Source organism: Erpetoichthys calabaricus, chromosome 11, assembly GCF_900747795.2.
Source record: "Erpetoichthys calabaricus chromosome 11, fErpCal1.3, whole genome shotgun sequence".
NCBI classification, from domain to species: Eukaryota; Metazoa; Chordata; class Cladistia; order Polypteriformes; family Polypteridae; genus Erpetoichthys; species Erpetoichthys calabaricus.
Window position 1 is genome coordinate 155,702,969 of NC_041404.2, and position 144,179 is coordinate 155,847,147.

Genomic DNA, 144,179 nt, shown 5'->3' on the forward strand with positions numbered 1-144,179 from the left:
TCCAGTTTACGGTCACAGGAGGGCATTGCTGATCCCAGCAGCATTATGCACAAGGTAAGTACCAACTCTGGACTGAGTGATTCCTGACTGTTCCTATGCTAAAAGGCTTACAATTTGTGTCATCCCTTCCATAGCAGATCACCATGTTACATCAATATAAACCTGCAATAAAATGTGAATAATGGGACATGAAAGAAAATACGACAGAGACAAAAAAGTTGTTTTTTTTTTTTAACTTTAATAATGCTTTTTATAAGAAAATTGCTTATTTTTCTAACAGTGACAAAATGTGAAATCCTTATCATTCCAATTTGTATAAAAAAAGAAAGCTACAATAAATACAAACCTAAATTTACATTTCCACATGGTTTATTTACCAAGTCATTTTGTGTCTTTGTTTCTTCGTCCACCACTTTATAAGAGGCTATTTACAGGCACAAAACCACCAGCTGACATTTCCATGCATAAAACATTCAGACTTGTATGGACACTTTTATAGTACATGGAAACATTGGGAGAAAGAAAAGTGGAATTTTTATGGATCTCACATGTATTAAATGTATTTTGCTGTTTCAAGAATCCATAGCCCAGAAATATTGTTTTAAGAGCAATTTTTATTGTTAACATCCAAAAACATGCTTTATAATGTATACTTTTTGGTGAAATTAGTATTTTTAGTGGCAAAGAACAATATTAGTTTTTTTTTTCTTTTTCGGCATTGTCTGGTGAAACAGACATGGTCGACTTTTTAAATTAAATATATTTTTGAATTGTCAAAACACTATCTCTAACTAAATAACTATGGTTTATAGCATGCCTTTGCGTGTAAAACGAACCATTTTAAATGTACCTAAAGAGAAATAAGCTAAACTATAAAAACAAGTGAACTTTAAAACAGGAGAAAAATCAAAAACGCAATTTCTTTGGAATGTTTTGAGCAACAACAAAAAATCTGAGGAGGCTGCACTGAGGCGCATTAAGATAACAAAGTCAATAAATCACTGAAATAGCACTAATGGTACCCCTGAAATGTCCCAAGGTGATTGTAATGAAATTCCTTCATCCACTCATGTAAGTTGCCAGCTCAACATACCAACTCACAGCGCCTTCAGAAAACTTTCAGACCTTTCGTTTTTTCACATTTTATGTTGTAGCCTTGTGCTAAAATGTCCTTAATTGCGCTGTACATACCATGTAATTACCTGTATAATTACAGAGTAACTAGGTGTTATTACCTTGTATTTATTGTGTAACACAATGTACAGCTGTGGTTGAGCACTGTAATTGTTATTCCACAATTAATACACATACAAACTTACAGAAATTGTGGAATAACAACTACAACTGTGTACTTAACTATAGCGTTGCAATGTATTACACAGTAAGTACAAAGTAATAACATTTAGTTACTCCGTAATTATACAGGTAACTACATGGTAAGTACAGTGTAATTAGGGACTCCTAATGTCAAGTGATACAAAGAGAGGTTGACATACATGACGATTCCAAAGAAAGGTGTAGGAGGAACGCCGAGAGTCGTCCTCAAACATGGGAACTATTCGCAAAGATATGAATTATGTTCCCTCCACGGGTGAAAGGGTGGTAGTCAAAAATGTTAGAAATTTTTGCAGATTTTACTAAAAATAAAAAAACTGACATATGACATTGTCCTAACTATTCAGACCCTTTTGTATGATGGTTGAAATTTGGCTCAGGTGTATCCCATTCTATTGATTACCGTTGAGATGTTTCTACACCATGTTTGGAGTCCACTTGTGGTCAATTCATTTGATCGCATGTGATTAGGAAGGTCTCAAAGTTGAGTAAAAACCAAGCCATGAGGTCCAAGTTAATTGAATGCGGAGCTTAGAGACAGGATGATTTGTGTTGAGGCACAGATCTGGGGAAGGGTTCAAAAAAATCTGCAGTACTGAAGGTTCCCACAGAGGCCTCCATAATTCATAAATGGAAGAAGAGGTGGCTCCCAAACCAAACTGAGAAATCTTGAGAGAAGTGCTGATAAAAGAGGTGACCCAAACCCCGATGATCATTCTAGTCAAACTCCAGACAACCTGTATTAAGACGGTAGAAAAAAAAAACTTCCAGAAGGACAACCACCACTGCAACACGCTTTGGCCTTTATGGCGGAGTGGCTAGATGAAACATGAAAGCACGCTTGGAGTTTGCAAAAAGGCACCTAATGGACTCTCAGACTATAAGAAACAAGATTCTCTGGTCTGATGAAACCAAGATTGAACTTTACTCTAAGTGTCAAACAGACACCACTTATCACCTGCACAACACTGTTGCAATGGTGAAGCCTGGTGAAGGCAGCATCAGGGAGTAGGGGACTAGTCAGAGTTGAGGTAAAGCTGAAAGAAGCAAAGCATAGAGATATGCTTAATGAAAACCTGCCCCAGACTGCTCATCATTGGGACGATAGGTTCACCTTCCAATAGGACAATGACCCTAAACACACAAGGAAGACAATACAGGAAAGGCTTAGGGTGAACTTTAGGAAAGTCCTTGAGTGGCCCAATCCAATCAAACATCTCTGGAGAGACCTGACGATAGCTGTCCACTGATGATCTCCATCCAACCTGACACAGCTTGCGAGGACCTGCAGATAGAGATTGAGGTTGGGAGCATGTGCTGATAGCGCAATTCCACACCTACCACACACCAAACCACCTGGATTGGGACCCGGGTGCAGCGGGTGACACCTCAGCACCACACTACAACAGTGTGAGGTTTTTACAGTGGCTGGAGTGCCAATCCTGCCAGCAACCCCCAAGTTTTCCATGTAAGTTGGAGGACCTGCTTGTAGGGCTAGATGCAGATTAACACCAGCATGAAGCAATTGCAGGTTAAGGGCCTTGCTCAGAGTCTCTTCTGGCGTTTTCAAGATTCAAACCGGCAACCTTCTGATTACCGGCGCAGATCCTTAGCTTCAGAGCCACCATTCCACCCTGCTAGGATAGACAGGATAAGACAGATAGGAATGGCAGAAAATTCCCAAATCCAGATGTCAGAAGCTTGTCGTATCCTAAGAAGAAGACACAGGACTGGAATCGCTGCCAAAGGGGATTCAACTAATGCTGAGTAAAGGGTCTGAACACTTGTGTCAATGGGATATTTGTTTTTTATTTTATAGAAATTTTATAATAATATGTAAGATCCTGTTTTTGTGTTGTCAACCTGGGGTATTGAGTTTTGTTTGATGAGGGAAAACATGAATTTAAATGATTTTAGCACAAGGCAGCAATATACGGAAATGTGTACAAAGCCAAGGGGTCTGAAAATTTCTGAAGACACTGTAGAAGGGTGAGCCAATTGAGTCATTTTGGGATCTATTTGTTTTTAGTGTCTAAAGCCAAATGGAGAATGTACTGTTATTTCCCATTCTATAATATTAATAGTTTTTATTAAACCCATTTACTCACTTTTACAATGCTAACAATTTCATTTATTTTATCAGGTGTGTCTTTTTTTTCTCCAATAAAATGGATTACATTATATGTATTAGTTAAAAAAAAAAAAAGAGTTAAATATATACCATATTTACTTTTTTCAGTATGCAATTATTAACATACTTTCTTAATAGTATTGGTCAATGTAGTTTCAGAGTGCTGAAAAATATATACAATATATATATATATTTCACTTTGGTCTCCAGTTGTATTCTTATTTGCATCGTATTCTTATCTCCTTTCTTATTTGCGTTTTCTCAACACTAGATACATAATCCCACTGATCAGGGTGAAAGGGAATGCGATCCAAGCTAAAATGAAGGAATAGCCAAAGGTTCCTTGTTCGTTGAAGCCGCTGTGGAATGTGGTGTACTGGTCGGTATAAATGGAGGCTGCAATCATCACACAGAGAGCTTGAAAAAGAAGAAAACAAAAAAGAGAAATTAGTAACTGCAGATAACGCAGGCGGTGGTCTGCTTACAATTACTACTGAGTGAGTTAAAGGTCAGAGCGACCCAATAACAAGACCTGGAAAACTTCTTGACATACGGTGCCAGTGAAAAGTGCTCACCTCCTTGGACGTTTTCACATTTTATTGTTATGCAACTTTGAATCCCAGTGGATTTAATTTTTTTGTTAGGCGGTGAAGTGGTGAGAGGTAGTTAGCCAGTTAGAGACAGGGGATGATTAGGGGATGACTCTTTTTATCCCATTTTCAACACATTCTGTGTATATTTTTAAACAACTGCTATACAAAGCAGCGTGGTGAGTGGGCACCTGCTTTGGTGATTGGCACAACTCAAGCCTGAAGACAACCGGTTTGGTCTTCCTGTGCACAGCTAGTAATTCTCCCTGCTTGAGGCAGCTGTCCACGTGCAGGTGAGGCTCTACACGTGGGGCACCATAAAGCAGATATCTGAAACTCTTATAAACAGTACAGTTAACAGTAACTGTGAACCAAAATAACAAACACAGGAATCTTTATAATTATACATTCAAGGTACAGTGATGAGAGCACCTGGTGTAGGTGATTGCCATATTTCTAGAGGGGTTAGCAGCTAAGAAAAAGACGCTTTCAGCAGTGACAGTGTGGTGAACGGGCACCTGCTTTGGTGATTGGCGCAGGGGTAGCTTAACCGTTTGCTCTGCTTATGCTAAGCTAGTAAGTGCTTTTGCTTAAAGCAGCTGTCCATGTGCAGATAGGACTTCACACATGGGGCACTATAAAGCATCTATATTAAGGCACAATTCCATGATAAGGTTGAATACTTTTTATAGGCAGAGTAAACAGCTTTTAAAAGGTTTTATTTAAAAAAAAACTTATTTTGCAATTTTTTAACCCTTAGATATTAAAATCCTGTGCATACTTTACTGGTGTATAGGTTCTATAAAATTTACATGCCAACATTGCTTAAGGCCCCTCTCAAATGGGTTCCACTGTCATCCAGGGTGCCGAGGTGTAGCTCTTCGTGCTGCTGTCTCAATGCCCCCAGCAACTTGACTTCCAGTTTTGCACCCAGACATTGCCCATTTGGAGCTTGTCTGTTCTCCCATCACCTACTTGGGTTTTTCTAAGGTTCACCTAAAAAAAATTCTGACTCCTATCACCATGGACTGGATTAAATAGATTTGAACATGTTGTGTTAAGTTACAGTATGTTCATTTGGTTCTGCCTAAAACTTGACAAAGTACTTTACTGTTAAAGTGGATAAGTAATTTAATTTATATAGCACCTCCGATACAGGAAAAACCAATAGAGGAAACTCCCAAAGTGCTATCCATGAACGTTTAGTAATTTGCATGCCATCACATTGAGTGGCTTGGCAGATCCAGGCAAGTGACTGAAACCTTCAGCCTTGTGGCACCAAGCGACAATTCATAGCTAACTGATCCACCCAGTCGTACCCCTTATATGGCTTCAAATGAGTAGTTCAGCAGCTTCACAGTGTGCTTCACCCACACTGGTTCTCAGAAAAAGTTAGGCTAGAAATTCCCAAAGCATTGCTCACACTGCTCCAAGATCCCTTTAGGCACAGCCATCAATTATAAATGAACTCAAAAACCTATCATGACAGACGTTTGAGCAGCCAGGCGGCTCATGCACTCATTAGGGATGATATCTGCAGACATTAAATGCATGGGCTGATCGTGCCACTTGTTTAGTCCACTGCTGCCTCCTATTTCGCAGATGGCAGGGCACTTGAAGGTGACACTGGTAACAGCTGTAAGCGCCTAGGGGTAGTGAGTGCCTCAGGACCACCTTCTTGAGTCACACCTGCCAAGTTGCCGAATGCTGCTGCAAAATCTGTTGTACAAATGCTGTTTCACTAGGCATCAAGAATCTGTCTGCAAAAGACTTTTTCTTTTTTATTTTCTTCCTAATGTGACCATTTGGAAAAGCCAAGAAAAATAAATGTACTCAGTATCATGCTCATTTTTTGCAGGGACTGGGAGCAAAGGTATAGTTTTGCCCACACGTCTCCATCCCTCTTCTGTCAGGCATAATAAAATAAAGACATATATTGAGACTTGTTCATCATAATTTTTAAAGAGAGAAGAATACAAATCATAAGAATATTACCTGTTCTTACAAAGCCATGAAAGGCTCCATTACTAGACTAGAAAAACAATCTAAACAAACAGGCCTAATGGATTAACCTACAAGGGTTTGCTTCGCTCATTGGTCCCAATGTAGAAAGATGCGAGTGCCTAACTAAATAACTACCTCCCAAAGAGGTAACAACTCGTCCCAGTGGGGGAAAAAAGGGAAAGCACAAAAAAGAAGACAAAAGACCAAATAGACAAGCACACACAAAGGAGTATCAATGGATACTGAAGAAAAGAATAACATGCAAAACTCAGCAGGTCAGTGCTTCAGAAATGTAGACAACAAAATGTTCAAGGGTAGACTCTGGTGATTAGATAGATAGATAGATAGATAGATAGATAGATAGATAGATAGATAGATAGATAGATAGATAGATAGATAGATAGATAGATAGATAGATAGATAGATAGATAGATAGATAGATAGATACTTTATTAATCCCCAAGGGGAAATTCACATACTCCAGCAGCAGCATACTGATAGAAACAATATTAATTAAAGAGTGATAAAAAAAACACAGTGCAAGTTAAAAAATGCAAGGTGGAGAGTGCAAGGCAGGTATAACAGTCAATACCATTGTATAATATTAACGTTTACCCCCCGTGGAATTGAAGAGTCGCATGGTGTGGGGGAGGATCGATCTCCTCAGTCTGTCAGTGGAGCAGGACAGTGACAGCAGTCTGTCGCTGAAGCTGCTCTTCTGTCTGGAGATGACACTGTTTAGTGGATGCAGTGGATTCTCCATTATTGACAGGAGCCTGCTCAGCGCCCGTCGCTCTGCCACTGATGTCAAACTATCCAGCTAAAATAGAGCCTGCCTTCCTCACCAGTTTGTCCAGGTGTGAAGCATCCCTCTTCTTTCACCTTATGAGAAGTATTTAGGAGTCATAGTGGACTCTAAGCTATTGACTTCCCGACAGTGTTCAGAAGCCATTAAGAAGGCTAACAGAATGTCAGGTTATATAGCACGGTGTGTGGAGTTCAAATCACAGGAGGTTCTGCTCAAGATTTATAATGCACTGGTGAGGCCTCATCTTGAGTACTGTGTGCAGTTTTGATCTCCAGGCTACAAAAAGGGCACAGCAGCGCTAGAAAAGGTCCAGAGAAGAGCGACGATGCTGATTCCAGGGCTACAGGGGTTGAATTATGAGGAAACATTAAAAGAGCTGAGCCTTTACAGTTTAAGCAAAAGAAGAAAAGAGGTGACATGATTGAAGTGTTTAAAATTATGAAGGGAATTAGTACAGTGGATCGGGACTGTTATTTTAAAATGAGTTCATCAAGAACACAGTGTGAAGGATGGCTGGCGGTTCAGTCCTTCCGGGACATCCTAGAACGGAAAGAAGGGAGTAGAGGCAGCCTTTTCAGGACACTGCCTTCCCCGGGATGCTAGGTGGCAGCTCCCCTGGACAGCAACGGTCTCCCCGGATTCCCTCAGGGCATCTTGGGACATGGAGTCCGTTTCCTCAGCCTTGTTGGGTGCCATGGGTGCCGCCAGGGGTAGCTCACAAAGAACTTGGGGACTTCTACTCTTACTACAACCCAGAAGTACTTTGGAGTCACGAGGACGGAAGCCCGTAGTACTTCCGGGTTACTTGAGGACTGAGGATGTGGCATTTGACCCGGAAAAAGAGAAGGAACACTTCCGGGTCATGGACTATTTAAAGGACCGGTGAAGACCCAGCAGGAGAGCTGGAGTTGGGAGGTAGAGTGACGGAGCTATTGGGAGTGGAGGATTATTGTGATTATTGTAATATTATTGGAGAATTGTGGCGATTGTGGTGCTTTGTGCACTGTATTAGAAGAAAAATATTAACATTCTGTTTCCTCCCACAGTCCAAAGACATGCATGTTAGGTGGATTGGCGATTCTAAATTGGCCCTAGTGTGTGCTTGGTGTGTGGATGTGTTTGTGTGTGTCCTGTGGTGGGTTGGCACCCTGCCCAGGATTGGTTCCTGCCTTGTGCCCAGTGTTGGCTGGGATTGGCTCCAGCAGACCCCCGTGATCCTGTGTTCGGATTCAGCGGGTTGGAAAATGGATGGATGGATGGATGGATATTAACATTCTTCTTGGTGCTTTACAAGTGTGTCCTGGACGTCTGTCTGGTGGGTTTCAAGGGGCAACAGCGCCCATATCGTCCACAACTGGGACACAGTTGGAAACTTGTTAAGGGTAAATGTCTCATAAACTTTAGGAAGTTTTTCTTTACACAAAGAACGATAGACACTTGGAATAAGAGACCAAGTAGTGTGGTAGACAGTAAGACTTTAGGGACTTTCAAAACTCGACTTGATGTTTTTTTGGAAGAAATATGTGGATAGGACTGGCGAGCTTTGTTGGGCTGAATGGCCTGTTCTCGTCTAGAGTGTTCTAATGTTCTTTTATATTACCCAACTCATTTTTATAAGGAAGAGTTATCAAATGCCAGCTTACATACACCAGACAAAGCTACATTTGCATGTGTTATAATTAGAGGCAATAGAAAAAGAGAAAAAAGGCCATGGAAATGTTTAAAAAATCTCTTACCTGATAATTACAAAATTTAATGAATTAAGAAAATAGGCAAAAGGGTAGCTGTAAAAAAATCTGCAAGTTAAATAAGAGAAGAGGCTGTTCAAAGATAAAGGTGACAAAACTGCAATTTAAATGTAAACACAGAATCAGTTTCTTTTAGCCATCATAACATGTTTGGCTCAAATTCAACCCTTTTTTTTGTCTTTGAAAATTAGTAAAAAGCACCCTACATTTGACCTGTGCAAAATAAAACTTTGTGACATTTGGCACATTTCCCCAAATTAATAAAAAGTAAAAAAAAAGCTGTACAGCTTTTTACCTTGCCATGCTTTTGGGTCAGTTTTGACCCACCTTTGATTTTAATGGTGTCATGATTTGGTATGATTTAGGTTCCACGAATGCTGGCAGTGTTTATTTCTGTTGTTAGGTCTGCTTACAGTGTTGCTATGGGCGTGGCCACTGAGGTCAGGACCAATGTGTAATTGATGCGCCAGGTTAAAAGGACGGCTATGAGTGCAAATCCTTAACCGATCCGTGGATACCAAATCTCTGAAATATTCAAAGTTTGTCATTATGCTCTTTTTACGTGTAAACGTTTGGTTTTGATCCTCTTGTTCTCTCAGTTTTTGCTCACAAAGTTTATCTGCTAGTGTTTCGATAGAACAAAAGTGTTTTCTGCTTATTTAAGGTAGTTTGTTTGTTCACCACTCATAAAACATCTTAAACATCATACTTTCATCTCAGAAATTTGCAGGCTTTAAGTAAAGTACCTTAACTTTACAAAAAGCAAAACAGTTTCTAAACGTCACATTTTTGTACAACTGCTACATATTTTGAACACTGGCCTGTCCTTCGAGTCAATTTTGACCCACCATAACAAGGGACGGGGGAACCAGAATTGTTAAATTGTTAATTGTTATTATAAAACATTCAGCAGTTCTCTTTTAGCCCCCTTCAAAATACTCTCCTTGAGATGCAATACACTTTTCCTGGTGCTTCTCCTATTCCTGGAAACATTCCTGTACTCACCGTTTGTTACCGTGCCTACAAACCCCTGCTTTTTCCTGGGTTTTTTCCATGTTAGAAAATCTTCTTCTCTTTAATCCATCCATCCATCCTCTTCCGCTTATCCGAGGTCGGGTCACGGGGACAGCAGCTTGAGCAGAGATACCCAGACTTCCCTCTCCCCGTCCACTTCTTCTAGCTCTTCCGGGGGAATCCCAAGGCGTTCCCAGGCCAGCTGGGAGACATAGTCCCTCCAGCGTGTCCTGGGTCTTCCCCGGGGCCTCCTCCCGGTTGGACGTGCCCAGAACACCTCACCAGGGAGGCGTCCAGGAGGCATCCTGATCAGATGCCCGAGCCACCTCATCTGACTCCTCTCAATGCGGAGGAGCAGCAGCTCTACTCTGAGCCCCTCCCGGATGACTGAGCTTCCCACCCTATCTTTAGGGTCTTTAACGTCTTCTCTTTAATGTCAACTTTAATTTCAAGAGCAGAAAAGAGGCCACAGGGAGCAAGATCTGGTAAATACGGCAGGTGCAAAGCAACAAACACAGTTGTTTTCTGTCAAAAACATTTTATAAACGTAGTGAGTTCACGTGAGTTATTGTGGTGCAAAATATAGTTTTGCACGCACCACTTCTTCATATATTTATTTCCTGATGCTTTCCCATTGATGCTTCAGCAGTTCAAAGTAATGTCTTTTATTAACAGCCTGTTCATTCGGTAGAAAATCTTTATGAAAAATTTCAGTAACATGAAAAGAACACGATCATCATTGTCTCTTGAAAATCTGCCATGGTCTGCGGTGGGTTGGCGCCATGCCCGGGGTTTGTTTGATGCCATGCGCCCTGTGTTGGCTGGGATTGGCTCCAGCAGACCCCCGTGACCCTGTAGTTAGGATATAGCGGGTTGGAAAATGGATGAATGGATGAAATCTGCCAAGGTGGCTTGGAGAAAAAATATCACTGAAGTCACATGTACAATGGCGGAAATGCACATTCAATCAACTCAGTTCAATGCCTCTCGGCGGACTGATTAACCAGTCTGTAGGTATATGATATGATACTTAGCAACATATTAAAGAACTAAACCCTACTACTATGCTATTGAACAAATCCAGAAATGTTTGGGTCTCCCTTGTATACTTTAGTGGATTTTTTATTTTCATTTGTCTGTTCACAACCCATATAGACATCCTAAATGTCATCTGTTCGAAAACTTAGGATCATTGGTAATACAGGTTAAGATGATCAGTCAATAAAAACAGGTTTGTGATGAAAAACATAATGTCCAGTGCTCCTAAAAGGGGGTGACAGAATCGGGTCAAAAAGTACCCAGAAGGCACTGCATTGAGTCAGAATTTATTGTGGATTAAGGAGGGGAATAATAATGAGTCCAAAAAAAATTTGGAGTTAAACTTGTAATTAAAACCCTAGAAGTAACAACCTGTATAACAGCACAAATGCTTCCAAAGTACACAAAATTCAAATATCCAATATCTGAAAATGAATTGTTTTAGCAGAAAAGGAACAAGTTTCAGACCTGAATAATAAGAATTAATTATACCAGGAAATGACTATCTTAAAAAATCTGCCATATGCTGTAGAGTTAATGGTGCCACTATTTAAGGACAAAGTCCTTTTGAAGAGCAGCACACTGTGACATCCCTTCTTACACCTGGTAATGCTCTGGGGCAATGAGCTTCAAGAACGCTTTGTTAAAGAAGAGTGACTTACACGACAAGAGCTGAATAATGGCGCTGAACACAAATCGTTCACCTTGCTTCAATCGGAAAAGGTGAAGAATGAAGACAAAGAAAGCAACACAGCAAAGGATGGTGGCGAGGATCATCGTTGCTTGGATTGCTTCAATATAACCTGTAAAATGAAGTATAAAAATCCACTTGAGACACGGTCCAGATAATGCATTTCCCAGATAAATACCTTGCCTTTTTTCCACCAATTTCATTATGGCAGTCACCATTAGCTGATCACTAGCACAGTGTATGTCACATCCCTAGTCAATCATGTGATCCTATCTGCCTGTTTCTTTGTCCGCTGGTGTCAATATTGACATCCTTCTTCTTCTCCCTTCATCCTACAAATTAAAGAATATGCAGACTGGACTTCACAAAAAGTATGGTGCTGTAGTATCACAAATCTAACCTGGGTTCAGTTACTGCCCTTGTTACTGGCTGAAATGATGGAAAATTACGTAGTTTCCCTGGGTCCAGACTCCTCATGTTGCCATGTACTGTTCTATACCTGGAGAAGCTGGTTATAAAAATAGCCCCTTGAGCAACTAAAGAATCACTTTGATAATATCTACTGGCTGCTAAAGCCCATCAGCCCTGATGCATGGCCACCGGTGAGCCTTGAAAGTGGACGCTAGCTTTGAGGTGGCTCACTAAGCTGGGGAAAAGTGTGGCATCTGGCTTACCTCTGACTCTGGGTGAGCAGACTGAGGTAGAACAAGTTGGGGTGTATCAGTGGACAAAGCAGCGAAAAATTGGTGTTGATGCTGAAAACCTGAGCGGTGTGACGGAAGTGACAGCTGAAGAAGCCAACTTTAACTTTTAGGACCCCATCCCACCACTGTGGTGTAAAGTGACTAACTCCATTCCACCATCTCACACACTCCTGGGTCGTTATAATATTTATATTGTGGAAGATCAGCTCCGACACAGACAGGCACATTGACACACAAGTCCCAAGCACACACGCTTTATTTGCTTTTCTTTCCTTTACACAGCACCAAATCCCTACAAATATTACTCAGTCCCGTCTTTTCTCTTCTTTCTCTTTCTTACTTCTATGTTTCTTCTGCCACCTTAACTCCTCCACAGAAGCCCTGTCCTCCACCTCCCATCTCCGGCTCCCTTAATGGAGTGAGGCGGCCCCTTTTATACTGCACCCGGAAGTGCTCCACGTACACTTTCATTAGCTTTTTGCAGCACTCTCGGGTGTGGCGGAAGTGCTGCTTGGGCTCCCGTAAGTACTCCAGGTGACCTCAAGCAGAAGTGCTACCGTCCAGGGCTCTGCAATTATCCAGGTGCCCCCTGGCAGTGGCCACGGGCTCCAGCAGAGTTGAGGTTCCAAGCTCCAATCCCGTGGCCCCGATGCAAACCAGGGGGGCTGCCCTCTCGTGTTCCAGGGGATGTATTGTCTCTCTCCCGGTCCTTCCATCTTCAAGGTGTCCACCACTATATATGTAGTGACCCAGAGATGTAATGTTAATGCTACGGCATACAAAGATATTTTAAACAATTGTGCACTTCCAACTTGGTGGAAACACTCTGGGGAAGGCCATTTTCTGTTCCAGCACAGCTGTGCCCCCATGTACAAAGCCAGGTCCAAAAAGACATGGGGAACATCAAGTAGTGTGCACAGAGCCCTGACCTCAGTCCTACTGACCACCTTCAGGATGAATTTGAACGCTGATGGCTAACCACGTCTTCTCATCCACCATGTGTCCTCACTAATGCTCTTTTTTCTGGATGGGCACAAATTCCCACAGACACATTCTAAAATCTGATAGGCTGCCTTCCCGTTAAAGAGGCGCCAGCTCCTTATACATGCCTATGGTTTTGAAATGGAGTGTTCAACAAGCTCATGTAGGTGTGATGGTCAGGCCATACCGTGTACATCCATTTATCTATTTTTCTAAACTCAGTACGATCAACATCATAAGAAATTAAATAAAATAAATGATATTTGTTATGGATAATGATGTGCTTTTCACTGCTCACACACAGCTCTAGGGACCGGAGTTCAACTTCATGTCTGCTCACTGTCCTTATACACAGATAATAATAATAATAATTTATTTATATAGTGGGGCAGCACGGTGGCACAGTGGGTAGCGCTGCTGCCTTGCAGTAAGGAGACCTTTATTCACTTCCTGGGTCCTCCTTGCATGGAGTTTGCATGTTTGACCCGTGTCTGCGTGGGTTTCTTCCCACAGTCCAAAGACATGCAGGTTAGGTGCATTGGCTATCCTAAATTGTCCCTAGTGTGTGTGTGTGTGTGTGTGTCCTGCGGTGGGCTGGCACCCTGCCTGGGGTTTGTTCCTGCCTTGCGCCCTGTGTTGGCTGGGATTGGCTCCAGCAGACCCCCATGACCCTGTGTTAGGATATAGCGGGTTGGAGAATGACTGACTGTAATATTTACTGTATATATTATAGTCATTCCGTTGGATAAAAGCACTTCAAAGAAAATTTAGAAAGAACAACAAGATGTATAAAATACTGAATACAAATGATACCTGCATAAATACTAAATATAGATTAGTACAGGATATACAAAACATTGAAATATAATAAGCCCTGTGGAATATGGCCGGCCGTTCATCCCGGCCAATACCCCCAAGCCACCAGGTGGAGCCCTGCCTGCAACATAGTGGTGCCCCGAGTTCCAGCAGGGCATCATGGACAGTGGAGTTTTTCATCACAGCCCTGCTGGATACCATGGGAACCTCCAGGGGATGCTGCAGGAAGGCCCAGAGACTTTTGTTTCACCTATAACCCGGAAGTGCGTCTTAGTCACGGCGACAGAGCGAATAACACACTTCCGGGTTGAAGAAAAGGAGCTTTTATCTGACCCGGAAGTGTTCACAGTCACATGGACAGAGAGAGAGAAACGCTTCCGGGTCACAGACTATATAAAGGACTGTGAGAGACCAGAGCGTTGAGCTGAGTTGGGAGGCAGGGTGGCTAAGCGTCTGGGAGTGGAGGATTGAGTATTGTTTATTATAGTGATTATTGATTTATTGAGTATTGTGGAGAGGAGGGTGCTTTGTGCACTTATTTATAATAATAAATATTATTATTGGACTTTTATCTGGTGTCTGACATCTGGTCTGAGGGTTCAGGGGGTCGACAGAGCCTCTATCTGTCACAGACCATAAACCAGAATAAAAATACAAAAATGTGAATACTACAAGAAAACCCTGAACAAATATTAGATAATATGTTTATTCATTCCTTCTCCATTACTCACTTAATGTTATTAGGTTTACAAAGGATAAAATAAAATAAGTTAATTATGGGTGGCACAGAGATTGTTACTGCCTTCTCAAAGCTCTAAGGACCTGAGTTCAATTGCCAGCCTCGACAGAATATCTGTCAAGGAATAATTTATTGAATGGTTTATTTTCTTAAACACCCTCTAATCTCATCAAGTTCACAGAGATTAAAATAAAATAAAATAAAGTGATTTTAATATAAGAGAGAGAGTGTTCATCAGTACTTTCTCATGGCCATGGGGATTGTGGGCTCAATTGCTAGCCTAGTCCTTCCTGTGCAGACAGATAATTTATTCATTCTTTCATTTTCCTAAAGTCACATAATCTCATCAGATTCACAAGTGCACTTTATTTCATATCTGCCACTGTAACTATCACTGATGTCCAATTGCTCCGGGGATCTGGGTTCAATTCCCAGGCTGTCTGTATAGACAACTAATGTATTAATTCATTAATTTCCCTAAACTCACTTAATCTAATCAACTTCACAGAAAATGAAATAAAACACACTATTTATTATGCATAGTGCAGTGCTTATAAATGCTCACTGATGGCTCTAGGGTTCAATATCCAGCCCACTTGCTGTCTGTACAGACAGACACCATTCCAGTGGTGAAGCACAGTCACACTGTGGGATTGTTTTTCAGTGGCAGGGACTGGGAGACTGCATTGGATTGTGGGAAAGCCGAATGAAGCAAAGCACAGAGATATCCTTAATGAGAGCCTATCCCAGAGTGCTCATGATCTCAGACTGGGCTGAAGGGTCACCTTCCAACAGGACAATGACCCTAAAGACTAAGTAAAGACAGTACAGGAGTGGCTTAAGGAATGTCCTTGACTGGTCCAGCCAGAGATCAAACTTGAACCCACTCTGGACAGACCTGAAAACAGCTGTCCACTGATGGTCTCCATCTAACCTGACAGAACTTGAGAGGATCTGCAGAGAAGGATAGCAAAAAATCTCCAAATGCAGGTGTGTGAAGCTTGTCATCTCAAACCCAAGAAGACTTCAGGCTAGAATCGCTGCCAAAGGGGCTTCAGCTACGTACTGAGTAAAGAGTGTGAGTACTTGTGTCAATGGGATATTTCAGGTTTTTATTTTTAATAAATTCTCTAAAAACAAAATTAAAACCCTGTTTTTCACTTTGTATTGCTGGAGTGTTGAGTATTGCTTGAAAAATGAATTAATATCATTTCAGTACAAGGCTGCAAAATACCAAAATGTGTAAAAAGTGAAGGGTCTGAAGGCACAATAAACTCCAGCACTCCTCTATCCTGAAGTGAATTTAAATGCTCTTTAAACTGATAGATGGCTGATATCTTTCCAAAGCAAGGGATCTGACATCATAAAAAAGAAATGAAAATTCACTTTTGAAACAATTATTTTTGTCTTTGTCTAGGACTCTAAACTGTAATTATTGCATACAATACCTGCATATCCATAGCCTGTTTTGCTCTAATAATGGCAGCCAATGAAAGCCAGTCTTTAACAGAATATCATTTCCTATTAGATTGTCAGTTAAAGTTCTTAATAAACACAAATAAAACAAGCCTGATACTGTTAAGTGAAGAATTTGGACACAATGACCGAATCACAAAGGTCTGAGAAGCTGTCCTCTGTTCTCCAGGGTGCTGCCATGTACTTTAATTGAAATTTTATGTACCATTATCTCAAAGTGACCAACAAAACTAATAAACAATTTTGCAGTTCAAAAGTAACGACAGAAAAAAGTCAATATTACACAATATGCAAATAAAATGGACTCTCACAGTTCATCCTAGACAGAAAGTAATAATTCATATTGTTAAAACAAAGATTTACAGCCTACTTACCCCCATATGAGTCTCTGTATGAAATACAATAATTTGTGCTATTACAAAATTGCCAGATATCAGTGTAGACATCTCCAGTTACCCACCAGGCCTGCAGGAAGAAAGTAACAGATGAACATTAGCTGGGTTTCCACATGATCAGTCCAAGACTCTGCTATATGGACCCGTCTGTCAATCTTAATTTGGTACAGTGCCGCTCACTACAAAACAGAATTTTATAAAACCAATACAATAAGCTTTCCGACAGCTGAAAAGAGGGTGGCACAGCGGCTGGTCCTGCTGCCTCAGACCTCCAACCTGACGTCTACACGTTCTCCCTGTGGAGTGGTGGTTTCTTTATAGGTACTCTGGGACTGCAACATCTTAAAGATTTGTGGGTTTAGTTAATCTGTGCTTTACTGGGACGAAAGGGTCACCTTCCAACAGCACAATGTCCCTAAGCACAAAGCAATGACAACGCAGGGGGGGGGGGCTTACTGTAGGGACAACTCTATGAATGTCTTTGAGCTTTCCAGCCAGATCTCTGCATGTTCTCCTTGTGGGGAGCTGGTTTCTCTGTAGGCATTCTGGCCCTCCTACTTCTTAAAGACGTTCCACATGTACACGTATGTGCTTTGTGACGGGCTGTCATCCTTTCTAGGATTCTTGCACCTGAATGAATAACATAGGATTACAAGATGAACGGTAAAGAGAGATGAAGGAAAAAATTAAAAAGTTTATAGATTATAGGACAGCACATGTTAAGTGTGAAAGACTGGTGATGGCTTAAGAGCTAAGGTGCTGGACCATAAAACACTAGGTTGTTGGCTTCACGTCGCATGTCCAGCTGATTGAGCAAATCAACTCCTAGCAAAATATAATATTGTGACACTGTAAGAGTGATTATCAATATGATATAACAGGTATATAATAATATTAATAATAATAATAATAATAATTTTTTACATTTATATAGTGCTTTTCTCACAATGTAAATGTTAATGAAATATCATGGGACCTGTTGCCAGATGGGATAGTGTGCCAGGTTTAATGGGTGCAGTGAGATGAGCAATGGAAATGAAACTAAATTTCAAACAAATACCTACCTCCAAAATAAGGACCTACAGGACAGTAGAGGAATAAGCTGGAGTTGGACAGAATACGATAGTGTATGTGTATCTATTCTCAAGGCACATCCAGTTTAGGGGCAGAAGGAGTGGAGCTTTTCTTGGCAGCCCTGGCTACAAGGCAGGAAAAACCCTTGACACTGCATTGATATTATATTTTATTATATTATTATATTATATCTCTTATATATATTTCTCTTCTGGTTCATCCTGCTTCCACTTCAAAATCGGTCCCGCCCACTCTCAGCCGACACGGCATTTCTCGATTCCTATTCGTCCTCTTCCATGTCATACACTATACTGGCCTGCTGAGTGTAATACATCCAACAAGTACTCGAGGTGCTGCCACAACGGTAAAGTAGCTTTACCACCTCTGTAGGAGCCACCTGTGTCTTTACAACAGCTTCTTACACAGCAAACATTACAAAATAAAGCAAACTCTGCATGCAGCGAAAATGTACTTCTCCAGCTAGATTCCATGCTCAGAACCATCAACCGCTTCGCTAAATCATACAAACACATGCATGAAATCGCTCAGTCCAATCCAACAGTATCTGTACGAATGGTTTTCAAGGAAAACCCTGGGCAGGATTTACGACGATACAGTGCCCCAACATTGCAGCAATTTTCGTTGGAGAAGATGGCGAAATGCCTGCCAAAAGGGACATTTGCATCTATCCCATACGCAACTCCTGTAAACAGATTTCCACGCTCAATATGAATTACGATCCTATGGTTTACCCACTTTTATTCCCTTACGGAGACATTGGCTGGCACAAAGATTTACAACATGTTCCCGATAAAAGAACTGCCAAGCGAATAAGGCTTACTCAATACCAATTTTACATGTACAGATTAGCAATGAGGACTACATTTAGTATTTTGCACTCCAGCGGCAAACTATTCCAACAGTACGTCCTACATGCACACTGCGTCTTTCAACAAGTATTTATTTCTACCTGATTTCTGAATTCCTTTCTCACTGTTTTCCGTTCCTATTCTTACACCGCCGTTTGCTACGGCGGGCGTCGGCTAGTTATATTATATTATATTATATTATCTGTGTAAGCCCATGCTGTAAATAGCCAAGGCTCCTAGAAACTATTGAAATCATCAGAAATTGAAATGCAGAGTCGGCAGTTTCGTTTTGCCGATGTCCTCGCCCCCCTTGTCTATCAGCGGCTAAACAAGTTTGTCTTTCATCGGCAGTTTTACTTTGGTGACGGAGTCACTTTCTTTCAGCTTCATGCTGTAGTCACATACTTCTTTCTTCTGTTTAACTTGGGGCAGCCTTGCCGGCTCTTTGAGCTTCATGCTGTGGTCTCGCACTTCTGGGCCGTAAAGACAGACACACACACTTCCATGTGTAGATGTTTATTATATTATATAATATTAGTAGTTGAGACACTCACCAGGAAAAAAGGTTTGAGACGATTTGATAGTATAATATAATATAATATAATATAATATAATATAATATAATATAATATAATCATAGACAGAAAGAATGCTAAAAATGTATTATTACTTGGACAAAAATGTACTTAAGCAAAAGTAAAAGTATTTGTGATGAAAACTAATAAAAAAAAGTAAAAAAAGTTAAAGTACAATTTCGTTACTTTAGGAAAAAAATTTAACTACGTTAGTAAATATCCTCAGATAATCATGATGCGTTTTGGTAAGAATCAGAATATACATAGCAATGCAATAAATTTTACCTATCAAAATCCAGCATACGCCAACTTAAGAAGGACATGTACACAATAATTAAACTGTACAACCCCCCCCCCCTTGATCATACTGACTTAGTCACCTCCACCCACCCAAACCCCCCAACCCCCACTGAATGTGTTGCTATATATTGCCTTTGATTCTTGTAAGTCTAAGCATTATCCTCTGATGAAGACCCCTGATAGGGGTTGAAAGCTCAGGAATAAAACTATTTTATGATACGTGATTCGTTTTTTCTCCCTTCGTGGATCTCCAACTGCAAATATATATATATATATATATATATATATATATACTGTATATATATATGTTATATATGTATGTGTATATATATATATATATATATATATATATATATTATACACTGTATATATTATATATGTATATGCCATATATACACACATAAACAAAGTAAGAAAGAGGAGCAGTGTACTGCACTGTATATGGAAAGTAAATTTTAAAAGAAAGTTTGCACATGACTATTAAATAAAGAAGCATTTGTAAGAAAAGCCTTGTTGATTTCATATTGTAATTCTTATTGTACACTTCCATCAAAACGTGCCGTGTCTCAGCTCCACCGCCATTTTGGAGTCGGACTATAGACGACTAGCAACTGAAGAACACGTCGTTGCATTCATCGCATGTTTTTTTGTTTATTCAATCACATGGGCATTACCTTCAGGTGCCCCAAACTTTTAGAATCATTTGGTCAGTTTGGAGCCACCAGTAAACCCAGCTTGCACACCTTGAGTTTGTGGGAAGAAAAACCAAGAGAAGGCACAAACACCACTCAGACATTGAATGTGTTATGGGATTTGAAGCCAGGATGTTGGCTCAGCACCAACCACTGTACCAGTGTCCTTCCAAATAATAAGGTAAGATAGATAGATAGATAGATAGATAGATAGATAGATAGATAGATAGATAGATAGATAGATAGATAGATAGATAGATAGATAGATAGATAGATAGATAGATAGATAGATAGATAGATAGATAGATAGATAGATAGATAGATAGATAGATAGATAGATAGATAGATAGATACTTTATTAATCCCAAGAGGAAATTCACATTCTCCAGCAGCAGCATACTGATACAAAAAAAAAAACAGTATTAAATTAAAGATTGATAATAATGCAGGTAAAAACAGACAACAACTTTTTATAATGTTAACGTTTGCGTTTTATAATGTTGAAGAGTCACATAGTTTGGGGGAGGAACGATCTTAAGCAGAATAGCAGATAGGTGGCATGGTAGTGCTTTTTTCTTTTTGATATACTACATTAATTCTCGAGGGGAAATTGTGTTTTCACCTAACTTTTGGGGGTCAGAGCACAGGGTCAGCCATTGTACTGCACCCCTGGTGCAATATTCCAATTAAGGGCCTTGCTCAAGGGACCAAGGGAGTAGGTTCCCTTCTGGGAGTATTTCCGCTGCCTCCCCAATAAAAAATACCTGGATTCACGGATTCAGTTCCCAGCCTGTGTGGAGACTGCAAATTCACTTACTGTACTCTGTTTCTGCAAGTTGTCTCTTCTTGTCCTTCACTTTCCCCCAAAGTGGCTATGTGTTAAATTAGTTTACAATTTTTAATAAGAGGGTGAGAGTACCCTTATAGTTTAGAGTTGCTAGGATAGAATCCGGCATCCCTAAACAACGGAATGGAATAAGCCAGTTTATGAAAATGGAAACTTGTATTAGCTAAGCCCCAGTAACTCTTAAGATTTCCTTAATGGATTTTTTTATACCTTATCATTGTATAACACACCATATTTTAAAACTGAGGTAGATAAAAAAACAGTTCTTGCCTGTCATATTCTGTGTTAGCTGAAATATCAGGTACCTGTACATTTAATGCCATTTTTTAAGTCTAAGCAACTAATTTCCATTTTCATTTTGTATTTAATAGCGGATTCTAGCTGTGAGGCAAGTGTTAGCCAGTAGGTGGCAGTATTTAGACGACTGCGTATAGCACAAAAGCTTAATGCTGCTTCACTGTTATCAGCCATTACTGCTCAGGATTGGTAACAGTGAGTGCATTTGCAGTTCAGCTGTACACATTATACCACCTTAAAAGACCCCATGTAATCTACGACTGCCTTCTTTTCACACTAAAGGACACAGGTGGTGTTTTTTTTTTTTACACAACGAAGTAGGAGTTGAGAGTGCAACAGACTCTTAATTAGAGATGTATTGTTATAGGTGTTGTTTAAAGTGTGCGCCTTCTAACATCCTTCATAATCCGGCACCCATCGTTTAAACAGTCTGACCGATGGACATTTTGAGACCACTACTTAACACATTAAACATCACTTATAATTTGGCTCGTGTGTATTCATTTGTCTGATTCTCTGTGGCTTATCTCTTGTGCTTTACAGGCCAGTGCCTTTCACACTAGACCACACTAAGCGATGTTAACACCACCCCAAGGACCTTCACAGGTGCAGAAAAATTGCTTTTCAACAGCTGAAGCTCTGCTAGGTTAAGTGGCCAAGTCAGAGTCAATCGTGGGAATTGAACAGGAGCCGCACACTTTATGGTCCAGTGCCTTACACACTAAGCCACATTGCCTGCACTCTAATGCAGTTCTCTTTTCATTTTGAAAATCTGATATGTAAAAGTGGTGGGGACTGACCCAGCATCCTTATGGTTCGATATTGTCTAGCATCTTACACACTAGGCCGCACTGAGTCTAGTAAAAAACACCGTGCCGGGACACTACAGGAGTACAGATCCATAACAATTCAATTGTTTATGTGTGTTTTGTACATTTGGAGCACAAGTTAGGTGAAAAGATAAGCTCAGAGTGACTGTACCCGGGGACTAGAATGGCCACATTTTCCTAGACAGTAGTAAAGAAAGTATTCAGACCCCTTCACTTTCTGCACACCTTATTGTAATGTACATTTCGTTTTAAATGGGGGGTGTAGTGGACAGATGGAGCCCTTGCCTAGCAGGGATGCCTATATGATGGAAGGACCTGGGGAGAGAGCAGACTCAAGACATTGTCTCCCCCAGGAGGGTGCTAGAGGGCAGCCCCCCAGGTGGCTGTGGCGTCACAGATTCCTAAAGGGCACGTTGGGAGTTGGAGTTCACTGTAGCCCTGTTGGGTTTCTGTGGGTGCCGCCAGGGGGCCAGTATGGAAACTGCAGAGCCCTACAATGCTGGGCTTCCCCCACACCTGGGAGTGCTTCTGGAACGTGGTAATGGGCCACCCAGAGCGCTCCCAGGTGTAGCTCCTTAAAAGGAGTCAGAGTCGGGAGGGAGGAAGACGAAGCTTGCCGAAGGAGGAGTGGAGGCAAAGAAGAGGAACGAGTCAGAGAGAGAGAAAGAGAAAGAAGAAAAGAAAAGTACTGTGTTGCACTGTGCTTGTGCTTATGTACTGTTCTTTTGAGGGGAACGACTGGGAAGCGTTTCCCATCATAATAAATGTGTGCTGTGTTATGAAACCTGGTGCCTGCTTGTGTTGAGTTTGGGTGGCTGATGTGCCCCCTGCAGGCCACAGGGGTAATTGTGCCGTTTTTGCCCATCAACCGACACTGAAGAACCCATGATGACAATTAAAAACAGGTTTTAAGAAAGGTTTTCAAATGTATTAAAAGCTCAAATCTCTCATTCATAAAAGTATGCAGACCCTTAATTTACTATGTCATAGATTACAGAGCTTCAAGTCGTCTTGGGTAGGTTTGCCCACCTGGATTTGGGCAGTTTATCCCATTCCTCCTGGCAGGTCTTCCCAAGTTCCGTTAGATTGGATGGGAAGCGTCTGTAAGTTGCTCATCTATAGGACTCTCCACACGTGTTCTCTGGGCCACTCAAGGACAGTCAGAGATTTCTCCTGAAGCCCCTCCAGCATTGTCCTGCCTGTATGCTTTGGATTATTATTGTGCTGAAGGGTAAACCGTCACCCCAGTCTGAGGTGGGTGGCCTGCATACTGGAGTTTGAGAGGATCTGCCAGGAATGATGTTGGTTCAATATGCTACCGGGAGATTCACTCGAAAGAGGCCCCGAATATTCTGTTGTAATTCCCGTTAGGATAAAGCAATCTGAACCAAAAAAATACGCTCTATACCTTGATATATGTGTAATCGATTTCATTACATGTGATGCTGGAAGTGGTTTCTGTTTTCTGCCAGACACATTTCAACCTGGCGCTCCATGCTCCTGAAAGTATCGGCAAGAGTCTTGGGGGGAATAGCAGCAATTTCACGCTGGATCCATAGTGCGAGGCCTTGTTCCGGTAGAGTTTTCCTTTTAGCATACCCCAAAGGAAGAAGTATGGTGGTGTCAGATCCGGCGACCATGGTGGCCAAAGCCTCTGTGAAATTCCTTTGATGCTGAAGAATGACTCTGCCATGCTCCTTGCCGATGTGTGACACGCTGCTCCATCTTGCTGGAAGTAACGTCCCATTAATTTACGATTATCCAGTTGATTCTGACATCGCTTAAACGAATTGGTGACCCAACAGGTTTGTACCATGAAGACGTGCTGCTCAATACCACCACCATCCTGATGAGAAGTCGAGTGACTGAGTGATGGGGTACGGGTGGTATTCACCCAGAAGTTGCAAACGGAGGTTAAACATGGTGACTGCTGTCTGGTGCCTACCTCGTCGCTCCAACGCAGGGACATCCCGGCTTGTTCGAAGCTCCATATACTGAGGAGCACATTGCACGTTGTTTCGTTCAGATTGCTTCATCCTAGCAAGAGTTATTACAGAATATTCAGGGCCTCTTTTGAGTGAATCTCCCTGTAGTACGTTGGGTTAAACACCTTTCTTCGTTAATCTCTGAGACCTCCATGTCTTTGTTCAGGGGTGGACAAAAGTAGATTTGCAGTTGTGAGAATGTGAAACACATGCACTATATGGACAAAAGTATTGGGGTGCCTGACTATTACACCAACAGGGACTTTAATGACATTGCATTCAACTAAACAGACTTTAATATGGAGTTGGTCCCCCCCTTTGCAGCTATAACAGCTTCCACTCTTCTTGGAAGGCTTTCCACAAGATTTTGGAGCTTCTGTGGGACTTTGTGCCCATTCATTCCGTAGAGCATTTACAAGGTCAGGCACTGATTTTAGATGAGAAGACCTCACTCACAATCTCCATTCCAGCTGATCCCAAAGGTGTCTGATGGGGTTGAGGTCAGGGCTCTGTGCAGGCCAGTCAAGTTCTTCCACACTGAATTCATCTCAGCATGTCTTTATGGGCCTTGCTTTGTGCACTGGGGCACAGCCATGCTGAAATAGAAAGGGGCCTTCCCCAAACAGTCTCTGCAAAGTTGGAAGCACAGCTTTGTCCAAAATGGTATGAACTATTAAGATTGCCATTCACTGGAAGTAAGGGGCCTCGCCCAAACCTTTAAAAACAGCCCCACACCATCATCTCTCCTCCACCAAACTTCACAGTTGGCACAACGCAGTCAGGCAGGTGACATTCTCCTGGCATCCGCCAAACCCAGACTCGCCCATCTGACTATCAAACAGAGAAACGTGATTCATCCCTCCATAGAACACGTTTCCACCACTCCATCCAGCGTTGGCATTGGACTTAGTGGTGTGGTGCAGCTGCTCGGCCATGGAAACCCCCATGAAGCTCCTGCCGCACAGTTAATGTCAGTGTAAGTTTGAAACTCTTCAGCTATGGAATCAGCAGAGCGTAGGCAACTTTTACGCACCATGCACCTTCTAAGTCATTGATCCTGCTCTGTGACTTTACGTGGTCTTCATGGCTGAGTTCCTTTTGTTCCAAAATGCTTCCACGTTCCAATACAGTGATCCCTCGCTATATCGCGCTTCGTCTTTCGCGGCTTCACTCTATCTCGGATTTTGTATGTAAGCATATTTAAATATATATCGCGGATTTTTTGCTGGTTCGCGGATTTCTGAGGACAATGGGTCTTTTAATTTCTGGTACATGCTTCCTCAGTTGGTTTGCCCAGTTGATTTCATACAAGGGACGCTATTGGCAGATGGCTGAGAAGCTACCCAGCTTACTTTTCTCTTTCTCTCTTGCGCTGACTTTCTCTGATCCTGATGTAGGGGGTGTGAGCAGGGGGGCTGTTCGCACACCTAGACGATACGGACGCTCGTCTAAAAATGCTGAAAGATTATCTTCACGTTGCTACCTTCTGTGTGCAGCTTTTAAGTATGCTGCACGGTGCTTCACATACTTAAAAGCTCAAAGGGCACGTATTGATTTTTCACTCTTTGTTTTTATCTGTCTCACTCTCTCTCTCTCTCTCACTCTCTCTCCCTGCTCCTGACGGAGGGGGTGTGAGCTGCCGCCTTCAACAGCTTTGTACTGCAAGCCAAACAGCCCTATTGATTTGTTTGCTTTCCTCTCTGTTTCCTTCGAAGAGGAAGATATGTTTGCATTCTTTTAATTGTGAGATGGAACTGTCATCTCTGTCTTGTCATGGAGCACAGTTTAAACTTTTGAAAAAGAGACAAATGTTTGTTTGCAGTGTTTGAATAACGTTCCTGTCTCTCTACAACCTCCTGTGTTTCTGCGCAAATCTGTGACCCAAGCATGACAATATAAAAATAACCATATAAACATATGGTTTCTACTTCGCGGATTTTCTTATTTCGCGGGTGGCTCTGGAACGCAACCCCCGCGATGGAGGAGGGATTACTGTAATCCGAATTTACAGTTGGCCATGGAATATTCAGCAGGGATGAAATTTCATAAACTTGTCTTATTGCAAAGGTGGCATCCTATCTCAGTACCACACTTGAAGTCACTGAGCTCTTCAGAACAGCTCATTTGGTTTCACAAATGTTTGTAAATGGAGACTGCATGGCTAGGTGGCAGTGGGGCTGACTGAAATACCTGAGGTGTGCCCAATACTTTTGTCCATACACTGTATATCTTTTAGACAATTTGAGCACTTAAGAGGTTATACCTAAGTGCACTGTGCCATTGTGACATTCTTTTGAGTTAATAAAGTTAATAAAGCTATTCCAATAATCCTAACCTGCCATACCCACCAATGTAAACCAACTGTTGCCCACCCCTGTATGTTAAACAATGTTAAGGTCCATTTTTCTTTATCATGTTCTATACATGGCTATTTATGTCCACATTAAACTGCAAACTATTTATAGCAACTGGACGGTTCTTTGCGTCCATAAGGTTATGCTCTTTAAAATATGGTCTGGAAAGTTCAAGTTAGCAGGATTTGCCAGGAGTAACATTAACAGAGACAACCAGACGGCTCTTTGGGTTGTCTTTTCTTTTTGACACTACCATTGCTTGAAATCCAAATGCACTTGTTTGTTTTTGTTGTTGAGACGATTAAATGAGGTTACTGGGGTGGTACCCCAACATGTCTTCCTGCTCCCAACTGCTTCTTTGCCACCAGTCACAATATATTGTGTGCTTTTCTTAGGAAAATCTTTTTTAACGCACGTGGCAGTTTGTGAGAGGCCCATCATTTTATTAGCTTGAAAGCCAACCCAAAATTATATGTAGTGTGGGTGCCCCCACGTCCTGGCTAGGATAAAGGAAGGTACCCAGCCAGGAAGCCATAGTGGAAGAATTGGGAAAATGGATTCACCAGGAGCAGGTCATTCCACCATACAGCAGGAGACAGTGTTGGGCTAAACCCAATCAGGACACCCACAGGGTTGCATGGGATATGGAGTCCGGCAACGCCACCCTGTTGGGGTCTTTGGGTTCCACCAGTGGGAGCTGTTGGTGGTCCCCTGGTTTCTGCAGAACCCAGAAGTGCTGTGGATGACTAAGACAAGCAATTCCCAGGTCAAGCTTAAAAGAACACCTGCTACCTCATTTGGACGAGTCAGAGTCGGGGGGGGGCAGTGGGCTACGCTCTTAGAGGAGAGAAGGAGAGCGAGAACTTCAAAGGCTGTCTATTGGCTGTAAGGGTAATTGTATTGAGCTGTCTGGATTCAAAAAATCCTTACCTTTGCATGCGGAGTTGTGTTGGGTTGTGTGTGTCTGGGGTTTGGGAACTCGACACCGCCCCCTACTGTTCCCAATAGTATTAAATGAAATGGAAATGTTGCCTACAACAAAAGTTCCAAAAATTTTGTCTTTTGTTTTTATTTTCAAATTGAAGTTTATCATTCATTATTGAAACTATTTAAATTGTAATCGATATCTCAGAGACTTTGACCCTGGTAAGGAGGGCTCTTTCCTTATTCAGGCCATTCTGCATTATGGCCTCACTAAATGAGCCGAGCGCTGCATTCCCATAATAATAATAATAATAATTATAATACATTTTATTTATATAGCACCTTTCCCATGCTCAAGGCACTTACAATATATAAGAAAGAACGGCAGGGTATACAGTATATAGTGTTGTACAAAGCAGATAAATAAATAAAGAAGATTACGACAGTGAATTCAGAGAAAAAGCCTAACAGACAACATAATTGATGGTCCAGCACACACACTCACAGGTTACATGAGCATCTTGACATAGAGGTAAACTGAGAGAAGGGTAATAAAGTCACGTAGAGCTAAAAGCCTTCCTGAACAGATGAGGTTTGAGTTGTTTTTTAAAAGAATTCATGGAGTCAGCTGACCTGATTAATTTCGGTAGGTCATTCCAGAGTCTGGGCGCTATACAGCTGAAGGCCCTGTCACCCATGGAGTGTAGATTAGTGTGGGGTACAACAAGATTACCAGAATCAGAGGACCTTAGTGGGCAGGCAGGCACATAGTGATGGAGAAGATCACTGATGTAGTTTGTAGTCGTGAGGTTATTTAAGGCTTTGTAGGTTATTAGTAGGATTTTATATTCGATTCTGTAAGACACAGGGAGCCAGTGAAGACGGAGCAGGATGGGTGTGTTGTTGGTTTGAGTAAGGACTCTTGCAGCTGAGTTTTGAATAAGCTGGAGCTGTGATATTAGATTAGTAGGGAATTACAATAATCGATGCGGGATGTGATAAAAGCATGGACAAGTTACTCAGCATTAGAGAAGGAGAGGAAGGAGCGAACACGGGATATGTTACGGAGGTGAAAGTAAGAAAGTTTCTTAATGTGATTTATGTGGGCGGAATAAGAGAGGGAGGAATCAAAAATGACACCAAGGTTCTTTACAGTAGAGGCAGGTCTGATGAGATCACTACCAAGACTGACTGGGAAGGAGCTCATTTTATTAAGTTGCACTTTAGTCCCAATTTGCAGGAGTTCAGTTTTGTTGCAATTTAATTTTAAAGAGTTCTGCTCCATCCAGGTTTTAATTTCACTAAAGCAGGTTGTGAGCTGAGAAAGCTCTGATGAAGTTCCACTTTTTAACATTGAAGTAGAGTTGAGTGGGCGGCACGGTGGCACAGTGGGTAGCGCTGCTGCCTCGTAGTTAGGAGACCCGGGTTTGCTTCCCGGGTCCTCCCTGCGTGGAGTTTGCATGTTCTCCCTGTGTCTGTGTGGGTTTCCTCCCACAGTCCAAAGACATGCAGGTTAGGTGGATTGGCAATTCTAAATTGGCCCTAGTGTGTGCTTGGTATGTGGGTGTGTTTGTGTGTGTCCTTCGGTGGGTTGGCACCCTGCCCGGGGTTGGTTCCTGCCTTGTGCCCTGTGTTGGCTGGGATTGGCTCCAGCAGACCCCCGTGACCCTGTGTTCGGATTCAGCGGGTTGGAAAATGGATGGATGGAGTAGAGTTGAGTATTATCTGCATAAAAATGATAACCCAGTCCATAGCTATGAATAATATGGCCAAGGGGATGCATGTAAATACAGAAGAGAAGAGGACCAAAGACAGAGCCCTGAGGAACTCCTTGTGTGACTGGTGCTGAGCTGGATCTGCTAATAAGACGCTCCACCAGTCATGAAATACCAGAAATCAGGCCTGCTGCCACTGACACTTCACTGAGGTCCTTTGAGACTCTGAATCTTTGGCCTTAAAAATTGTTATGCATTAGTAGAAGTCGGTGGAGTCTTTTTTTTTGTTTGTTTCCCAAGCAGGCGTCCCTCTCTCTCTGGAGCAAAACACGAGAGGCCTCTGCCTAAGGGCTGTGAGAGAGGAGTAGAATGTTTAAAACATAACCCAGGGCAATGAATCTGCTGGGAAATAAAAGCCACACACTTCAGAAGAGTAAATCCAAACCGGGTGAAATGCAAATGCAGTCAGGAAAAGAGCAAATAAAAAGTTAAAAAAAAAAGAAAGTCTTTCATCTACTTACACTATTAATTGTGGAGATGAAGAGCAGGATAGCCGAGGCTATATGGAAAAGGAGGATGAACGCTAGCACCACCAACATTCTAATAAAGCGGCCTTCCGTCTAGACACCTACAGGAGCTGCAAGAGAAAAGAGAACATATGGTCACAACTTAGAGCAGTGACTTTCAACATGTGCCATGAGAGCTACCCAGGTGTGCCATGGACATAATAGTGTAGCACACCTGGGTCTGAACCAGAGAGGGGGCAAGCCCCAAAGGGGCTCGAGACCTGTCTGAAGAGGACAGGACTACCTGGAGAAGCTGGCATAAAAGCAGCTCCACGATGACTATGTTGAGGACACAGCACTTAGTGTAAGCACCTTGAGCAGGAGAAAGGCACTATATACATAAAACGTATTATAATTATTATTATTAGAATGCTTTGGACTCATCTCCTAGCTGCTACATCTGCTTGGATTTGCCGTCGCCAGTAAGTCTCACAGGGCTGGTGGACTGCAGGCATACAAGTTGCAAACTAAAGGGCAAAGCAGCTGGGAGATGCCACCAAAATGCTCACTAGGTGCCCTGATCGTGAAAGCTGATCTCAGAGCAGCATTTTACCGGCTTCTCCAATAGTCCTGCCTCTCCGGACAGTTGAGCACGTGTATGAGATATAATGTGTTTGTGGTTAGATGAACGGTGGTGTGCCTTGGGATGTTGTTAAAAACAGTAAGTGTGCCACCACAGAACAAAGTTTGGGAAACACTGAGTTATAGCCTCAAGTCACTTGAGAAGAATGAAAATTGAATGGCCGTGCTTTCCTTCCTCACCCCAAGAATGTCTGTTGTGTTCATTGGTGTCACTAATTTTGTCCTATATAATTATGGGTGTTTGCACAAGGCGGACCAGCATCTTGGTTGCCACCATACAGTATGTCCACTGCTGCAAAGGATATGCCCTGGCTTCCCATATGTGGCTTCCAAATTGGATGGATGGATTACACAAAGCATTTATAATATTTATAGTGCCACACGATTCCGAGTTCTGGGTGTTGCTTGCACATTCACCACTACGTCTCCATGAGTTTTTCCACCCACATTGCAAAATCGTCCCCATGTAAACATGGATGTGTGCGTGAGGTGGCCCTGCAATGAACTAGAATGTGATGTACGCACAACGGATGGAAGAAGCTGCTCACTTAAGCCTATGCATGATTATCACTTGAATGTGTCTGTTCTTTCTGGGTGAGATATTGAGACAGCTTAGCTATTAGCTAAACTTGATGGACTGAATGGTTGCCCCTTGTTTGTCAAATTTCTTTATGTTCTTATATTCCCAAACCCACGCTGACCTGTTTGACAGGCATGACTGGACACTGACCTGAAACAGTTAGGTGCACGTCATACTACATGACTAGAAATTAAAGGGCGCGACTCTGTGATTGACTTTCCAGGACAGTTTCATATCTCCAAACCCATCTTGAACCACTTCAGAGACATTAATGGCTGGATGTGGCCTTGAAAAGGCAGGTGCATCCATCCACTTTCGGAGTCCACCTTATCTATCATGGATGGACAGAGCTTAGCACTCCAGCATCAGGTACAAGACAGGAGCCAACACCGGATGGGTTGCCAGTCCACATGAAAGCACTCAAAAGGCGGGCAATTTGGAGTCACCTTAGAGGACAGGATCCAGGTCAAGGTCATAGGTGGTCAAGGTGGACTGCAAGGTGGGAACCAGTTCTCAACTGGATACCAGTCCAAAGTTATGTTACACTCACAACACCCAAACCACATGGTGCCACCTTAACCTCGCTGATTAACCTGTTCATGTTTGTGAGTACCTAGAGTAAAACGTTCACATCATCCTGCCTCACAGACTATGGATCCAGCAAAGGGGTATGCATCTTGATGTCCCCCCAGTCTCCTGAATCAGGACTACCTGACCAACAGATGGCAGTTTGAGAGGCTTAAGGGACTCTGTGTCAGAGATGGTGGTGTGTCTCCTTTCCTGATTACCTTCTACACAATGGACTTCCAATATGAAACCAGCTCCTGCCATCTACAGACGTTTCCAGATGACTCCACCATCATAGATAACAATGACAATGGAGACAAGTCGGAGTACAAGAGGCAGGTGATGGTCTTTGTCTTATGGTGTAGGAAGAAGTACGTGTAACTCAACATCAACAAGACAACAGAGTTGGCAGTGGACTTCAAGTATGACAAGGAGCTCCTGAGACCAGGAGGAGAAAATGGAGGTGCGGCAGAGCTACAGGTACCTGGGGGGACCATAAGAACAGCAAACTGGACTGGTTTGACAACAGGATGGCCCTGTATGAGAAGGGCCAGAGCAGAATGTCCTTCCATGATGGGGCTCAGATCTTGTGATGTGTGCAGCAAACTGATGGAAATGTTCTACCAGTTAATTACCAATTCCATACCAAATGGCATATAACAGAGGCATAAGCAATGCATTTGTCATTCCAACAGATGGAGCATCACAAACGTTTTAATACTACAAATGTCTATGATGTGCCATCTGTTGGAATGAAAAAACGTAATGCATAACAATACTACATCCATTATAAAATACATTCCAATAGATGGTGCACTGCAAACATTAATGCTGAGTCCTACTTAGATTTCAACCCATCTTGATGGGGAACACAATAATTTAGCAAAAAATACAAGCATTTTATACATTGCAAGGATACGACTGGATGACACGGTGCATAAGTAAAGTGAAATTTTTTTATAGATGTTTTTGCGTTGTATGTTGTTGTTCAGTGTTGGTCCTCCATTCTGTCAAAATGTGTTGTCTCTGTACCTGCCGCGTTTGACACACTTACTTCTTCAACACCTTTAGTGTTTTGCTGGCATTTAAGGTCATGCCCTCTAATTGTTTTCATCATACTTAACCAACAGAACCATGCTGGTTAACGCTGAAGATGAGTACTCATCTACGGAGACTCTTAATTATGGCATCCCCTTTGGTTCAGTTTTGGGGCCCACTCTCTTTGCATTGCAGCTGCTTCCATTAGAGAACATCATTTGAAAACATAAAGTCTCCTTTCACTTTTATGCTGATGGTTTTCAGCTTTACCTGCCCATATGGTTTACTTTTTCTGTATTTGATGACTGCTTGGAAGAGATAAAAACATGAATGGCCAATAACCTACAGTTAAATGAGGCTGTCGTAGGTGGTCCTAAGGGATAACTCAACTTGACTTCCTTTGATTTTGCTCAGTTCTCGCCATTTGTAAAATCAGGTGCTAAGAATTAGGGGATCATTTTTGACACTGCCCTCAGATTTGACAAGCTAGTCAGCTCTTTGGTGAAGGCCAGCTTGTTGCAGCTCAGGATGATCTCTAGAATTAAGTCGTTCCTTCATTTTAATTTTTTGAAGATGGTGATCCACGCCTTTGTTACCTCACGATTAAACTTGTTGTAACTCATTGTGTGCTGATTTAAGTCGGCCTTCTTTAGCGCGTTAGTTACTGGTGCAGAATTCTGCAGCTCGACTGCTCGCGGGAAAAAGAAAAATGTCCACAAATCACCAGTCCTGGCTTCTCTTCATTGACTTCCTGTGTATTACAGGGTCCAGTTTAAGGTCTTAATGTTTGTTTTTAATGCCCATCCTCTTACATTTCTGATCTTATCACACCTTAGGGGTCACTGTGGTCATCTAACCAACAACTGCTTGTGGTTTCATACTGCAGACTGAAGTGAATTATGACACCCGAGTTTTGGCCTTGGACATCAGAGCGGTTTCATCTGCTGAGGATTTTAAAGCTCAAATGAAAACTAGCTGTGTAAGCCTGTGCTGTAAAAAGCCTGGGCTTCTAGAAACTATTGAAATTGTCAGAAAAAAAACTAAAATGTAGAGATGTGAGGTAATTGAATGGAACTACTCAGGGCAAGGGATAAGGATCTATGTCTGATGTTGTCCCACTAGCCCAGTTATGTAGGCAGTGCACTCATTACATCATTTTCATTGTTCCTGCAGGCTTTACATTCGATGTCATACACCTTAAAAAACTTCACGGTAAACGACATTTCGTATAAAAATCTTGTCGCAATCTTTAATCAACTTGCCCTGAACCCCCTGGTGGCCACAGCATCAAATCATTCAGATACAGGCCAGGAGTTATGGATCATGGATCAGGCCGTGGAGGCCATGTGATCTCAAGGTTGTTGGTGCCAGACCGGCTGATTTGAGTATCAGTGTAACTGCTGGGATGTTCACTCACAAAAGTCCCCAAAGTTTACTTAGAATGGTGCGAAAAACCAAAACCATTCAAGTGAGCGGCAGTTCTTTGGACAGAAACGCCTTGGTGTTGAAAGACATCAGAGAAGAATGGCTAGATTGGTTCAAGATGAAAGGCTCCTGTAACTCAGAACCACTTCGTACAGTACAACTGTGGTGAGCAGAAAAGCATCTTTGAATGAACAACATGTCAAATCTTGAGGCAGATGGGCTACAACAGCAGAAGACCACTTCGGGTTCCACTCTTGTCAGCCAAGAACAGAAATCTGAGGCTGCAGGGTCACCAAAATTGCAATAAGACTGGAAAGGTGTAGCCTGGATGGATGAATCTTGATTTCTGTTGAGGCACACAGCATGAATCCAACTTGCCTTGTGTCAACAGTCCGCACTGGTGCTGGTGGTGGGTGCAATGACGTGGGGAATGTTTTCTTGGCACACTTTGGGCCTGTTAATTCCATTCAATCACTGCTTGAATGCCACGGTCAGTTTGAGTATCATGGCTAACCATTTACATCTCTTCATGGCCACAGTTTGCTCATCTTCTAATGGCTGCTTCTGGCGTGATAATTCACCATGTCATAAAGCAAAAGTCGTCTCAAACTGCTGTCATGAACATGACAATGAGTTCAGAGTTCTGCAGTGGCCTTCCCAGTCTCTGGATCGGAATGCAAAGCAACAGCTTTGGCAAAGCCAGAGACCACCCAGGGTTACTTAACAGAGAGCTGATCAGACTTATAACAGTGCAGTGTGCAGACACTGGGTCATTTATTTCTCACTCTTGATCTCGGCTCGAGATTCAATCAAATCATTTCCACTTATGGATACTCCACCATTTCATTGAGGGGTCTGGGATGGGTGTGTTGGGTTTTGGTAAAAAGGTACCTTTGCCGTCATGGGACCCCTGGGCATGCCCTGATGGTAGATAGGCCTCTGACCTTTGGGATATGATAGGAGTGGAGATTGAAAGTGCAGCTGACACAAACCTGCAGTAACTGGGTGATGCCATCATGTCAACATGGACCAGAATCCCAAAGGAATCATCTTGGGGAATCCATCCATGAAGAATTGAGGCTGTTTTGAGATCCAAAGGGAAGCCCTGCCCTGTATCAGTAAAGTGGTCCTAAGAATTTGCACACATGAAAACATGACATGAAATTTTTTCGTGCCTATCACTGTAAATAACGTATAAAAAAGAAAGAAAAAGAAAAGACATTTTTGGGTGGAGTATTCTTTTAAGGGCCACAGGTCGGATGTAACACAGGAACCAACGCAGTACAGGATGCCACTTTATTTCAGGAAATTAACAAAAAATATAAGTGGATTATAATGAAACACACACATTGAAAAGTGTTTTTCTTTGAAGTTGTTAGCACCGAGGTGAGTAAATCGGACTTGAGCTTCAACACACGGGCTTGGCCAAGGTGTTCCATAGTCCCCGCCCCCCACGCCCCCCGGCCTATCAGACTGCCTGCTAACAAAGGATATGGCAGTCTTCCAAAAAACATTTTGCATTTTAAGAGGGGGTGGGGTAGGATGGTGGTGATGAGGAGGGGGTGGGGGGAGGTGTAAGCAGCCATGCCCTAAAGGCTTCACTGGAAAAATAATACTTCATTGTTAAAGAACACAGCCAGGTCATTGTCTGGCGTGACATTTTCTCAGCTGCCACAGAGTGAAACGCTGGCACTAACTTTGCTCTACTTTTTTCAGCTGATAGATTCCAGTAGTTGTCCTGTGTCATGATGCCAGCTGGAGAGGTTTGGCTTAGATGTGTGCTGGATGTGTCAAAGAATGTGCTTTAAATATGGACTAGGGGCTGAAGCAAAGCAATAGAAAACCTTAATGATGGTAAATTTTAGGATGATCATTTCTTAAAATTGCAATATGAATCTTGCAATGGACAGCGTACATGGACTGGCATCCCAACTGGGATTGGAACAAGGAACCTTCTGATAACTGGGGGAGATGAACATGGATAAAGATTTTCTCCACCAATAAATTAGGTGGCAGCGCCTCCTTGGGATAGTATCCCCACATGGACAACTGCAGTGCATGCTGGAACCTGTAGTCCCGTGAAACAGCCCTGTTGGGTTCCGTGGGGCCACCAGGGGGAGCTGGAGGGATTCACAAACCTGGCTTTTTTGGACTTCCAATTGAGCTAAAAGTGCTTCCATTGGGCTATGCCCCAGCACCGGAAAAACTTCCAGGTACGGCATAAAAAAGCCTCATCCAAGCTAGTTGGAGTCGGAGGGAAGAAGGACAAAGCTTGTCTGGAAGGCATGGAAGAGAAGAAAGAGAAAGAAGAATTGTGTTGTGCTGTATTTATGAAACTTCTGAAGCCTTTGTGTAAGGTACTTTGTGAAACTAAACCTTTCATTATACCAGGATTTGTGTCTGGGGTTTGGAGTTCTGCAGCAACCCCTGGTGGTCACAATCCATAAATGAGCACCTTATATAGAATCTGTCACAATACGACAAAAGACAAAGTGCCATCCATTGAAGCTCTCCTAACAAAACAATCCTCTAAACCACCCCACAAAGTAGTGTTTATTAGTTTATATTTGTCGCCGTTACTTCAGCCTAATCCTAAAAAGAGTGTAAATAATAATAATAATAATAATAAAATACATTTATATAGCACTTATGTTGCTACTCAAAGCACTTCACATAGACAGAGAGGAACCACTTCAACCAGCACTAATGTGAGGCATCCAAATGGATGATGAGACAGCAACCATTATTGCACCAGTAAGCTCACCACACATTAGCTATCCTCTTTAATAAAATCCCTGTGTGTGTCCAAGTGTCCGTGTGTGTGTATCTTCTGGTGAAGTGCGGAGGGCACGGTGCGATGCTTCAAAGACCGCCTGACGCGTCACACAAGACAGAGAGGGCGGGACCTTTAAAATATTGCGTGGCCAATCCATTCAGATTTCGGTAAATGAGGTAAGACCTAAAACATAACGCACGAAAAATCCAATCGGGTACTGAGACGCGGAGACCAGCTTCCCCAAAGAGGTGGGATTAGCGCTTGTTGTTCACTCTGAGGATGTCAGATTTGCGATTAACAAAGTTGGCCCGGTAAAGTGTAAAGTGTTTTCCTAAATATATGAATTTCCATGATATTACAATAGGATGACTTTTAAAAGTAGATTTATTTTCGCGCACATAAAATCCGTTGCTGGGGAGACACCATACATACAATAATCAGCTGCACGTCAGCACAGATTAAAATACTTGCTGGAGAGACGTATTACTGTGAGAGAAAATTAAAGGCACACAATACAGTGACGCATATTACAGCCACATACAAGCCAGTATTACTGTCAGAGAAAATAGACGGTCCTTTGCCATTTAATATAGACTGTTCCTACTAATGTTTATGCACTACTGTTCTAGCACCCGTTATTGTAACAGGCTTAATGTCTGGTTAATATATAATAATAATAATCAGGTCAGGTTGGGGAGCACACACTGGTACAGTGCGTTGCCACACCCACCACATGATGAAACACGGTTGGCAGCCCTCCTAGGCAGACACGTGGTCCAGTCCCACCCTCCGGAAATGACCCTCTATTTGCCACAGCCAGGTGTGATGTGGGCATCCCCTTGGCCTGGTCCAGCCGCTTGAGTCCTCAACAATGAAGATCCTGTGAGCCGGATCCCCCTCGGAGAATTGCGCCACATGGCTGTAGTGCTATAACTGACGCTCCCTCACAATGCAGGTAATGTGCTTCATTCGGGACTCCATGACTGCTCAATCGACACAAAGTCAAACCAGCAGTACCCAAGGATTCTCCAAAGAGACACAGTACTGAAGGAGTCCAGTCTTCATCTCAGGTCACTGGATAGCATCCGTGTCTCGCAACCATATAGCAAGACAGGAAGCACCAGGACTCTAAAGACATGGACTCCATCTGCACTGGCAATTGGAAGGTTGCCGGTTCGAATCCCATAAATGCCAATAGAGACTCTGCTCTGTTGGGCCCTTAACCTGCAATTGCTGAGCGCTTTGAGTAGTGAGAAAAGCGCTATAAAAATGCAAAGAATTATTATTATTATGGATCTTTGTGCTTTGGCAGAGATAACAGGAGTGCCACACACCCCTTTTCAGTGACCTCATGACCCCCCCCCCATGCTCTCTCCATCCGTCTACTGACTTCATACAGTATAAAAAGTCACCAGAGACATGAATGTCACTGCCGAGGTAAGTAGAGAGTGTCGACCTCTCTCCACAGTCAGACACACTGCTGACGGCTGTGCCCCAGAGGTCATTAAAGGCCTGAAACTTGGTTTTTATCAGGACACTCGCAAGCCCAGACATTCAGACTCCACGCACAGTCTCTTGAGAACCCCGATTAGAGCCTCCATTGACTCCATGAATAATAATAATAATAATACTAATACATTTTACTTCTCTGCGGTGGGCTGGCGCTCTGCCCGGGGTTTGTTTCCTGCCTTGCGCCCTGTGTTGGCTGGGATTGGCTCAAGCAGACCCCCATGACCCTGTAGTTAGGATATAGCGGGTTGGATAATGGATGGATGGATTTTACTTCTATAGCACCTATCCTATGCTCAAGGTGCTTCATAGAGTCTCAGACAGAACAGCAGGGTATACAGTGGCGTATAAAAGTATTTAATCCCCTTGAAGGTCATCCTAATTTTCTGCATGACTAAAGATTTGTCCCCATGTTTATCATTTAGTATTTTCAATGTGAACTCTTCTGCTGTAACAATATGTTTCCAAAGTCAAAATAAACCCTTTTCTGTAGATATTTAACTAAAGAAGAAAAACTCCAAAGTTTGTGTTTAAGTATTTAAACCTCTGTGTTTTGGAGGCTCCAGGTTTACACAAATAACAAAATAATCACAAACGTCACAAAGGTGACAGTCTTTTGACATAAACACAACTAGGTACTACTTGTGAGTCCTATATATCTCTCTGGATATAAAAAGCCCCCTTTGTAAGGGTCAAAATCTTTGTTCGACAATCACTGCAAAAATGAAGTCAAATGAGCATTCAGCTGATGTGAGAAACACAAATGCAGGAAATGACTACAAAAAATATCAAAGAGTTTGAATGTCCCGTTGCGCACTGTTGGATCCGTCATCAGAAAGTGTAAGGTCCATCACAGCATCAGGACTCTTAGTAGAACAGGCCGCCCCTCATAACTAAACATCAGAGCAAGACGTTGACTAGTGAGGGAAGCCACTTAATATCCAACCGTCACTCTCCAGAGTCTGCAATGCTCTTTGGCTGAAACTGGAGTGAAGGGGCAGGGGTCCACAATTTCAAGAGCTCTCCATAAAGCAGGCCTCTATGGGAGGATAGCAAGATAGAAGCCATTCCTTAAGAAGATCAACATAAAAGCATGTATGACATTTTCTACAAAGCATGAGAAAGACCTGGTTAAGACTTGGGAGAAGGTTTTGTGGTCAGATGAGACCAAAATAGAACTTTTTGGCCAGGGTTCAAAGAAGTATGTGTGGTGTAAAAGTAACACTCCATGTGCCATAGAGGTACACCATACTTACAGTGAAATATGGTGGAAATATGCTGGGCCTGCTTTTCATGCGCTGGGTTTGGGGATCTTGTCAGAGTTGAAGGGACGATGGATGGACACAAATACCACACAATATTGCAGGAGAACTTGTTCTAGTCTGCTATGAATCTATGGCTTGGGACAAGATTCATCTTTCATCATGATGATGACCATAAGCATAAGGCCAAAATGACACTGGAATGGCTCAAAAACAGAAAGGTGAATGTTTCGGAATGGCCGAGCCAAAGCCCTGATCTTAACCATATTGAGAATGTGTGGCACTGTTTGAAAACCGCTGTACAGAGGTGCTCTAACAGCCATTTGCTAGTTATTTAATTTATATTAAATGTTTGCCTATATACTAGTGCATAGTCTATGGGAGGTTCTTATAACCCCCACAAGCTGAATTGAATTGGTATATTCTAACTATTTCTTGTCCCTCTGACCATAGATTAGTCTCAGTTAGTGGACTGCCTTTCCGTAGGTAAGGCATGGAAAGCACACATTTTCAAACCATGTCTTATCGTGCTCAGTTGTATGTGCAGAGCCGTACATTTAGAACGAACTAAATGTGAAGTAAAACATAGTGAAATAATTCATCCTTAAGTATAGAAACAATTGAAGTTTAACAAGAAGAGACATTTTTCTTTTTTTTTTTGCCTTTTATTCTATGTGTGTAACAACTCATCTCTATTCTTGTGTGGACTGTTTGCTTGAATTTTCATTAAACCTTTTTAAAACAAACCTTTTTGGACTTAGAGATTTCTTATGGCTTGCATCTGACCCATGCTTGATCCTGCCTTACTTACCAGCAGTTACACGTGCCATCCAACCATCCTGGAAGATCTCTAGAAATTCTGCCAAGAAGAATGGGGAAGAATCACTCCTGAGCAATGTGCCAAACTGGGACATACTTAGCCCATAAAAATGAAGGCTGTTATTGCACCAAAAGAGATCTCGACAAAGTATTAAATTAGGCAAGTAGCACAGATCGGGCAGTGACTTCTCCACCCAACATGGACACACAGCTCTGTGATGTCACGTCATTCTCAGAGATGATGCTGCTTCTGTATTCGGACTCTGATGTCACAGCAGTGACATTTCCTTTACAGTCTGCAGGCTGTGGATCTCTCACCTTGCCACGTATGTTGCTCATATGTCTTCACAAATTATCTTGGGCATCCTGGGCCAGTGTAAGGTGGATTATGATTACAATATGCATGCATGCAAGTTCTGCGCGTGTGCGACAGAAACCAGGTAAGCAGCACAGATTGGGTAATAACATCGCCATCCAACATGGCTACTACAGCTCTGTGATGTCATTCTGACTTCGCAAAGCATCATGGGGTGCCGGAGGAAAACAAGTTCATCTAAGCTGGCCACCCAGCAAATTTAGGGAACAGTTTGGTGGATGAGGTAATTGGCAAACCAGCGAATTTACTGTGATAAACTCTTCAGCAAATTTCGCCGCTCAATTCAGCCTGCGATTATGTGAAAACCTTCTAATCAATATAAGCCTTTGCCAGATGGATTTTACATTTTTACACTTTCTGTGCATTCCAGGAAGATGCAGTAATAGCAGGCATGGGTTACATAAACTGGAAAGGACAGACTCATAAGTAGCAGGTATCACTGTTGGACATCATCGATGCTGATTATTGAGGATGGTGTTAATAATGATGGATGTTTTATTAATGCAAATGTAAAAGAAACAGAAAACTTGGAGGCACTTTGGCATGTCACATCTCTCAGTTCTGCAGCAACAATCCATGAACCACCAGGCTGTAATAATCTCATTAAACTCCTCAGCAAAGGGTGGAGGACATCATGCATGCTTTTGCAGCAAACCGTAACAATGGAGGAATTCTAATAGAAAACATTCAGTCTGCAAAATTCCCTATTAAATGTCTGCTCAATTCTGGGAAATGTCTATTAAGTTTCCAGATTAATATGTGAATTTATGTGTGTAATGTAAAGTTAGTTTGTACAATAGAGCATTAAAATACAAGTTGCTCTGCCTCATCTTGTTAAGCCCTCCCAGATAAACGCTTCCAGCCTTTCTGCACAGTGTTGTATAGTTATGCTGTGTTCTATTTCAACTGGGAAGTCAGAATTTCCAAGTTCCAAGTAGTACTAGGGTGTTGTGCCATGTTAGCCATTATGGATGCAGTGAGAAGTCAAGCAAAATGACACCTTTTATTGCCTAACTAAAAAGATTACAATGTTAGGCAATAAAAGGTGTCATTTTGCTTGACTTCTCACCAAGTTCCAAGTACGAAGTTTCAACTGGTACGCCTCCCACAAGTCGGATTTCCTATTAAGAAAGTCGAAAGAGCTTCAACAATCCCGATTTCAAAATCCAAGATGGCTGCACCACACATTAACAGAAGTGATCGCTGTATCTGTTTATTAGCTCTTCTGTCTGTTTGTGTCCCAGTAAATCAGTCGTACACACAGTTCTGTCCAACTTCTATCTGTGGTCATGCAAGACAGAATCCCAAAATACCAGCGTGTAACGCACTGTTCAGTAGTAGTCTGCATTTTCAAAAGAGCAAGCACAACAAACATTTTCCTTACTGGTTTTCGGAATATTTTACTGGAACGTGCTCAAGTCGGGTGTGACGTCAGTCTCAGTTCTGACATCCGACTTCCGAGGTAAATGGAACGCAGAATTACTGTACTTGAATATGTTTTGGGGATATTTCCACTTTATTTTAGTATCAAATTTTCTGTTTTCACTTTTACTTCACTACTATTTCAAATGCAAATGGCTACTTTTACTGAAATATTAACAAAGGAAACAAAATGGCTACGCAAATGTGCACAACATTTTACTTAATCTTATGTATAATTCGCCAGCCTACTCATTCACTCACTCACTCACTCACTCACGTCTGTCCGAAGCCGAATGCATAGTCGCCTTCTGCGCAGCTGCCCGAAAAACCTTACGAGACCGACATCGCGGCAGGCTGTGGATTTACGGCCGCGAAAATTCAAAGAGAAAGGTGACTTCAATTAAAGCTCTAGAGGCCTGAAAGGCGATTTCGACTACAGCTCGAGGCCTAATTATGCATTCATTCAATACACCTGTATCAGGTTTGTGGTGCTTATACTTATTACTATTCCATATTGTACTGGAACATTCATCATTCAATATTATACTATAGGCCTGGAAAATTCATCAACTAACAGTAAAAGCCTGTACAGTAATGAGTAAAGTGGACTACAATCATCACAGAACCACTTCTTCGTTACTTATCATTTGTTCTTCATACCCTGCTGACACAAACTCGTGCCCGTTTCATCTTATGTTGTCAAAACGGGCTCTTTGTCTAGTTATCTATAATATCGACTTCCCCCACTTTAGTAAAACTCACATATTCGAAGAAGCCGGGGTGATTTTCTATGTATTTTCATCTTTATGTAGTCATTCCAAGCACACGCCACGAACTTGGGCTGGACCAGACATTTGGGACGCGCCATCTCTGCTTCAGACATTCTCAGAGCTGATGCTCCTTCTTTGTTCAGACTCTGCCCTCACAGCAGCTTACCTTATGATCCACAGACTGTGGCGAGGGGCCATCTGTCTCATACCTTGTCATGTATTCTGCTCATATGTCTTCACACATGATCCTCAGCATCATGGATCCAAACCAGATCGTGAAACAGTTGGCAAAGCCCGAGAAAAACCGAAATGCCATTCATTTGAATGTGAAACTAGAAGTGATAAATTCTAAGTAAAGTGCTTTAATAAACAATATTGAAAGAAAGGACGATGTCTTATTAGGGTTTGCTTTGAAGATGAATGTTTGTTAACTAATTCTGTCAATTTTCATGTAGTTCGTTATTATTTGCATAAAAGTTGGGTCCTTTTTGGTGCCAGGAAATGCGTAAACATATTTTCCATTGAAATGAATCCTAATTAGGTGTTCGCGTTTTATTAAAGAGTTTTCAGTAATGGATTTGGTCCTCTTGAAATTTGGGGAAGCCTGGACGCCTCTCCTATTAGCGCCAATCCAGTTGAACTACAATAGAGTTAGTAAGATGTCTGCTTACGCTGAATATCACTGCTTCATGTTGCAGTTAAACTCTTGAAAATAAAGGTGCCAAAGTGATCCTTCAGAGAGATGCCATGGGGAACACTCATAAAAAATAACTGGTTCTTCAATGGCATTTTATTATTTTGTGCGGTTCCTCGTAGAGCCATTGCTTGACCATGCACTAGTTCATTCTTGGAAGGGTTCTTTGTATATGAAGTTGGTTCTTTGTTCTTTGCAAAATTTCCTAATATGTAGAAAAAAACTGAAATCTTTAATGTATGGTAGGTTATCTAGTAGGACACTAACAAATTAAGAAAATCTGAATTTAGCCTGTGTTATTGTATGCAGGGAGATTACTTTTAAAATCAGGAACCCATTGGCATTTCACAAATCTGTTACCATCTATTCAGGGTTATTTACTGTAGGACACCTGTTAGGAATCTAAATACATAAAAATTCTTTCTGGAACCTTCATATGGATGGGTCTTTTGGGAACCAATAATGATTCCCCTATGGCATTGCTCTCAAGAACCGCTCTGGCATCTTGAGTTTTAAGAGCGAAACATATTTACTCTACAAAAAAAGCGATCATCAACAGGAAGATTCCAGAAAGAACCATTATTTGTTTAGATTTGTAATAGACTCCAAAATTAACCACAAGTAGATGATGACAGATTTGTAAAATCCCACAGGGTTCCTTAATTTAAAATGACTCAGGCTACATACAATAACACAAGATGAGTTCAGGTCTTCCTGATCTTTTAGATTCCTGTCCGTTACCTACTACACATTAAACATGTGTGTTATGGTCACATATCAAGAAACCTTTCAAAGTCCAAAGAACCAACTTTTTATGACAAGATCCTTTTCGAGAACAAAACAGATTGTTTTCAAGCAATGATTCCAGGAAGAACCACGCAACACAGTACAGTGCCATTACAGAGCCGTTATTTTTAAGAGTGTACTCGGTTCATACTTTACTGACTGTAATACGATTCACACACCAAAAAAATGGTAGTCTGAATTACTTTAAGTTTGTAAGAACGTTTTAAACTAGATATTTACATGTACTTAAATACAGATACTCCAAGGCTGCATCCACACTACTACATTTTCCTTTAAAAACTGCATTTTTAAACTAAAATGATTTTCGTCCACACTAGTATTTTCACATTCTATATCTCGTCCCACATTAAAATGACCAAAAACGTATGTAACATTGAAATTCGCCTACACTGGGCATGTGCGCACATCAACAGAAACAGGAAGACAATGTGACCTCATCAATGGAATGGTTACGCCACTAGCCATGGGATTTACCAAAAACCTACCAGCTAGTAAATTATTTGCCTTTTGTGCATGTATGCAGCTTTCAAACTGTTCAAAGCACAATTTAGACACTTACAAGTAAGCAACGCAACAAGGGTCATGGAAAGCAACTCCTCTATGTCTGCCATGTTGGAATATGGTTACCTTTCATGAAGGGTGACCAGTCAGGAAATGACACGTTGTAATGAACAAGATCCAATCAGGGAAGGGCCACGTAAGAAGCATGAACCAATCAGAGTGTGATTAGAGTCTGCGTTTTTCTTAAAACTCTACGTTTTCACCCATCCACACTGCAACGCTGAGCTGGAATTTTCAGAAATATATGGTTCTAGAGAGCGTTTTTGATGAGTAAAAAATGCCAGGGTAGCGTGGACGAAAAATGAAAACGGTGACTAATGACTGTGTTTATAAAGGAAACATAGTAGTTTGGACATAGCGTAAAATTTCTGCTTTAGTAGTTTGCATATGTGCAAATTTTGCTTTTACTTGTGTCAATGTCCAGGACGGTATCTCTACTTTTAATCAAGTATGGCTGCAGGGTCCTTTATGCAACACATAGTGCAGGAGTGTCGAACAGGTTTTTATTCTAACCGTCTTCTTAATTTGTGACCAGTTTTGGCTGCTAATTAACTTGACTCAGGCCCCTTAGTTGTTTCTTTTTCCTTAATTAGCACCCAAACAATAATGAGACATAAAACGAGCCGCCACATGACCAGCTAACCACAGTATCTGAAAATAAAGAAAGACGAAGGTCTCAGTAAGGTTGATCTCTCAGCTCACCAAAACATTGTGAGGATGTTCTTTAGAAAAAACAGAAAATCAACAGTTTTGGAAAATTCTGCTGTGGCAGAATGAGAGCAGCGACAAGCCATGGAACTAAATAACGGGTTAGTTAACAGAAAGAATCGGCTTCTCATTAAGAGATTGGTTGGAGTGAAACTGGTTGGAGTATGAAGCTCCGATTTAGCTGGTCATCTGTTGGCTTGTTTCATGTCTCATTTCTGTTTGGATGGCATTTAAGGAAAGAAATGTAGCAATTCAGAGGAACGATGAAGAAATTCAGGGGAACAAAACTTTAAAAAAAAACAAGTCAATTAAAATGAATTCAAAAGAAGTTAATTAGCAGCAAAAACAGGTCACTAATTAAGAAAAGGGTTAGAATTAGTGATGGGAAAATGAAAGCCTTGTGAAGCTTTGAGGCTTTCTTTCTATTTAGTGCAGAAAAAGATTTGAAGCTTTGAAATCTCAGCCCCAGAATGAACAGTGACATCTGGTTGTTAACTGAAGTCAAGGCAAGCTCTCAAGAGCACAAGTGAAGCAGCACTCACTGTTTCAGTCTCATGTCACCAGTAAAAGGTCAGAAAAGTCTGTGTTCATTTTATTGTGCTAAGGTCCTTGTTCATTTATACTATTTAACTTTTGGAACGCTGTTTTCCGCTGTTAGTTGTCATCTGTCATCAAAGCTATCCCAATCTCTCTCTCCTCACAACCCAACACTGTTGAATGAGAATGATGCATTTTAAATAGCTTCATTTTAGTTTAATCCTGATATTCTGTATATGCAATTAATTATCATTATCATTCGTGATGGCTTCTCAATCCGGACTAACCCCTACTTTCTCTGCTGTTGTTTTTCCGGTTTTCTGTGGTGGTGATCTGCGCCACCACCACCCCATCAAAGCACACCGTGATGTCCCTACATTGATGGATTAAAGTCAAGAGGTTCACATAACCATCATCATTAAGTTCTTCCATGTGAAGCCTGAAAACCATGAAAATTGTTTGAGATCATTGATGTTAGGTAGAATGCCTAGAGGGGGTTGGAAGGTCTCGTGGCCTTGGGACCCCTGCAGATTTTGTTTTTTTCTCCAGCCATCTGGAGTTTTTTTTTTGTTTTCAACGTTACGTGACAGCGGTGTTTTGACGCTTGAGATTGACTGACACAAGCTTTGACTCTTCGGTATCATTTTCCCATCTCTAGATAGAATGAAAACCTGCGATACCCCTGGCACAGTGGGTAAAAGGGGCCAACGTTACTTTTTTTCTAAGAAAACTTTGAAAAAATGGGGATTTGTAATCTAGGCATGTGGCGTGTCATTTTATGCCATTGCGAAGTTGCTGGTCCCAAATGTGATAATATCTTTGATTCTTTCCCAGTTGTCTGAGCCCTCTAAGGGTCACTCCCAAACATAAGCCCGTGGGGTATCATTTTAGACCATTTTAAGGTCAGTGATTACTAACATTATGTTATTTATGATCCTTTCCTAGGGATGCAGACTTCTGCAGACCTCTATCAGGGAGGTGAAAAAAGACACATTTCTTTTACGATTGAGACTATCTATCTATCTATCTATCTATCTATCTATCTATCTATCTATCTATCTATCTATCTATCTATCTATCTATCTATCTATCTATCTATCTATCTATCTATCTATCTAGACTTGATTGAAGTACACATGTTAATATTTCATCCACACTAGTATTTTCACTTCTGCTTCCTGTTTCTGAGCCAATTCTGCACCCATCTACAAACAACACCCTGAACTCCCACAGCTTTTACTCTGTTGCTGAACCTTTCATGTGCCCGACAATAGATTGTCTGTCATCCATTGTGAGGACGGCTCTGCTCTCGTATTCACTGATGATTCCAGTTCCACATGACCCCACAAAGGAACGCGACACTTCACAGAATGGACTAATGGGCTGCTGTTTTGTTTTTTTGTTTTTGAAGGTTGATAAAGAGACTTGCACGGTCTCTAATGGTGACCTTCAACCTGCGACTTTATCTTCTTGGAGACTAGTCAACACTGTCTGCCTTTTCATGTGTGAACTACAGGAAACATTTACAAAAAGGTACCACTCAACATCTACCGAATGCTTTAAAAAAAGAATTTCAAAACGTCCCGGTTTATCTTGGAAATCTGCAGCAGAGCATCACGCTTTGCTGGCAATCAGAAATCCTGTGGGTAAATAATGGCAGGCGAGCGTCCCTAAAACTCTCCCGTTCACAAGAGCTATAAAAGATCTCATTAAAGTCACATTGCACATTCATTGCACTCCGTTTCCCCGTGGCTGTTTTGTCTCCGCCGCTCAGACCTCGCATGTGCCAGACGGCTTAAGCTCAATCCCCTCAGTACAGTGGAAACTGCTGACTCCCCAATAAACTTTTACTGTCTTTTTTTAAATACAAAAACCCGCAGTCTCCAGAAGAAAACAACCACATACTCTTTCTCTTTAGTAACTCAGAAATCACTTTTTTCCTATTCTTTTTAAATAGAACAAATTATTAAAATGTGGAAAATTCCATAATATTTGCCTTCTGTCATGTTCTTGCAATTCACTTTGCTTCAAATAAACAGTTACTGCAATGCAATTTTTGATACAGTTTTATAAGAGATGTTGAAAAAGTAATCAGGACTTCTGCCTCACAGGTTGACATGCCGGCCTGCTCACTGTCTGTGTGTTGATTTCATGTTCTCTTTAAGTCCAGTCCAGCTTTAGTAATCACAACCACACAGACACTGGGAGAGCACCTGACCACTGAACCACCAGACCACACACAATTGGGGTGTGCAGTGGATTCAGAAAGTATTCAGACCCCCTCACCTTTTTCATATGTTGTTATATTGCAGCCATAAACTTTCAAATCGTTTCAATATTTTTCCCCACTTCAAGCAACTATCAATACCCCAGAATGACAAAGCAAAAACAGTACTATAGAAATTTTTGCACATTTATTTTAAACTATCCACGTTACCTGTCAAAAATAGACAATAGAATACATTTTAAAGTATTTGCTCTCTCTTGCCCTACATGTACCTTTCCTCAATATACTCGTGTGGCTGAACATCCCTCTGTCCAGCACGATCCCTGTGAAGCCTCCATCTCAGACTCTGATACTTCTGCCATCTGCTTGTATAAACTGCTCAAAAACATTAAAGGAACACTTCGAAAACACATCAGATCTCAATGGGAAAAAAGTCATGCTGGATATCTCTACTGATATGGACTGATATGGTAATGTGTTAGGAACGAAAGGTGGGGGGGATAGTTCATGCTCCTAATGAGACAATGGTGTCCTGGGGGATCTCCTCCCAGATCTGGACCAGGACATCACTGAGCTCCTGGAGAGTTTGAGGTGCAACCTGGTGGCTTTGGATGTCCCAGAGGTTCTCTATTGGATTGAGGTCAGGCGAGTGAGTGTGGGGGCCAGTCAATGGTATCAATTCCATCATCCTCCAGGAACTGCCTGCATACTATCGCCACATGAGGCCGGGCATTGTCGTACACCAGGAGGAACCCAGTACCCACTGCACCAGCATTTCATCCCGATACCTAATGGCGGTCAAGGTATCGTTGTCTAGCCTGTAGAGGTCTATGCGTCCCTCCATGGATACGCCTCCCCAGACCATCACTGACCCACCACCAAACCGGTCATGCTGAACGATGTTACAGGCAGCATAACTGTTCTCCACGGCTTATCCAGACCCTTTCATGTCTGTCACATGTGCTCAGGGGTGAAACTGCTCTCATCTGTGAAAAGCACAGGGCACCAGTGGTGGACCTGCCAATTCTGGTATTATATAGCAAATGCCAATCGAGCTCCGCGGTGCCGACCGGGCAGTGAGCACAGGGCCCATTAGAGGATGTCGGGCCCTCATGCCACCCTCATGAAGTCAGTTTTTCATTGTTTGGTCAGAGACATTCACACCAGTGGCCTGCCTGCTGGAGGTCATTTTGTAGGCTCTGGCAGTGCTCGTCCTGTTCCTCGTTGCCCAAAGAAGCAGATACCGGTCCTGCTGATGAGTTAAAGACCTTCTACGGCCCTGTCCAGCTCTCTTAGAGTAACTGCCTGTCTCCTGGAATCTCCTCCATGCCCTTGAGACTGTGCTGGGAGACACAGCAAACCTTCTGGCAATGGCACATATTGATGTGCCATCATGGAGAAGTTGAACTACCTGTGCAACCAAACTCTGTAGGGTCCAGGTACCAGTAGTGACAATGACCATAGCCAAATGCAAAACTAGTGACAAAACAGATGAGGAGGGAAAAATTTCAGTGGCCTCCATCTGTTAAACCATTCCTGTTTTGGGGGTCATCTCATTGTTGCCCCTCTAGTGCCACTGTTGTTAATTTCATTAACACCAAAGCAGCAGAAACTGATTAACAACCCCCTCTGCTACTTAACTGACCTGATCAATAGCCCAGAAGTTTCATTGACTTGATGCTATACTCTGATTAAAGTGCTCCTTAAATTTTTTTGAGCAGTACACTTCCCGTCTTTGAAGGTGACTCTCAGCGTGCCACCTAAGTGTTTACACCTTCTCATGTGTCTCATACTTGCACTTCCTCTTTTGATTGTTGCCACCAAAGCCATACTGACTAATCAGATTGCTCTAAAGGACATGGCGCACACATATTGACCTTACTGTTTTATTATATAGTAGATAAAAAAATGAAAACATCCCAGTGACACAAGTATTCAGGCCCTTTGCATTTACACTTGAAATTTGACTCGGGTGAATCCCATTTTATTGATCATCACTGAGATGTTTCTACACCGTGTTTGAGGTCTACTTGTGGTCAGTTCGATTGCTCACATATAATTAGGAAAGGCACACACCTGCCTATAGAAGGTCCCACAGTTGGCATTATGCATCACAGGATTGTGTCAAGGCACACTTCTGAGAAAAGCTACAAACAAATTCTGTTCCATTCAACACTCCCAAGAGCACTGTGACCGCCATAACTCTTAAATGGAAGAAGTCTACCTGGCCAAACTGTGGGATAAGGGCCTGGCCAAGGACTAAATGGTCACTCTGGCATAGCACCAAAGAACCTGTGTGGAGATGGGAGAAACTTCCAGAAGGTCAACCACCACTGCAACACTCCAATAATCTGAGTGTCCAGACAGATGCCTCTCCTCCTTAGAATTTGCAAAAAAAAGCACTAAAACACTCTTAGGGCTCATTTATACTTCACGCTCAGAACGCGTATGCGTTTGTGTTCATTTGACGCATCCTCTGAGAAGGCCCTCAGAAATTAACGCGAGTTGCAGTACCAGCAAAACGATGTGGGGCACAGTGTGATAAAAGTTGGAATGTGACAACAGAGTCTCTGTTTACTATCTACATGTGACAGAAAGCTGCTTTGAGGATCCTACGGGATCAATGTTTGATGAATGGTTAGATATCGTGAAGCAAAATGCTGACATACTGATGCATTCGTGGTGCTTTTATATTCAAGCGTCACATATTCCCGATCGTAATGACACGATACATTTTAAAAGTCTCACATGCCATCTTCTGTGCGGTCTTTTATCTGGGCTTCCTCCTGACCTGACAGCAGCGGCAAGCAGCAATAGATCACCACACAGAACACATTAAATGTATGATATTCCAACTCTCTGCACATTTAGAATCCTAAGATTTATACTTGATGTCACTTTCATGATGAAATGCATTAAAGTATGTATGTTACATTTTACAGATAAATCGTTAACTTCGTTTAAATAATGAATAATCACGGTGGCCAAGCGGTAGCAATGCTGTCTCACAGGGATTCACGTCGCTGGTATTCCCTGCCTGGAGTTTACATGTTTTCCTGCTGGGTTTCCATGGTGTGCTCTGGTTTACTTCCAAAGATATACAGATTTGGTGACACTAAAATGACGCTAGTGTATGTGTGTGCTTGTATTCACCTTGCGATGAGCTGATGCCCCGTCCAGGGACTGTTTCTGCCTCATGCCCAATGCTTGCTGGAATGGACACATCCCTGTATTGATGGATTTAATCATTAAACATCCTTTTCAGAGATATTGCGGTAAGGTGTCATCGGAATTTAATGGGTGTTCCAGGCAATTCACAACACAGCGAAGCCGAACCTGTTCTCACCATGGTAATATCTTGCACTGCCACCTGGTGGATTCTTCCAGATTTACGTAAAGTACGCATGCAATTATAAACAGTAAAACGCTTGCATAGCAGGAGTGTCTGCTGGAGCATGCGTTGCGTCTGCTGAAGTATAAATCTGGCCTCAGACTGTGAGAAACAAGATTCTGTGGTCTGATAAAAGCAAGATTAGCATCATGTCTGAAGGAAACCAGGAACCACTCATCACCTGTGCAGTACCATTCCATTGGAGAAGCATGGGGTGGCAACAACATGCTGTTGGGTCGTTTTCAACTGTAGGAACTGGAGGACTAGTCAGGGTTAAGAGAAAGCGGAATGGAGAAAAGTGCAGAGATATCCTTAATGAAAACCTGCTCCAGAGTGCTCTGGACCTCAGACTGGGTCATAGTTTCACTTTCCAACAGTACAATGTGCCAAATCACAAAGCAAAGACAACACAGGGTGCCCAAGGGAGAACTCTGGGAATGTGCTTAAGCTGCCTAGCTACAGCCCAGACTTGAACCCAATCAAACATCTCCGTAGAGACCTTATAGCCCTCCACTGATGGTCACCATACGACCTGACACAGCTTGAGAGGACCTGCAGAGAAAAATGGCGGAAAATACCCAAATCCAGTTATGCGAAGCTTGTCATGTCAAACCTAAGAAGACTGCAGAAATCACTTCAATCAGGGGTGGGCAATGTCAGTCCTGGAGGGCCACAGTGGCTGCAGGTTTTCATTCCAACCCAATGGCTTAATTAGAAGCCAATCCTTGTCAGTCTTGGACCTTATTTACTTTTATGGCTTGTTAGTCTGCAATGTTAGGTTCTGTCACACACGTGCGATTAGGAGGCAGTCAACAAGCCCAAATGTGAATGAATCATCGTGAGACAAGGGGTTGATGTGTGGTACTAACGTCTCTCTCACTCTTTTCATCAGACAAAAAGGAGAAAAATAAAACGTTACTTACTTCCGGGTTCCAAGATGGCCACCAGGACGTCACTTCTGGCACCTCCAGATAACGTTATTTTTGGCCTTTCCAAATGATGACACTACCGGCTCCATCAGATGACATCACTTCATTCATTACTTCACTTCTGGTACACCTTTGATGACATCGTAGCCGTCCCACAGTTTCGACGTCATCTCCTGCCAGCTCACTTCCCAACTCCACGTTGTCCTCTGTATATAAACACCATTTTTGACTATTCTTGTATCAATTGCTATACATGCTTTTTGATCACTGCAAAGTCTTTTGAGTTTTCTTTTCTTGTCCAACAGACATTATATGGGGACGGTCCCCCAGATCTTTTTCCTTTGTGGAAGTGCTTTATTATTTTGAGGAAACTTATTACAGTTCTTATATTGTAGATGTTTCCTTTCCATGGATATCATCCAAATGATGTGAAGCCTAAAACAAATCATTTTCAGTCTGTCACATTTTTCTCTTAAGTGTTTTATTAAAGTAAATAGTGCATGACGTATCCACACAGATGTAAATGGAAATAAGTCAGATGGACAGCTGCTGGCTCCTTTGTCATTTGTATCTAACTGCTAATAAGGAGCCATTAGAAACAGAGAACTCAGCTGTTTAAGACTGAAATAAGCAAATTAAGGATGGGGAACCTTAACAAGCAAGACCACTAAAATGAAGCATCAAAATGGCACTAAAGCAATAACAGACCTCTCTTTGAGGAACTGGGTTGGAACAAACACCTGCAACCACTGCGGCCCTCCAGGACTGACGTTACCCATCCCTGGTCTAAATACTTGTGTCAGTGGGATTATTCAGCTTTTTTGTTTTTAATGTACTTGTGAAAATTCCTAAAATCCTGTTTTCACTTTGTCATTCTGGGGGCATTGTGAGGAAAAATACACCTGACCACAGTTTGGAGTTGCCACAGTCAAGTGTCTGCAGACTTCCACGAGGGAGAGATTTTCAATAAACATGTTTTCACATTTGTCATTATGGGTTATTGAGTGTAAAGTGATGGGCAAAAATAGCAAAGTCACACATTTGAAATGAAACAGAAAATGAAGGGGTCTGAATACTTTCTGCTGCACTATAGAGATATACAAAATATGGCCACTGAGCTACAGCCTACGAAACCAGATGGAGACAGCTGTTCCTCACTGTGTGCTTTTAATGAAATTTCCAAATTAAGGAAGGGCAAGTGCACTTGAAGGCTCAGATTTCAAAGCACTGTCAAGAGAACAAATACAAATGAAATCCTCGTAACTGGGTTGTTTATTAAAAAAAAAATAATAATAATACCACCACCCCGGCAATCCAGGATATGAAATATATGTGACTTAGACTTCTGAAATATCAAGGCGAAGAAAACATCATTCATAAAAACACATCCACAGGAGAAAGTGGACTCTGAGTCTTTAAAACTGACCTTAATGCTGAGCTTCATTGAATCCAAAAAAAGCAGATGTTAGAAATCTTAAACAGCAATTTAATATAGCACCCTATCATAGGGAACCCATCCTAATTCATTTACCAACTTTATCTTTTCATTTGTTTCCTCATTACCATTATAATTTCAACACCTATAAAAATTAACATAATTTTTGAGGTGACATTTTAGCATCTTTTTGTATGTTTTGAACCTGGGAAGCGGCATTTTTTGCATCATTTTCTATGATGGTAGCCATACTGTTGTTGATTAAGACCCTTGTTGCTAGTCACATGATCACCATTGTCTCAATACAGCAGCAGGCCAACACTATAAAAGATGGTGACGTCGTAGTATCATGGATAATTAATCCGGTAGTGTGTAAGGACATTTCCCTTGTGCTTCATTTCTTATTGTGTATTTGGCTTTGATGATCAGTTATTTGACTTCTCCCAATTTTATAATCTCTTGCTGTTGTTTTTGACCTTGGTTACATCTGCTCCTTTAAATTTAGCTCATTTTGTCTTAATTTTTGGCAAATTATAACAACTGATAGATAGATAGATAGATAGATAGATAGATAGATAGATAGATAGATAGATAGATAGATAGATAGATAGATAGATAGATAGATAGATAGATAGATAGATATGAAAGCTGAAAAGTGCCCACCACCAGGTTGGAAAACACATCCAGGTTGCCCCCCACCAGATACAGAAAATTGGTATTTTACAATGTGTTAATATTAATTTATTTCTACTTCTGACCATTTATTTCTACATTTATTCATTTTGACATTAATTTATTTCTAACAATAGGAGGAATTGTCAACCGGAGACGCAGAGAGAAGTGGAAGCCTAACCTCCACAGCTTTAAAGTCCGGTGAGAATTTTCTTGTAGGCCAAGTGTAATGAATTGTGCCTCATTCCAGGATGAAGATACAGTAAATCCCAACCTCAGTCTCCTGATTTTTTTGAAATGTTCCACATTTCTGCTCTCACATTATGTTTTGGCAGTCATTTCTAAATGTTACCACATCACTGTGTAAACAGGTTTAATTTCTTTTTAACTAGAAACAGATCCTGTGCAATATAAATAACCTCATGCCAGTCCATTGTCTTTTTAGTACTCACTTCTGTTTCAAACAATTGCATACTTGCATCATTTCCTGTTTGAATATTCCTTTTTTTTTGGTTAGCTTATAGGATTTTGTACTAAGAGCTCCAGAGTTACCTCCCAATCTGCTTTTCATGAATGATTTTCATGAAACTCCTGGGTTCAAATCCTGACCCTGACGCAACGTGCAGGGTTTGCATGATCTCCATATGTCTGTGTCCCACTAAAGTGTCCCAAAATGAGCACATCCTCACTGTGTCCTTGTGGGTTTTTCTCCAGACACTCGCATCTTCCTACACCCCAATCAGTATGGCTGTGTGTGAACTGACATTCTCTTTGAGGTTGCCTTCCATCTTACATCTGCTGCATTTAAGCTTTGTGACCTCACAACCCTTTAAGCAACTAGGAGGGTCCTGAAAACTGACGGGTGGATCGAAGTTCTTCTGATCAAATGTTCAGTTTTTAATTATTACTTCAGTTTCAGGAGTACTAAAGCCACTAAGACAGCAGTGTGTAAAAGCCATAGAAGACAGCATTAGGAAAAATAGTAACAGACAATGGGCACTCGTCTAATCGCGCTTACACTGACACTCTCCATCATCCCATCCCAGACATGTTCAAGCCTGGCACCACTCCCCAACAAGACAGACTCCAGATCTGTGCAGGCACAAACAGCTTTAATAAATTAAAAGGACTGACATTCAGTATGTCCATCCATCCATCCAATTTCTAACCCGCTGAATCCGAACACAGGGTCACGGGGGTCTGCTGGAGCCAATCCCAGCCAACACAGGGCACAAGGCAGGAAACAATCCCGGGCAGGGTGCCAACCCACCGCAGGACACACACAAACACACCAAGCACACACTAAGGCCAATTTAGAATCACCAATCCACCTAACCTGCATGTTTTTGGACTGTGGGAGGAAACCGGAGCAACCGGAGGAAACCCACGCAGACATGGGGAGAACATGCAAACTCCACACAGGGAGGACCCGGGAAGCGAACCCGGGTCTCCTAACTGCGAGGCAGCAGCGCTACCACTGCATCACCGTTCCGCCCCATTCAGTATGTGATGCTGGCAAATTATTATAATAGATAGATAGATAGATAGATAGATAGATAGATAGATAGATAGATAGATAGATAGATAGATAGATAGATAGATAGATAGATAGATAGATAGATAGATAGATAGATAGATAGATAGATAGATATGAAAGGCACTACATAAGATAGATAGATAGATAGATAGATAGATAGATAGATAGATAGATAGATAGATAGATAGATAGATAGATAGATAGATAGATAGATAGATAGATAGATAGATATGAAAGGCACTACATAAGATAGATAGATAGATAGATAGATAGATAGATAGATAGATAGATAGATAGATAGATAGATAGATAGATAGATATGAAAGACACTACATAAGATAGATAGATAGATAGATAGATAGATAGATAGATAGATAGATAGATAGATAGATAGATAGATAGATAGATAGATAGATAGATAGATAGATAGATAGATAGATAGATATGAAAGGCACTACATAAGATAGATAGATAGATAGATAGATAGATAGATAGATAGATAGATAGATAGATAGATAGATAGATAGATAGATAGATAGATAGATAGATAGATAGATAGATAGATAGATAGATATGAAAGGCACTACATAAGATAGATAGATAGATAGATAGATAGATAGATAGATAGATAGATAGATAGATAGATAGATAGATAGATAGATAGATAGATAGATAGATAGATATGAAAGGCACTACATAAGATAGATAGATAGATAGATAGATAGATAGATAGATAGATAGATAGATAGATAGATAGATAGATAGATAGATAGATAGATAGATAGATAGATAGATATGAAAGGCACTACATAAGATAGATAGATAGATAGATAGATAGATAGATAGATAGATAGATAGATAGATAGATAGATAGATAGATAGATAGATAGATAGATAGATAGATAGATAGATAGATAGATAGATAGATGAAAAACACATCCAGGTCGCCCACCAGTCAGATACAGAAACTAGGAGTCACAATATCTTCCAGTTTACAACATGTTGCTTGATGGGATGGGATACTTGATGCTTGCTGGGATTGGCTCCAGGTTCCCCACAGGCCAGTTCTTAAGAACATGGAGGGGTGGACGGTGGATTTTGGAGACGCAGATATCGAACATCAGGCTTGCTTTAGCAGCGGGTGCTTGTCTGGGCTCGAGGCCATCCTGTTATGGAAAGTCACAACAAGCTGCAGATGTTTTCAGTTCCAAAGTGGTCATACAAAAGCAGGGACCCCGTTTAAACATATGCATGGCTTTGGTTATTTTCGCAGTGAAGGCGAGCTATCTGAAGACGGGACGCAGCGACATCCGCTTAGTGAAGAATCCTTCAAAGCGTCCTTCAAGTTAAAACAGGACACGTCCCAAACTGGGAATGTTTCTCTTCTTCCTGTGATGCAGATGCCAGCGTGAGAAGAGCAGCAGCTCGACGGCATTTCAAAGCCGCTCACACACACGAGTGGGGGGACTGACAAGCACAGGAATGCGGCTGTTTACGCGGTTCCCGCACCAGGAAGGGGGGATACAACGATCGAGGGAGAGGGGATTTATATTTACAGAGAAAAAAAAATAGTGTTTACAGCAGGGCTTATTAAACGTTTTTATCTGAGAATCCAAAGCAGAAAATCAGTACCATACTGGGACCAAAGAAGAAGGCGACAGCAGAGCCATAAACAGCTGATATATCCATTCATTTTCCAACCCGCTGAATCTGAACACAGGGTCACGGGGGTCTGCTGGAGCCAATCCCAGCCAACACAGGGCACAAGGCAGGAACCAATCCCGGGCAGGGTGCCAACCCACCGCAGTAAAGAGCTGATACTGTATAGCTAAATAATAAAAATGTAAAGTTTAGGTTGTTTTTCAAGCATATTTCTCATGTGAATATTACTAAATGAGCAAACATCATGTTAAAACATTTTACTAAAACACCTTCACTCTTTCTTATTTATATGCTTCACCTTGGTGCCTTTAGTAGATGGTACAGTTTACAGTTCCATTGCTCTGCTGATGATACTCAAGTCCCTCTGGACCCTCGCTCACCTTAAATACCACATATAAATAAATACATTTTCATCAGTAGGCAATCATATTTGTCCCTTGAATATTTTTTAACCTTTTAATACAGTCACCAACTTCCAAAAAAGAAGATGAACCTAAATGTGTTTCAGGAAAAAACAATCTAGCCAATCAGAGTCTTTGGGGTGTGCACAGGGTTCGTGTCAAAGCAAGGCAGAGTCACATTTTTGAGGACAGCAGGCCTGTCCTGAGCCTTTTCATTTTATTGGCAGTTTTATTTCAGATAAAGATCCACTTGAGATGGCGCTCTCCTGTCTAAAGCTCTCTGAGTCGGGAGAAGTTGAGTGAAGACTTTCATGGATTGTTAATGAATTGTACTCTTTAAATAAAAAAAGAAATTTTCTGCTCATCACACGTAGGCAGTGTGTACTTACCCACCCTGAAAGTACAATTAGAGCCTCTCTCCTCTCACCATCTTTCTTTCTCTCTCTGTCACATAATGCCCTGTCCAGGCCTGTTTTCTGCCTTGTTTGGCTCCCACCCCAGCCACCCAAAATTAGATTAAATGCATGTGAGAATGTCACATTGTGCTATACATAGACCTCATCGTTAACGTTTGCAGTGCAAAACCTATTGGAGTGTATTTTGTAATGTATGTAGTAATGAAATGCATTGTGATTTTTTTAATTCCAGCAGATGGCGCATCACAAACATTTGTAGTAATAAAATGCATTACTAAAAATGTGATGAACTATCTGCTGGAATGACAGAGGCAATGCACATGTTTCTGTTATGTGCCATTTGGTATGGGATTTGGAAAAGCATGTGCCACCTGTTGGTATAACACTTGCAATGCATGTTATTACAACAAATGTTTATGATACCGCCATATGTTGGAGTGACAGTGATATAACAACCAGACAGACACACAGACACTTATCCTTTCATTTAGGTGGACTAGTGGAACACAAGGACCCATGGTCCTAAAATAAAATGCTACAAAAAGCTAAATATAAACAACAGTAAACACTCTGCTGGTTGTCAACAAATATAAGAACGTACCGTACACTAAATTATGAATTCTGAACAAATATGACAAGGGTCCTGAGGAATTGTCAACAGATGGGCTTTCAGGGACCGTCCTAAAATTACAAGAAACTTTTCTGTCCAGTAGTAAAGTGTACACCAGGTTGCCTCTACCTACATTTTTTTTTAACTTCCAGAACATATCAGGTCATAAGCTGTCGATTAAAACTAAGATTAACGCTCTAGCATCACAGACATTAGCATTTTATATATAGATATAAAAAAATAAATATTTGTTTCTTACCTTTTGGGGCATTTTAATGTTTTTCTATAATATATGTGGCCACTAGGGGGCATAGCAGCGCTCCAAACCCTTGACACAACTATAAAGACACAAGTTTTGGTTTAAGCTACTGCTTTTATTAAATGCTATATTTTTATTACAGGCTTCTTTCCATCTAAATGCAGTGCACAATTCTTGGACATTTTTTTCCTTTCCTGCTCCATTCATTCCAGGTGAGTTTTGTCCTCCTCCTCCTCCTCTTTCCAGTTCCGACCCACCTAAGTAGAATGGAGTGGCTATTTTTATGCCAGACCCAGGAACACTTTCAGTGCCAGAACATTGCACCCTGGAGGCACTTCTGGGTCAGGCAGAACTGCCATAAAATAGGGAGTCTTCTCCCTGGTGGCACCGTAAAAGGGCAGCCCTCCAGGACTACAGGTCCCAAAGTGGAGCTACACCAGAGGAGCACTGCCATCTAGCATACGGAAGAACAGTTGTCCTTGGGAGGCAGATTTCCTGTGCCCATCCATCCCTCCCACTGAGCCTCTTTAGAAATGGCTCTTTTGGCAAGTCAAGGGATTATTGTACAAGCAGGATGGATTGTCTGTCCATCCATCACATTATCTTTCCAGGCTTGCCACCTGGCTGTGAGAAGGAACACCAAACCTCCTAAGAATGCTCGTCCATCCACTCTCATCATTCGACTTCTTGGCCTCCCAGCCTGGTAAAGAAACACGTGCCACCCCAGGAGAGATGCCAGCTCATCCACGGCAAATTGATTGGTATGCTCACCTAAAAAATAGTGAAGATTTGTTTCTAACTCTAGCTGGATACGATCAGTGAAGCTTTCGTCGTTTTTATCTAAAGTATGATCAGCATGCATTTTTTTCATTTGTTTACAGTTTTTGATTTAGAGTTTTTCTTTTTCTTTAACCACAATGAATGTAATGTTTGTTCTAAATTTCAGATTGCACTGTTCGCACCCACATTCTTAGCCACTTGCCCACACTACCTGTCCTTCCCACTCATTTTCTGAACACAACTGTTAGTACGATGACATGCAGGCTGCCTCTGGCTAAACTGCGAGTGCAAGGTAAGGGCTGTGAGGAGACGTTCTAAGAGGAGGACAAGCCTACAAGGGCATGAGGGACAGGACAAAGCTTTAAGAGGGCTGGGAGTGCAAGGAGCAGAGTGGTGGACACTCTCAGTCTTGACTTGATATAATTCTGAATGATCTAAGATGGCAGTTTTCAACCGTATTGGCAAGTGGACCGGTTTTAAAAAGCTGAAACATTTTATTGACCTTGGTGTGTGTGGGGTCCCCTCCTAGAGTTTCAAGCTGCTTATTTAATGACAATCGAGTCTCCTTCTGGGAGGAGATGTCCCCCTAGGATTCAAGCCACTCATTTCATGACGATCGATCGTCCTTCCAGTGAGGAAAAATAAACGGCTCATATCATCGGATTGTCCCGGGTTTAATACATGAGGAGTGCCACAGACCGTTGATTTCACACAAAAGTACTTTGGCAGACTGGCGACACCCAACTATTGCATTCACGTAATGGCCTGGCCTTTGAAACACAGATCTAGATGAATAGTATGGATGAGCTTGTTAACCTCCTTAGCATTACATTTTGTCTTGAAAAGACACTTAAAAAGCGTTGCAATTTTTGGCTTGAAAAATTACATATTTATTTAATCTGATCTTTCTACTGTAAAACATGGAAAACACTGAAAGTACAAAGTCAGAAGTCTAAAAGGTATAATGATGATACAAATAATAATCTTCTTCTTCTTTCGGCTGCTCCCGTTAGGGGTCGCCACAGCTGATCATCTTGTTCCATATCTTCCTGTCCTCTACATCTTGCTCTGTCACACCCACCACCTGCATGTCCTCTCTCCAAAGTTCCTACCCTCAGTTCCACTCTCTTTACCTTTCTCCTCTCCTCTTTCCTTCAGACACGTCTCCCCCGTCTTCAAAATAATGCTAATGCCATATATCCTGTCAAAATGTGTCATTCGTGTGATATATCTTGAAACATAGTGAAATTCACAATCCAGTGTCACATTTGGGACAATAGTAGCGTGATTCCTTGTGGATTTTCTTTCCAGACTGATCAGCTTTTGAACAGCAAACTGCACAGGTGCGATTGACATGAGTGTCACCTTTGAATTCTTCCGAATCACTTTTGATTTCACTGTCTGTTTCAATTTCACTGCCTGAAAACAGATTCACTTCACCAACTCTGCTCATATCCCTGTCAAAAGCGTGCAACACCTGGGCTGATGAGAAAACATTTTTTCCGAGACGTCATTATGAGGCTCAGAGTAGATGTGTCTGCACCGTTGCCTGGGTAACATGTGGGCCTGTCACTCACACAAGACACGCCTACCTCATTTCCCGAGCAATGCTCGGCACTAACGCTGTTGGCACTTTGACAGCCCAAGTAATCCTTGGGTCTAACGTTTACGTGAGACACGGCTATACAGTTGCCAAGTGACGCTCAATACTAAAGCTTTCAGCACTGTTTTTACAGACTGAGTGACGCTCGGGTCTAAGGCTGAGGAGGTTAAACTTAACATTCTATTCTCGTCGCAGTTGTTCTAATGGGCTATTGCTCTAAAAGTAACAATAAGGCGGTTCTGTTAGTGTTCCAGCATTAGCTGAAGGCTGAACTCTTGCCTTGGTGCTATGGAATACACAACAAATTAACTATAATTCATGTTATAGTTTGAGCTTTTTTATTCATTTTTCCAGAACTTCCCCAGAGGTATAAAAATGTTCTTGGTGCTATTTCTGAATCTAATTCTTTTAATATTTTATGGGAAGGGGTGTTGAACTCCGGTCCTGGATGGCCGCAGTGGGTACAGGTTTTCCTTCTAACCATCTCCTTAATTAGTGATCAGTTTTTGCTGCTAATTAACTTCTTATGCCTTTGTTTTAATTGATGTGACTCAGACCCCTTAGTTGTTTTTTTGTCCTTAATTAGCAGCCATACAATAATGAGACACAAAACAAGCAGCCACATGACCAGCTCCTCTGTGCCCATCACACAATAGCTGAAAATAAAGAAGGGTGAAGGTCTCAGTAAAACAGACAATCAACAGTTTTGGAAATGTCTGCTGTGGCAGAACGAGAGCAGCAACAAGCCATGGATATAAATGACGGGTTCAATTAACAACAAGAATCAGCATCTCATTAAGAAACTGGTTGGAGTGAAATTGGTTGGAGTTTGAATCCCCAGTTTAATTGATAATCTGTTGGCTCGTTTCACGTCTAATTTCTGTTTGGCTGTCATTTAATGAAGAAAAGAATCAATTCAGGGGACTGAATCCTTAAAACAGGGCTAAAGAAAAGAAGTTAATTAGCAGTGAAAACTGGTCACTTGTTATGAAAAAGGTTAGAATGAAAACCTACAGCCACTGCGGCCCTCCAGGCCTGGAGTTTGACACCTGTGGATTAGAGCCTCTGTTTACTAGTTTACTTTTAGCTCACATCTTTTTTGACGCCATTTTATTTTGTCAATATGCGCCGCCATTCTTTGAGCTTAGCATCTGCCGTTTCCACGACATTGTATGCCAGGATTCATCACTTGGATGTCATGATATTAAGGTGTATGTTGAACTTTTAATATTTTATGGATTAGAGCCTCTGTTTAATAGTTTACTTTTAGCTCACATCTTTTTTGACGCCATTTTATTTTGTCAATATGCGCCGCCATTCTTTGAGCTTAGCATCTGCCGTTTCCACGACATTGTATGCCAGGATTCATCACTTGGATGTCATGATATTAAGGTGTATGTTGAACTTTTAATATTTTATGGATTAGAGCCTCTGTTTAATAGTTTACTTTTAGCTCACATCTTTTTTGACCCCATTTTGTTTTGTCAATATGCGCCGCCATTCCGTGGGCTTAGCATCTGCCGTTTCCATGACATTGTATGCCAGGATTCATTCCTTGGATGTCATGATATTAAGGTGTATGTTGAACTTTTAAATTCAAGCTCCCTTTTGAACATCCAGGTAGGCCAATGCCAAACAATAGAGTGTGGGCTCAGGCTGCCTGGGGTGAGGCCTATTCTAGGCAGGCAGCCTGGTTTATGCATCTTTCGTGAGGCTTCACACTCTTTCAATATTTGAAACATACTCAAATCATCACAGTGAGGCCTCTTATTTCTCTTTCATGCTGGTCTTTACAGTAGAAAAGCTAACTTTAGATTTGATTCCAGTCCATCACTAGGTGCTATGACATATGATAGCCCAATTTTTTTTTTCATTGTCAAACTTTTATTAAATGAAAATAGCCAAATACTTGGTGATATCTACCAACATCATGAGATTTAAAACAGAAAATCCACCCACTGGCACACACCACCCTTCCCTGTATAATGAGAGGCAAATTAGATTCAAATTACTTATAAGGAGGAAGAGTGGCTACAAGCTAGGTGGACTGTAGTCCACGGCTCTCCTCCATATGACTGCACACAGTAGGCTGCCTTTGTCAGAACATGGGGGCCATTAATCTAAGCAACAGAGAAATTCAGAGATAAGGTAGTAGAGGATTTCCAGCAAGAGGACAAGGCTAATTGTACAGAAGTTGTGCCAAAAGAGAACAGCCTGTGCTGGAAATCTAAAACAGAGAGAACAGAAAGAGCCAGAAGACGTTTGAGGAGTGCAAGGAATGTCACAGTAAAGGAAAAATGCACAAAATAACTCTGATTGAGCACACTAAATAGCCAGATTCTGTGAGACATTTTGAAAAACTACTCAAAAACCACCCATGGCCTTGAAAGAGCAGAGAAAGTAAAAAAGGATGATAATACTCGTTCAGTTTAGAGTCACAATCTGAAGTGCATAACATGGAGTTATGCATGGAAAACTCCTGTGTACATGGAAAAGCTCGGCACAATCTGTGACCAAGTTGAACTCAGGGTTAATTTCTTTTTTCCTCCTACAGTCAAAGTCAATCAGGGATTCTAATCTAGTTGGGCATGTGTGAGCATAACCTGGAGTTATGAAATCGACTGCTGTACCACCATGGCAGTTGTAGTAGCAGTAGTAATAGCAGGATTGTCATGTGCGTGGTGCACACTGGAATTCTTACCTGCACATCCAACAAACTGCTTTTGGTGGTGGCCGTGTTTCGGCGTTAATATGGTTTGCAAAAAGCCTCCAGTTTCATGGACAAACAAGAAAAAGTGTTTACTATAATATGTATAATAGTGTCATTCAAATGTTGCTTCAGTGCTCCGGCTCTTTGATTCCAGTTAAGTGGCTCTGTCGAAGACCGGTTTACACAAAGTGGGTAAGCAAAGTAAATACTAGTACCCACTGCCATCCATCCATCCATTTTCCAACCCGCTGATTCCAAACACAGGGTCACGGGGGTCTGCTGGAGCCAATCCCAGCCAACACAGGGCGCAAGGCAGGGAACAAATCTCGGGCAGGGTGCCAACCCACCTCAGTACCCACTGCCAGTAAGAGCCAATAATCCCTAGAAACTTTGCTGATGGGTAACTGGTTTTGGTGCTGACAAAATAGGTCTGATTCGGTCAGCAACAGTGCTCGAGATGGCCCATCCAGGATGTGTCCTAAAAACTGCAATTTAGAAAAGGTTAGTGCATAGTTAATGTGCATAGTAGTATTATAGCATAGTGAACACAAAAAGCTGCAGAATTTGAAACAAGTCATAAATCATCTATTGTATCGAATCAAAACTGAGACACTAAACGGAACAGACTCAAGGTCAGTTTGACAAAAAGGAGTTGGCGATTCACAAGATCCCTGGGGAAAAACCGTCCACCAAACATTAAGGCAAATAAATAATAACAATCCGGGTGTATCGGAACAGAGAAAAAGGCACCACACAGATCAGCCACTGTACAATGGGTGGTATCTGGAGGTCTCGAACACAGTTTACTGGAAGGGTTGGGGACCACAGCAGTGTGAGGTATAATGCATGCAATGGCAGCTCACAATTATTCGGAAGAATTGCCAAGCATCCAAATTTTGTTTTATAACCAGCAGAACTGGGGATCTGTGTAAGTGTCAAATATAGTTTAGCTAGAGACAAGATAAAGAAATAAAAGTTCTTTATTTTTCATTTAGGTAAATTCTTAATGAACCCTTTCTCAAGTCTAAGGAGGTTATGCTTAAGCTTTATAATGCAATGATGAGGTCTCATCTGGAGTACTGTGTGCAGTTTTGGTCTCCAAAAGGCTACGAAAAGGACATAACAGCCAAGGAGGAAGCCCATGGAAGAGCAACCAGGCCAATTCCAGTAGCTGTAAAGAGATATTGAAGGAGCAGAAACATTTTGGTTTAAACAAACAAAGATCAAGAGGAGACATGATTGAAGTTTTTAAAATTATGAAGGGAATTAGTCCAGTGGATGTTATTTTAAAATGAGTTCATCATGAACACGGGGGCACAGTTAGAACCTTGTTAAGGGTAAATTTCAGAAAAACATTAGGAAGTTTTTCTTCACACAGATAACCACAAACATATGGAATAAGTGACCAAGTAGTGAGGTAGACAGTAGGACTTTAGGGACCTTCAAAACTCGACTTGATGTTATTTTAGAAGAATTCAATGGACAGGACTGGCGAGCCGTGTTGGACAGAATGGCCTCCTCTCGTCCATATTGTTCTTTCAAAACTCGACCTGATGTTATTTTAGGAGCAATTAAGAGGACTGGAGAGTTCTGTTGGGCCAAATGGCCTCTTCTTGTCTAGACTGTGCTAATATTCTGATACAACATTTTGCCACTCTCAAGTGCCATGACAAACTAGAACATAAATGCAGAAGTTAATTTTTGCGGAACAGAAAACAATTCTGCAGATACATTAAATATGGTTTGTTATGTTTGACATGTGTATCCTCCTGCAATGGACTGATGTCAGGTTTGGTGCCTTCCTTGCAACCAGTGCTACCAAAATCACCCCAGGCCTCTGGACCCTGAATTGGATTAAATAGTTTTAAGAACGTTGTGTTAAGTTTATCCTCTTAAGCAAATCTCACATTACGAGACTTCTAGTCACTGTCATACTTTTCCAGAGGGATAAACTATTACAAATAACGGAGGTGAGTAGAAGAGAAATGTCAGGAGATATGCAAAGATCATAACCGAAAGTCCATCCTATCTTTCAAAAGTAATAAAAGTCTAAGAATCAGGAAAAGAGGTCAGAAACAACATAACAAAAGGCTCCCGTGAATTATTTTTAATTTTAAAATGGTAAGGCACCAGCATTTTGGGATTTTCGGTACTGCAAGTAAACATGAGCTTTCTTCTCAATACTTCTCTCCACCACCCCCTTTCCTTTAGCACTCACTATTGCATCTGTTTCGTAGACGTCATGAAACAAAACTACACACTTCATTGTGATCAGAATTTCACAAGGGACCCAGACCCCCACCTCACCCCCTTATTGCTTTGACGCAATTGGAACTTCACATTGACACCTGAATTTCTTTGACGCAATCTGGACTTCACGGCTATCAAGAGGGAAGTGGCACACTGTGTCGCACGATGGCAGGGTGCACAAGGGAGACTGGAGTAAGATGGATGGTTTGTAGTTATCTATTATTTGCTTCTGAATGATTTTGGTGGTGATACGTTAGGTGCAAAACCTGGTATCAATGCCAACTTTAAGAGTTTAGTACCAATCCAACACTTACACCCACCCACCATCAATGTATCCTCTCACCAGCACATATTTGAAACAAGTACACAAATTATTGTGAACAAAAAGGATATACCCTATCAGACCAACCCTAGTCCCCTAACACTGGCGAGAAACCATTAAGGGGCTTTGGCCATCTGAGGACTATAACATTACTGCAAGTAGTACTCAATGGACAGGTAAAATCTTTATCGAAGTCTTGTCATGTGTGCGACTCAGCTGGCATTTTAAAAAATGTACTTGGGATTTATTTGTCATCTATAAAGGCTAATGGATGAGTTAAAGAGGAAAGTTTACAAACTGAAATAAACTCTCAGAAGCTAAATTTAAAAAAGTAAACAATTCAGTAATTGAGGTGACAGGGAATGTTTCTCGTCTTAAGATAAACAGTTTCGAAACTTTGCCATTGCTCTTCCAAATGGGCTTTTGAAACTTTTAAAAAAATGTAAAGCAGGCTCTATTTGAAATATTTCATGGAAAGCTGAACTTTCCCAACAGGTTTTCTTGAAAAATAAATACATCTGAATTAAATCAATCGATGTGGAGCCAAGTTATTTCATGTGGAAAGACTGGATGGCAGCAACAGGTACTATGGACTGACTTAAAAATGATCCACTTTAATAAAAAAAAAAAAGGATAAGTGTCTGTGTATCTGCATGTCTGTCTGGTTGCTATGTCTCTGTCATTCTAACAGATGGCACATCACAAACATTTGTGGTAATAAAATGAATTGCATTTTCAATTCCGGCAGATTGCACATCATAAATAATAACACTGCTTTTAGGAATCCTATAAGAAAATGCATATAATAGAGACACATGTATTATATTTGTCATTCCAACAGATGATGCATCACAAACATTTGGTTAATGCATTTTATTGCTATAAATGTTGTGATGTGCCATGTGTTGGAATAACATGTGCAATACATTTCATTACTACATGCACTACAAAATACATTGCAGTTGATGTTGTTCTGTAAATGTTAACACTGAGTTCTATGTAGATTTCGACCTTAGACACATACCACATCTAGTGCTATATAAAATTTGAAAGGCACTATATGATAATCAGATAGATATGAAAGGCATTATACAATTAATAGATAGATAGTGTGATGGACAGCCAGCAACTTATCCCAGCTGACGCATCCAGGCCGCTAGATGGTGTCTTCCCTGCAGTATAGATGTGCACAGGATTCCCGCAGGGCACTATGGGAGATGTAGTTTGGTTTCACAGCACTGTTGGGAACCCTGGGGGCCACCGTGGGACGCTGCAGGAAGACAAGGGGATTTTTATTTCCTGTATAGTCATGGGGATGGAAGAACTGAAGTATTTCCGGGCTGAAGAAAAATATAACTCTTTATCTGACCCGGAAGTGCTATGGAATCACGTGGACTGAAGGACAGGAGCACTTCCGGGTCAAGGACTATTTAAAGGACTGTGGGAAACCCAGCAAGAGGGCCGGAGTTGGGAGGAAGAGTGACAGAGCTGCTGGGTGGAGAGGAGGATTGATTTATTATTATTATTGTGATTATTGATTATTGTATTCAGTATTGTGGAGGTGGAGGTGGTTTGTGCACATTATTGTAATAATAAAAATATTACTGGGACTTTTACATGGTGTTTGGATGTGTTGTCAGTGGGTTTTACGGGGCAACAGCGACCCCTAGTATCACAATAGATAGATAGATAGATAGATAGATAGATAGATAGATAGATAGATAGATAGATAGATAGATAGATAGATAGATAGATAGATAGATAGATAGATAGATAGATAGATAGATAGATAGATAGATAGATACAACATTACATCCTCCCACCCAAGCCCACCCCCAATTTTTGTACACATTTTTCCATTATTAGACTCTCTAAATCAGGGATCCTCAATTATGTCAACCAGTTTCCTAATTAAGATGCAAATCCTAGCTGATAATGAAACTTGTTATTTAACGATATGTCTTGTTGATGCTTTCAGTCTTGCACAACAAATCTTTATTACACTGTGAATTTACCTTTTCTGAGCATATAATCCGTTTTTGTTGTGAACCAGACAGATTTGTACTTCTTGGCCCTTTTGTTTTCTCATTTTTTTTTCTAAACATCTAATCAACACAAAATCTTCATAATGTATATACACAGTTTAAAATGGATTCAATATACCTGGAGAGCTGGTGGTCCCTTTGCCATCAGGCCATGTCAAGTGAAATTAGGGTGTATGCACCAGTAGAGCACGTTGCCGCACCCACCACACAATGAAACAGCTTGGGATCCAGGTTGGCAACTCCCCTGGGAGACATGTGGTCCAGTCCCACCTCCAGGAAATGACCCTCTATCTGCCAATGCCAGGTGTTACGTGGGCATCTCCTTGGCCTGGTGCAGCCACATGGGTCCTGCGAGCCAGATCACCCTCAGGGAATTGCACCACATGACTGTAGTGCCATAACTGACTCTTCCTCATAATGCAGGTAATGTGCCTCATTTGTCATCTGTACCGCATTATTAAGGAGACGCTAATTAGGAAAATAGGGAACAATTAAAGACTAAATGCCACTATTTAAAACTGAAATAAGCAGTTAATTGTAACAACTCGGTTAACTAAAATTAAGTCCAAAAAACATAATTCTCTAGCAGCAAATAAAATGGTTGCAATTATGAAATTAGTTGAATCGAAAGCCTGCAGCCACTGCGGCCCACCAGCACTGGAATTGATGACCCATGCTCTAAATGAACAGTTCTGATTATTTCAGGCCCTGGAGGAGCAGATTTCCAATATGGCTTTAAGAGATTCGCTAAAGATTGACGAAAACCTGGTCCTGATGAAAGAACTAGAGGAGCGATTAAAGAAGCAGATTGACAAGCTGGAGCACTTGCGTCTCTCCATTACAGAGGTGAAAGACAACATGACACTGGTATGTATAATAACCCTTTTCACAAACTAATTCCAATATATAAAGATGCTCCAAATCAGATGATAAAGCATTGCCTTTGTGGACGCTGGGTACAGCGTAGCAGTTATTATAATTCATTCTGCTTAAAAATATGTTTTGAGGCTTGGAGGGATTAGCACTGGGTAATAAATTGGCACTTCTGTGATTTTTATGAAAAAATAAATAAATAAATAAATGAACAGGCTGAGCTTTTGTGAACTATCACTGCACAATGCAATGGCCGCAGCAGAACAACTGTTTGGAATCGTCTACACTAGTGCTTCTCAACCACTGGATTGACTGCGGACTGCCACTGGTGGGTTGCGAGTTGTTTATAATGTTAGTGGGTCACTGCTCAGACAATCGCATGCGATCCCCATATACTGTGATGGTCACACTTGATTCACCAAGAGACACCCACGAAGACACTTACATGGGAAAAAGTGGACCACAACACCAGAAAGGGTGAGAAACGCTGAACTACACAGTAGTTCCACGTAAATTTCACTCAGCAGAAGATTTTACAATATAATACAACAAAATTGTACTGTACAATAATATACAATCTGATACATTAACTTATGTAAAATGTATTTAATGACACAAAAAAAAAAAGAGTAAAAAAACAGGAAGTTGAATAAAGTAAAGAATGTCAACAATATCTCATTTGAAACTTAACACATTGGGTCAAGTGAAGTAAAGCAGCTGCATAGACAGACAGATTGTTCCGGCGTGGTGGAATGACTCTGTGCACGTCGACCTTTAAAGATCTGATGTGTGTGTGTGTGTGTGTGTGTGAGCATGTGCTTGTGTGTTTCTGTTTCTGTGTTTGTTTCTTTCTCTTCATCATCAAGCACATGCTCTAGTCAAGCAAACACGCTCTCAGCTATCTTCACTTATAAACGGCTCTAAGAGTGTGTGTGTGTATAGGTGCATGTACATGTATATTAAAAAAAATATGCATCTTATCTTTACAGATTAATAGACCTAGTCTGATGACTACATGGTACAGACTAAAAAAATTCTAGTGAAATTAAACCATTTTACTGGCTATTAGAACAGTAGAACAATCTGGAAGAGAATAGGCCATTCAGTCCAGCAAAGCTCGCCGGTCCTATCCACTGAATTCTTCTAACATGACATCACGTCGAGTTTTAAAGTTCCCTACAGACCTACTGACTACCACACTACTTGTTCACTTATTCTGTGTGTCTGCATGAAGAAGAAATTGGTCATGTTTATGGGAAATGTACCCTGAACAATTATCCAACTGTGTCCTTGTGTTCTTGATGAACTCATTTTAAAGTCACAGCCTTGATCCACTGGACTAATTCCCTTCATGATTTTAAACACTTCAGTCACGTCAGCTCTTACTCTTCTTTTGCTTAAACTGAAAAGGCTCAGCCCTTTTGATCGTTCCTCATAACTCATCCCCTTCAGTTCCGGAATCAGCCTTCTCTGGACATACAGTAAGTCAAACAGTTTTTGAAGGCTATGGAGAGAAGCAATGGATGGGAAACAAAAGGCTTGAAGCTTGTAACAAAACAAACACGATGCAACTTATATGAAGAAGATAGATCCATTTTTTTTTAAAGTCATCATTGTACCTACAGTAGGTCTCAGGGTTCAGGGCAGATATCATAGTAGATGCTCATTCTAAAATATTCTATCTTTACTGGGATGTAATCACCCAAGGGTTCAACACAATGGAAAAAAACTGCATAATTTTCCAACCAGAAGTATATTTTTAAGACACACATACACATACACCATGCTAAAATCAAATTTTGTTTTGAATATTGTAGAATTTGAATCTGACCTTAACTTAATAGCGTATTTTTGATCCCATCGTCAAACCTCCATTTATATTTTACTACCATAACTACAGGCTTAAGAAAGGTAAGTGTCAATATATACAGTGCTGCGTTATGAAAGTACACTGAAGAAAATAAAATGTTTGGCATTACTTGATCTAGTTATGACTGTATATTCCACTTAACTGGTTTAAATAATCTGTAAAAAAATGTTGTTGCCATTTTATGCATAAACTAATAATAGTCTAAGATTGTGTTGTTGAGTAGCTGTAAAATGCTTTAATTTACCCAAACCTAAGGAACATAGTTATTGTAAAATGAACTGAATACACCTTTAAAAATAAATGTGCCAGTATGGCTCTTTAGAGTGACGCCATAGGGCAGAGATTCCTAAACACTGGTGTATGTCTTGAGAATGTTTCTCGCATGGTTTGTGAAGAGGATCGCTATGGGTCACCATGGGTTGATTAAGCAATTGACTTAGCTTAGATGATTCTCGATAGAACAACCCGCTCTCTGAGGCTCAGTGTCGATTGTCCTAAGGGAAATCCCTTCACTGAGGAATGGCCAGTGATTCTCCAAGAAATCCCCTTGATAATCAACGCCGTTTCTCCAAGGGGGACCTCCCTACCCTGTTCTGACAATCGTCAAAGAATGGGTCTCGAAGACACTAAGGAGGTCGGGACCAGGTTACAACAAAAAAAAAGTTTAAGAAACCCTGCCATAGGGAAACCATTTTTCTTTCCCAAAAGAGCCATCCGCAAGAAGGTTATTGATAGAACCTTTATCTGTTTAGATCTGTAACAGGCTCCTTAAACAGCCATAATGACATGATAATAGATTTGTGAAATGCCAATGGATTCCTGATTCTAAAAGAGAAGCTGCATTCAATAACTCAGGTTTTCTTGATCTGTTTATATCCAGCTAGGTGGCCTACTATTCATTAAAGATTTCTGTTTTGTCCCCTTATTAGGGACTTTTCCAAAGCCCTAATCCGTAAAGATCCCATCCCAGAATGACTCTACCAGGACCCACACAACCCAGTGAAGTGCCATTATTTTGAAGAGTGTATGTTAATTTTCAACTAATTAAACCAGTCCATTAAAAAGTGATGCACTTAAAAATAAATTCCCAGGGTTATTTTAAAGCTAGCTAAGTTCATTGGGTCTAATTAACATTCAAATATCCATTTACATTATAGCAATACAAGCAATAAAGATTAGCAACACGCATTATTCACAGTTCACACATTATTATCTAAGGTAAACATGGTTTGTTTCTATTGATTGCATGTTCCATGTAATACTACAATTACCTGCCATGTTGGATTGGAAAAAAAGAAAAACATGTTCTTCTGATTTAGGGTGGGCAACAAGTTTGCAAGGGCATAAAAAAAAGTATCTTAAATTGGCCTTCACAATCACACAAACTCCATGGCATTCATAAAAGTCTTTAAGTTTCTTTCCAAGTCTACAAAGGTGTGGGGATGCCTTGGAAGTCCCAGCCAAAATATCAGACATTATGCAAATACTAGCCATGGTGCATGTTAAAAATATGCGTTGCCTCTCGGCCTACATGCACCTTCAGGGCCTTTCTTGAGGATTCATGTGTGTGTGAACCTCTCCTCACCAGCGGTCCTTCTTTCCCGTCATGCCTGCTTATTTTCGAGGCACCTTTCTCGCCTTCTGTGCGGCGACTGTTTCATTGGGTGCCATTATTCCTCCTCGTGCATCTCATACTCGCACTTCCTCTTACGTCACGTCACCAAAGCCAAACTGACCAATCAAACCAAAGCCAAACTGACACAATCATATTGCCCTGAGGGTGTGGACACATAGACCTTCGTGTCTTTTTTTATATACAGTAGTAGATAGGACAGTCATGTGCATCAAACTTATTTAAGTTAAATCAACATAATGGAACTGTGCATAGGGAAAATGGGCATACCATGATTGGAGTATTGTTAATTTTGAGTAAGATTAATATAAAATAGACCAGCGTTTCTCAACCTTTAAGTATTTGCAACCTGAGTTTTCATAACAGTTTTAATCGTGCCCCCCTAACGTTTTTTTGAAACCCTAATAAAATGTATTCCTATATTTTTTGCTGCCGATACACCGCTACAAGTTTAAAATTTTCCTACAAGTAGCGAAATTACGCCACATATGGCAACATTCGCACCCCCTTTTTTGTTACTTCTGCTTACTACAAACCCACAGTTTGAGAACCGCTGAAATAGACAAATAACTGGTCAGCAGCCATACCACACGTACTTCAGGAACAGGTCAGCCACCTGCAGCTAAGCATGTTCAGGCCCAGCCAGTACTGGGATGGGAGACCTTCTGGGAAAAGTTTGGGTTGCTTCTGGAAGTGGTGTTGGTGAGGCCATCTGGGGGGCTTCTTACTCTGCGGTCTGTGTGTGGATCCCAATTTCCCAGTGCAGTGATGGGGATACTGTGCTTTAAAAATGGTGCTGTACTTTGGATAAGACGTAAAGCAGATATACTGACTCTTTGTGGTTATAAAAAGTCCCTGGGCATCCTTCAAAAAGGGTGGGGTGCCCCCACCCCCCCCAATGGCCCTGGACAAACTACCAAACACAGCCTCTCTTTCATTTCTTTCACCACCTAATAGCAGGGACAGTTCCACCATCAGTGCATTCTGGGTGCTACCCTCTACTTTTCCTGGGGGGAAAGAGTGAGAATTACTGCGCCGCACTTAGCGGCTGGGTGTCGGGCAACTGCATTGTTACACGTATTATCGACTCTCTGTTAAGGAGCTCTGTTAATGACATCTACCAGGGGCCTGTAGGGGTCTTAACTGGACTTAGATAGCTAAAGCTGGGGTAAAGGTACTGGCACAGGAATGACGGCTGTTGCATTAATCAGGTGGATGCCACACATTGGTGGTGGTTGAAGTGTCTCCCCTACTGTCTATGTAGCACTCTGAGTGTCTACAAAAAGCGCAATGTAAATGTTATCAAATAACAGAGCAGTCCCTGTGACATATTATGTGTCTGGTTCAAAATCAATTAATTGTGTTAATGTAACACTTAAGAGATTTATGTGAATACAAATAAGAACATCTATGTAACACCAGCAAACTCAATCGTCCAGCCAGCCCCACTTACGCACTTGTCCAGGGCAGGGTCACGGGGCAGCTGGAGCCTATTCTACCATTCCTAAGGAGCAAGGCAGGAACAACACCTGCATATGGTGCCAGTCCACTGCCAGGCCAGATCATGCATAATTTTAACTTAAATTAACCAAGATATATAAAGCAAGCATTCTTGTTAGTCTATTTTTTGACTGGAGTTCAGCAGCATGGCCAAGTGGCTCAGGCCTTGAAATCGTAACTACAAGGGATTCCAGCTTGTGACGTACTTGGTGTCCCAAAAATAATCATGTAACATTGCAATCATACAAGCTAAATAAAACCTGCCACTAAATGACTATACTAGTAAAACATTTTGGTTTGTTGCTAATCAAGTGCCATAGAAATTTCTGTGGTGCTTTTTATAGTGAGTGTTGTCATGGAGTGGTTTACAAAACTGATAACTGAGTTAGAGAGGGGAGCAGCACGTCAGAATCCTGACACAGGCCAAAGTGATGTGTCACCAAGTGAATAAGCAAGTCTTGGACAGCATGACAAGAATAAGAAGAAGACGGAACATTAATTGTGCTTAATCTTTATCGTTTAGCCACTGTATGTGTGTGTGTGGGTGTGTGCACTCTCTTCAAAAAATATACAAAAGAGCCGATGGTACAGTCACTCATTACATTGTTTTCACTGAACCATTTACAAATTCATAAAGGACCGCCCTGTGTCAAAGCACCACACATGTTTAGTCATCATATGGGGGCTTCACATTCCAGTTTTGAAGGTATCGTCATTACCATGAATTCCACAGAATAATAAATATCCGGCACCTGTTAAGACACGTGGCCTTCATTAGTTGTTTGCTTACTTGGAGGACTTCATTCTTGAACGATGCGCACAGAGTTGGGTTATGCTATATACTGGTACTGGAAAGGTATTGAAAAACACATTTTTAAATGGTATGTTACCAAAATTTTGGGATTTTCGGTATCAGAGGTAAACATCAGCTTTCCTTTCAGTTCCCCGTCCACCCCACTCTTTCCCTCAACACTCGCTATTGTAGTTGTGGAAAAACATCGGCTTTCTTGGCTTCAGGTCAACTTCACCTTCCTTGTTGTTCATTAGAGTATCACAATGAATGTAGCAAATAGATTAAAGAGTGTGGAAAGTGTGGAACAAGTGTCAATCGAACATTTTGCATTGTGGAAAAGGGTGATAGTTAACAGAGCATTTTGGGGTCACATATTTACACCAAATATAATACGAATTCTTCAGGAAGAGCTGGAATCCGTAGCTGGAAACAAGGAAGTCTAGGCGTGACCCACACCAGGAAAAGGGGTTTCAGAATATGAGATGAGGTGAGATGTTTGGCTTGCGGTGTTATCTTCAACAGCGACCTTGTCGTCTATCGTGTTGTTTTTCATGTCTGTCTCAGTGTGATGAGCCTGGACTGCTGCTAAAGCTGCTAGAAGTGGTGATATCAGCCCTATTCCTGACTATCTGCAAGGTCATTCTCATTAGTCTCAATCGCAGTGTTTATGGCTTGTTCAAATCACCATGTTGCTTTTTTTTTTTTTTTAAATGTATAGTTTTCAGCAAAACAGTGTCTTTTTTTTCATCTCATTTCTTAAACGGCCTCTCGTTTGGAATGACCATCCAGGAGGACCTCTTCATTTTATGTGTCACAATAACACATCAAATGTACAATGTCATAAAAGTGACCTATTAGACCCCTGCTCCCATTGTGACTTACTCATATCAACCAACCAGGGCTCACATTTTTCTTTGAAAGGCTTTTTATCCCGGTCAAAACGGATAGGCATATGAACGTGACGATCAAAGTGGAGTAGGGGTATGTGTTGGACAGAACTTTGCTTTTGAGTGTCTGTCAGTGCAAATGTGCACTTCACCTGTTTTTAGGCTTGTATTGTTCTCTCCTGCATATAAGAAGGCCTCTTCATAAGCAGGGCTTCAGGCAGTGTACCCAAGTCATCCTAATGGTAGATCCAGCCATGGTCGTGATCTGCTTTAGTAAAGTATTAGCGAACATCCGCTTCTCACAGTGCACAACATCATCTGTCTATTAAGCTCAATGCAACCCAGCAAAGCATCACACAGTTTTGAAATAAAAGAAGACACAAATTTTGAGGTAAGCTGGTCATGCTTGCTTATCACATAACTCCAGTTCTTAAATCCTTACACTGGCTCCCGGTTAAGTTTAGGGCAGAGTTCAAAATCCTTCTTTTAACATATAAAGCATTAAATGGTCGAGGTCCGGCTTACTTGTCTGAACTTATCATGACTTACAAACCAGAGCGCACATTAAGATCTCAAGATGCCGGTCTGCTTATGATTCCAAGGATTAATAAAATAACAGTGGGGGGTCGAGCTTTTAGTTACAGGGCCCCTAAACTGTGGACTGGTCTGCCTGCTACTATAAGAGATGCCCTTTCGGTCTCAGCTTTTAAATCCCGGCTGAAGACTCACTACTTCAGTTTAGCATATCCTGACTAGAGCTGCTGATTAACTGTACAGACTGCATCTCTGCTGTTAGTCATTAGCACTTAAACATAAGTAACATGACAGTTATAATTGTATACTAACCCTCACTTATTCTGTTTTTCTTCTCGGTACTCAAATGTGGCGCTTGGTGCCACGGCCCACATGCCAAGTTGTTTTGCCTGCCTAAGGAAAAGTCATCTCTGATGGAGGATCGCAGGAATCGTGGGAAAGAGGGGTCCTTTCATCGGATTGGCTGGCCCAGCACTGTTTCAGCCGTGGAATGGCCAAATGGGGGAGGCAGCTTGAAGGATGAGGTCTCCAGGACTCTACACAAATCCAAATCTTATTATGGGATATATCATCTACTGTTAAATTCTGCTCTGTACTTCAAAAATTTATATTTTTTATTTCTTACTATATTGAGAAATTGTTCTGTTCTGTGTACTGTATTGTATTGTATTGTATTGACCCCCTTCTTTTGACACCCACTGCACGCCCAGCCTACCTGGAAAGGGGTCTCTCTTTGAACTGCCTTTCCCAAGGTTTCTTCTATTTTTCCCTACAAGGTTTTTTTGGGAGTTTTTCCTTGTCTTCTTAGAGAGTCAAGGCTGGGGGGCTGTCAAGAGGCAGGGCCTGTTAAAGCCCATTGCGGCACTTCTTGTGTGATTTTGGGCTATACAAAAATAAACTGTATTGTATTGTATTGTATTATCATGGCACCGTAGAGTGGCGATGTACTACACGTTGGTTAGCACAAGCAAGTGAGAATTTCATTGGACTCTGTACATGTGACAATAATGACCCCATGAACCTATAAAACTGCAAATGTTTGTGACAATTTTGCGTGGATGTCTGCTTGCTTCAAAAGGAAAAACTGACTTTGGCAGTACCATTTGACAGTATTTAATTCTTGCATTCATGTCCCTAAAAAGTCATGTTGAAGCAATGCTGGGTTTATTTCAAGAGTCTGATGCCCATTGACTGTTTACAACACTGTTTCAGTTCCTCCAAATCAGTACCACATTGCCCGTGTCAACAGTAGCTGCTCAGTTCAAGTCCAAACTGAGAAACCTATGTGGACACGAAAGGCTCTCAGATCTTCTGATTTTGTCAAGCCAGAAAATAATAAAAGAATTAGAAATCTTTTGTTGTTAGAAAGAATTCCCTGAGTATTAAAAACCCTTCAGCATTTTCATTTTTATACATTTTTATTCCTCAGGAGAAGCTGAGGAAGAATTAATAAAATAAAAAAAGCTCAAATCATAACAGTTAATTTGTTGTACCATCCATAGTACCAGGGTAGGATTTCAGCCTTCAGCTAATGCTGGAACAACTAACAGAACCCCCTGTAGTAAAATATGGGATATTTTAGAACATTAGAACAATTGTGGTGGGCCATTCAGCCCAATAATCCCATCCGTTTCATTCACCTCAATTGTCCAAAATAATATTAAGTTGAGATGTGAAGGTCCCTAATGTCTTGCTATCTACCACACTACTTGGCAATTTATTCCATGAGTCTATGGTTCTTTACTTTTCAAACATTTGTAGCCATAAAACATTTCCAACTGTGTCCCTGTGTTTTTGTTACAGAATTTATTTTAAAGAAGCAACTGGGATTTGCTCTACTAACTCCTCTCATAATCTAAAACTCTTTAGTCATGTCCCCCCTTAATCTCTGTTTGCTTCTGCTGCATTCACGTGCTATCAGACAGACAAGTAAATCGGAGTTTCTGAGACAGAAATTCCACATATACACCCTACGAACTTGGAGCTACAAATCAGACCATTCTGAGAAAACAAAGCTACGCTTGCTAGTTAATTGTACAAAATTAAAAATCTAACCTGGTCCACCAGAAAGGTCGTTTTTGTGGATGAATTGCATTTGGAGTGAAATGATACACATTTAATACGTCTAGTTAGCGTTTTATTTTCATGAAGAATATACTTTATCTTTTGTTGCTTTTTTCAGTCCAAGTAATCCAAGTTATCCACTGCATCCACTAAACAGGATCATCTCCAGACTGAGGAGCAGCTTCAGCGACAGACTGCTGTCACTGTCCTGCTCCACTGACAGACTGAGGAGATCGTTCCTCCCCCAAACTATGCGACTCTTCAATTCCACCCTGGGGGGTAAACGTTAACATTATAAAAAGTTATTGTCTGTTTTTACCTGCATTATTATCAATCTTTAATTGTTTTTGTATCAGTATGCTGCTGCTGGAGAATGTGAATTTCCCCTTGGGATTAATAAAGTATCTATCTATCTATTTATCTATCTAATAAATCAACAGCAACTTCACGTTTCTCCCAACAGTCCAAATGGAAATTCACATGAACACACTGAAGTGAAACGTCACAACTCAGACCTGTGAATAGCCCGAGAGCACACAAATGCGGCACTAAACTGAAAAGGTTCAACTCTTTCTGTCTCTCCTCATAGCTCATACCTCTCAGTCCTCGTCTCAGCCTAGTTGATCTCCCCTGAATCTTCTCTAGTGCTGCTATGTCTTTTTTGTAATGTGGAGACCAAAACTGGACACCGTACTCCACACCTTGTGGGGTATAAGTTAACATACTAGGAGCCTTCTTTATCACTTCTTTACACTGTCTATATGTAGACGGGCACGGGTTCACTTGGACCTGTGGCGGCTCGCGTATAGGCACTGTGGAACTGCAGCGCCCCCTATTTCCACTTGATATTATTGATAACATTTAATATAATGAGTCCTTTTTTCTTTAAATCTTTCTTTATACTTGTACAATATATAATCCTTAAGCTTAATGTCAGTAGCCATCCCCCAGTTTATGAAAAAGATACAAAAATCTTTGTATGGAACTGTGCGCTTCACAGTTCCAGCGGCGTGGTGTTTGGCTGTTGTGCACATGCGCACATAGGAAGCTGCACGATAGGCTGCGAGGGAGAGACAGCACCGTCGCTCCCACAGTGCCCACCCTGGCATGCTGGTGGAAGGTAGTGTTTTTTTTATTTACTCTGCGTGTGTTGTGCTTAAAAACCGTGTACCATTTTCTTGAATGTGATAAAGTGCACAATTAGATTATTATCCTGCTTTCAGCTATTCTATTTGATCATTTTATTTTCAGTTTCTGAATAAATTTTTTTTATACAAGTTTGTTTCCTTTTACACAATTTTAAAACAAAGGCTAAAAATTTTCTGTAGCAGCACCCCCACTAATTTTAGCTACGAGCCGCCACTGACTTGGACTCTTTACTCCTTCTCATAAGGACCCTAAGGACCTAAGGAGATCGGTTTCAGACCTCCCACTGTATATTCAAATGTAATATTTCCATTTCCTACTAGTAATATTTTATATTTATGTCATCTGTCACCAATCTGGCCAAACATGTATCAGGTCCCACTGCAATGATTTAACTGATTCTCCAATATCTTCCTCTCTATCTAGTCTGGTGTCATCTGCAAACGTAACCAGCTTATTCATTATACTCTTGGCAGAGCTTTAATGTGTATTATAAAGAACAGTGGAATTTGCACCAACCCCTGCGGGACACCACTTTCAGCATCACCTAATTTTGAAACGTTTCGCCTCGCCATAACCCTTTGCTTCCTGTGTTTGAGCTGTTTTTACACCCACCTAAAGAGTATGCCCTGAATTCCCACTTCTTCACATCTTTCCACTGTATGAAAAAATGAATTCATTGTCCATCCATCCATTTTCCAACCTGCTGAATCCAAACACAGGGTCACGGGGGTCCGCCAGAGCCAATCCCAGCCAACACAGGGCACGGCAGGAACCAATCCTGGGCAGGGTGCCAACCCACCGCAGGACACACACAAACACACCAAGCACACACTAGGGCCAATTTAGAATCGCCAATCCACCTAACCAGCATGTCTTTGGACTGTGGGAGGAAACCAGAGCGCCCGGAGGAAACCCACGCAGACACGGGGAGAACATGCAAACTCCACGCAGGGAGGGCCTGGGAAGCGAACCTGGGTCCCCAGGTCTCCCAACTGCGAGGCAGCAGCGCTACCCACTGCGCCACCGTGCCACCCTGAATTCATTGTATGAAATTAAAAGAAAAGAGATGAAAGGGGGCACTAATTATTAATAAAATCCATCCTGTTAAGCGCACCTACTCCCCTTCTGGGCCACTGCTCACCAAAAGTTCTGCGCTCGTCACTGTGATCATCCACAACCTGGCTTCTTAGATCAGCCATGTAGTCCAGATATCATTTATGTTATTTGGCAGATACAATTGGTTACATTTCTTTTGTTTTTCAAACTGGAGCACAGGCAGGTGACGTGACATGCTCATGGTCACACAATGTCAGTAGCAGGATCTGAAACCACAACCTTGGGGTTTGAAGTCCAAAGCATTTAACACCACTACACCATCAGGCACAGGACTGACAAAGCGTCTCTCAATTCAGACAAAACCAAAGGTTCATCACCACCAGACCTTAAGATCAACAATTTAATCCTGAGAGCAGTGAGTGGGTGACCGCCACCCAGAATGGTAGTCAAGATTCCCCACACTTCACGCTGAAACACTGAAAGAGGTACGCACAACAGAGCACCTTCCATTACACCTCAAGGCATTATCTGTGGATGTCAGAGATCAGCCTCTCATCTTCCACCTTTGTCTCCAATGAAAGCAATAAAGATGATATGGAATAAATAATACAACAGTAGTGCTTAGTAATAATACACCTCCATTAGTATTATAATATTTATTTGCAATACTTTCTGGGGTTCACGTCCCGGATCCTCCCTGTATGGAGTTTGCATGTTCTTCCGAAGCCCCAATTTACTCCCACAGTTGAAAGACATGCAGTTTAGGTGAACTGGCAAAGTTAACTTGTTCATGGTGTGTGTGTGTACCTGTTCAACCTCTGATGGGCTGGCATCCTACCCAAGAATTCTTCCTGCCTTGCACTCTATGCTTGCTGGGATAGGCTCCAGCTTCACCAGAACCCTGCTCAGCACAAAGTGGCTTTGGAAAATGAAAGAATGGGATTTCAAATATTAGGCCAGATCAAAGTGAAGATCAACTAACAATTATTGCATATTGGTAAGCACTCCACATTTTTGCACAAGCAACTAGAACACAAAAAAATACGTGGACAGAAATCAAAATTAAAAGTCATTGATGCCACGCTTAAAAATGAAGAAGGTCTGTTTCTCGGCTACTTGTCTTCTTCACTTGCAATTTATCGTAAAATCAAAAACAACGCTGACGCTTCCGTGGCCATCTGTCCAATCGGTCTTTTGAAGCTGCTTGTTCCACATGCGACCCGCAGCATATGACTTCAGTCACTGGGGCACATCAAGAAGGAAGAACCAACTCTGGTCGGAACTCTAATCCCTGTTTGGCAACAGTCACAAAACCAGTTTAAAGTGCCAGCAGCAGTGTGCCTTGCCTTTAGATTTTCTGCGATTAAACTTTTGCTTCCTTATTCTCAACGCTTGCCACCAGGTGGCGCAAAACAATAAGTTTCTTCTCCGCGATTTTCCAATGGCATTCACTTCACTGAAGTGCCTGTTTATCGGAGGCGTTCGCTGTTAAATTTGGCTGATGAAAAATCTCCAAGGAGCGCTTTTTAGTTTTCAAAAGAGAAGCACGACCGCTGCCTCCCTTTCCAAACACGCACCTTCTTCTAAAAAACAATGAGCACCGTGGGAATTTGCTTTATTATATTGGATTGTTTTTTCTTTTTTCCTGTACTATTCCGATTCGTTTTTCAATGACGATTCAATAAAATGTAAGAACTTTCAGGTATTCGCCAAGTTAACTATGCTGGAATCAAACGCTGGACAGCGCTTGTAAGAGTATCCACGTAAAACATAAACTTATATTCTGGTTAATCAAAGATCGCCCCCAGCCCCCTCATCCCCAGCAATCCCCTTCCATAAAGGTGTAGCTGTCTCGTAATAATTCATATACAGAAGAAGGTTCACAAAGTAAGAAGTGTTTGCAGACCACCGGCGCAGCAAATCGAGCGGATAAAAAAGAAGGAAACACTCACCGGGATGAAGGTCTGCTGGGAATCCAATCTGGTTTTTTGCGGCTTGATGTAAACTGAAACGTGACAGAGCGCGATGTCGGTGGCTAATGTTTTTCTGAAGTTTGCAAAAGCAAGATGATCCCTCCTCCGACTGCTGCGACTCAATCGGACTGAGGTCGGGACCAAAACGCTGGGCGTGGTGTGTGCGTGAGAGGCTGGGCGGGATGGTCTGTGCTGCGCCTGAAAGGAGGGGGGGGGGGGTGTGAGGGCTGGGGGGATTGGTGCGGGGGTGGGCACAATTTAGTTGTTTTACTGGCGGAAAAAAGGAAGAAAGGGAAAGTTGACGTAAAAGACGACTCGTCACTGAAGTAAACAAAAAAAAATAAGACTGGAAAGTCCGTCAAAACAGAATCCCGAGGCGCCGTTTTCTCAGACAGCATAGGGGCGAGAAATAATCGGGCAAGATAGGCGGTGCGTTTAAACGAAATGAAAAGGGTCGGCCAGAGTTAAGCGAATACTGTACGCACGGGAAAGCACATCGTATGGGGCAGCTTTGGGATGTTTAATACTTGTTGTATGTATTTTATATGGCGTTTGCCTACAAAATAGTTTTTAAAAAAAGTAGCGAGACGCGCTGTTTGAGGCATCCTACTAGACTTCAGCATAAAAGGGCAAGATAATGCATCTTCTTCATCAGTGTGCCTTTTTTTTAATGGCGATCCAGCAGTGTGTATTGTAACAGCGTCTGAGCCCAACCCTGGTCGGGATTTCAGTTCCATAAGTGTATCCTGGCCAGATTTTTGTGATTCCTAAACTTGGACAGAGCCCATTAATCCAGCGAGAGTGTTAGACGCACAGGGGCGCCCCCCTTGGGATTTAGTGCGCCTTGTAGAAATGTATGTTGTCGGGGAGTAGGATCCCCCTTCCCGTTTCAGCCAGCTAAAAGTGATGAAAACGGGACGATGATGCATAAAAACGTAACGTCTGGTCAGTCTGGGACAACCTATATACTGAAGAAGTCGTGCCCGTCCATCTAAAGTGCCGAGAAGCCACGGTTCAGCTAATTTACACTCTTGACCTGGCCAAAACGTACTTCTCCGACCCCATGGCTGTCGGAGACACTACGAAACAACCGCAGACAACTAAGAGCAGCAGAAAGAAGATGGAGGAAAACGCATCATAACAATGACCTCCTTTCTTTTCAATCTCTCTTATCAAAGTTTGCTACTGACCTAACTTCTGCCAAATCTTCCTTCTACAGAACCAAGTTTGATAAATCCTTATCTAACCCTCGCAAACTTTTTGCCACTTTTTCTTCACTGCTTAAATCACCATCTCCTTCTGTCTCCCCAGCTCTCTCACCAGAGGACTTTGCTACATTCTTTGAGGATAAGGTTGCTACTATCTGTAGTTCCTTCCCTCAGACTGACATGTTGCCCACCCACTCTCAACCGACCTGTGCGACCCAGCTTCATCACTTCACTCCACTTTCTCACGAGGAAGTGTCTCAGATCCTGACGGCCAGCAACCCCACAACATGTTCACTCGACCCTATCCCCTCAGGTACATTTCAGCTCATCTCTCAGGATCTTCTCCCACACATCACACACATAGTTAATGGCTCCCTAACGACTGGCCATGTTCCCACTGCCTTTAAATCTGCTGTTGTCACACCAATTCTTAAGAAACCTACTCTGGACTGCTCAGATATTAACCACTACAGACCAGTATCCCTGCTCTCTTTTCTTTCTAAAGTACTGGAACGAGCAGTGTATAACCAACTTAACTTGTTTTTATCTAATAACGCCCTTCTTGACCCTCACCAGTCTGGATTCAAAGCAGCTCATTCTACCAAGACTGCACTTCTTGCTGTCTCTGAAACCCTTCACACAGCCAGATCTACCAACCTGTCCTCAGTCCTCATACTTCTGGACCTATCTGCAGCCTTTGACACGGTCAACCATCAGATACTTCTGGAAACTCTCACTAGTCTTGGGATCTCAAGCATTGTCTGGCAATGGTTTGCTTCTTACCTTGCTGACCGGACATTCCAGGTTGCCTGGCAAGGCTCCCAGTCAGCTCCACGAAGACTGACCACTGGTGTTCCTCAGGGCTCTGTCCTAGGACCCCTTCTCTTCTCCTTATACACAGGTTCTCTTGGGAAGGTAATAGCTGGACATGGATTCTCTTACCACTGCTATGCGGATGACAGTCAACTCATTCTCTCCTTTCCACCCGATGACCAGCAGGTCTCAACCCGCATCTCAAACTGCCTTGCTGATATCTCCTCTTGGATGACTTCCCACCACCTCAAGTTGAATCCCAGCAAGACTGAACTCTTGTATATCAGAGGCAACTCATCTCCGAATCTTGACCTTGCAATCTCTCTTGACAACTCGGTTATCGTCCCCTCAAAAACGGCAAGAAGTCTTGGTGTCACTCTAGACGAAGAATTGTCTTTCTCTCCACACATCAGCAACCTCTCCAGGTCCTGCAGATATCTCCTTTACAACATTAGGAGAATCCACCCCTTTCTCACTACAGAGGCTACTCAGCTTCTCGTCCAGACCTTGGTCATCTTTAAGCTGGACTACTGCAACTCTCTGCTGTCTGGACTTTCACTAAAGGCAACACGACCACTTCAACTGATCCAGAATGCAGCTGCAAGACTCGTTTTTGATATTCCCAAATTCTCGCACACTACACCTCTGCTGCGGAACCTGCACTGGCTCCCTGTGGCTGCCCACATCAGGTTCAAAACCCTAACACTTGCCTTTAAGGCCAAAACTGGAGCTGCACCACCTTACATATCAGCACTGGTCAAGCAGCGTGTCACTTCTCGCTGTCTCAGAACATCAAGCACTGCACGTCTCGAACCACCCTTACTTAAAAGAAGAGGACGACATGCATCAAGACTCTTTGCAGTGTTGGCTCCTCAGTGGTGGAACGAACTTCCTCTTGCTGTACGAACAGCGGAGACCCTCACTGTCTTCAAACGTCGCGTGAAGACACACTTCTTTCAACAGTACTTGGACTAAAGTCCCCATACTTTTTTTTCTACCCTTTTTTTTTTCAAAAAAAAAAAATTTTGTACTAACTTACTATTTTCTTCTAGCAGGGTTTTGTATACAACTTGGTCAGCGGTAACTTGTTTAATGACAGTAGATTTAATCCTAGCCTTAAAGACTGAAGAACAGTCGTAGACAATAAGCACTGTTGTAAGTTGCTCTGGATAAGAGCGTCTGCTAAATGATGTAAATGTAAATGTAAATGTAAATTTATGAACCCATCGATTAAAAAAGCGTTTAGCGTGAGAAAAGCGATATATTATTATTATTATTATTATTATAATTATTATTTTAAATACCGACGGCCACAAGAATGCAGACTGTTACATTTATTTTTTACGGATGCTGTGAACCGCACAATGAAACAAATTATGAGATAACCTCTATCTCGTACGTAGGTCAAAGTATCTCGGACGTATGATACTTTTATGTACATACGAGATATTTTCACTTACTACAAGATACTTTCACGAGATTAAGTTAAATTAGTGAGTATATCTACGTGAACGTATCCCGTACGTATCTGAAAACATCTCGTACGAACATAAAAGTTTTGTACATGCGAGATATTTTCACGTACCTTCGAGATAACGTCTGTCTCTTAATTTTTTTCTTTGTGCGGTTCAGAGCCTCAGTAAATTTTATTGCAGTGCAGAAAAAATAAATTACAGCTCAGAGCTCCTTGGTCGTTTTTCCTTTTCCATTTATTTTTGCAGGTTCATTTTTTTCAGGTGAATTAGAAGAAGCCATCCTGTTCAGGGTGTTCAAAAGAAATGTAACGATTTACTTCACGAGTTAGAGTTAATGCTAACTCGGCTCTGGGGCTTTTGCATGACACCATCAGCAGTAAACAGAGCAAGTATCCTGAGGCTGTTCACATCATTTCTGGGGACTTTAATCATGCAGATCTGAAAGCAGTTCTCCCTCAATTCCATCAACACATAAAGTGTGCAACCAGGGGAGTAAAAACACTGGACAAGTTGCACACAAACATCAGACAGGCCTATAGGGCTAAACCCCTAGCACACCTTGGCCAGTCTGATCATACATCTCTGCTTCTAATCCCTGCATATACTCCCCTCAGGAAACAAGCTCCCATTATGACCAGGACTGTTACCATATGGCCCGAGGAGGCCTCCCAACAGTTGCAGGACTGCTTCCAGAGAACCGATTGGGAGGTTTTCTATCACCAAGACTTGGAGTACCACACTACGGCAGTCCTGGATTACATCAGGTTCTGCACGGACAACGTCACCAGGGACAGACGCATAAGGATTTATCCTCACAGGAAGCCCTGGATGACGAGGGATGTCCAGAGTCTGCTGAAAGCTAGGAATACTGCTTTCAGGTCTGGGGATGGGGCTCTTTACAGTGTAGCCAGAGCGAACCTGAAGAGAGGCATCCGAGAGGCCAAGGAAGCATACAGAAGGAGGATAGAAGATCATCTGAGGAGTAACAACACCAGGCAGGTGTGGCAGGGTGTCCAGCGCATCACCGGCTACAAATTCAGCAACTCCTTGGCCGCTGAGGGAGACGCTTCTCTGGCAGAGGAGCTGAACATCTTCTTTGCCCGCTTTGAGGCGACACCAACAGCAGCTCCATCACAACAGCCTGTTCACAACAGCAATATACTCACAGTGGAAGAGTGTGAGGTGAGGCGGGTGATGAGGAAAGTGAACCCGAGGAAGGCTGCAGAACCCGACGGTGTGGCTGGATGGGTGCTGAAAGACTGTGCAGATCAACTGGCCGGAATCTTCACCAGGATTTTCAACCAGTCCCTGTCCCAGGCCACTGTCCCATCCTGCCTCAAGTCCTCAATCATTGTTCCGCTGCCGAAAAAATCCAACACAAACAGTCTGAATGATTTCCGCCCAGTGGCACTCACATCTGTCATCATGAAGTGCTTTGAGAAACTGGTGCGGAGTCATATCATCACCTGCCTGCCAGCAGACCTGGACCCATTTCAATTTGCTTACAAAGCAAAGAGATCCACGGAGGATGCTGTGGCCACAGCCCTTCATGCTGCCCTGACCCACCTGGAGCAGCAGGGGAGTTATGCCAGACTGCTCTTTGTAGACTTCAGCTCGGCGTTTAACACCATCCTCCCACAACGACTGGTGTCCAAACTGGCAGATCTGGGACTTCCATCACTCACCTGCAGTTGGATACTGGACTTCCTGTCGGGTCGCTCCCAGAGGGTCAGGCTGGGTCTCCACACATCCACTGCTCTCAGCCTCAACACCGGGACGCCGCAGGGTTGTGTGCTCAGCCCGCTCCTCTACACCCTCTACACATATGACTGTGTCCCCCCACTCACCATAGCAACAAGATTATTAAGTTTGTGGATGACACGACGGTGGTCGGACTCATCTCGGGCAAGGAGGGTGAGCTGGCATACAGGGACGAGGTGGAGCGACTGTCAGAGTGGTGCACAGTCAATAACCTGCTCCTCAACAACAAAAAAACAAAGGAGCTTGTTATTGACTTTAGGAAAAACAAAACTGACATCCAGCCACTCATCATTGGCGGGGCCTGTGTGGAGAGGGTCCCGGTGTTCAGGTTTCTGGGTATGGAGCTGGAGGATGACCTGACCTGGAGCACCAACACCAAGGAGCTGCTAAAGAAGGCGCAGCAGAGACTGTATTTTCTGAGAATTCTCAGAAAGAACCACCTCCCAAAAAATCTACTCCTTGCTTTTTATCATTGTTCCATCGAGAGTGTGCTCACGTACAGACTGTGTGTGTGGTACGGCAGTTGCACTTCCTCAGAAAAGAAAGCGCTCCACAGGGTCGTCAGGACAGCGGAGAGAACAATTGGTTGTACCCTCCCCACTCTGGAACAAATCTACACATCCCGAAGCCGCAAAAAAGCAATTGACATTTCACAGGATTCATCACATCCCGGTCATTGCCTCTTCCAGTTTTTGCCATCGGGCAAGAGATACAGAGCAATGAAAACCAGGAGAAACTGCCTTAAAAACAGCTTTTATCCGAAAGCAATCATGGCCCTGAACTCAAATAAAACTGCTCCGTATCATTCTCTAAATGTGCAATATAGACCTTAAGTCAACAAGTGCAATTTGTATATTTATTACTATTCGGTTTGTTATTATTTTCTCTCTTCTTGTCTTTTTGTCTTTTTAACTCTTATTCCTCACACTGAGTCGATTGCACCTTCAATTTCATTGTTCCTTTGTAAAAGTGACAATGAAGATCTATCTATCTATCTATCTATCTATCTATCTATCTATCTATCTATCTATCTATCTATCTATCTATCTATCTATCTATCTATCTATCTATCTATCTATCTATCTATCTATCTATCTATCTATCTATCTATCTATTTATCTATCTATCTATCTATCTAGAGGCACATAATACACAAGAATGGTTGTGTCATATATTCAACACATTAAAATGTGTGCTTCAACGTAAACGTTTAAAGTCACAATATTCTAGATGGTAAAAGGAATTTGTCATTGTTCACCCCACATGTTACTGTTTGACATTTGCCATATTTTAACCTTCTGAGAGAGAGGCTCTTAGAGGTGCAGGACCACTGGTGAAAATCAAATATCACAAATATGACCATATTCACGATCAGCAGCCTCGAAATGGCATAAAACGACACTTAAAATAACGGGTGTGTAATGGCATTTTATGCATTTTTAACCATTTTACGTTTCCTTACTGGGTTGTGTGGATCTTCACCTTTGCTCAACTATGCACCATTTCATTCTGGGAAGAGTTATTTAAATATGAAGATGGTACTTTGAGCTCTGAAAAACTTCCTAAAATGTAGAATAAAAAACTGAAATATTTAATACATGGTAGGCTACCTAGCAGGACACTACAGGTTAAGAAAACCTGAAATAAGCCCAGTATTTTAAGCAACAAGAGTCTTTTTAAAATCAGGAACCCACTGGTATTTCACACATCTGTTACCATCTGTTATTTACAGTATGGAGCCTCTATACGGGTCTAAATTTAAAAAATGGTTCTTTATGGAACCTTCATGTGGATGGGTCTTTCAGGAACCAAAAATGGTTCCCCATATGGCATTGCTCTGAAGATATACTCTGGCACCTACATGCCTATATGCCTCTTTGTGAATTTCCCATTGGGATTAATAAAGTATCTATCTATCTATCTATCTATCTATCTATCTATCTATCTATCTATCTATCTATCTATCTATCTATCTATCTATCTATCTATCTATCTATCTATATTACTGATCCCCATTTCTAGAAGTTTTGTGAAAAGGAAAAAGTTTAAAGTTAGTGAGTGATCCCCTGGGGTCGGTTGATGTGGCATGCACGACTTCAAGTGCTTAGATCAGTTTTGCAGAAGACAACTATTGGTTTATTTTTTGTCATAAGAGTGTAATGTCGTGTACAAGATATAGTCCAGAGTGGTTTAAAAAAAAATTTTCGCGACTAGAGGAAAAAAAATACAGAGGGAACCCCAGAAAGATTGATGTGTTGCATAATTGGAGACCAGGGCGAGTCTAGTGGTCAGTCATATGTGGGGTTTCCTCGTGTAAATGAGTCAGGAAAAAAAACTGAAGTGATTTCAAAGCCTTCATAACTAACTGTGCACACAATAGATAGATAGATAGATAGATAGATAGATAGATAGATAGATAGATAGATAGATAGATAGATAGATAGATGCAGCAGTAAATATGAATATAACTAATTACAAGTTTTAAGATAAATATTTTTGATGTTCTTTTTTTTTTTTGTATTTCTTTTTTAATTTTGCCTTTACCTCTTTCAGTTCGCACGCAAAAAAAAACAAAAAAAAAACTGTCCCTTTCACTCGTCAAAGGCGAGAGGGCGGGTTCTAGACCGTACTGTTTTTGATTGGTGAATCAAGTAGACGTAATTCGTTGGCTATTTAGTGCCACATTTACAGCATACACTTCAAATGCAAGCCGCTAACGTTGAATTCGGAGTTTCTGGAATTAAAGTCACCGCTTCGCACAGTAATTCTGGACAGGTTTTTTCTTTCACTCATAGCTTACGCCCACAGTCACAAATGTAAGCATACGCATGAGCCACGGGATTCCCACGTCAAGCAAAGTGCACAGGTACTCTCTGCGAACGATTCACCCAAAAACAGTACGCGCTAGAGCCCACCCTCTCGTATTTTGACGAGTCAAACGAGACAGTTTTCATGTTAGGGCTTATTTCATGTTGCGTGCTGTGTCACTGGAATAAATAAAGAAATAATTACGTAAGTACATAAATAAATATGCAACAAAATTTATTTGTTTATTTATTTATACTAATTACAAGTTACCAATCGTTAATTTTCACATTTAACAATATTTTTATTTGTTTGCGTATTTATTTCTTTAATTTTGTCCGAAATATTTCTTCATATTTTTTTCCCAAAAACTTGAAAGGATAATAGTGATAGGGTTAACAGGCGTCCTGTATTTCCCAGGACAGTCACATATTTCCTGTCCAATTTTGGTGTCCAAATTTATTTTAAAAATCCTCTTTTGTCCAGTTTTTTAAACACGATTCCTTTATCAAATCATCTCTTGTAAGATGAAGTTCATTGTAGGGACAATTAGGCGCGAACATCGTTCAGTGTATAAAAAAATCACCAATCGTATCCATCCTATTCAAAACAGGTAACAGCAGACCAATCAGATATTCTCTATTTATGAACCGGGAAGAGAGGTCTGCGCATATGTGACATCAAGGCGCTTAGTTTGGAGTCGGCTTGTTTTAGGCAAGGGATTAATTCGCCAGTACGATTGCTTGTTTGTGCTCGTTTAATAAACTTAGGAGAGGATTAAATTTTCTGAAAAAATACGTGTTTTGTTCTGAGAACTACAAACTGATATACTACACATGCGAAAGTAGATGTTTTATTTCCCGTGGAAGACGCAGAGATATTACTCAGCATATCAAAACATAAAGACGCCGAGAAGCCAGGTAGGCCAGGACTTGAAGCTGACACAGCTTGTGCAAGTTTATGGCTTTTAGCATGTCATTCATCGCATAAATAAAATACAATATGAGTGGCTGTACAGGGCTTTCTAAGTCAGTTGAGCTATGGTATGTACAAGCAGCGTCGAAGTGGTTGTAGGTACCATTGTAATATAGCAGTACACTCCCAGCAAGTGCATAAGATGTTGTTTAAAGCAATGGTTCTCAACATTTTTGTCCTTGGGACTAGTTATTGACCCATTATTAGCACTAACTGTAATGTAAATTAGAGATCTTCCCCTGAAAGACACATATTAACAAATAGCAGTAAATACATATTCCACATTTAAACACATTGTATATCATAAATAAACACAGTACTCATTCATAAATAATGACACATGGGTATATGAGGGTTGTCTGGGTTCCGCGCGGAATCACTCGAAATAAGTAGCCAAGGATTTTTTTTTTCTATTTTTCTCATGTACTTCGATCCTTTTTAAACTTTTTCCAAGTATTCACCGCCAACATCAATGCACTTTTGGGCTCTTCTGACCCACGCCACAAACCTCTTTGGGAGGTTGTCCAGCTGTTCTTTGACAGCTGCAATCAGTTCCTCACAAGTTTCGAAGTTGTGGCCTCGCAGGGGTTCTTTCACCTTCGGGAAGAGCCAAAAGTCACATTGTGCAAGATCAGGCGAGTAGGGTGGCGGGTTCAAAACGTTGACACCACTTTCTTCAATGAAATGCTTCATCGCATTAGCCGTGTGGGCTGGCGCATTGTCATGATGCAAAAAGTGCCTTCGCAAGTTCTTGGACCGGCCTCTAGCCATCGCAGAAAAAACGTCAGGCAGGCACTGAGTGGTGTACGAGTACCACTCAGAGGTCACAGTTTTCCTCTCCATCAGCGGAATTGACGCGACAATGCCATCGATGTTGAAAAAGATGGCAAACATGGTGCGTTTCACCGAGCAGATTCGCCGAGCTTTGAGTGGTGGCGGCGCCCCTTTTTTCGACCAAACCATGCTCTGGCTCTTCGTTTCAGGGTCCAAATTGTAGATCCAGGTCTCGTCTCCAGTGGTGATCATCTTGAAAGTCCTCGATTGGCCGTTGTTGAACTTGTCAAGGAAAAACTTGCACCATTCCACACGAGCTTGCTTTTGTTCCACAGTCAGCAGCCTTGGAACCCATCGGGCACATTTCTTTGTAAAGCCAAGATCTCGTCGAATGATCGTTTGCTTCTCGTGTTCATTCTGAAGGAAGAGAGGGAGCAAAACATCTGAACAAAAACATGCAACCACTTGAATAATCCCTCTACACAGCAGAACAGGTTTCGACAGGCTGACACTCGACAAATGATAAAATTCCGCGCGGAACCCAGACAACCCTCATATAATGCTGAATCAGATTTAGTGTCAATTCATCCTTTTAATTGGTAACCTGGGCTTGTCTGATTTTCACAAGTGTGTCGGAATCGGGTAAACAAAGAGGAGTAAGTTTTAGTGTTGGTTGAGAGCATGCAATGATAACTGGGCGTTGCTGCACCCACCACACGACATACCACCTCAGGATCCTAAACTAGGGCCCCGGCTCAGCCTTGGAATGGCTGACACCTCAGCACCACACTAGTTTTTACAATGGCTGGAGTTTAAGTACATAAGCGTCTAGCTCGTCAACAATTTTAATGCACACATCTCTTGTATAGGTCTTGACGGGCTGTTTTGCCGTTATGTACACTTTCTTATGTTTGATAATTCAATGTGCGTTGAGATGAAGCCCAGAGTGCTTGCTGTACCAACATGTTTTTGTGGAGCCTCAAGATTTTCAATTTAAAAAGTCTAATGATTTACTTCTGCATGTAGCATTCTTGGTTTGCAAATGTCTTTATATTTGAAGGATTCATGACTTCATTTAGTAGTGCCACATTGCATATAACACTGCAACATTTAAATGTAGAAAGAGTAACGCATTAGAAATAGCTTACCCTAATGCTAGAAGTATCAAAAATAAGGCAAATGAGTTGGAGCTCTATGAAACAGAGCATAATCATGATAATATATGAATAAAGGAAACCTGGCTAAATAACAAAGATGGGGATGAGTGTAACAGAGGGATACACATTTTTTTGAAAGATAGACAGAACAGGAAAGGAGGTGGAGTTGCTGTTTATGTCAAACAGAATTTAAATGCAAGTCCCCTTCCTTTGGACGATGAGCCCCATCTTAGTGAGGACATGTGGCTTTGCTTGGAAAGCATTAGGGAAAGAGGCCTTAATTTAGGAGTGTATTATAGATCACCCAATGCAGACAGTAATTTCAACACACATCTTTTTAGTAATATTAAAAAGGCAAGTTTACAGGGGGATATTATAGTCGTGAGGGACTTTAATTGTCCGAATATAAACTGGGATAACCTTGCCAATGGAGGAGTATGGGAATTTTTAGAAGTAATTATTGACTTTTTTTAACACAGTATGTTAAAGCACCAACACAGGGTGAAGCTTGACTGGATTTGGTATTTTATAATAAGATAGAATTGGGTTAGTAGAGGTGATTGAACCACTAGGGCAAAGCGGTGGTGGCTCTGAGGCTAAGGATCTGTGCTGGTATCCAGAAGGTTGCCCGTTCGATTCCCTGACACTGCCAAAAGAGATCCTACTCTGCTGGGCCCTTGAACAAGGCCCTTAACCTGTAATTGCTCCAGGGGCGTTGTACAATGTCTGACCCTGCGCTCTGACCCCAAGGGGTAAGCGAAAACTAACAAATTCCTAATACAAAAAATTGTATTAGGCGAAATAAAGTAAAAAAAAAAAAGTTATCATTATATGACCAGTTCTCAGTGTTTTGTAAGAGTGCGGATGCAATGACTAAAATTGTTAAGTTTAGCTTTAGTAGGGAAAATTTTGAGCAGATGTGCCAAAGTCTAAGGAGGACAGACTGGGATAAGCTTTTAAGTGTGGAGACAGTTGAGGAGTAGTGGAACAGGTTTAAAAATGTTTTACATGTAATGCAGGACAGGTACATACATTATCTAAATTTGGGAATAATAGGAAATTTTTAAAAAAAACTCCACAATGGGTTAATAAAGAATTAAAAAAGAAGCTGCAAAGGAAAAAAAACAGGCATATAAGACTTGTAACTCCAAAGTGAATCGTAGGGCTTATGAGAACATGAGGGCAACCATTAAGAAGGGAGGTTTAAAAGACAGTTGGAGAGGAATATAGCACATAAGGTGAAAGAAGACCCTAAGAGATTCTTTCAGTATTTTAGTAGTAAAAGAACAGTCAAGGAGGAGGTGAAGTGCATCAGAAATAGAAAAGGGGAATTAAAAGATAAAGTCAGTGAAATAGCAGGGGCTCTAAGCTTCCATTTTTCTGAAGTCTTCACAAGTGACAAGTGGAAATTGTAGAGGGAGGAGAAGTACTGCTCAGATTAAATAGGCAAAGTCAAACAAATCACCTGGACCAGATAATATTTATCCTCGAGTTCTTAAGGAGGTTAGCGAGTACATACTGTATATAAACCCTTGACGCATATTTTTAGGAAGTCATTGCGCACTGGGGATATTCTGTAGGACTGGAACATAGCAAATATCATCCCATTATATAACAAGAGTGACCAGGCAGATCCAAAAAACTATAGGCCAGTAAGCCTAACTTTCACAGGAAAATAAATGGAAGGAATTATTAAGGATAAGCTTGAATAGCACATGGCAAGTACAGGAGTTTTTCTGAACAGCATGGGTTTAGAAGAGGGAGGTCATGTTTTACTAAAATTCTGGAATTCTATGAAGAAGTAACAAAAGATTAGGATCAAAGTAGAGCATATAATATTATTTATCTTGGCTTTCAGAAAGCATTTGGTAAGGTTCCAACTGAGAGGTAGGTCATCAAACTAAAAGAAGTGGGAGTTCAGTTCAGGGTGATGTTTTTAGATGGGTGCAGAACTGGCTCAGACACAGGAAGCAGAGGGTGATGGTGTGAGGAACCTCATCAGAATTGGCCGATGTTAAGAGTGGTGTTTCAAAAGGATCAGTGCTGGGGCTACTGCTCTTTTAAATATATATACAAATGATTTAGATAAGAATATAAAAAACAAGCTGGTTAAGTTTGCAGATGATACCAGGATAAATGGATTGGCAGATAATTTGGAATCAGATAAATCATTACAGAAGGACTTGGATAGCAGACAGGCTTGGGCAGATCTGTGACAGATGAAATTTACAATCAGTAAATGGTAAAGTATTGCACATAGGAATTAAAAATATTAGGTTTGAATATACAGTGGGAGGTCTGAAAATGTAGAGTACATCCCATGAGAAGGTTTTGGGATTCATTGTGAACTCTACGCTATTAATATCCCTGTACAGTGTTCAGAAGCCATTAAGAAGGCAAACAGAATGTCAGGTTATATAGCGACCTGCTGTGTGGAGTACAAGACCAAGGAGGTTCTGCTCAAGCTTTATAATGCACTGGTGAGGCCTCATCTGGAGTACTGGGTGCAGGTTTGGTCTCCAGGCTACAAAAAGCACATCACAGCACTATAAAAGGTCCAGAGAAGAGCAACAAGGCTGATTCCAGGGCTGCAAGGGAATGAATCAAGAAGAAAGATTAAAAGAGCTGAGTCTTTTCAGTTTGAGCAAAAGAAGATTAAGAGGTGAAATAATTGAAGTGTTTAAATTATGAAGATAATTAATACAGTGGATCAAGACTGTTATTTTAAAATGAGTTCATTAAGAACACAGGGACACAATTGGAAACTTGTTAAGGGCAACCTTCACACAAACATTAGGAAGTTTTTCTTTATACAGAGAACCATAGACACTTGGAATAAGCTACCAAGTAGTGTGATAGACTGTAAGACTTTAGGGACTTTCAGGAAGAATTTTTTAGAAGAGTTAAGTGGATAGGACTGGCGAGCTTTGTTGGGCTGAATGGCCTGTTCTCATCTAGATTGTTCTAAAGTTCTAATAACACACAATGGCCATTGCTCATCATGCTTCATGGTAAAAGTAAATCTATACTCCAGAAAACCTGTGTTGGATGTTCTTTTAACCCTCCTGTTTGGTTCAGGATTTTTGTAATAAATCTTGTGAGGCTGAAACAGAATTGGAAGAGTTCAGAGTAGGTGATGCTACAGAGCTTTTAATGCACTTGTCCATGTTTGTCGGCTTTCTTAATGAAGTGTGCGGTGTATAACAGGTTGTCATCTGCCAATAACTGGACTTGCAGTATGTCAGTCGTTTCAGTGACTTGGTATGTGGGAACAAATCGTCCCTTTGACTAGGTGCAGAAGTGAAGTTTGCAATCTGGAGCCTCCTATAATGTTAAAGCAGTGGCTGTTATTTATTTTTTACTTAAGCCGAGAACTCATCTACATTGTTCAGCAACCCCATTTAGGTTGTAACTCACAAGTTGAGGAACACTGGTTTAAAATACAAAAGTAATAAGGCACCTTATCATTGGATTGGCTTTAAGGGCTGAATTTGTTTGGCCTTATTCTTTAGAGTTGACATGTGTATGATCAGCATAAACCCCCAATCCCTGTTCCTCAATTACCCCCTGCTTCCCAGGGGGGCAGTTCTGTGTTCTTTCAGGAAGTAACTGTTCAGCTTGAATAGTGAAACTCAGGGACCTGAATAAAAGGGGTATTTTTATTTGCTGGTGAATGAAGCATAGATGAACGTGTGATGCTGTCCATTATGGGAGGAACTGTTGTGCAAACCCAAATTTTTCTTGGGCCGAATGGCTTTGAAATAAGTTTCCTGAAAGAAACCCACTCTATAGACATTGATGTCCAAAGTTGAACAGAGATTAAAGTAGTGTGAAACATTAGTAATTGTTGAGCCAATTTGCCACCCATAACTGAAAGCACATTAGGCAAGCAAGCAAATTGTAGACAAGCTACATGCACGCACTGACACACACACATGCACACACACAAAAGCACATGAAAACGAAGCCTGAGCCATCCCTATTCCCAGGCCACAAGGTAAATGCTACTAACAGGAAGAGACTTACAGGAGATTTACAAACAAAGGAAGCTTTTCATCAGCCTGAATTGCTTTAAAGCATTTCGCTTCCACAGCAGTGCAGGGTGGCAGGTTCCCCTCAAAGCTGCCTAATTTGTGTCTGCCTAGCATATTCTCTCTGTTTGGCAGGCATGCAGGAGTCTCTTTTGTCAGTATAAACTTCAGGGGATAGTGCTCTGACTTTAACATGGTTTATCCTGCACCTGCACTTCCTCTCGATGGATGTCCCAGCTGGGGATGATTTCTTGGCCACCAGTGTTACCACCCATATTGGCACCTGTATTCACTCTAGACTTCTTCATGCCAACACCTATCCAGTCCTCATCGATTACCTCATTATCTTTTGGAAGTATTACCGGTACATGGAAATGATCAAATTATAATATTTAAATAGCATTTTCCAAATCTACTGAAAGTCGTTTACAGAGACAACAGAGAACCTTTTCATTCACAACTAATGTGATGTGGAAATTAGATCCACCTTTTATTTCACAAATACAGTGCAATACCAGTTTTTATTACTGATTACAGTATATGGGCCGTGGTCACCGGAAACTATTGCTAATTAATGATATATGGTGGGTGGACTGGTTTTGCCTTGACTTATTATTGATTATTATAATGAGATGTTACTAGTATGCATGATTAAAGTATGTGCATACAGTAAGTAGGGACTACCAGTATGAATTGTTGATTTCAGTAAGGGCATCAGCACTATTTATTACCTATTATACTAATGGATCTTACTGGTATGGACAGTATACTGTATATGATTTCAGGTTGTTTGGGATGGAACCCTTACTGGTATTCATTACTGTAAAGGAACATGAAGAGATAGAACTTGGTTAATTAATTACCAGTTTTGCCTTCGACATTGCCGGAAATTAATAAAATAATTTGGTGAGGCTCCTACTTTACTTTCCTTACCTTTCTTTGTTGTAGTAGGTGATCTCCAACTGTTACACTTTTTCTCAAGGTAACTGAAGCACTCTTGTTTTGAGAAAATGGAATAATACAATTTATTGATAAACACCAGCATTATATAAATATGATCACTACATATATCTATTGATATATAAGACAGGGCGCTACAAGACAGACAGATATGTAACACAAATATGCTGGGTGTTTACTGTCTATGTAGAGTTTTAATTTATCTTGGCACAGACAATCAGTTTTACAATACCAAGTCCTTAAGGATGGTGTCTGATTAGTTGTGTTCCTGAGCATTTTTCTTGCGTTGGAGTGCACTTTTTCTCCTTGTCAAGTGGTCCTTTGTTTCTGGTGTGCTGTGTTCTCTGCAACCTCATAGGGAAAATGATTACTCTTTCTGGCACAAGAGTTTACATCTTGAAGTTCATTTCTTGAAGTAATGGCTGCTTCTTAGTCTTCTCAGACTCAACTCAATCACTGGCACAGCTTAGCTTCACAGAGTGTATCTCAACTTTCAGGTCCACAGGAAGAAGAGATTGTCACCTTTCAGCTCCTCAAAGTGGGAGCAGCCCTTCAGCTGTCAGGTTTCAGAGAGTGCAAGAGTTTATTTTCATTGAGTAGCAGCACAGTTCCCCCGAAAGATGAGGGCAGCTAGTTTTTGAAGGTAGGTCTAGTCTTTCTTGATTGAATTAAAGTTAATTCCAGTTATAAAACCAGTGCCTTCTCGCGGTGTGCTATGTTGTCCATCAGAATTGTCACTAGGTGAATTATGGCTCTTTGTTTGGGCTTAGTGTCTTTTTGGTGTCTATTGGCTGGATGCCTGCTTCCCTGTTAAATCTGCTGTCTTAACAGGCCTAGTCTATAACAGAGTGGGCAATCCCGATTTTGTCCTACAACTAATACAGTGGAGAGGTTATCAATATGAATGACTGACTTCAGTTTGAATTGCTTAAACATGACAGTGAATGTGAACTTGAACTTAATTACAATATGGGGAGAGGAGGTAGTGGGTAGATCAGAATTCTCTTCTTGGTATCTTGCTGTGGCACTTGGTACCACTGTTGCTTTATTACCAAGATGTTCTTCTGCCTGTTGAAAAGTCATCTGAGATACTGGGAGTCTTGTAATCATTGAATGGGATGGAAAGATTCTACCATCAGATTGGATGGCCCAGCGTAGACTCTGCTATAGGATACCCTGGAGGTAGTTGATTGCCAGTTTGGCCGAGGTCTCCAGGAATCGGACTGGGTTTGACTTTGTCTTTGATTTTCTCTGTTATAGTTGACCACGGACCCAACCAGGGGTTTATTTTCTTTAGGGCATACTGCTGTGTTTTTACTTTCCTCTCCTCCAGTGCCCAAAGCTCAACAATTAATTAATGGACAGATCTAGATCTTTTTGGTTTCCATTAATGTTAATCAGATTCAAGCAATTTTTTCAACAATTCTGTGTCTTTATGTGTATTGATTTCATTATTTAGTAATTTGTAAAATTTATACTTGCATTTTACATGAGAACTTGTCACAGTACTTTGGGCCTGCACTCAGTGAAGAGCGCTACAAACACAAAAATAAACTGATTCAGTATTTATGACTAACTAGCCGAAGTACCACATATTGCCTGGGCATATTTGTATAATGGGTTAAAGTTAGAAAGCAAATATCGATGTGTTCTATTTTAAATGTTGACACTTTTGTCATTGCATTCTGGTATGTCAGTGTCCCATTCATCATGTCCATTACCTCTCTATCAAATTGTCTGCTCTAATTGATTTGAGAATTTGGTCTTTTTGTGTATGATTGGATCCCATAATTTTGTATATGTTCCTGTGCAGTTTCTATCAATCTATATATTGTTTATAAGGTTTTTGTTGTGTTTCACCCTGTATTCCTACTCGGCCTGAGTTCCCCCAAGAAGCAGGTCACTGCCAGGAACTGCCCTTCATCCTATATATATGAAGGGTCTCCCACAGTTCCTGGTGGTTCTCTGTAAACGCATTCTACAATTGATCAGTTCTTTGTGTTTTGCTGTGCTTGTGCCATTTGTATATTTTGGAATTTTGACCCAGTTGCATTTTTTGTTACCACTCTGTTTGCATTCTGTATTGGAACTTTGTTCGACATGGGTTGCCTTTGTTACAGGCAATTCCATTTAACCTTTGTTTTCCACAGAGCTTCATTGTGATTGGAGTACTTTATTTGTGAAGATAAATCTTTAATTTTATGAAGATTCAGTGCTTGCCTTTATCATTAGCCAGGGTTTGATGGTAATATGCCCTCTATTTGGCATTATTGGAAGTGTGTGCTAGTACATGCTTTGGAACTTGACAACTTAATTAATTAAAAATTAATTAAAAAATTAAAAATTAATTAATTAATTACTTAATTAAAAAAATTTAAAAATTAATTAATTAATTAATTAATTAATTAAAATTAATTAATTAACTTTGAGACTCAAGTAATTTAAATTTAGTTTAATTTTGTCTAGGTCCTGGTCAGAAAAAAATAGATATTTAATAAAATTTAATCGGAGCACCATTTTGTTTCTCTTTTGAGTGGCAATATCTATTTTGCATGTACATTGCGATCTTTCCCAGAATTCCCTGGGGGTGTGCTCGTTTGTGATGTCAATATTATGATGATACAAAGGTCAACCCTGGGCGTTTCTGGGGTATCTGAACATGATGGATAAACCTTGTTTTGTTGATTTGAAAGATAATTATTTAGTCCTTCCTGTTTTTTTTTTTTATCCCTGGTATTGTTTTTGATTTTGAGGGTTTTTTCGATCAGAACACCAACCCCTGGTTGGGAGTGTAGTTCCATTTATATGAGCCATCATGTTGTCCCCCAAGCACATGTGTGTGACAACAGGTACACATGATAGTGTTAATGAGGCTTTAGGGAGCAATATTCCTTTTTTCCCACTGCAAAAAGACTTTAAAACCCCAAAAGTAGTCTTTAGTGACTTTCACTTTTTGCAATAATGAAATTGCTTGCAAAACAAATTTTACTTTCAGTTTTAAAAAACTGTATGCAAATCAAAATTTGCCTGTTTTACTTATCACTAGTGGTTCATGTTGTGTTGTGAAAGGAAAAAGTTGAAGTCCATTTTATTATTGGTATGTACAGGTCGTTCTTGTCAACATGTACAGAGTACTGGGACCCTCTTTCTTACTTGTGTTAATGAATTCTAAATCGGCCATGATGTGCTCCTGTAAGTTGGAGCTTTAGAGACAGGCCTAGTTTGTAGTGTGCTGAAGTAGCTGATTTTAATGAAACAATACTGAAATTTATTATATAATATAGCCATTTTTTCATCCTAACCATGTGAAACAAAATGCTCAATTTAAATGTGGGCAGAGTATTTGGTATGGGACTTCAGTGCCCACGTTACAATTCAGTTTATTGTGCATGTACTCTAAGTGTAAAATTAGAAATAAAGCAGACTTAAAGTAGTGGTGGATGTGTAAAAATACAAGGGGACAACAAAAAAGAGTTAGGGCTCATTTGGGACACCCCATTTAATGTCCTGGTGAAAATAAAGATAAAGTTATTTGTGGTGATCTTCTCGCAGTGACGCTCCTGCTGTCATGGTGTATGTATACTTCAGGTGGTAGCTCCATCCATCACTAAAGTAGGTCTGTCTTTGAATGCTGACTTCTGGTTGTGGTGTTAGTTATTAGTTAAATCTCACAGACACCAGAAGAGATAGGCTCATGGTGAGTGTACTGGAGGTGACATTAGTTGATGCAGATGGCTTCTCTTCCATTCTACAGCAAAAGGAAACCGTGTTAATTCTGGTGCCTTGCTCCCTTCTTTCCCTCCATAACACCCGAACCTTTACCTGTGAGACACTCCCAGCATTCACGTGTCTGAGAATGAATATGTTGCAAGTTCTTTGGAAACATATTTCCATCAGCCACACCCCTGGTTGCAGACTTATCCAGTTACTGTCATTTCCTTGTGGCCAGCTGTCAAGAACAAACTCTATCCTTCTTTATGAGAGAACCAGCTAATGCTGTTCAAATTGTTATCATGCAGTTAAGTATAAACGGGTGTTGCAAAAATGCACCTACTTTCACTCTCTGGTATGTGTAGAATATATTGTTTAATCTGATTTTTGACATTTTTTCCTGATTGCTGACTAATTCATTCTCCAAATAGAACATCATGCAAGCAGATTCATGTGAGTAAAGGAATATGGATTTGCAAGCTTTTTAAATTGAAAGAAATTGCCACTGCTGTTTGTCCGCCATCATAATGTGCTAGAGAAGCAATGCCCAGTTTTCTTTAGTCCCCCAGTGGATTATTAGACCTCAGCTGAGAAAGCACACTTGCTGATTAGGGCCAAGAAGTAGGAAGGTTGATGCTCACAGCTGAAAGGCCAAAAACAAGTCTGAATATAATACATTTCTTCCAATATGAAAAAAAAGAGGCTGGCAACCCAGAGCTGTTTATGAGAATAAAGTAATGTAGGAAACAATTTGTCTTAAAGAAGCCACTTCACTTTCTGAGAACACAGAAATAACAATGGTTCTGGGTGTAACCGACATTTACTTGGGGTTGCTCATTTTCTTCACAGATTAGCAGCATACTACCGTGTTCAATACCGGAAATTTAAAAAAAAGAAATTGGTCTATACCTTGTTAGCATCCTGGTGGTGGTTATGGGACACTTTCAGTACTGCCATTTTTGACTTGTATCATGAGGAGAACTGAGCTTCCACCTTGTGTTTGTGTTAAAATTACCCTAGGGTGGGGTCATAGAAGGTGAACTTTACCCTCAGTCATCTGTAGCTGTGTTTGACTGGTGTCCTGTAAAGCACATTCTTCATGCCACCTGCGTTATTAGTATCCTGGAGGCCACTTGCAGGCTTTGTCAAGCACATTCCAGCTAAGGAGCAAGGTAGGCCCCCAGTGAAAGCACCTCAGTAGTAAATGTTAAGATCTGAATTAACCCGATTATCTTTACTTTGCTTTACAAACACCCTTTTATGTATTGTGTTACACATGTATAATTCAGGATATAAATGTCTAAATCAGGATAACCATTTGCACAGTAACATGACTTACTGAAAGATAAAAATAACAGCATGAGTCGCAGTCCCTCTTATTGTATGCGTTGCTTCTCCACACTCGTCGTTGTCACAAAGTCCTGCAGATTAGACTGACTTTACAAAGCTGTACAACTCGTGCAGCCTGTTTCTGAATAGAAAGCAAGCAGCAAGTCACTCTAGGGTGTGTCGCAGCACTTATGCCAGAGCACAACATTTTATCTGTCCTGCTTTTAAAGCTTCAGCACTACTAATTGTACTGTGACAAGGTGCCCAGCTAGCAAGGTGGCAGAGGGCAGGGGCAGTACAAGTGGAAATCTGTAATGAAGGGAGGACACCACACTGACATGGATGCAGCACCTGTGCACTCCACTGTGTGGACATGAGGGCTGGAGATATCTGCCATCAAGAGTGCAATTCTGGGTCATCACCAGACCAGTAGTGAAAGAGAAAAGTGGTATAGTGCAAGTAACACAAACCCCCCAAGGACACTACAGTCGTGGCCAAAAGTTTTGACAATGACACAAGTATTGGTTTTCACAAAGTTTGCTGCGTCAGTGTTTTTACATCATTTTGTCAGATGTTTCTAATGTATACTGAAGTATAATTACAAACATTTCATAAGTTTCAAAGTCTTTTATTGACAATTACATTAAGTTTATGCAAAGAGTCAATATTTGCAGTGTTGGCCCATCTTTTTCAAGACCTCTGCAATTCACCCTGGCACCGTCAATCAACTTTTGGGTCAAATCCTGACTGATGGCAGCCCATTCTTGTATAATCAATACTTGGAGTTTGTCAGAATTGGTGGGTTTTTGTTTGTCCACCTGCCTCTTGAAGATTGACCACAAGTTCTCAATGGGATTAAGGTCTGGGGAGTTTCCTGGCCATGGACCCAAAATGTTGATGTTTTGTTCCCCAAGCCACTTAGTTATCACTTTTGCCTTATGGCCCGGTGCTCCATCATGCTGGAAAAGGCATTGTGGGTCACCAAACTGTTCTTGGATGGTTGGGAGAAGTTGCTCTCGGAGGATGTTTTGTTACCATTCTTTTTTTCATGGCTGTGTTCTTAGGCAAAATTGTGAATGAGCCCACTCCCTTGGCTGAGAAGCAACCCCACACATGAATAGTCTCAGGATGCTTTATCGTTGGCATGACACAGGACTGATGGTAGCACTCACATTTTCGTCTCCAGACAATCTTTTTTCCAAATACCCCAAACAATCAGAAAGGGGATTCATCAGAGAAAATTACTTTACCCCAGTAGTCCTCAGCAGTCCAATCCCTGTACCTTTTGCAGAATATCAGTCTGTCCTTGATGCTTTTCTTGGAGATAAGTGGCTTCTTTGCTGCCCTTCTTGACACCAGGCCATCCTCCAAAAGTCCTCCAAGAGCAACTCTGGGAACAAAACATCAAATTTTAGGTCCATGGGCAGGAAACTCCCCAGACCTTAATCCCATTGAGAACTTATTGTCAATCCTCAAGAGGCGGGTGGACAAACAAAAATCCACAAATTCTGACAAACTCCAAGCATTGATTATGCAAGAATGGGCAGCCATCCATCAGGATTTGGCAAGAAGTTGATTGAAAGCCTGCCAGGGCGAATTGCAGAGGTCTTGAAAAAGAAGGGCCACACTGTAAATTTTGACTGTTTGCATAAACTTAATGTAATTGTCAATATAAAAGCCTTTGGAACTTATGAAATTATACTTCAGTACACCATAGAAACATCAGACAAAAAGATGTAAAACACTGAAGCAGCCAACTTTGTGAAAACCAATACTTGTGTCATTCTCAAAACGTTTGGGAACAACTGTAAGTTAGAAACGAGTAAATTGCTATCCAAAGAAACAGGCTAGTCAGTACATCATAAACGGGGAGTGTGATCATGTTGGTCTCTGCAGAAAACATGGAAAGTATTCAGGAGACATGACCATTTTAGGGTGGCACGGTGGCGCAGCTGGGTTCGTTTCCTGGGTCCTCCCAATGTGGAGTTTGCATGTTCTCCCCGTGTCTGCATGGGTTTCCTCTGGGTGCTCCAGTTTCCTCCCACAGTCCAAAGACATGCAGGTTAGGTGCATTGGTGATCCTAAATTGTCCCTAGTGTGTGCTTGGTGTGTGGGTGTGTGTGTCCTATCAGTGGGCTGGCACCCTGCCTAGGGTTTGTTTCCTGCCTTGCGCCATGTGTTGGCTGGGATTGGCTCCAGCAGACCCCCATGACCCTGTAGTTAGGATATAACGGGTTGGATAATGGATGGATGGATGACCATTTTAAGACTCTTGGAAACGCTAGAGGGAACAATGGTAAGATGTTCCTTTAGTAACCTCGCAAACGTTGTAACTTCTATTCACCCATTTTCTGAACCTGCTTTATTCTTGGGACTCAGACAGCCAAAGTGTACTTACTATTTTAGGTAGTAGAAGGCAAAGAGTTTTTTATGAGAGAACTAGGAGAAAAGACAACTTGTTTAGCTAAGCCAACAGTCACTAAAACCCAGATAGTTAATCAAAAAGCATAATCAGGAAAACAAAACACAGGTCAAGTTTCTTGGTACATTTTTTTCCTTAAAGCCATCAATACTCCTGCACACAGACACACTTCATGTTGCCAGCAATGTACAGAACAAATTAAACCCCACATCTTAGGGTTCTTCCTGCTGTCTTTAGAAGAGTAGGCACCTATTGATACTAGTAAGCTGTCTTTGCCATATGGAAACCAGCAGAATCCATGACCTTGTATAAACATGGAGTGGAAGATAATGCAAAAGATGAGAAAAATCTAACAGGAAATTGTAAGAATGGCTGGTCTAAAGCGGCATCCATCACAATTTATAACAGTTCACCCACATTTATAATCCCATCCAGGTGATACGCACAGGACACTCCTGCCCTAATTTCAAATTATACTTCCCATAAATCGGAAGGCCATCATTAGGTTCATTTGTCTGTTATAAATGCCCTGGACCCCCAGAGGTTTATTTTCTCCAGGGATGCAGCTGACTGGAGTTTTTGTTTTCCTCTTCCCCACTGTTAATTGATCATAGTTCAACAGTTAATTAATAGACAGATATTGCTTGGCTGCATTTGTGTTAATCAGTTTTGAGCTACTTTGTTTCCTGTCTCTTTAAACAAATCAGTTTCTTTATGTGTACTCTTATGTAATTAGTAATTTGTAAAGTTTTACTTTTGTAAGATTATTCGTGACAAAATTAAATGCACTCTAACATGTTAACTATACTGTAATACAATGCGTATCCAAGTGGTACATTAATTTTGGATTGTTTTATCTTGGCGTAATTAAAATACATGAACCCAAATTAGTGATTGCTTTTCACGATGGCATGCAATTTTCTTGTCAGTTGTATTGTATTGGATTTTAATTCATGTCCATAGATCACGTGTCATAACTAAAAGCAAAGCAAACCTATTGTGTTTCACTTAGTGGCTGCTTAGAGTGTTTGCATTTTGATTCAAGACTGTATATTAAAAACGGACTGTAATCAATTAACCAATCAGTGTCAAAGTGGGGCATACAAAATGAAATACAGATATAAAAATATGTTAATTATCACAGATGAGAAGGAATAATTGTGTTTAAAATCTAAAATGATAAGTAAACATCTCAGAAAGCAGAATGTATCCACAGGAAAATCACCTTATCATAATACTGTGTATGATATCTTTTATAATGACAGTCTGGCCTATGTGATGTCATCACTTGAAATCTTGAATTATTGAATCTTGGTACATTTCGAAAAAATATATTGCAGCATCTGATGACATAGAATATAATACATAATAAATGCTGGATTTAATAGGTTTTCAGACCCCTTCAAATTTTGCACACTTCTTTGTGTTGTAGATTTCATTTTAAATGAATACGCTTGCCAATGTTGTCCATCAGTCCACATTTAATGACTATTAATGACAAAATGAAAACTGTTTTCTGAAAGGTTTGAAAATTTATTAAAAATCAAAAATGGAAAGTCATAGAAGTATTCAGACCCTTAATTCAGTACTTTGTAGAAGCCCCTTTGGCTACAATTCCAGCTTCGAGTTTCTGTGAATAAGTCTCTAGAAGATGTAAATTGCAGCCAAAGGGCTTCTACAAAGCACAGAATTAAGGTTCTGAATACTTAAAGAAAGTAGAAATTTCACTTTTTCATTTTTAGTAAACCTGCAATCCTTTCTGAAAAAATGTCTTTGTTATTGATGTGACAGATTTATCCATTTAAAATGAAATCTACAACATAATAAATTGTGCAGAAACGGACAGGGTCTGAATAATTTCTGAATCCACAAAAAGCCTTAGAGACCAATGTTATGCTATATGTCTCCAATTAAAATATTCATTTAGTAATAAAATTCCAAGTATGTTTACAGCTCCTCCCTTCATTAAATTTAAAAAATAGCATTCAAAATTACAGTTTGTGGGAAAACTGCTGAGCTGTTTGCAAACAGGTTTCTTTTGGGCTGTCTGCAATGTGAGCAGGTGCAGGGTGTGGCCATTCAGCAGCTATTCAGTTAATTTTGCAGCATTAAAGCAAAGCATTGTCAGCTTCACGTGTGCTATCAAAGATTCAAGCTGAAGAGGCCATCTCAGTTTTAGTTAAAAAGGACAGAGTGTAATATGATATAATGTTTGTGCCACTGGCAACCTTTGAAGCTGGAATTAATTTTAAATGAATGAATGAATGAATTGCCAAGACTTTACCCTTAGGGACAAATATTATTCAAACGTGAGCTTAAAGAAGCTGTCATCAGAACAGAATACCATCAAGGACTGCAGTTATTCCACATACAGCAGGTACAGAAAACACAGCCTGACATTGAAAACTCCAAACCCATCCCTTTCCTTCAAAGGTACAGAGCTTTACACTGTTTGACTTGCATTTCCCCACATATCCTTGTTAGCTTTTTTTCATCTTTTAAACAAACAAATAATTTTCTGGTAGCGATCGAAGTAGCATTTAGAGTCTCCTGAAGCGACCTAAGCAAATATTTACTTTATCGGCTGACTACATGCTGCAAAATTCTTTTACCACTGAACATCTTCAGTACGTCCAGACAATACCAATATAAAACGTAGTTCTTTAAAAATGACAGAGAAATAGCTAACTTGTATTTCAAGATGGTGTGGAAATAAAAGACTTTACACGTAAAACAGTACCAAAACAACCAAGACTCTGCTCAATTTATACTCGAAACACATTAAAAGGTATGCAATAGAAAAATAAGTCAGAGGTGGTTTGAATGGCTCTGTGGAGGCACCATAATTAAAACACATTTTCTTCTCTTCAGGTGTGGCTTTGATGGTCTCTGTGAAGTCTGAGCACTTTGTCACACATTGCAGGCTTCGGGTTACCATCTGTTGATATTGAGCCCACCTTATCATTGGTACAAATGGTAATATACTGGTCTACATGACTATGCAGTGGAGTATAACATTTTGAAGACACAGGTTACAGAGGAACGTTACATCTTCAAATGTGTCCTCTTATTTTTTTGGCTGCTTGCCCTTTCACAACTTTCACGTGATCTACACCACCCTGCAATGGTGTGTTCTTTCAGCAGTGCCTACACAGAGTAAGCTAAAGAGTATACAAAAGGGAATGTGTGGAGGATCACGTTCCAGTCTACTTCCTCTACAGCTCAGAAGTTAGACAGATAGTTGGAACTTTATTTATCTCCAGGGGGAAATTTGGCTTTTGGCAGAAGCGCTTTAAATAAATGAATGCATAAACAGATATAAACTGCAGTCTGAACTCACATCAAAATGACTAAAGAGGAAGAAAAACTTCTGACATGACAATCGAAGTCACAATGAGGCATTCTGCAGGTGTATTGCTATTGATATAAAGGAGCACCCATCACGTTTCTTGACGCACTTCTGCTGAATAATTTGTTACCTGAAAGTCCTCAGTGTTAGTGTGTCAGATAGAGAGAATGTACAGCATTGTTCATAATGGCACTCAGTTTTGTTTTCATTCTCTCCTCGACTTCTACAACAGAGTAGAAAATCACAATGGCCATCACAGAGTTGTAGAAGATGTAAAGGATGCCAATAATCACATTACAGGAATACTGTTTCTACTCTTGCCTATATAGATCTTATGTGTTTCAAGACCAGTCCAGCCTATTGTTGTTTTGGACCCCCACGTATCTGTAGGAATGCACCACCTCTACAACCACTCTTTGAATGGTGACTGGATATAGAGTCGCTTTGGTGTGACAAATTTCAATAACCAATTCCTTGATTTTGCTGATGTTTATTTGCAGACAGTTCTTTCTACACCAAGAAAGAAAGTTCTACACCTGACGTCTCTCTGAAATGTCAAAAAACTTGAGGTAAAAGAAGTAAAACAAATACTAAGGGATCATAATTTGTTTTAGAGATTCATCCACATTCTTGGACAAAGAGCTTGGTGTGACTCCAGCTTAAATAGCATTGCACTAGTGACATCATGTGATGCAATTTCTGTTTGAATTTGTTAATTTTTGATTGTTTTGTTTATGTTATTACTGTTTCTGGTGTTAATAATTTGCATTGTTTTGTAGTTCTTATTAGGTTTGTGCGTTATTTAATTTCTGTCTGTTTATGCTTGTTCTATTATGTTCCGTATGTTTTGTTGGTGATACCTCAAGAGGCGGGGCCACCTGGTCATCACTGTCTAAGGGCTGCTCTCAGCACTATAAAGGCTGAGGACAACACACAGTCCTCTGCGGTTCATTGAATACGCTGCTGTTGGTGAGTTTTTCTTTTTGTGATTTTTCTGTGCTTTATGAATTATTGGGTTTTTGATCTCTGGGCTCTGTTTTTCAATTTTTCTTTGGATTTGCGTATTGGGGTATGTTTGCTCTGGATTTCCTTGCTATTTCAGACAACTTATTTTGCCTGCGTTTCTCTGAGCTTATTGTTATTTAACAGAGTTTCTAAAAAAGCAGATCATATTTATAAAGATTCTGTGTTTCTCTTTTTTTAGAGTAGCCAGGTTTTAATGGTTTTCTCCCCTCTAGTGGGCATTTTGAGATGTTTTGGGACTTTTGTGATTAGGAATCCCAAGTTGAAAGCAGGTTTGGCTTAGCAAATACGATGGCATCGTTAGTAGCAGAAATCACAAAATTGTGGTATGCAAGTAAAAACAAATGACATTGTGTTAAATGCAAAAAGTAACTGTTTTAAAGTGAAATATAGAAGGAACATAGTGATAATTTTGAAACTAACAGTTTTAAAACCTCTGAAACTCTTAGAGTTGCTTAGGAAAAATCTGCTCAACCCCCAAAAATTATAAAAGAGACAAATCAGAACCACATTACCAAATTTGATGAGGCGTGTGACACCATTTGGTTGCCCACAGTGGATCAAACAAACATCTAAATAATGTATTTCCTAGCATAATTAAGAGAAATCAAGTTGGAAAATGTATGTATGGTGTAACATTTTGGTGCATTTGAGGGCTGGACAGGCACTGTATCCTTCAGTAGACTGAGAACAGTAGCTCAGTTCTAGAAATCTCTCGTCCATTTGAGGGTTGCTGACTCCAAAGGCTATATCAATAGGATTGGTGGTCAAAAGACTGAAAAAAGACCTGGACAGGACTCTAGTCTACCACAGGGACACACACACACTGTATTCACACACAGTTAAAATTTGGAATTGCCCATTAACATAACCTAAATAATAATAATAATAATAAAAATATTGCAATTAATTCCATCTTTCCTAAAGCATGCCTGGCCATTGTAATTTACATGGGACTTGCAAACTATTCAATTATAACAAATCTTAGGTAATAACAGAAGTGAAAGGTAAACCATTATTGACCATTATGGATATCAAGTGAATACAGCACTCTGATGGCAAATTATAGTGTCAGTGAAGTAGTGAATCATTAGAATCTGCAAATAGTGGAGCTGTGAGGTTGGTTTGGTGTAAGGTAAATAGTACCGACTGAATGATAGTTTACTATGTATACAACGGTTTACATGCCTCAGGATAATTCATTCATATCTAAATAATGTTTTGTTTTCCTTACATTTTATACTTTTACAGTTAGTAGGATCATCTAGCTTACTTATGACTTAAAGCACCTTGAGGAGTGAGATGCTGATGCACAGGTTCTCTTCCATTTGCGCTCCAAGCAGCAGGGAAGACTTTTTAAAGCAGAAACAATTTACCGATGCAGAGGTTTTCCCACATGCCTAGATGGACTTGCCAATAGAGGATTGCCCACCTGCATACACAGAAACAGTTTGTGACAGGGGTTTCTTTCCCACAAGTTCAGTCTGCTGGTGTTTCCTTAACTTGTCCTGGGGATCTGTTTGCTATTAATGGCAGCTATCACAGATGAAAAAGAGGAAAATACTGTATATAAAGCTGGCATAGTGAAATGCCTGTTAAATAAAATATAGTTTTATATATATATATATATATATATATATATATATATATATATATATATATATATATATATATATATATAATAGTTATATACTATTTGACCTGATGTTATATAGTATTTGAAACTGGAAAATATCAAATTTGCACTTAGAGGATCTGTACAAAACCAAAACTTGGCAGGATCTAATCAATAACATTTTAGAATAAGCATTTAAATTGAGGAAGCAGGTTCTCTCCCCTCTTTTACTCCATTTATCTTTATTTTTTTATTAATGTATCTATTTAATTATTTTTACTAGCATAAATTTTTACTCTGCTGGCCTAGCTCTCTTTCTAAGTGGTGGGGGTTGATTTATTTCAAATCTTTTTTTTTTTTTTGTAAAACTTGAGTTATTTGTATGGAATGTTACTTGCTTTTAATAAAATCAATAAAATAAAATAAAAATTAGCACAGTTGTACAATGGCAAGTTTGTCGTTTTTGATCATGCCATGCATTTAGGAAACTCTTTACATCAGATATGCCAGCCCTTACGTCCCTGTTTCTTCGTGCGTCTTGTTGCCTTTGTTAATCAGACATTGCAGCTACCAGATGACATTACGCTTGGGCACACACACTGGACATTTTGTCATTTTTTTATATAATAGATATATAATTCATAAATGTGTGTGTATATACAGTATATATATAGATATATATGTACATATCTATATATATACAAATATGCAAATTTGTGTAACTAAATTAAGATAAAATTGAAAGAGTACACTAATTCGTAGTTGAAGTTGCACAGAATGTTTTGCTGTTTTAAAATAGGCAAGTTTGCAATTTTGCTAATACCATTCAATGGGGATTTAGAAATTTTAAAATTTTATACAGCGTGATCTGTTTGAAATAACTCAAGTAAATTTAAACTTTCCCAACAAATTTCTTTGCCATATTGCAACAAAATCTGTCCATGGGAGGCAGGGTTGTTTCATACAGACAGACAAACAGACATGACTATTGTAGTAGGTGCTTCTCACATAATATGCAAATACACCTAAAAACCCAAGCCAAATGCAGGATACCTTTTAAATCAACTTTTGATTTCTGGCTGTAAGTTTAGTTTCAATCTTTTTAGTGTTTTCATCTGAGTATTTTTTATCTGGCCACATATAAACTCAAATGCTGCCAGGTTATACTCTGGCCACATATGAACATGAGTGGATTGTACCACGTTTGATAGTGCATTGAAGACATTCAAAGATTTGTTACCAGTATGCAGAGTAGCTAACCAACTAAAAAGTTAAAATCACAAATGTGTTGATAACTGAAATTGCAGATAACTAGAAAGGAAGAAATAAAACTCTAAACTGGCTGAAAAATTAGCTTAAATGGTTTAAGACACAATAAATGGAAAAGTAAATGGCCCTAATGTTGCTAAAACAACGCTCTGAGGTGGCTGTGTTTTTCTAGACGTTGATACAAAAGGTTCCATGAAGATGTAGCAGGAAACATGTTAGTTACTTTACTTGGCATATAACACTACGACAGTTTAATTCTTACTCACATTTGCCTGCAGTAAATAAGTAAACAAAGCTTGTAATACACATCGTACATAATTTTATAATGGAATGAATGCAAATTTATGGCACTGTAGTTAATGCTGCTACTTTACAACTCCAAGGACCTAGACTGATGGATGGATGATATTGCGAGTGAGATCAGTCCTGGCCTTTATGGAGTTGACACATTCTCCTATGCCCATGAGGGGTTTCTCACAGTGATTCAAATTTCCTACTGCCTGCCAAAGGCATGTACTGTATGTCAGGTTAATTTGTGGCAGGGTTTAAATGAACTGAACTCACTGAGAAAAAGAGACCAAGTCTGATAAGTCAGTTGAGCCAAAGGAAATGTCCTTTGGCTTGACTAGCCAAGTTGTTTGCATTCTACATAAAGCCTAATTACCAATTTGGTTTTATACATTGGTGACTCAATACTGGCCAAACATAAGAGTGTATGGGTGTGTGTGCAATTCTGATCGACTGGTGTTCTGCTCAGGATTGTTTCCTACCTTATACTCAGTTCTCCTACGCTTGGGTGATACTCCTCAACATTCTGTTAAAGAATGAAAAAAAATTTTGGAGTAACAGATTTTCGTGCAAATTTCATTCAGTAAGTTATTGAGTATAATAAGCAGGGGCCTTTCTTTAATACAGAAGGAGACTTAAGATATGTCAATATGAGACTCTACAGAGACGCATTAGGCTACAGAAATGATGTAACTATATAAATCCAGCTTCAAATTACAAAAGCAGACCTGTCACGGAACAATGCAAATCTCTGCAACAGACTACGTAGTGCACCATTATGTTCATCCTTAAAGCGTGATCCCATGTGCTGTAGCGATTGGAGATTTCTCTTAAGGCCGTACAAGTTTTTGCAGTAGTATGTACATAAACAGATTAGTGTTATCATCAAAAATTTGTTTCCCATATGGAGAGCCAGTAACAGTAAAACACGTCTCTTCACCAGAGCACTTAATGCACCATCATGTTTTTATAACAAACAGGATCATGTTTTCCATAGTGATCTGGAGCCTCTAGTGAGACAATATGAGTCTCTTTGACAGTGACTGCAACACATACTTTGGTGAAATCATCAAGAACGGCTATCCGTCCGTCTTCCTAACCTGCTTATCAAAGGGCAGGGTTGCAGGGCAAATGGAGCCTATTCCAGCAGGCATCAGTTGCAAGGCAGGAACAATTCCTGGAGAGAGTGCCAGTCCATTGCAGATAGAGTGCACACACACACACGCACACATTAGATCTAATAACTTTTTTTTCCATAATATGGAGGAACGAGTAATACTTCTAGTTTTTTTCTGTTTTGACTTTGATTACTGAATTGTGCATAAGGATTTGTTTGCCTCTGGATTGCCTTGGTCTTGCGGGCAACTTCTTTTGTCTTCTTGTGCGTTGTGGAGCTTTATGTCATTTCAGAGCTTTTTATTAATGAAAGTTTCCCTTTTTGTGTCTAGTCTGGTTTGCTGTTTTTCCCCTCTAGTGGGCATTTTGAGTATTTTTGGACTCTGATGCTTAGAAAGTCTGTAGACAATATTTTCATCGACAGACCTGCCGCTCACTGGACGTTTTTTGTTTTTCATACATTCTGTGTAAACTCTCAAGACTGTTGGGTCTGAAAACTGCAGTAGATCAGCACTTATAGAAATACTCAAACCAGCCTGTCTATCTCCAACAGTCATGCCATGGTTGAAATCACTGAGAGTACATTTTTTCCCCCATTCTGGTATTTGATATGAACATTAACTGAAGCTCCTGGTCCAGATCTGCACAATTTTACATACTGTGATGCTGCAACAAGAGTGTCTGATTAGATAATTGCATGGATAAGCAAGTGTAGTGCTGTTCCTAATAATTTGCTCAGTGCATGTATATTTAAATTATTAAAGCCTTTCATTGGTCTTTATTCCCTTTCCTTTACAGACTTCTATTCTCCAGACGAGCAGCTTACTCCTCTGTGGTGGGTGTTTTTTTTTCTTTAATAAGGATATAAACGAGTCTCTTATTTATTAGGCAAATCAGACTCTGCCATTTTTGTTATTACATTTTTTCTCAAAAGGGAAAGTCATGTAAGGCCATGGCAAATAACTGCGTAAAGTTTTCCTTTTAACACATAAATGTAAAGCATAGCTCAGCAAATGCAAAGATGTTCATTTTATAGAAACATGATCTCAAGCAGACCTGGGCCAGAAACAGGCTTCCGTCTTTGGAAAGTTTATTGGTCTCAACTTTGAGACAAAATGCAACTGGATTATTGCAAAATCTGTGAAGTCAGCCAACATTCTTTGTCTAGAGTTTGAATAATATAATGTCTTCAATATGGCTAAGGAAAAATGACTGGCACTCATCCCATAGACACTGTCTTTGTAATTATTTAATAAAGCACATTTTTAAGATACTAATTCATTATTTGGCCTGCTTATCTGACTAATTACAGAAGCAAATGTCTGCTATATTCATTTAAAAATGGATTGTTTGCCTTTGCTGTGAATGAAGAGCCTCCGTTTCACAATCTGTTCCTGCTTTCCACTCTGTGCTGCAGGAGGAATAACTGATTTTAAAAATGAATGCATGGGAATTACTGATTTCAAGTCTATTGAATGTATGGTCATAGAATCCAAAACTGAAGTTTTTCAAATCACTTGAAATCTTAGTAGTAGAATAAACAATAAATGTCCACCAACCCTTGGTGTGATTCTCTGTGTGTACTAATGGTATGAAATTGATCCTTAAAGGCTGACAGAATGGCCATTTTCAATCCTGTGGTCTTCATTGTGTTACAGAACATAATATTTTCACACCTGCTTAATTTCAATTAGGGTTATGGAGGGTCAGAACCTGTTCTGGCAGCATCAAGCACAAGGCAGGAACAACAAATGTGCTAAAGTCTGCCAAAACTTAGTGGTACTTTATACAAATTCTAGGTGGAGGGTGTAATTGGAAAGAATATCTAGCATGTAAGTTAATATTATTTTTTCATTAATATCTGACATTTTCATATTTTAAATTCTTTAAACAGGCAGAAAACTCATTGTCTAATAATATCTAATTTTAAAGGAAAGTAAGCCATTGTAATTCCTGAAGTTTCATTAATAAACAGAGAGGGGGAGAATTGACAAGTGTGTGCCAATTTTTAAATTAATTACTTGCATATCCTTTCTTCCTTGTTTTGTTCAAACTACATTTGTATCCTATCAGACTGGAGAAAATGCTGACCAAAGTGGTAGAACTGGGGGTTTGGTTGTGCCTGAGCAGTTTCGTTGGTGTGTCAGGGACTACAGAGTCGCAATCAGTGTAGGCTGCCAGAAACTAAGACAGACAGCCACCTGGTAATCTAAACATACTAGATGTTTAACATAAACCACGTTGCATTATTTTTATTTTGCCAACATTTGTACTCTACTTGTTTATATTGGGGAAATATTATCTGTAATACTAGGGGGCTCTGCCCCCTGCTCGCTTCGTTTGCCCATTCCGGGTTTGGTTTACTGGATATACAATTTAAAGAGATTGTTATTTTCAAGGGAATTGTTACATATGCATTATTTTCAGTTTTACTTTAAAATGTTTGTAAAAACAGTATTTGGAATTAACTTTTCTTCAAGATCGCATTGAATTTTGATTCTGTGTTTGGACTTACATCATGACAATGCAACGTATATATCTGCCTGTGAGTGAATATCATTTCTTTCTCTCTAATAAATAAAATGACCTTCTCGAATGTTTGTCCATGCTCTTTCTTCTTCGCTTTTTCGTTGACGTGTCATCTAGAACATATAAAATTATTGCCCTGATAAAATTTATAAGAGCTGAGGGCTCAGGAAGTGTTTCTGACAAATGCATTCACACGACTGAGGTTAGATGACCGTGGTCTTGTTTGAAAATAGTTGTAAGTAGGGCGTGACTTGAAAGAATCTCATGTTAAAATCTCCGTCTCATGGGACTTCATACTGCAACTGTTTTTGGAATCTTTTAATTCTCGCTGGCAACACAAATTAAACGATCTACAAGTCTCCGAATGAAAGTTTAATTCCAAACAATATATTCAATCTCTTTTTTGCTGTTCCGTTATTTCACCAAGTAATAATTTCGGTTTATTTACACTAATACAATCTTTCCTATCCTTTTTTTGAACTTTGGAATTTTCGTACTTCCATTATCTCTAACCTGCTGTGCATATGTACTGCGCCAACATTTTTGAATTCTTTATGACGTTCTACTTTGTCATCTACTCTTTGTCCTTTAGTTCCAGCCCTGGGCATGGTTAAATCTCTTTCTTGCGAGACGCATAACGCTGCTTGTGTTGTGAAGGGGGGGGTGCTGATCGCACGTTAAGGAGATGCAGTCGGATCAGCTGCTGTCTTGCTGCTGCTGCTGGTGAGCTGCATGTTCTGCTTGTTGTGCTGTGGTCGATCATTTAAAAGCCTGTACAGCAACTGTCCTTTTGTCTCACTGCCTTGTCTTGCGTGACGTTAAAAGTGTCTTCCGAGAAGATCACGTCTCATCTCCCACCCAAGATTTTTTTTAATAATAGAGAGATATGAATTCATTTGTACCTTTTACTCCTGCTTGTTCTGATTGTAGAACTATAGTTAATCCTGATAGTATGGTAAAATTATGGCTTTTGGGTCATTTTTGTATGGTCCATGTAATAAAGAACATATAGGGTAACAGGGTCAACCTAGGGCCCTACCAAGACTAAACATGATGACTGCATTTACTGATCTTGTTGACAGACCGTGTCAAATTACACAACTAGAAGTCACAGGGCATGATACATTACACAAGTCTGTGACATCTGTCCAGCACAGAGTCACATTTCCCACGTACTGCAAGCTCACATCATTTTCTGACAACCAATAACATGCTGCTTGATGGAGTTGATGCTGTGCAAATGGTTTCCAAGTATGATGTGTTCAGCCACAGTCTCTTCTCTTTTTACCCCTTTCTGTCTTGTTATGTAAAACATAACACATCAGACAGAGGAGTCTCTCTTCTGTTTGCTGGATCAGTTAGTCAGCAGTGCTTGCCATGGCATCATCATCTGTATCTAGTGATTAATGAATTCCTTTAAAAAAATTTTTTAAGATGATAGATTGTTAAATGCCATTAAGTAAATTCACAGATTCACAAAAATTCACAAATTCCAAAATACATTTGAGATATGTCAGGTTGGTCTTGCATGTGTTTTAAAATATCTGGAGTTCGTTTTGGAATATCTCAGAATCACTTCCTTTAAAATTTTCTTTCTGTGGACCTTCCTGTCTATTTTGATTGCATTGGAGATATCTGAAAATGGACAGGGAGCCATTCGTTGTCTGAAAATGTATTTTGTGATATCTAAAACTGAATTGTAGATATCAGAAAATGATACTTGGATATCTTAAAATAAGTTCATGACTTTTTAAAGAAATAAAAAATTGTGATATTTTGAAATACATTTTAAGATATCTGATATGGAGCAGAGATCTATTTTATGATATCATAAAATGAATTTGAGATATCTAAAAATGTATTTTCGATATTTGAAATATCAGTCAATGTGAAGAGATCTTAAAATAGCTTCTTGCTTATTTCAAGATGCCATAAAATAAATAGGAAGTCCCATTGAGAACCTACACCATAATAGAAGAAGTCATTCTGAGATATCAAAAATGCAGTTCATGATATCTCGGAATGTCTGGAGGCTTATTTTAAGATATTTTGATATGTATTTGGAATATCATAAAACGATCAACATATCATTTCTTGAAATCTTTGTGAGATATCTTAAAATATATTAAAGATAACTGGGAATATACATACTTTCAGATATCTGATATGAATGAAAGAGAAGGGAAGGGCCAACAAGGACAAATCTGTTCCAGACCACAATATGGATAATGTTCTCAGAAAATTAAAAATCTACTGTGTGATAAAGATTTGTCTTGGAAGAATGAAAGCACTAACAAGTCATATAATTAAATACCAAGGTTTGTTATCTTCTAGGCCTGGCTTCTATTTACGTTCTATTTACTGGTTGGAATGAAAACTTGCCCCCACTGCAGACCTCCGGGGCCTGAGTTGAGTTTTGCTGCACTAGGACTTACTTAGGAGTGCCATTTTCAGTTATATTAAATGCATTCTCAGATATCTTAAAATTCACTTTGAGGTATCTCTAAATGTTAATTTGGCTTGACATACAGCAGTGCTCACCATTGTGCTGACCTTTATGTTTTAATTACAAATGACGTCTTTTGCTGTTCCTGAACTATTGTTATGTTACAGTGATTTGAGATAATCATTTTAGCATTTCTGTAGTTACTTTATTTTACCATTAGATTCGTAAAGTAATTTTAAAAGAATGGGGTGTGACTGCTGCTTTCACTAGAGATGTGCAGGAAGACGCACCCTTTGTTAGACAAGAAGGTAGCTAAAGAAAGTAGTCCGGATGCAACTAATCACCCTGTTAAGCATTACCTAGAAATAAATTTAAATCTAAACAACTGTATAAATAATAAAAGAGAAAAACCTCACAAAAAACAGCTTGGTGACACTTCAGGGGAAAGAGGTACAAATCTCTCCCTGATGGCAAAACATATGGAAAATGTTCTCAGAAAACAAGAAATCTACAATGTGATTCTACAAATCTATTATTTGATTTGGATTCTTTTTTCCTAATTTAGCCCCTAGCTTCATGTGCCATTTAAATGCGTACTTCATTATTTTTTATTTAAAGGAGCTGTAGTTGAGCTGCATTACTCTGCATCTGCAAAGGGAAAAATAGTAGCAGCATTGGTAGCCTCAGGGCTACCTTTAAAGCCAGAGGGAGGGGCCAGTAGCAGTGATGTCATGGTGGCCCAGCCTCCTTGGGAACCAATCACAAAGTACATGGAATAGCTGGTTATTTAAAGGAACAGCATGACTTTAGGAAGTAATGAATAAAACTAACAGAAATACATAGGCGGTAACACAACATGTGCTAAATCCTATGAAAGTTAATTTTGTGTTTCTCCAGATTCTTACATGACACAGTCAATCTGAAATTATATTTGTATTCATTGAAGACAGAGAAGATCCAAATTCTTGAAGTTAAGAAATGTGGTCAGCTGAAAGGGGAGATTAAAAGTCAAGTAGGTTCTTCAGTCCTGGGGTAGCGTATTTGTGAAGTTTAAGAGTGACTTTAACTTCTGCTTATTCACACCTGCAGACAATCCCAGGAAATTAGTGGGTTGAGTTCATGTGTGAAAGAAAGTCAAAGTTAACATTTAAGAAACAGTCAAAACGGCAATTTACAGGGTCAATGTTTAGTGTGATCCAAGAGCAAAACCTTTTGAAAGTGGCACACCAATGTAAAAAGGCTTGGTAGTGTCATATATAAGTTTATGGCTAGCTTAAGAGATTTCATAAGCAAGTGTGGAAGGTATTTGGGAAAAAGTTATGTCTTAGAAACATTAGGGAAACTAGAATGACTCTGAGATTAGGGACTACTTTGAATCCAGCTTGGGGGTGAGGTGGGGAAGCTATGATTGATATATTTTTTTTTTTTTTAGGAACATTAAAAGATGTTACAAAAGTTCTGAACCTGTTTGATGTAGAGGAAGTATTAAGTTCAAATTCATCTTCAATGTTCGGTGCAAATAATATAATGAAATTCTTAATGTCCATGTCTTCTGCAGGCTGGTGAGGACAGTGTGATACAAAGAACAAATAATGAATCCTGTGTCATATTAGATGCGTCACAAGACAATCTCTTCCTTTTTTGTTTTCTCTCTGCCAGTTTAAAGGTGATTTTTCTAGGTCCTTCTACGTTTGCTGGATGCCTCCCAAATTTTGAATCTTTTGTCAGCTTAAGGTTTTACAATGCAGATGCCACTTCAGCCTTACAAGACACAGCAGTAACAGTTCAGGGGTTGCAACCCTAGATAATGCATACACTATATGGCCAAAAGCATGAGGAAACCCATCCAAAATATTGAGTTCAGGTGTTTCACACACATCCAGTGTTAAGAGGTGCATAAAGTCAAGCACACAGCCATGCAATCTACACTGACAAACATCAGCAATGGAATGGGTCACACTGAAGAGCTCAGTAACTTTAAACATTGTCATAGAATGTCACCTTTGCCTCAAGTCAGTAGGTGAAATTTCTGCTGTGATATATTCTGCCCTGGTCAACTGTATGTCTTGTTATCATTAAGTGGAAGCATTTAGGAGCAACAACAGCATGGTCACAATGTAATAGACCATGTAAACTCACAGAGAGAGATTCTCCAATCGCTCAAACATATAGCACATAAAAATTGCCTATCCTCTGTGTTACATCAGTCACAGCAGAGTTCCAAACTGCCTCTGGAAGCAACATCAGCACAAGGCTTATGCCTCAAAAGCTCCCACTATGCGCACATCATCAGCTGGACTGGTGTAAAGCACAATTGCTGGAATTTGGAGCAGAGAAAACATATTCTCTGGAATGATGAACCACAGTTCACTACTTGGCAATCTGATGGAGTATGGCAGATGCCAGTAGAATAGTAACTTCCAAACTGCATAGTGCCTACTGTAAAATTTGGTGGAGGAAAGATAATGGTGTGGGGATGGTTTTTTGGGTTTGGACTAGACCCCTGGTTCCAATGAAGGATTCTGGTAATGTTACCGCATACAAAAATGTTTTAGACAATTGTGTGCTTCCAACTTTGTGGCAAAAGTCTGGTGAAGGTCCTTTTCTTTTCCAGCATGACTGTATCCCTGTGCTCAAAGCCAGGTCCATAAAGATATGGAGGACCTCAAGTAGCATGCACAAAACCCTATTGAACATCTTTGGGATGAATTGGAATTAAGATTGTGAGTCAGGTCTTCTCATTCAGAATCAGTACCTGACATCACAAATGCTCTTTTGGCTAAATGGGTATAGATCCCCACAGGCACACGCCAAAATCTTGTAGAAAGACTTCTTAGTAGAATGGTGGCTATTATACCCACAAAGGGGTGGCCTACTCCATCATAAGACAGCAAGCTTATATAAGTGTAATGGTTGGAAAATGGATGGATGGATGGTCAGGTGTACACAATTTCTTAGCCATATAATGTATAAGAAACACAGTTGTCAATATGACAACATGTTGATTTGACTCATGACCTGATGATAAAAATTGTCCAGGAATGTAAGAGCTAACAGTCCTGTGTAGAATATGGAAAATGTGTCTGTGCAGGATGGCCAATGTCCAACATTCTTAGGGCTGTATATCCTGCCGACTACGCCACTGTAAAAAAAGAACACAAAACAAGCATAAATGTTTGGGGTTTCTGGCCCCGTATACTGTAAAGTACTGAAGGTCAGTGTTATAACAGACAAAGATGGTAGTGAAGGGGGACAATTTATGGGGTGGGACCAGAAGCAGGCAGACGAAATGCTGGGAAGGAACCATGGTGGTGGATGGGTGTCATGATGTCATCAGAAGGGGACCAGAGGAAAGGAAGGGACCCGGAAGTGGCTGGGTTCTGTTAGCGAGTCCGGGTGAATTCAAGGTGGTGGTGCTTTGTTCTTTCTGCGGAAATAAAGAAAGAGAGGTTAGTACCCCGCCGTTGTCCCCTGGCACGATATGTTACGTTGCTCGTTGGGTCTTTAAGCGGCTCCCTTTGCACTTGTGTGTGACACAATATTCTTTACCTTTGCAGTTGTGTGCCAGGAATATTCTGAGCTGACTTCACCACCTTCTATAGTGTTTTGCAGTCTTATGTTGGTACGAGCAGTACATCTCCTTTTCTGTTCATCTTGTACACCGTGGACTATAATTATAACTCCAGGTCACATCACTTGCAGAAATTCTCTGATGATTCTAGGGTGTATTGGCATAGTGGGGTGAGACAGAGGATAGGAATTGGGGATAACTTTGAGGACTGTCGACAACTTAGTATCAGCAATACCAAGGAACTGCTTATTGACTTTCATCAAAACCAAAGGGCCCGTCACTATTCAGAGAGTGGATGTGGAGGTGGTGCACTGCTACACATACTTGAGGGTCCACATCAGTGCTGGACATGCTGGACTTGTCTTGTAACATAAAGTCACAACCCCATAATTCCTACGATATCAAAGTCCCAATTCAATAATATTGCCACTAGTTTATGCATTTCATTTCTATTTTTCCACATTTCAAATGAAGAAAGCTACTTTTTTGTATTTTTGGTCAACTTTTATTTAGGTCGAGTTGGCTGATTTTTTTGTGTCTTCCTCAGTTTTCCCTCAACACAATCTGGTTTAAATTTGATTTTTTTGGGGGCAATTCGAGAATTTAGGTACATTAAACAATTTATAAAATGAAAAAAAAACAAAAATTCACTGTTAAAAATGATAGAAAAAAATAAATAAATTTTATTTTTATTTTTTACAGAGACATTTATATATTTATATAAACATAGAAGGGATGGTGAAGAACCCTTTAATTTATGCTTTTACAACCGGCTTGGGTTTTTCTACTTAGAAATCATTTTTACCATTAAAATTATATGAATTGTAACAATGACTATAAAAATTTGCAATATAACAAAAATGTAAAATTATCAAAATGTTACAGAAAAAGCTATCAGTAAAGTTATTTTATATTTATGAATATCACGTCTCTTATTATATGTTTTCAAAACTGTATTTGCTGTATTTTCATATTACTGTATATTATTTTTTTAACAATTTTTTATTGATTTCTTTGTCAGTACTTCAATTATCCTTTCCCTCTTTTGTTTCCAGGTTCTTTGGAAGCTTGTTTAAACCAAATTAAAGACATTATGGGCTTTCTCCACGTGAGTAGGAGTTCACTTTTTGAATACAGTATATAATAATAAGAATAAGGTATATGTTACAGTGGGGGACATGATGATTTTAGAGAGGCTTAGGTGGAGCATGACCAAAAAAAGGTTGGGAACCACTGCTGTAAATTCTAGCTCCTTTAATATTTGTCCCTTTCTCATAGATGTAGTTGAACTTGTCGGTAAAAGAAATGTGTATGGTGAAAGGCATTCCAGTGCCAAAAAAGAAAAATATAACCCTCTTATTCATATACTCTGTGATGTTAAGTTGCAGACAATTCTCAAAGTTCTTCACCTGACTCCTGTCCTCTGTCTCATTCCCCTTATGGATAATCCTTATGGATTCCCCCATTTGTGCAGAATCATCTGAGAATTTCTGTAAGTGATGAGACTTGCTGTTAAATTTATAGTCAGAGGTGTTCAGAATCACGAGAAAAGGAGACAGGACTGTTCCTTGTGGTGCTCTGGTGTTGCTCACATCCGCATCAGAAACACAGTCCTTGAACGTGACAAACATAGTTCATAATCCAGGACACCATAAGCTCATCTACCTGCATATCCCTGAGTTTACCACTTAACAGACATGGCTGGATGGTACTGAAGGCACCAGAGAAATCAAAAATCATATCGTTGAGAGTGTAGGACCATAGTAAACAGGCTTAAAACCTGCACAGAGACTAAGAACACATACAAACCACAGAATAGACAGGGTCTGCTCATGGGCTTTAATTCCATGATGCTAGATCTCTGAGACAGCAGTGATGCTGCTTTATTAAGTAAAGTATTTCTTTAAACTATTTTCTTTTAGGATGAAAGAATGGCAGGAGCCGGAAAGCAAACTCATTTACATTATGAAAGAAAGTTATAGCATTCAAAGCTCATGAACAAAACAGCTCAGATTTCTGCAATCCAGTGGCATTAAACATTTTAGTCAAAAGTAGCTTATTTTTTAATATACCTCAGTACACTGACAAGAGTATTACAGTAAATGTAGGTCAACTTAACTAAGAAAGTCCACCCCTCTAAGTCGTATTCCAGACTCTTACAACCTCAGAGTGATCCTTCATAAAACAAGTAAGCCTTTTGCCTTTTGTGTGTGTCTCTGACCTTCTAATGTGTTTGCTGAGCTCAATAATTATGTGTTTTGCCAGACAGAAGAGAGATGTAAAAGAGTTGCATGGGAGGGAGCTGAAAAGAATGTAAATGTGGTCTTTGCCCATTTCTCACAATGCTCTCAATTTCCTTTGCAAATAAGCACTGCGGTGAGCTGGCAGATCTCACTCAGGAGTGTGGGTGGCAGAAAGACAGCATTCATTCTGTCAGAACCAGTTCTACTACTGAAGAAGCCAAGTCCTTCTTGTTAGCTCTGTGGTAAGCCCTGTCAGTTTTAAATTATTAGGTCTTTATCTGCGTCCTCTAAATATTGTGTGCTACATTCTTCATCTAAGAAGGTGGTAACATCTGTTCTGGAATAACACTCAATTACAGGGAAGCACTGTAGCAAAGAAAAGATCCTGGGTCTGTCTACAAGCTGGCAGAGAATGCAAAGTTGGCCTCCGCTGTCAAAACAACTCCTTCTGTCTTCTATTGCACTCAGGGATCTTCCTAGCTCAGATTTAGCTTTGCTTGTGGATTTTCTGTGATTAGTGTCCACTGAATAGGTCTAACTGACTGATCTGAGTATATGTCTAGGTAGAAATGATACTTGTTATACTTGATATGAGGCTTGTGGGTAGGGTGTATTCCTAGTAGAATAGAATCAGACTGAAGAAGATAAATAACTGGGGAACCAGCCATGCGAAATCCATTTAATAAGCACGGCTATTAAATAATATGATAGCAAAACTAGATAAAATGACGTGATTGTATCTTGCCACTAGACCCCCCAGCATGATTACATACTGGGCATATTGTATTTCATAACCAAGTACCTGAAGGGAATGAGAGACAAAAACTATAATGCCTGAAGCCTTAATAAGAATATTTTTAAAGGCCCCTGTAGAAAAGAATTTTAACAAACAAAAAGGGAGATCTACTGTATTGTTACCCAAAGGCAAGGCAAAAGTCAAAAACATCAAGCACAAGTAAAAAACAGGAAAAGGCTGAAAGAAAATATGTTTAGAAAAACAAACAATTGGCAAAAAGGTGTTTTGAATCCATAAACTAGGATGAGAAAATACCCAAAGCAGTGACTGCTTAACACGTTGCATCATTAATGGCAGCTAGCAATGCCGAGCTGTTCTAATAATGGGATGGCATAACTGGCCACAATGTAAATTAAACAGTGGTGGGGAAAATGTCCCAAATAAACAAACGACACAAAAAAATAAGATTCTGACCATAAAATTGATATCAGAGTAAGGGTATAAAAAAAACCCACTAAAACATGTTCTTAGTCTCATGAAAAGACAAAACAAACAAAGAAAATTTAAATAAAGACCTCATGTTCAACACAGGCAACTAAAAAAATAAGTGCAAAAAAAATTTGTCCTTTATTGTCCTTCAGTGCCAAACAAAATTCCATTTCACAGACTTCTTTTCTGTGGCACCTGATTGCTCGGAGGTAGTCCCAAAGCACTTTCATCACAATTAGTTCAATTCGTCCATTCCTTCTGGTTATTCAGAAAACTAATCCCTAAAGTGTTTCTCTATCTCCATCACTCTTCTCTGTTCCTATACAATCACCAGATTCAATGCCAAACACCAACTCCGCTTTCCATTTGAATCAGAGATTGGTTTGCACCGTCTCTGGGCACTTTTCTCACCTTTATTGTCAACAGTCTACTTTACTCCATGCAGCAGCACACCAAATTGTGCCCACACACCACCTTTGGAGCAACACCTTGCACCACCCCTTCCTTGGTTAAGTGTAGTTAACTGCACATCTTAACTATTTACACATTTATCCTTCTTCTATAAACAAAGCTGACTTTTAGCTGCTCTCTGACATGACCCATTAAATGGCAATGTGAACTTTGAAAGCCCGACATCTTCTCAAAAGGCAGCTACAGGAGACAGAGTCTTCTCACACTTGAGGGTTCCTAACTGAATGGCAACTTTTGGGTGTTGCTGTTCTCATATGCAGATTGGGGCAGAAAAGCAGAAGCTTCCTAACATCATAGGAAGTGATTCTATAATTCACTCAGCTGGTTGTCATTTGATCTGAGAACAAAAAAGAAGAATTAGTGACAGCGCTGACCTGTGGTCTGAACATGAATTACATTTCACTTCAGAGCCTTCAAGATGCCCCCTAACTGCACATGTCTAACATTTGATTGTTTCTTCAAATATCCCATGTGGTCTTTGTCAAATATTTTAAATTAGTTGGTTTTTTTTATCTTTTCCCTTTACAGAATTAAAAAAATTACCACATAAGCTGCACAAGATGTATAACAGTCGGTTAGATTAATGATGGAGCTGGACTTCACAAATACGCATTTATAGGGGTCTGAGAAATGGGAGATTATGCTTCCTGGTTAGTGTTTTAGGGCATTAAGAGAGTCCAGAGAGATATTTCTCAGTGACGTCCATTGTCTTGTTTTAACTCGTGTTTATTCCTCCTGGGATTTATTAACACAATGGGCCATTTACTATTTACTCAAATTTATCTTATTTCTTTATTCTTCTTTAGTTATACTAAATTTGAAGTTGAGCATACAAGAATGTGAAATGTAGACTGTAAAGAATACGACAATAATGATGTAATAATGCAGATAACAACAGAGTACACCGTAATTAGGAATACATCACATAAAGGGCTGCCTCGTTGTAATCTGATAGTCTTGAATGTCTGTTCTATCTATTTTCCTGAAAGCAATCCATTGAAAGGGAAATACAGAGATTATCACAGAAACCAACTACAGATTTGACATATGTCTACTTTAAGCACACTTATCCACATTCACTGATAGACTCCTACAATAAGATGGACTAAACAGAATTAGCCTTTTTCACAAAATTCTGAACTGGTGAGTTGACGAGTTTACCCCCTGTACCAATGAATAAGCTGTTACTGGGTTGGACTCATAAATAATCCACTTCTGGAAAGTAGTCTTGTGAACGAAAATGGAGCACATTCAAGCACGACTGAACATTGTAAGTTATGATCTCCCAGAGTCCAATGAATGGAATTGCTTATTCACTGGCTAACTTTGCATTTTTCGTGACATCAATATTTCCATATGCAATGAGGGACAACTACAACTAAATATCTCTCTATTATATAAAAAAATCCTGGGACGAGATGAGACTTTTTAGCGTGGGACGAGACATGACTTTTTCAGAGAGATACTTTCACATCCCGTGAGACGAGACTTTGTGACAAGAGATTTAACCATGCATGGGGCAGGAAATAAAAGATAAAGAGTAGATGACAAAGTAGAACATCATAAAGAGGTACAAAAACATTGGTGCGATAAACATGCAGAGCAGGTTAGAGATAATGAAAGTACTAAAATTGGAAAGTCTCAAAAAATGATAGTAAAGATCACATTAGCGCAAACAAATGGAAATTATTACTTAGTGAAATAACGCAACAGCAAAAAGAGATGAATATATTGTTCAGATTTAAACTTTAAGTCGAAGACTTGTAGATTGTCTAATTCGTGTTGCCATTAGGGCAAAGTAGTGTTTCTTCCCAATGAAGAGGGCTATCCGCGAGAATTAAAAGACTTGTTGTTTGATGAAAGTGAAATCCACATATGTGAGCGGCAGAGACACGAAGTGACTGGTGCCTAGCACAGGCCAGGGGGTTGGTGAGCGAAGCAATCCTGTAATTAAAAGTTAAAGAAAACCAAGCGTAAACATTATTATATATGGCTCATACTTGTGCATATCCGAGATACTTAAATAAGGAGAAGGTCAGTTCACCTGTGCAGTTTCACAGACTGCTGCTAAATAATCACAGGTTTCTTCAGTTAGTTATGAATATGAATCTGAATGTAATGAGAGGAAGTGGGTTTTCAATTCAATTGTCTGATCGTGATTAAATGTGCTACATTTTTGTTCATGCAAGCATTTTGCACAAGTTGCATAATATTTTAGTAATAATACATGTATTTAGGATGTTGAGAGCATATGACTTTTTGACTTGAAATGTGGATTATGCAACGCGCTTAACATGAGATTTAGTCAATAACATTCCTGATTTTGTTTGCTGTTATCTCTGTTCTGCATAAAAATATGAGATTATAAATTTTTCTAAGGCCAAAAGTATGTGGATATCCCATAGAATTATTGACTTCAGGTGTTTCAAAGTTAACAGGTGCATAACATGAAGCACATTGGAAGAAGAAATAGTTGCACCGAGGAGCTGAGTAGCTTTAAATGTGTCACTGCCATTAGATGCTACCTTTGCCACAAGGGAGTATGTTACATTTCTGCTCTGTTAGATCTGCCTTCATCAGCTGCAAGCACAATTATTGAGAAGAAGAGGCATCAAGGAGCAACAGCAGCTCAACCATGAACTATTAGACCATGCAAACCCATAGACCATTTGCATATCAACCCATGGACCCATGGACAATTTGCATATCACTGACCAACTGGCCCTTTGTCAATGGTGCTAGTCTCTGTGATTAAGCCAAGGTACTGTTTATAAGGTTGGGGAAACCTGCAGTCAATTGAGACTGAGGAAGAGACTTGGATAAGTCTCGAAATATTTCTCCCACTTAAAAACTTTGTCCAGATGAACAGAATCAAATTTCTAGGACAAACCCATAGAGTACTGAAGTGCATCTTATTTTTCTTTCAGCGTTTCTCGTTTGGGGTTTGCCAAAAGCGGATCATCTTTTTCCATACCTTCTTGTCCTCTCCATCTTGCTCTGCCTCACCCACCACTTACATGTCTTCTCTCACCACATCCACATACCTCCTCTTAGGCCTACCACTTTTCCTCTTGCCTGGCAGTTCCATCCCTACCATCCTTCTCCCAAAATACCCAGGATCGCACAAAATTTTCCTATCCTGTGTTGCATCACTAACAACAGATAGATACTGTAGGTAGGAAAGGCAGTATATGATAGACAGATAGAAAGAACTTTATTTGTCTCCAGGGGGAAATTTGACTTTTTATAGAAACTTTTTAAATAAAATAGATTGATCGGTAGATAGATATACACACACACTATAGTCTGAACACACACTGACTAAAAAGGAAGAAAATTTAAAAGAAAGATAAAACCTCTGACTTTGCAGTCCCAGAGACAGTGAGGCAGTAATCATACATATTGCTGTTGGTATAAAGGTGCCCCAGTAATGTTTCGTTACACACCACTGCTGAATAATTTGTTGGTTGAAAGTCTTCAGTGAGTCAGAGAGAGGATGTGCAGAATTGTTCATAATGGCACTCAGTTTTGTTTTCATTTTCTCCTCCTGTAGTACCTACAGGGGGTCCAGAGTCTTTTGAAGTGATGTTTCTAGCCCAGCACAAATCACACTTGTTCCAAACTGCCTCTGGAAGTACTTCCCAGCAAGAGAATTTTGCATCTTAGAACTTCATGAATTGGGTTTCCATGTCCAAACAGTTGCATACAAGCCTATAATAACTAATCGCAATGCAGAGTGGTGTAAAGCATGCCACCACTAGACTTGTTCACTAGAGTATCACACTTCACTATATGGCAGTTTCATGGACAAATCTGGGTTTGGTGGATGCCAGGAGAACTCCACCTTTTGGACTGCATAGTGCCTACAGTAAAGTTTGGTGGAGGAGAGATAATGGTCTGGGGTTCTTTGTTCAGGGTTTAGACTAAGCCCTTTTGAAGGGTACTGTTAATACTACAAACACATTTTGAACAATGGTGTGCTTACAACTTTGTAGAAACAATTTGTGGAAAGCCCTTCTGTGTTCCAACATGTCTATGCTCCTGTACACAATGCCAGGTCCATAAAGACATGGACAAACTGCACAGAGAACTGTCCTCAACCCTTCTGAACACCGTGGGATAAACTGGAATGCCGATTGCAAGCTGTGTCTTCCCATCCATCATCAGTACCTGGCCTCACAATTGCTGTTTTAGCAGAATAGCAGCAAATTCCGACAAACACTCCAAAATCTCATGGAAAGTCTTCCCAGAAAAGTGGAGGCTGTTAAAGCCGCAAAGGGCAGCCAATCTCATATTAATGGCCATGGTTTTGGAATTGGATGCCCAACAATTTTAAATAGGTGTGATGGCCAAAGCTTTTGGCCATATTGTGTGTAAATATATATATATATATTTTTTTTTTTTTTTTTGGTGTAGTATTACTTTAACAATGGAGTACACGTTAATTACCCATTTCAGATTCTGAGAAATTATAATCTTCAGGAATGTGAAGGATTCCACAGTGGTGACTGTCGAACCACAGATGCTTATGGGAGGAGTGACGAGGGGCTTCTTTTGAATCTACAATTAATTTGACAGTCTTCTGAGTATTGAGGTCAAGATTATGTTGTCTGCATTAGAAAATCAGCTGCACAACCTGTCATCTATTAGCGGATTCATCTCCATCCAGAGTAACACCAGTCAGTGTGGTGTCATCGTCAGATTCCAGGAATTTTACAGGGTGTTCCATGGAAATATAGGCGTATGACTACAGACTGAAAAGAACAGGAGATGACAAACAGCCCTGTGGTGCTCCAGTTCTGATGGTTAATCTGCCTACCCAATCTTACACACCATCCCCTGTCAGAAGTTGTTAATCCACCTGCAAGAAGATTCCGACACAGCTTGCCAAGACAGCATGACCTGTGAGAGCAGACTTGAAATCAACAAAACGAACAGTTACAAATGTCACTGAATTGTCAAAAAGTATCAGGTACAAGGCCACATCTACATCTTCAACAAACCCTTTTGCACTATAAGCGAACTGCAGTGATTCCAACTGGGTGTCAGTAACAGCCATTTAGAGCGTTCATGTATAGATGTACATCACCAATTTCAATAGCATATGTATTTTGTGTGTCACATCTGTGATGTAAATTACTTGTATTACATAATGCATTACATTAGTAACGTGTTATTCCCAACTCTGGGTGTAAAACAGTCGCATTTAGTCCTCAGGCAACATACCACCCTGTTATATTCTCCTTCCCAGTAACCCTACTGTATGTGTGCCAGATTCACATTCCCACATCGTGCCTATCCGCATACTGTAAGCCACCAAGTAAATCTTAACTTCAAGTAAATGACAGCCGCAGGATGGATGTGTGTTCATTTAACACTGCAGTGGCCAAAATTACATGAGGCCCAGCCCTCAAATGGGGCCCGATGACAAATATTGGCCAGTTAGGACATGGACAAAGTAAAATATGCTGGTGTGGTTTTTAAGACCCCTTTAAAGGCCTTTGATCTCTTTAATCATTCCATGCTGCTTAGGAAGTTAAGCATCATGTTTGGCTCCTTCACATTGACGTTGGTCTGGCAGCTTTCAACTGGTTGTCTGTAAAAAGTGTAATCACAGGGCATTTTAAGCACAAATTTAGTGAGCTGGTCATTATTTCTAGAAGCATACATTTAATTATTTTTTTATATTTAAATCTGTCTACGCACTTGGATTTTCATTCTGTAAAGATAATAATTACAGTGAAAAACAAAATGGCATCCAACAAGCAGTCTAACAATATAAAATATGATAAACCAGATAAACAGAATCTTCACATCCAAAGCCCCTAAATGGTCACGAACATAGACAAATAAAATGTAGGCAAAGAAACATTACAAACAGAAGCAGTTTTTAACAGGTGAGGCATGGAGGTCTCACAGCTCCAACATGGCTTTGAATCCCAGCTTAGCTGCTATCTATCTGTAGTTTGCATGCTCTCCCTGTTCATGTGGATTTTTCTGCACTCCCATCCAAGGCTGGATTCCTACCTTGTCCTCTAATGCTTGTAGGACACACTTCTTTGACCTTATAAGTGGGTTTAGAAAATGGATGGATTCCTTTCGTGTGTTGTGTAACCGTAGAAAATGTGTCATACTTTGCGAAAAGGTTGCTTTGAAAAATATATTATAAATATGAAAAGCATACTGTAAATTACCACTGCAGATAAAAGACTAATTTGTGGTGTGCAGTAGGTAATACAGTAACTGAAACCATTTAATCATTTTCAGCCAAAAATGACAAATGCGTTTAAAACTTGCCAAAAAACAAATACTGTATATGGCAGAAGGATTAACAGGATTTTAAGCTGAAATTCAAACCTCATTTGCAATTTAATCCTATATTTGAAGTTTATGTAGGACAAAAAAACACACACACAGCAGAAGGGTTAAATTCGTGAAAATAAAAAAGAAGAAATAAGCAGAAAACTTTATTTTATTGCTCAAAAAACAAAGTATGTGTTATCAGTTTTATTATTACATAAGCACAAGGAAAGATTTAGAAGTTTTTTTGATCAAGTTAGGGCCAGATTCTACCAAAAGGAATACAGGATGGACCTTCTGGGAAAGAGGGGGGTTATCAGGAAGCTAGGACTATTCAGTTGCAGTTCTTTCAATGCTGTATACAAACACATTTACACTACTGGTACATGTAACAACTATAAAGAATAAAACCCAACAATCACTGCCTGCAGAGCTACTCCTATAATAAAGTATTTTATGACTTGATAGACAGATATTAAAAGAACTGTATGACAAATAGATAGATAGATAGATAGATAGATAGATAGATAGATAGATAGATAGATAGATAGATAGATAGATAGATAGATAGATAGATAGATAGATAGATAGATAGATAGATAGATAGATAGATAGATAGATAGATAGATAGGATACGGCACACAGACAGGTGCTCTTTATTGAGCAAATTGTATGATTTGTAAAACCAAATGGCTGCACTGGTGATGTTTTAAGGGTGCAATATTAAAAGGATGTGAATACTTATGTGATAAATCATTTTATATTAGTAATTAATTTTAGACCAATTTGCAGAGGTCTGTTTTCACTTTGACACTAAAAAGTCTTTTTCTGTTGATCAGTGTCAGATAAGCCAGATTCAGTCCCCCATTATTCAGTGAATACTTTTTATCAGCACTGTATACCTCATCTCACCACCTTCCTCAGAAATGGCTGCTGAACATGTCAGGTCACAGCCTATACTTTGTATCCAAGCAGGTGTTTAGTAAAGCTTGCTTGTAAAAGATTTTATGAAAGCAAAGAGAGACTGTTGGTTTATTCAACTTTTCTTTATTTTTGGTTAATAATTAATGAATGAGCTACCACACAATCTTGAAGACAAAAAAACCCTCTTTTGTTTATACAGCAGCAGCATCATGTCCTGATTTAGGAGCTGACTTGTTTCCTCCTAGCAGCTTGATTTAGTCGCTATTTGGGAAGATTGTGAGTGAGTGAGTGGGTGGTAATGTTCGCTTAACTTTTATTTCCAATTTAAGGTTGTAAATTTAAGTAAGGAGAAATGTACCAAAAACATGACATGTGAATAATTTCATGCTAATTATATTTCTTGCAGGATTTCTGTTTTATGTCTGTATGTTTTTTCCCAGTTTTGCATTACAGTTCCCCCTCCTCCACCTGCGGAGGAAAACATTTGAATTAAAACCGCCATTCAAATGAAATCATTGCATCCTTGATCCTGCCTCTTAAATTAAACAATACTGGTTGTGTAAATAGAAGCAGAACTGCTAACAAACAGTTCCCTGGATCCCTTTTGTGTCCTAATCCAAGAGAACTAAGTGCACATTGTAAGTGCCATGAAGGATTATCCGGCATCCAGGAAGGAAGGCTGGAGTGGAAGGATAAGAATCGACAAAGTTGGGAATTGATCTCTTACCAGGAAGGGAGGCCAGAATAGTGGAAGGACTGAGGGAGTTTGCCTTTTCAAAGTATATACTCCCTTAACATGCTAGAGGGCAGTGCTCCTATGTCACTGCACCCACTTACCTGCCTGCGGAGCACACTGGGAATCGTAGTCCCATGGGACAGCACTGGGTGTCATCAGGGGGTGCTACAGGGATGAACTATTCCTACTTTGTAGAAACATCTGCCTGACCTAGAAGCTCATCCTCTGGACCTTGCCCCAGCACCAGGTCCAACTTATAAAGGAGCCCTCTGCCTCACCTCTGGGAGTTGGAGTCAGGAGGCAGAGGACAACACTTGCGTGGAGAAAGAGCAGAAAGATTTTATTGTGCTGTGGGAAACATTTCTAAAGAACCTGTAAAGGTATCTGAGAGAAATCAAACTGTTGTATTTGAACCCATGATTGTATTTGTGTCTAGGGTTTGGGTCTCAATGACGCCTCCTATCGTCCACAACATTTTCATACTGAGCAATGGTATTAGATGTGAGGTTAGGATTCGGCACTTGGGCCAGGCTGAGAATGAGAGGCACATGGAAGACATTGCCATGGACTTCCAGCTCCGGAACCAAGCGGTGGTCCTGCGTAGGTGCAACTTATTTCACCAGGCAACACTCCCTTTGTTCATTTTGCCTTGTGTTTGAAGATGTTGGGTGTACAGCAATGCAATTAAAGTCAAATCCATCCATTCATCCCTTTTTTTGTTCCAAGTGTTCTTAACTCAAATTCAGGACAGTAAGAAGCCTGTTTTGGGCGGAAGTCAGGAACTAACTCTTGATCAAAATGATATGTTTTAGTGAATTCTATCAGTTTTAATAGATGTTTCAATTTATGCAATAAAATATTAACTAATTTCTTTCTCATACAAAGTGTTGGAGGTCAAAGTCAGTCCTGGCAGCATCATATTAACATTAATACTAACAGACCAGGCTGGGACTTGCAGTAGCCTTAACCACTGTACCACAGTGCCAGCATGTATTTAAACTGGACATTGAAAACAAGAAAAGTGTTTTCGCTACAGAAACATGGAAAGGTCAAAACTCCAATCATCTCCCTCTGATAGAGCCACATGGCAGATGAGCCCACTGTTCCACTGTTTGTACAGCTCTAATCTATAATCTTCACAGCAAAATCTATGAAGGCAAGTCATGGAACAGTTTGTATTTTCTAGTGCCTTTGTTATCTATTTATCTGTGTACATGCTGTATCTACAGTGGGTTTAAAAAGGACTCGGACCCTTTCACTTTCTGCACACTTTATTGTGTTGTAGATTTCATTTTAAACAGATAAATTTGCCATGTTTGCAGATCAGTCTACACTCAGTGATTGATAATGACCAAGTGAAAATGTTTATAGAAAGGTTTGGCAGCATCATGGTGTGAGCCTAAAAGGGGTGCCAGTCCATTACAAGGCACACTCAGTCACTATGAGCTCATAGGAGGCCATATGTGCTAATGGCACACAGAGTGTGCTGAAAGATGAATTGGGTTTTCTACTGATGAAAATGGCTAATAAAACAAAAAGCAAGTGATCTGACAGTTAATCAAGTGGACAAACAATCTTTATGCACAAAAACGGGATACTGCCTCACACAAAAGTACACTCCGCTCTTTCTTGAGTTCCCTCCCTGACTCCCATGCTGCTTCTCCGCTGCACTCCAATCTGCATGCTGATCAGATTGCAGTGTATATCTCTCACCCCAAGGGCATATTTGCTCCACGCCATGCTACAGGAGGACAGTTAAATTACCACTTGACTAGCTTCCAAGCTCCTCATTAGGTTTGTTTTTACACTCTTCTAAATTACACCTTGCTGCATGTGAGGCTTCCGCTGAGGAAAACAACTCACCCAGGAGCAAAGCCAACTCCAGTCCGGTCATGTCGCTCCGCTCCTTTTGAAAGGCAGCCTTGTAAACCTGCCATACCAGAAGTAGTCAATGCGTTTTAATGAGAGAGCCCGTACCTGCGCTCTCAGTGAGGTCACTGCAAGCAGAAAAGCCATGTCACTGTTTTCACAGACCCATGTGTGAATAATTATGCCAGGACTTGTGGTCAAGACATCTTGTATGGGTGTAAGCAAAGTCAGTGGGGGAGAAGAAGAAAGGACGCTGCGTTTGAGGACTTTTGCATTTTTCTACTCGATATCTGGTTTGTGAACTTGCCTATCTAATTCCAGTCTAATTCATACAGCAAGAACCTCTAAAAGACAGAAACAAACACTGAATTGTATTTTCCTGGACGTTACTATTGAACGGGATAGCAAATTTTAAAATATGTTTTCATATATACACACTGGACAAATAGGAACACTATACTAATACTGGGTAGATAGGATAGCCTCGGTTCTTCATGGCATGGATACCACAAGATTTTGGAAATGTTCCTTTGAGGTTCTGGTCCATCATTGCATCACATCATTTCTGCAGGTTTGTCAGCTGCACATTCATGCAGAAGGATCTCCCATTCCACCAAATCCCAAAGGTGTTCTATTGCAGAGTTTCTGAAAGCATAGTTAGTAACGCAAAATTGATCTCAGGTTGCTTCCATTGGGTTGTGTAGAGCCGTGAGTCAACATTGTATTAAAAGTTTGTCATGGTGGATTGATTAAGAAATTAACAATTGGTGACAATTCATGAAAAAGGGAAATCTGATTTGACGATCATCATAGAATGAGTCTTGATGACAATAAGAAAGGCAAGATTGGGTCGCAAGGAAAATGAAGTTTAAGAAACCTTGTTCTATTGGATTCTTTTTGGAAAACACTGAACTCATTATTGTGTTTAAGTTGTGGCCAGGAAGGGATGCACATGGTCAGCAACAAAACCCAAGTAGGCTGTGACATTCAAATAGTGCTTAATTTGTATTAACAGACTCACACCATTACAACATCACCACAAACAGCCTGGACTGCTGACACAAAGCAGGTTGGGCACATGGATTCATGCTGTTAGTTCCAAATTCTGACCCTACCATTGGTATACCTCAGCAGAAATTGAGATTCATCAGATCAGGCTACGTTTTTCCAGTCTTCAGCTCTTCATATTTGGTGAGCCTGTGCCCACTGCAGCCTCAGCTTTGTGTTTTTGGCATCTGTGGTCTTCTGCTTTTGTAACCCATCTGCCTCAACGGCTCACCACAGTTGAACCAACTGATTATCTGAGCTACCACAGCCTTTCTGCCAGATTGAACCAGTCTGGCAATTCTCCTCTGACATCTTTCATCAACAAGGTGTTTCACACCATTCTGAGTAAAATCTGGAGACCATTTGTAATGTTCTTTAGGTTGAAGCAGCGACATACTCAGAATAACTTTTCGAATGCTGTTTATTTTAAACCCTGTTTAACCAACTGTCCATACAGCGTACTTCCCTCAGGATGTCATACATCCCAAAAGACGCAGACCATAGAAATCAATACCTGAACATAAAGTAATCGACAAAAGCATTATTGATCAATCATATACAACACCGTTGTGTGTGCAAATTCCAGGAGATCAGAAGTTAATTTTACTCAAACCAGCCCATCTGGCACCAACAATCTTCTCATGCTCAGAATCACTGAGATCCCATTTTGTCCCTCTTCTGGTGCTTGCTAAGAGCATTTACTCATGCGCCCGACCTGCATCTACAGGATTTTATGCTGTCACATGATTGGCTAATTAGATAATAGCGTGAATACACAGGTGTACAGGAGTTCCTAATAACATGCCAGGCAGTAACAAACGCCAGACTCAACTGCTGTCACTTTTTCGTTTTTCTAAAGTTTTTTACATTTTTAAAGGTTCCACTGAATTCCATTCAAAGTTATTGAGAACATCACAAATAAATGTGGACAAATACTAAACAAAGATAGTAATCAACCATCATCTTTTATAAAGTACACTATCTTTGAGGGTGAGGGTGTTTTTCATGTGCACTTCACCTCACAGTCCTCTACTGTGGGCTTGACTAGTGCTGCACAGTGGGGCAGAAGTTTGATTTGAAACTACAAGTTTTACATGTGTAGTCACTTGCCTACCAGGCCACTGTAGACACCAGTACATCTAACACACTCCTGGTTTCAAATAAAGGATTTTGTTTATTAAACACAGTACCTTCAAAAATGAGTGACATCCATTTCTGCAGCCACAAATAATATATTGCTCTTTTCCCACTTTCCATTTCTCCAAGTGAATGTTACCCTTTGCATCCCAACTCTAACTCAGGTGAGGGTACAGAGCTCTTTTATGTCAAACCTTGGAGTACTTCCGGTGTTACAGAGCTGCAGGTTAGAAGTACTTCCAGGTCAGGTTAAAGTCCCTTAAAGTAGGGATGGTCTGTCCCAGCAGCTACCCCTGGTTGCACCTAAGACCCCCCGCAGGGCCACCCACTGGAACTGCAATTCCCATGTTGCCCAAAGGGTGTGCACCCAGGAAATCCACCTAAGGAATGCTGCCATCTAGCATACTATGGAAGGAATTGTTAGGGATAGACAATCTCCTCCTTTTCATCCATTATGATCTCCTGGCCATGAAAGTCTCCAGCAGCCTACCCGTTCGGGATGCCTGTTCGTCCATGTCCTGTCATTATGGCCTCCCATTGGGGCAAGGAACCTACCTCACTCCTGTTCGGGATGCCAGTCCACCTACCTTGGAACCTTCACAGGTAATATGTCATCCTAAAAAACCCAACTTGCACACGTGAAGGCCAGATTTGTCCTTCTTATTAACGTCCAATACATAACTTAAAAAAATATTTTCAAATGTGCTGAAAGAAATTGAAAGTTGCTTGAAACAAATCTATTGCAGTGGGCATGAGGAAGGAGCAGACCCAGAAACGGTATCACATGACAGACCTCACTCACTCACACTGGAGTAACAAACACCGGACACAACACCTGTCACATTTTCTTTTTTCTAAAGTTTTAGTGTATTTGAATGAAGCCTTACATTTTGAAATGTTCAATGTCATCACTTCATGACAGGTCTCAATCACACTGGATCAATTTCAGTTCTCCTAGCATGGATATCTTTGAGATTGTAGGAGGAAATCCTTCATAGACATGGGAAGAATGTTGTATCTATCTATCTATCTATCTATCTATCTATCTATCTATCTATCTATCTATCTATCTATCTATCTATCTATCTATCTATCTATCTATCTATCTATCTATCATATATAGTGCCTTTCATATCTATCTATCTTACAGTGCCTCTTATATCTGTACATTTTACTTTATTTTATACTGTTTTTGTACAGTATCTATCTACCTATCTTCCTACTCACTTTGTATATTTGGAAAAGCTATTCCACAATGCCACCATCATCATTATTAAGTAAAGATTTGTGGCAAAGAAGCACAATGAATTAGTAAATATTATATTCTTTGGTGTGTAATGATTCAAAATCTGTGTTTATTACTTCCCCTACAAGCCACTGTGCTGTCTCATTAATGGCATCGATTACCACTAACAAGGTTAATTGTTATATATTTTTATTTAAAAAATGTGCACATCTATTGTGGGTCTGCACAAATTCCTAGCGGAATTGGAAATTTTGCTCCTTACAAATAATCCAAACCCAGATCAATAGTGCTTAAGAAAGTCTATGGTATACAAGCCTTGAACTGTCTTATCACATGTGCATAAAGTCAAGGCGGGCAAGCGTTCCCATGAAAAGAGGCTGTTTGTGAAGGTGTAAAAGCTTTTTACCGGGTTCCTTGTTTTACCTGAACCTGTTTCAGTGGAACTGAATCATTTTGTATTTATCACATAATAGAAGGTTGACTCACCCAAAGCCGACTTCTGTCAGGCTGTTTGCAAGCTAGCAAAGACACTAACTTCCATCAATGCTCCCGCTTTGTACCAACAGAGAAGGCCTGTTTGTCTGACACACATTCTGAAGTTCACCCTCTGTTTAAGTAAACAGCTCCAGCTTTCAGGGTAAACATTGCTAGCTTTAGTCTCATCAGCTATTGAATGTGCAGCTAATACGAGTACTGAAAGGTTAAGTTACACCCAAATACCGACTTAAACACAATATCTTTTATGAGTGTGTGTGATGTGTGCAGCATCTGGAAACTTGAGAGCAGCTGCAGCCTTTAAAAGCCTACTGGTGATAGCTAAACACAGACCTGCAGTCTTATAATGCTAGAGGGATGTGAGAAGAGCGATACGAGAGAAATCGGGTCCTGAACATTAGGTTGAATGTGGCTCAGCTCAGAAGTTGAACTTGGGACCCAGGAGTTGTTAAGCATCAAAGCCAACCAGTGGATCAATTTATATTTTACAGTATGTAAATAAAATATAGTGCATATACTATACATACAATATACAACTACATATACAGAACATATACACACATTATAAAACAAATACATTCCACAATCTATCTATCTATCTATCTATCTATCTATCTATCTATCTATCTATCTATCTATCTATCTATCTATCTATCTATCTATCTATCTATCTATCTATCTATCTAACTACACTTATTACCCTATATATAGGGTTATATACTGTATAAACATTATGCTTAAGCTTTATAACACACTGGTGAGGCCTCATCTGAAGTACTGTGTACAGTTTTGGTCTCCAGGCTACAAAAAGCACATAGCAGCGCTAGAAAAAGTCCAGAGAAGATCAATGATTCCAGGAATACATGGGATGAATTATGAGGAAAGATTAAAAGAGCTGAGCCTTTTTAATTTATGCCAATAGAGGTAAAGAGGAGACATGATTGAAGTGTTTAAAATTATGAAGGAGATGCACACAGAGAACCACAGACACATGGAATAAGTGACCAAATAGTGTGGTAGACCATAAGACTTTAGGAACTTTCAAATCTCAACTTGATGTTATTTTAAAAGGATTAAGTGAGTAGGACTAGCATGCTTTGTTGGGCTGAATGGCGTGTTTTTGTCCAGATTGTTCTAATATGTACAATGTAGTCATGTACTGTATACTGTATTCATTATATAAATATAAGATAATATTCTACTGAATATACCTGTAGTACATACACTATTTCATAGTTCATGCGTATTGCGTTATGCATATAAACCCCCAGCTTTATCTGTCTGTCAGCAGCTCTTCCTGAATATCTGAATGCCACATGCCCCTTGATTTGCTGTCAAGAGATAAAGTAGCAAAAAGGCTGCATGACTCAGTGCTACACTGAGTGAAGTTGCTCAAGGAAATTAATTGTATGAGGTTAATAATTTTAACCTGAACTACTAACAAGTTCAGAAACATGAGTGGCACATACAATAAATTCAGAAAGTATTCAGATGGCTTCCCTTTCTGTACACTTTATTGTGTTGTAGACTTAATTTTAAATGGGTACATTTACCATTTTTGCCCATTAATCTACACTCGGTAAGCCATAATGACAAAGTAAAAGCATGTTTTCAGAAAGGTTTGCAAATTTAATAAAAATCAAAAACTGAGCATACAGACCCCTAGTTTGGTACTTTGTAGAAGCCCCCTGTGGCAGCACTTCCAGCTTTGAGTCATCTTGGGAAAGTATCAACAAGCTAATGAATATGAACAGTCAAGATAAGCAAATCCAATCTGAGCAAAAAATTGCAATTGAGCAGTGAAGCTTGTAATGTGAATATAGTGGAAGAGTCTTAACCTGCATATCTTTGAGATACCAGTGTGCCAGGAGAAAAAAATCACGTGGACACTTGCCAAATATTCACACAGGCTGGGATCTAACTCGGTCTGTAATATAATATAGGAATAAATACACTATTTGCAAATGTACCAACACATTGTACTTCACCTAGTATGACGCAGCTCCACAATATGTGCTGTGCAATATATAATATGTATTTGGAATAAGGACAAGCATGTAGGAGTTAATTGAGCATGTATTCTTTTCAAATCTCCATCCCGCCACACAACTGGTTCCTCCAGTCCTTCATACTGAGCATGCTGGGTAAATGTGGATCATTCACATCACACCTTTTCCACTTAAATCGGCTCAATGTCAGTGAAGCCATTGGCCCCACACTTTCACAGTCAGTAGTTAAAACACAGACTCCATGGGCTTTTTCTTAGAATTCTCTTGCGTAAAATTAGGGTAATAATTCTGCATCCCAAAGCCCCCCCAACCTCACCCACAATGTCAGTGTTTATATT

General features: G+C 40.4%; 1 protein-coding gene across 1 annotated transcript; it reads right to left on the reverse strand.

Moving 5' to 3' along the window:
• Window positions 1-218: 218 nt before the first annotated feature.
• On the reverse strand, window positions 219-83,664 carry emp2 (epithelial membrane protein 2). Its single transcript, XM_028814385.2, has 5 exons — window positions 83,492-83,664; window positions 29,454-29,569; window positions 16,450-16,540; window positions 11,331-11,471; window positions 219-3,883 (listed from the first exon to the last, which is right to left on the reverse strand). The coding sequence occupies exons 2-5, from the start codon at window positions 29,529-29,531 to the stop codon at window positions 3,714-3,716; spliced, it is 480 nt and encodes a 159-aa protein (XP_028670218.1). The 5' UTR covers window positions 29,532-29,569; window positions 83,492-83,664; the 3' UTR covers window positions 219-3,713.
• Window positions 83,665-144,179: the final 60,515 nt, after the last annotated feature.

Excerpts from the sequence above, each read along its gene's own strand:
- emp2 (XM_028814385.2), bottom strand. The coding sequence starts at position 29,531 with ATGTTGGTGGTGCTAGCGTTCATCCTCCTTTTCCATATAGCCTCGGCT. Across the intron at positions 16,541-29,453 it reads TCATCTCCACAATTAATAGT|GCCTGGTGGGTAACTGGAGA; the intron begins GTAAGTAGATGA and ends TTCTTCCTGCAG. Across the intron at positions 11,472-16,449 it reads ATACAGAGACTCATATGGGG|GTTATATTGAAGCAATCCAA; the intron begins GTAAGTAGGCTG and ends TTCATTTTACAG.